Below are 144,179 nucleotides of genomic sequence, written 5' to 3'. Positions count from 1 at the left end.
GCTCGTTTAAGGTTCTACTCAAAATATATAAAAATAATTAAAAACGTATGTAAATTAACTAAGATATTACAAACAAGCCCGAGCTTGAAAAACAACTCACGAGAAGAGCTCAAGCTCTCGTAAGTCAACACGAGCCAAGCTTGAGCTCTTGAAAGTCAACACGAGACGAGCTCGAGCCTAGTCAAGCTCGGACTCGGCACGCTTACGAGTTACGACTTTACGCCACTAGATATCTCTTAAGGCAACGCGATAAGTAAAACTAATTAAATACATAAATAAATAAACTAATAAATTATAAACGAGCCAAGCCCGAGCTTGAAAAACAAGTCACGGGCTGAGCTCAGGCTCTCGTAACTCATAAGTCAACACGAGCCGAGCTCGAGCTCTTGAAAGTCAAAGAGAGCTGTCAGCTGAGCACGAGCCCAGTCTCAGCTCGTTTACACCCCTAGATATAAATAAATTAAATTAAATGAAGATATAAACGGAGATATAAAAGCTAAAATTATATAAAAATACGAATAGTTTGGTTCAGTCTGTACACAAAACAACCAATAACTGATTTTCGGTTCATTCCGTTTTCGGTTAATTTCAGTTCAGTTTCGTCGGTTTTCGATAAATTAACTATTTCGAAAATGCACAAGTTCACCTTAACAACAACACGGTGATTAACGGAAACAAGGCCTAAGCGAATACTGGACTGAACCCTAGCTCTACTCACACCACTAATCCTATTCGAAATCCACGTGTCAAGCCTAACTTTATTATTATTATTATTAACTTCCTCAACACTCTCTTCAATCCGTACACCGGCGTAATTAGTCCGTTGCCGGCCGCCGGAGCCAGCATCATCATCTTGTTCCGGTGGTTCTGTATTCGAATCGGAAGCTGTGGTGATTGAAGTGAATGAAACCCTAGGGTGAATTAGCCTGCGAATCGTGAGGTGTATGGAGTTGGTTAGGGTTCGTGGAGTGTGAGTGGTATGGTGGGTGAGTAAGAGAGTGGATGAATGACATGTTTGGTTATGTGTTTGGATGTTACGTTGTTTAATGTTTAAGAAAAACCAAAATTCCTAAATCTTGCGTTATATTGGGAATCGATTTGATGAGATCTCATCGGCTTCATCCAAATTTTTTTGAATCTCGTCGAATTAATTCCCAATGTGGTGTCCAAAACGAGATTTGAAAGACTATTTTTGGATTTATAAAAAATATTAGGCTATTTTGGGCCTCACTCTAAAAAATGATCATTTAAAGAGATTTTTCCCTTAAAAAAAACATGTGCGTAAGTTCAAGTGTATGTGTTGATATGTTTTTTATGAGACTTAAAAGGTTATCCATTGAAAAGCAAAACATTGCGAGACCCATATCTAAGCTAGACCATATGAGAAAAGCTATTCCGAGTATGTATCGTGGAGACTATAAAAGGGTTTTACGTGAAATGTGGTATTTGCTAGATATGATTGGTTTGAAATTTTAAAAATGGAGGTGGTGGTGGTGGTGGTGGTGGTAGTGTTAGTAGTGATATTGCGATAGTAGTGGTGGTAGTGTGGTTGTAGCGGGAGCAACAATAGTAGTAGTAATAGGTAGCAACAGTAGAAGGAGCAGTAGTAGCAGTAATGGACGTTATGTGTCTTATGTGGCATTTGGGCATTGTGGGGTTAAGGGACACGACACAAAGCCTATAGAAAGGTTAATTATAAAACATACAGAGGATAAGGAACAAGCAAAACACGATACATGTGCTTAATCTAGAAATTTTTTTGACATTGTCTATGATTGAAAAACGAAAAGGTCAGAAGAAAATTTACCTGTCTTCAACTCCTTATGAACAATATCATCTCCAGCTCGTCATCCTTAGCATTTATAGCATTGAGTTTGTTGTTTAAACGCTTCATACTCAATTGGGCACTAACAAGTTCCTTGCTCAGCGAGATTGCTTTATAGCAATTCCTAGTTATTGATCCTGTAGGACTGTCAGTTGGTGGAGCATGTCTGCTTGTCTTCTATAGCATAAACGATTGTATATATAGATGAATATATATAGAAATATAAAGGATTAAAGGAGTTCATGAATCCCTAAATGCATTACAAAGCAATTTTAGAATTATGATAATTATTACATAGTGTAAAAGTAATAATAGAATGCTTAAATTAGATAAAAGTAGGTGCTCATAAACAATTTTTTCACCACAACCATTTTTGGAAAAGAAACTCACTCAGAACAGTTCGATTCTTTTTTAGAAGTTCCGAGTTCTTATTCTTCGTTCAAGATTAATACCTAACCATATCTACATCAAGCTATCTCTTTCTTATACTTCAAAGTCCAATAATAAACGAGTAGAGAATAACCATGTTACAATGACCAAAATGCCACTAATAGTTCTTTCACTATTACACAACTTCCAACATTTCCTCTTTACGACTAAATATTGTATAATAGGTTCTGACCTTCTATTTCACGCATTTTCTCTTTTTTATAACTTCACAAATTATACACATTTATTTACAGGATTACAATAACAAATATATATAAAAACTTTCGTTACTTATTTTATTTATCCTATATAATAACGTAAAATACTATATCGTATGTTTAGCATGTTACATAATGCATAGCAACAGTTTTTGTATGAGTTAAGGATCACGCATTTAGTAAAAAGTATGGAAAACAGTAGTTGACGACCAAAGATCTATCTTTGCAAAAACTAATGCATTAATAGGGTAAAACCGGTGCACGAGGCTCCCAAATGTGTGGGGTTTGAGATGTCTAGCCGACTTAAACACGATGTAAGTGTTCTTACTTTGCATTTTGCTGATGCCTCTTTTCACAACTCAACCCCAAAGATTTTGCATTTTATAGAGGCTTTCTTCATTTTAATCCATATTTCAGTCCACTATACGTATATAGCATGATGTTGCAATCTGTAATAAAATTCACATTATATTTTGTATTTGGTAACAATTTAACATTCTCACCACTAAACACTTAATCGTCCGAGGGTGATCCAGGAGTATGCTATACGAACACCATTGACGTCTTGTATTATATGTACACGTGTGATGTTATTTTTGGAACCAATTTATGTCGAAAACTACAAGATTTACATAAATTGCTACATTTGTTTTAAGTATAATTTACAAGACAACTACATAACTGACCACCTCATCATCTCATTACACCATCAATGCATCACACACACACAAGTTAATTATAAAAATAGATTTTTACGAGAACAAAAAGAACATACCTTAATCTTATGCTTCATAGTTTAAAGACTTCAGTTTTCACTATATATATAAAAGTGTATATGTTATGCACATACAAAATCAATAAACTAACTTATTCATAGTTTTTTTTCTAATATTACAAGATGTAAATAAACATTACATTGTAACTCTTTTCTTATATTTTCTCATTCTTTTAAAAGTAGAAAATGAATGATTTATTTATTTCCTTTTCAAAAAAGGCATCTTTTACATAAAACTCTCTGCTGTATGGATTATTTTTATAATTTATTGAAATGTCAACTTTTATAAAAATAATAATAATAATAAAATGAAAGGAAATATCAAGCAAGAAGCAAGAATTCCAACAAATACAAGGAAAAATCAAATACTAATTGTCACACCCCGACCAAAGGTGGCGGAACATGCCGGGGGGTAACGTATTGATTGGACAGTAGCTCAAAAGATACTAATTAAAGCGACAATGAATATTTAATTTCATTAACACTAAACACGTACACAAATTCAATAATTATAACAATTACATCATATTCTTGTATGTTGAATAATATCCTAAAATCAAACTATTGTCTTACAACTTGAATAATATCAACTACTTGTACCTGTAACATGTATGAAAATAGAGTTTGTCAACACGAATGTTGGTGAGAATGCATAAGTTTTAGTTTTATATATATATAGATAAATCACAATTCATATGTAAATGATGAGTATTACAATTTCTATGAAAATGTAATTAAACAACTAAATAGATGTGGACCCGTTCTTATTGATACGAAATCAAAGTACTTGGGTAAATGTATGATCATGCTAGATGAGGATAGATGAGGATGAGATACCAACCACCAAACATAAAATAAACAATTAAACACATAGAGCATTATCATAGAGCATGCAATAATCACAAATAAATATATATTGAATTGTGTTATGAATAGATAAGTAAATTAAAATGAGTAATTTAAATAGGGTATACATGTCACCCCCAAAATTTAAAGATGAAAAAGGGGATATGTAAACTCACATTTGAGATTAAAGCCAAACTTGAAATGACAACCGAAAGCACGTTAAAGAAAATGAACGATCGAACCTCACGAACTATAAATAAACAAAATATAATAATTAAAGACTAACTAATGGAATTGGAAAGTTTAAAGAATACTAAATCTAATGTATAAATATTAAGATAAAAACAAGGAAAAGATCAAAAAGGAAGATGAAATACAAAATCAGTTTTTGGACAACAAACTGTTCTGTTTTGATTAAGATATTTAAAATATCAAACAATTTTATTATAAATCAAGACTTTCCAGTCTACTAAATTATAATGTTTTGAACAACTTTCAATTAGAAAGGTTTTGCAATTTCGTATCTTAAATAGGCCAAAACAGCCATGTAAATCAGAGGGTATGAATATGCGCACTATTTTTAAAATATTTATTGCGAATTCATATGGTTGAATTAAATGCGTAAAAATAGTTTTTAGAACCGTATTTCATTGAAATATATCATAGAATTTGGTGTTGCACTTTTTCGGTTTGTTATAAACAAGATATGCCTCTTTCTTTGACGGCTATATCTAATGTCAAAATTGAAATATTGCTAAAAGCAATATTCTAACGATTTCGAAAAGGATTTTGATGAAATAAACTTATAGACTTTTTTGGATATGATTATATAATATTTATTAGCATATATCATCAAAAATCCTTGGGTCCTTTGAACAAAAAAATAATGATTCAAAACAGAATAATAAAGATGTAAGAACGTTTCAAGTGTGACATTCGTGTAACGATCATCTCCTTGTGTTCTTTTGTAACACCCTTGACAAACACAACATCGTTCCACTCTTAGGCTATCCCACATCGGCCATGGACAAGAGAAATCCTTGGTTCATAAGTTACCTTTTCAGAATATAATCAATTAGGCCACTAGCTCGTGTGGCTGCTGCGTTGTGCAATGAGTCAGTGTAGGGTCAGGGACGCGGGTTCGAACCCTCCCTGACCCAGTTTTGATGTTTTTTTTTCATCTCTCTTTTAGGTTTAATACAAATTAATAAAATTGATATTAATAATAACCGAATGTTAGTTATATGTAACGACACCATTAAGTTATACGTTCTCGGCAAATAAACCTTGTTATGGATTTTTGGTGTGTGTATATATATGTATATATACTGAGTTTTGTAATTATATAATAAACTTCTAACTTATTTAAAACTCGACATCATTATTGTTGTTTACTTGTCGTTGAGCGTATTTATAAACTCGCTTATATTTACTATATATATATATATATTAAACTAAACGTTTTAAATAGATTTTTCTTTAAAAGATTTAAACAAAATACTTATTTATATATTACAACATATTATATTTAATTAATTATGCATTTTTATCATTAAAATAATTTATTTATTTATATATTCATAAACATTTATTATTATAGTATATCTCAACTCATATTTAATTATTCAAATTAATTAGTTATAAACTTAATCATATGATTATTATATTTAGTTTAACAGCATCTTAAAAATAATAAAAGTATTGTTCCTTATGATTTAATGATAGATGATCATACTATCATTACACTAATAATAGCAATAGAAATCCATCGATCAATAACGTACTAATCACAAATCATAACTCAAATCACATCGAAAACTTAACTCATTAAATTATGTTATATCATTTATAATTAATTTATATTGTTATATTTAACTAGGAATCCTTGTCGGTGTATCCCGAAGGGTTCATCTTTCTCACATCATCACTTGTTTTTCGTTCATCCGATCAGGTGAGTAATCACTCCCCTGTTTTTTCTTGTTTTCAAATGTTTTGGGGACACTTGCGTACCATTTATCATATTATTTATCTCATTATTTCTCAAACGCAAACTGTGATATTTGTGTTGTGTATCAATTGAATGATTGCCTATTACTTGCTATTTGCTTACTTGCTTACTTGAATCGCATTCGGAGAGGTCCAACATAATCTCATTATAGTATGATCATACGACCGTCGTAGTGGCCGGAGCCCGATCGCATTGGCAATGGTTTCACCGACACCTCATTTTTGGTAACCAATGCCCATTCGCATGGCAACGGTTTAGCCCTTTCTTTGTGGTTGATTGTTTATGTATGTGCTATGGTTTAATTGTTTATACTCACAAATAACAATTTTGCCTATTTTTATTCACTTATATCATTATATATTATTATCATTTTTGTTTGTGTCAAAACTGGTGATCTATTCACTCAACATGTGTTGTTGACAAACATATATTTTGTACGCATTTACAGGTTATAGATTTGGATTGCTTATCGAACTGAAGCTCACATAGAGATGACTTTAGGATAAAACATATACAAGTATAGTTGGTTTTGTATTTGTATTTTTCTTTATTTTTGTTGTATATGAATGCGGTTTGATAATAAATAAATTAATTAGATATTGTCGCTTTATAATTTCATGATAGTAACCTTGTGAGTTGTGGCAATCAGTTCGCTCCGGCAATTCCACCGTAGGTTGGGGTGTGACATCTTTGTCTCATCCACCCTATACACCATGGTGTATGGATTATGTGGATTCCTATACATGATTGTATTATGGTCATATGACCATTTGATTAACTAGTATGAATAAGAATTTAAAATAAATAGAAATAAGATGAAGAATACTTGAATAATTAAAACACTACCTTTGAAATGAAAAAAAAAATAATCTCTTGAACTTGTCAAAGAGTGGTGCAAGAATTAAAGGGGTGTGAGTGAGTTCTTATTTATACTAAAATAAGGAAGTTATTCTTTAGGATGTTTTAATGATAAAATTGATTAGGAAAGTGATTTGGGGGAGGGGGTTTGACCAAAATTTTAATGGTGTAGGAATATATTTTTCATGTTTTAAAAATAAATAACTTTAGCTAAAAATAAATGTGACAAAAATAAATGTGACATAACTAAATTAAAATGATGTACTTTGGTTATACATCAATAATATTATTTATGTAATATTTGAATAAAGGAAAAAAATCAGGAGTGTTATAATTTTTATTTATATACATATTAGTAATGATTAATATTATTAAATAACTTTAGGAAAGTATTAAGTATGAAATACGTAACATATGAGTATATGTATAATTAACTGAATCACATCGAAAATTTTAAACGAGTCGGATTTTCGGGTCCGAAAATTGACGAATGTTACACTAATTATAACCCAACAACAAATATAAATCTTAAAATTAACAAAATTATGGATTATTACTAGTAAATAGTAATAAAGTTGACCTAATCACCTAATCAATCCAAATAACACTCTTTATGGAAACTTGACAAATGACAAGAAGTCCAGTCAAAGTCAAACTCACTCCCACACCCCAGGTTGCTACTTTTTTGCTTCACACCTCACTTGGATTCTCAAACAGTATCTAATAATATTAATAACAATAATAATAATATTGCTTTCAATTATCTCAACCCATCTTTATACCCTCACCCAAACCCAAAACCCTCATTCAATTCCAAACCCTAGAATTCAATTTCACCCCTCTTTTCTTCAAACCCTACAAAATTCAACAACAAAAGCTGTCTAATTTGCTTTCTTTCTGTCACAAAATGCAAATGCTTGGTTCAAGTTACAATCCCCCTTTTTATACTCTGAAACCCTAGAAAACATACCCAGGGTGAATTTGGTCCAATTTCTTGTTTTTAAAAATTTGTTTCTGGGGTTTGTTTAAATTTGTGTTATTTGGTCAAAAATCAAGAAAAGATGCCTGCTTTTTGTGTTTTGTAAACCCAATTGGTAGTTTCTTGTGAAACCCCTAATATCAAGAAAGGGGTTTAATTGGTTAAATTTCTTGTTTTTTTTAGAGATTTGTTTCTGGGTGTTGTTTAAATTTGTGTTATTTGGTCAAAAATCAAGAAAAGATGCATGCTTTCGGAATATTATAAACCCAATTGGTAGTTTCTTTGGAAACCCCTAAAACTCAAGAAAGGGGTTTATTTGGTTAATTTTCTTGTTTTTTCAAAGATTTGTTTCTGGGTGTTGTTTAAATTTGTGTTATTTGGTCAAAATTCAAGAAAAAATGCATGCTTTCTGTTTTTTATAAATCAAACTGGTAGTTTCTTTGGAAACCCCTTAAACTCAAGAAAGGGGGTTTCTTTTGTTGTTTATATTTCATCTTTTACAGGTTTATTTTAAGGCTAAAAATGGAAGATTGTGATCAAAGTAAGGTGTTTGTCGGTGGGATTTCATGGGAGACCACAGAAGATGTGTTGAGAGAGCATTTCAGAAGCTACGGGACCGTTGTGGGTTCGGTTATTGCTAAAGATCGATTGACGGGTAGCCCGCGTGGGTTCGCTTTCGTTTCTTTTTCGGATGCATCAGCTCTTGATAGAGTTCTTGTTGACACTCACAACATTCTTGGCAGAACGGTTCGTTTATCTTCCGATTAATCAATAATTGTTTTAATGCTTTGTATATTGGTTGACTTGTGTTGAGTAATGATTTTGCTTCTTGTTAAAGCATAGTACTTGTTTTTTTTGGGGTTCTTTTTGAGTGTTGTGTTAATTCCTTTTGAAGTAAAATCTAGGTGATTTTTCGACTTTTGGTTTGAAAACGATTATTACTATATAAAGAAACCAATATAGTTTGATGATTTTACTTTTATTTTACTTTTCAGTGTTATGTTAGTTGTTTCTTGAAGTTAAATCTAGGTAGTTATTGAACTTCTGGTTCGAAAATGATTATCACTTGGTAAATCGGTTTTGTTTGGTCCGTTTGGAGCTGCTTTTATTATTAGTTTTTTTTTAAACCAGTATAACACTTAAAAGTATAATAATTGTATAATTATCAACCTATATTGGTTTCTTAATGTAGTAATAATCATTTTCGGCTTAGAGCCGTTTTTTATATGTTTTTTCCCCAAAAAAGAATTTTGACATTTAATTATAAGAGCTATAAACACTTCAGACAGCGATACATTAGTTTTGATGCACGTCTAAACGACTTTTCAAGAATTTTATTTCGGGTCAAGTAAGGTTTTGGTGAAAGAAGTAGCAAAAACCTTCTTGGAGATATAAAACTGGAATTTTTGACTTAATTTTGCATTTAAAGGTACTTCTAGGTTGGATTTGACTTCTTTTTGGAGTCAAAACTCAAAAGAAAACTTAAAATGCAAAAACGGGGCTTTGAACATATTATTGAAATCTATGGTCTTTTGTTGAGCTATTAACAAAAAATGCAAGTCAGCTTTACATTTGAAAGTACTAAAGCAGGTTGAGTTTGACTTGTTTTTCGATCGAATGATTTTGTTGACTTTTACTTCTTGTAATCTAGTTGATTTTTTATGAACCCGTCAAAAGATGTTTTCCTTTATTTTTATTTATTTATTTTTAAATTTGCTTTATTTTTTAGTGTGTGAAATTTGAGTACAAAAAATTATGCATTGTTTTAGTTGTTAATTGGTTTAATAAACTGATTTAGAAGGTTTTATGCTTAAAAAAATCCTCTCTCTCTTTTGACTTGTTTTCTTTTCAACTAATATATTTGACTTTTTTTTGTTTGACCCGTTAGAGATCAAATATAACTCAAATCGACTCATTTATAAGTTAACGGGTCAAAAGTGTCACCTCTTTGTGATAACTTATGAATTTGTGGAATTTATACATTTGTTGTAAGTTAACAAAACTTGTTGACTGGAATAGTTCATGAATTACGATATGAAATAGTCAACGCTTCAACATTTGACCGACTTTTCTACAGGTGGAAGTGAAAAAGGCGGTGCCAAGAAGTGAACAGAACCAAAATCAGCAAGAACTGAACCGAGGGCAAAATAGGAATTGCAGAAATAACGGTACTAAAACCCACGATAACTTAAAGACTAAAAAGATTTTCGTAGGCGGGTTATCAGCTAACTTAACAGAAGACGACTTCAAATTCTACTTTGAAAAATTTGGTAAAATAACCGACGTGGTTGTCATGCACGATAACGTTACCCACCGACCGCGCGGGTTCGGGTTCATAACTTTCGATACCGAGGACTCGGTCGAAGTAGTTATGCAAAAAAACTTCCATGAGTTGTGTGGTAAACTCGTGGAGGTTAAAAGAGCGGTACCTAAAGAGATTACTAGTTGCACTACTGGCGGCATAACTGGCGGCATAACTGGCGGCATCAGGGATTCTAACTTTAGTAGTGGTGGTCAACCGGCAGCACAATATAGACCGAGTTATGAGGTTCTTCCGGGATACGGGCTGTTTCCGGGCTATGGTGGTGGTTATCTGTACGGTGGCGGGATGTTTGGTGGTGGTGGTTATCCAGTTGGTGGTTTCGGGTTGGCGGCTAGGGTTCCGTGGAGTGGTCCCGCTATGGTCGGCGTGAGGGGTGGCCCGTTGCCAATGGCGGTTTTTCCGGGTTACGTGAATGGTGGGCCCGGGTTGATGGGAATGGCGGTTAATGGCGGAAATGGGATTATGGGACCCGTTCCGAGTGGGATACCGAGTCAACTCAGTGGGTATGTAGATAACAATTCTTTCGGGTCAACGGGTGGTAACGTTGACTTTGGTAATGTTGACCAAAGTGGTGTTGAAGGTAACATGAACTGACTTAGTTTGGAAGATGGAAGACTACTGATACTGATCTGGGGTTGAGGGTATTTTGGTAATTTTACCATTATATATATATCCTTTTGTTTAGGGGCCTCTTAACTTTGTTGTTATAAAGATGTTGGTTTCTTTGTATCATTTCTAGTTTTTATTAATAATTTGTGGATTATGGATTTGGGTTTTATGTAACATAGTTGTTTATATTTGTGTTTGTTTGGCTTTATATGTGACTGGTATAATCGTGTTTGGTCTTCGATACTCAATGATTCAGGTCGCTAGGACGATAACTATATAGACAATGTAGTCTTAAGACAATTGTGGTGGCATTGCCCGGTACCAACACCGTTTTGTTTAAAAATATACCGTGACAGTCGGCTGTTGGATACAAAATAACACAAAAAATACACCTTATGTTTAACTTTTGGTTAATGAAGGATAAATCAATCAATCAATTGACTTCAAATATGACCTTTTGTTTTTCAACATTCCATAAATAGAAGTACTTGAGTTTTGGAACTTAACTATTAGTCTATTATATGTTTTTATACTGAAAATGTTTTTTAATATAACTTTTTTTCCAAAAAAAAAGTGTCATGGTTTGTTGAAATCATTAAACTAATACCCACAAACTTTAGTTGTTCAACCTTAAACTCCCACCAAAAACACACTATTATTTTGCCTCATATAAATTCCTTACTCCATTATATTAAACAAAATTTAATATAGTTACCATCCAATATTTTATAGTTTGAAAGAAACATGTAGGCTAAGATAAAAACAAGATCTGCTATTATATTATTATTATTTTTTTACAAATATTTATAATATAGCATTATATATTATGTTATCAATGACTTGGAAGATGTAAATGATATATTTAATTAGTTCAAAGAGATCTAACAATTCATGAAAATAAAAATGAATTTGTAAAATTTGTATTTTATTTAATAGCTATAAAAGTAAAAAAAAAAGTTTATTAATTAGAAATGTTTTGTTTACAATTTTCCTTACAATAATGTGTTTAATATTTAATATTTATACTTTCTTCCCATTTTGTTTATAAAAATTACTCTACTTGATTATCACATTTAGCACATTAATTTCATTTGCACGTTAACCTTCCCCATATATATATATATATATATATATATATATATATATATATATATATATATATATATATTCTTAATCTTGATCATAGTTTTATTATGTGTTTAAAGGGATGTGATGGTTCGGTGTTGTTGAACTCAACTAAAAAACACCAAGCTGAGAAAGATGGACCTCCACATATCACTCCATGCATTTTATGTCATCGACAACGTGAAAAAAGCGTTAGAAGATATGTGTCCCGGTACCGTTTCATGTGCAGACATTGTAGCTTTAGCAGCAAGAGATGCAGTCCATTTGGTAATAAATATTACTTCATGCATGTTTGTGTTTCAAACATAACATTAAATACTTAAATTTTTTTTGTATGTTAAACCCTAAACTCTAAACCTTAATTAAATTTTACAGTCCGGAGGTCCCACTTGGGATGTACCAAAAGGACGAAAAGACGGTAGGGTTTTGATAGCATCCGAAACTAGACAGTTGCCAGCTCCTACCTTCAACATATCTCAACTCCAACAAAGTTTTGCACAAAGAGGTCTTTCTATGGAGGATTTAGTTGCACTTTCAGGTAATTATTTTGTTTGCTTTCTTAAACAACCATAATTTGTATCATTACTAGAAAACTGACTTTCATACACTAGCGGGACAATGACTGTGTGGTCAAATCCTATATGTATATATATGCGCGTAATCTCTTATGGCCAACGATGAAACAAGCAATAAAAGATCGTACATTGTTGGTAATATGTAGATGATGTGGTCATGTGGCCGTTGGTAATCTGTCTATGAGTTTATTGTCAGTGAATTAAGTCACTGACTAGTCGGTGATGTCCACCGTTATTCTGACGGTGGGGCCTGTCAGTGATGTCTTTAAACATAGACTTTACTGGTGGGACCTATATTCATTCTGACGGTTCATTTGTCACTAAAAGTCCTCTGATTTGTAATGGGGCCTATCTTCATTCTGACGGTTACATCCGTCGCTAAAAGTCCTCTGATTTGTAGTGAATAAAAATATGTTTTTGTATTAAATTATGTAGGAGGACATACACTCGGGTTTTCCCATTGCTCTTCATTCCAAAACAGGATCCACAACTTTGCAACGACACAAGACATTGATCCATCGATGCACCAAGCGTTTGCTGCTAGCCTACGTAGTGTGTGCCCGATGCATAACAGGGTGAAAAACGCCGGTGCAAATTTGGATTCAACCCCTACCACCTTTGACAATAGATACTACAAGTTACTTCTTGAAGGAAAGAGTATTTTCTCTTCTGATCAAGCTTTACTGACTCACCCAACGACGAAACCATTAGTCACTAAGTTTGCAAATTCGCAACAAGAGTTCGAAAAAGCATTTGTGGAGTCCATGATCAAAATGAGCAGCATTACCAGTGGCCAAGAGGTTCGGCTTAATTGTAGATTTGTAAATTAATTTCTTGATCATAATTTTTTCATGTTTGTTTCCGTTGCGTGGTTCGGTTTGATTTCTAAAGTGTTTGATTTCATTCTTGTAAGGATTTGACAACAAAAATGAGTGTAAATGTGTTTTATTTTGTGTTCTGTTGGATAGTGTTTTATTAAGCTTTGAACATATCAAAATCCCATCATAAGCAAATTAATTATTGTAAACATAATATATTGTTCACATTATTGTAGTAAACCAAATGGTTTCGAAACTTTACGCGTAATAATCCTCATACACAACAAAGCAAGACAATATCCGAAACATTGAGCTAAAGGCTTGGCTTCTTGTCACCGATGTTGATAACAAAACGATACTTGACATCATTGTTCGCCAACCGTTGCAAGGCTTCGTTAATATTGTCGGGTGTAACCATCTCGATATCACATGTGATGTTGTGCTTCCCACAAAAGTTCAACATGTCTTGTGTCTCTTTCATTTCTCCAATTATGCTACCTTTCACCACCCTTTTCCCTGGTGTATTTAAACATTCTTATACTTTAGCACATATAACATATTTATCAATAAATACACATGGAAATGATATACATATGCACTACCTATACTTGTGCATCCATAATTAATTTTAACAAGTTTGGTTTAAGTCTAAAGTCTAAACAGATTGATTTGGCTCCCAAAAATTTGGAAGAGTTTAAAACTCAACCAAATTTTAGAAAAATGTAAAATATACTACATATCATAAATTATTTTAGTAATTATAACTAATATACAATATTCAAGAAATTAATAAAAAAAATAGAATGACCAATCATGCTTTAACACATTCTAAAATTTATTTGTGATATAATGTATACATGCATGTCATAAACGTATAACACGATCTACAACCCTTCCGTGCAATAAACTTAGAAAAGTTATTTAATATTTATACATCAAAGTTTTTATTTTACATGCCCTTGTCAGTGATCCGTCAGTGAACTATTACCCAAACATGGTTCCCCACATACCTATACCGATATTTCTTACCTTCACCGACGGATATGTAACGGATTTATTTATCATTGGAGCTTGAAGGTCCTCTACTTTATAGAGATTATAATGGTGACACATAAAGTAAATATTAAAGTTTCTAAACTTACCAAAGATCAAAGGGAAACTAGGCAACTCTAGTGGCTTATCAGGTGCACCCACAAGCACCAATGTTCCATTCACTTTAAGTAGCTCAAGGATGGGCCCAAGTGAGTGTGGTGCAGCCACTGTGTCCAATATGAAGTCAAGTGTTCTCCTCTTTGACTAAACAAAAACACAAGTCAACTCAAGTCAACTTCACATTTACCAAATTATGTTACAATCATATTTATTATTTCATAGTGATGTAAAACAAACCTGCATTTGTTTCGGATCGGTGCTAATGATGAAATCGTCGGCACCCAAACGTTCTCGGGCTTCTTTCTCTTTCGAAGGGGAGGTGCTAATGACGGTTACATGGTGCCCGAATGCCTTGCCAAACTTTATAGCCACATGTCCAAGTCCTCCTAGCCCGACAATCCCTATTCGCATTCCAGGTGTCTCGTGCAACTTGCCATCGATCATTGGTGCGTACACTGTGATCCCTGCGCATAGCAATGGTGCCGTTGCGTCCATTGGCAAGTTTTCGGGTACATGGGCAACATACCTTCAAAGAAAATAATGATATTAAACATATTTCTTCTAAATTTGTTTTTTTCAAGAACTAATAAATTAAGTGCATAGACTAAAAGATTTATAAAATAATATGATTTATAAAATTTAATTTACATACCTATAAAGTGCCAAAATAGGTAGTGTTTATTATTCAAATTAAGTTTGAAAAATCCTAGATTTGTACCTAACGGTGTTTGGATTTGGATTATTTTAATCGGGTTAGCATTGAAGCGAATTCCAAATTCAATGTATGCGTGTTTTGTATATTTTTTTTCTCACACTTCAAATCAACCTAAATTCGATCTAATTTAAAGCGGCTTTTCAAAATCGAATATAATTCAAAAAATAATTGAGTAACCGTCAACTGAATCGATGTATGACCGATTTGCAGCACGAAAATGTTACAAATGATAAAAGAAAAAAAAGATTAATCTTTTACAAATATAGTTTTATGGTCATAATATATTAGTTATTAAAGAAAAAAAAGAAGAAAAAAACACTAATTCGTAAGTCCTGTTGATCCAAACGAGTTGACCCATATTACAAGACTGGTCTTGTTGACCTGAGCCCATTTCACACACTACCCAATAACCTGTCCCTAATCCCATCAATTGAACATTATAATAAAAGAAAAATAGGGTTACAAAAATAGTAGAACCTTGAAACATTTTTATAAATGCATTTATAAACAACTAAAATTTTTGGATGTGCAACATACTAAGTACAATAATATTTTATGTTAATTGAAAAATATAAACAGCAGGTAGAGGTGTTGATTATTTGAATCAGATTCAAAAAATTCAAAATTTGATTGGCTTTAAATTAAAATGAGGTTTCAAGTATTTAAATCATGCCCTTGACCAAACCAAATTTATAATTCGGTTTTCAAAATCGTTCAAACTAAGTTCAAAACTTCGACCAGACCTGATTACTCAAATCATATCACTTCTTATAGAAAAAAATACAAATACTTCGTTTATATTTTATTATATGTATTTTTTCCAACTCAAGATAATCGATTAAACCCAACTTTCGATTGGGTTTTAAAGTTTTGAATATTGTTTCACAACTTTTCTTTTGCCAGCATGGGACTAGCACGCTCGGCAGTGTTGTAAAACTTGGCCTAGGCGGCCGAGTACTCAGCACCTAGGTGCTCCTCGGCACTTTACTGCACCGCTTTTCTTCTCCAGGGTTAAAAAACTCGGAATCGGCCCTAGGCAGTCCAACTCGGTCCTAGGCGGATCTACTCGGCCTAGGTGGTCCAACTCGATCTTAACAAAATTTTGACTTTTATTAAAAAAACTCAATTTCTTCAAGAGACCACCGCTGTTTTTTTTTCCTTTTCACGTTAAGACGCAAACTACTTTCAGTTCTAAACTCGCAACCACCACTGTTATCTTCCGATTTGAAGTTCTAAACTCGTAAACCTCTTACTTAAGTTCGATTGAGGAACACATTTCATCAATTAAGACATGTTCTTGGACTAATGTGTACGTTTTATTGATTGTTTTTGTAATTTTCATTTGTATTTTGTAGAACATTTAGTAAACTTTTGTTATTTAATATATATAATCTTTGAAAATGAATTTCTTTATAAAATACGATGTCCGAGTACTCCCCGAGTACACCCCGCCTAGACCGAGTACTCGCAACTCCCTAGTCGACCGTCCTGGGAGCGCCTAACGACTTTTGCAACCTTGACGCCAGTGGCGAATCCAGAAAATTTTGCCAGTGGGTGCAAAAAAACTCAACCTAGAAGTCGTTAATTCAAACTAAAACAAGTCAACCCAAGATGGGTCCGATCAAACCGAAACGGGTCGAGTAAAAAAATTATATTAAACAAACTACGTATAAAAATGTAAACAATAAATTTCATTAAAGATAAACAAAAAACATATTACAATTAACCTCTATGTGATTTGATTTTTTAAAAACGGTCAATTACAGCTTCATTCATAACACTTATAAGTGCTTCTTTTTCAACACTAATTTACAAAATAAATCTAACATGAGATGCCACATAAGCTGTCATCACCCTAATTTGTTCGTCTCCCACTAATTCCAAATTTTCAATTAAAGTGGTTGTGTAATTCACTAATATGGGCTTAATTCTTATTATTCATAACATAATTACATTTGGGCTTAAAATTTAAAAAGTTAAGTTTGGGGCACTAAAAAATCATGAATGGGTCAGTAAATTTTATTTGGATGGGTCACTTGGGTCTTTGAACCTAATATATTACAAATTTATAAAGAAAACTATAGACTTCAGTGGGTGCAAACGCTCCCCTGGCCGAACACTGGATCCGCCCCTGCTTAACGCTCGGTATAGACACATGCCTATTAGAGGGGAGGTCTCGAACCCGAGCTCATTTTGTTACAAAATAAATAAATAAATAAATAAACTTTCATGAGTGGTATGGAAGCTGGTCATATCTGATAGGCTGGACCAACAACGGACCCATTTGTGAGTGGACCGGTCCCATTAATATTGAATAGTCTGGCCTTTTGAAGTTTCGGCTCCAATTTATTGGCCGGTCCAACCACTTTCTATAAAATCACTTACTTCTTGACTACTAGATAATGCCATTAAGACTCAACAACCATCACATCACATATTACAGTTTTAATATTAATAAAGTCGTTCACAATGTTGGTGTCATAATAATTACGGGTACGCACGAATCGGTTCAGTTATTTTCACATTAAATTGTGCCTTTTAATTTTTTATAACTAATAAGTTTCTCGTAAGATCATTATGATAGAAATTTGTTACGCATATATGTATGTACCTATGGTCAGCAACCAACATTTCCGAATAACCCCCATAGGTGACACTACCGTCCCAAAAGATGCCGTTATAGGTAAACTGGACTTTGTCACAGTAATTTTCCTGTGAGCTTCTGCAAAACTCACAGTCCAAACATGTCGCAGCTAGACATCCTACTCCGACTTTGTCCCCGATCTTGAACCCTTTCACGTTGCTCCCGACTTCGGTTATCAATCCCGTTATCTCGTGCCTAAAACATAGATAAAATAGTTATGATAACGGTTGTCAAATCATTGTTCTATACAGTAATAAGTTGTTTTCAAGATGATTAAACAACATAAACTAATCAAATCTGACAAATAATATATATATATATATTTATATATATATATATATATATATATATATATAATTTTTTGTCTTGACTATTTGTATCACTTGGATTTATTTGATGCCAAATCACTTACAAACATACATGCAATTTTATTATGTGTAGGTATGTGACTATGTGTGCATATATTCTTATACATACATTGATTATACATATACACAAATGTATGTGTATGTGTATGAGCTACCCTCTAGTCAACCAAACTTTTAATTAATACTGGTAGGGTTGTAAGCGGATCTAACCGAACCAGACGAGACCTTATCCGTGTTGGTCCGTTAAGTTTTTGTCGGGCAAACGGACGGTTCACGAACACTCTACCGAACGAATATTCGTGTATGTATCCGTCCATTAAGGAATTGAGTTTGTTCGTGTTTGGTTGTGTCGTTTGTTAGTATTGTGAACGGATGCTAATAGATACTAATGGACAAACAAACCTTGACGGACATTAATAACAAACAAACATAAACGACTCTAACGAACGAGCAAACATAAACGATTACATATTAATTCAAAAATAAATATCATAAATCCACACAAGTTCACCCCCAAATTCGGAATCACACCACATGATATCCAAAATTACTTAATACTTAACATAATAACCAAAACATGTCTGGTTTGTTTATTAAACGGGCGATATTGACCGTTCACAGACACTATTGACCGAGCGTGGCCTCTATCCATGTTCGTCCGTTAAGCTTACCAAACAATTTTCTTTTGTTCATGTCTGATTCATCTATTAAACAGACGTACATAAACGAACTTCCCGTCAAACGAACAACCAGACGTCTACTACTCTAGTTCACTTTTAACCATAAATGTGTGCATCTAACAAACTAACACTATCAAGTATATCAACACCCCCACCTAACCCCAGGTATGCTACCTAACCCTCTAGTCAGTCATAACTTTTTATTAATATTATGGTAGGGTTGGGTAGGGTTAATGTAAAAAACAATATTTTTGTGAGAAGAATAAGAATAGATCTAGGCCCTTGAATCTATGATCTAGTGGTTGAGATTGGTAGTTTCTAAATAATTGTATTGTTTCATATTTACATTGTATAGTGTCATATTTATGTGGTTTTTTTTTATTTTAAAGCTCTTCTAACACTTCTCACAAAACACTTGTTTTTTATTTGAACTCTTTTCTATTAGGGTATACATGTTTATTAATATGCAATTATGTTATACACATAAAAATTAATATGTTATTATGTTATACACATAAACATGTACATGGTAAAAGAATAGTATTTACCCGGGAACAACCGGGTACATAGTAATACCCCATTCATCCTTAACATGGTGAATATCAGTGTGACAAATTCCGCAATACAAGATTTTGATCGAGACATCATCCGGCCCGTTCACTCTACAACGAATTAAGTTCAAACACACACGTTAAAAAAAGTTCAAATAAAGTAGAATAATAATAACATATGAGAATTAACTCGGATATGTGTTACCTTCTTTTGAAGGTGTAAGGAGTGATTACACCGGACTTGTCGTGGGCGGCCCAGCCCGAGACGGTGAGCTTGTGATTCGGCGTGGTTTGAGCCATTTCTACACTTATAAGTTAAACTCACCAACAAATGTATGTGTTTTTTAAATATGCATAGAAAGAAAGACTTATGCTTTATATTTATAGTACTCAAACATGGTTCCTTGTGATGTAGATTTTCATGTTTTTATATATTTGTTTTTAAAATTTTCAAAACGATGTCGTTTGGGTGGTTGTTACAAGGAAATTTCTTTCATATTAAAGATTTAGAGTAATAACAAAAGACTTATAAAAGTTTTGTTTTTAATATTTAGAAGCTCACTTGTCATCATAAGTAGGTATCTATGAATCACCTATCATCTATGTAATTTCAGGCGTAGTTCAAAAGTGCATGTTGTAAATTTTAGGTGGCTCGCTATCTTATAAAACTATGTGTAGTGATTTAACTATACAATAAAAAACGTCGCGTATTGCCACTGTCACGTATGCATGAAATCTCTCACTAACTTTTTCTCAAAGAATGTGTAATGGTTTAACAAATCATATAGTAAATATTTAATCTTTATTCTTTATTAAAATATGGTTGGATAAATGTGATTGTTTGGGAAACGTTTATTCACATTTTAATATAAGAAACTAAAGAAAGTATAAAAGGATTTTAATATACCCGGTGATAAGTTTTATTATTGTTCACTTATTGGTGTGAACTTCTTGTATGTTTCATGTATAACTATTATGTTTTTCTCAGGGTATCTTATTATTTAATAAGTATTTTATCTTAGGGATTACTCCATAAAATAGTAACCAACTTTGAAATTTGTTCCAATCAAGTCACTGATACAAACTTTTGTTCCAATCAGGTCACTGAAATTTCATTTTTGTTCCAATCCTAGATATTTTACCCGGATAGCTGGTAATCTAGGTTTTTTTTAATTTTTCAATGTTTTTACTTTGCATAATAACTTTTAAAGGTTGCGAAAATTATTAAAAATGCGAAATATAATTTTAAAATTTCGAAAATTTGCAAAAAAAGTTTCGAAAATTGAGGTTCGGGTTAGAACGGGTCAAGGTCGGAACGGGTCAAAAGCTCGTTCCGACCTTGACCCGTTCCGCGGAAACGGACTGAAGCATCGTTTAAACGAGCTGTTACGTGCTGAAACGAACTGAAAAATTGCTTAAACGAGCTGTTAGGTGCTGAAACGAACTGAAAAATCGCTTAAACGAGCTGTTAGGTGATGAAACGAACTGAAAAATCACTTAAACGAGCTGTTAGGTGCTGAAACGAACTTAAAAATCGCTTAAACGAGCTGTTAGGTGCTGAAATGAACTTAAAAATCGCTTAAACGAGCTGTTAGGTGCTGAAACGAACTGAAACATCGTTTAAAAAAGCTGTTACGTGCTGAAACGAACTGAAAAATCGCTTAAACGAGCTGTTACGAACTTAAAACTCTGTTAAACGAGCTGTTAGGTGCTGAAAAGAACTGAAAAATCACTTGAACGAGCTGTTACGTGCTGAAACGAACTTAAAATGCGCTTTAACGAGCTGCTAAGTGCTGAAACGAACTTAATAATCGCTTAAACGAGCTGTTAGGTGCTGAAACGAACTTAAAAATCGCTTAAACGAGCTGTTAGGTGCTGAAACGAACTGAAAAATCACTTAAACGAGCTGTTAAGTGCTGAAACGAACTTAAAAATCGCTTAAACGAGCTATTAGGTGCTGAAACGAACTTAAAAATCGCTTAAACGAGCTGTTAGGTGCTGAAACGAACTGAAAAATCACTTAAACGAGCTTTTGCTGTTAAAACGAGTTGTAGCGTGTTGAAAACACGCTGATTCGTTGGTTCAAAAAAAAAACTGACCCGAAACCTGTTTTGACCCGTTCCGACCTTGACCCGTTCTAACCCGAACCTCAATTTTCGAAACTTTTTTTGCAAATTTTCGAAATTTTAAAATTATATTTCGCATTTTTAATAATTATCGCAACCTTTAAAAGTTATTATGCAAAGTAAAAACATTGAAAAATTATAAAAAACCTAGATTACCTGCTATCCAGGTAAAATATCTAGGATTGGAACAAATATAAAAGTTCAGTGACCTGATTGGAACAAAAGTTTGTATCAGTGACTTGATTGGAACAACTTTCAAAGTTGGTTACTATTCTATGGAGTAATCCCTTTATCTTATCTAACAATATTATTAAAGCAATAAGCTTTATGTCAAAATCCTCCCTTCCTATTGGTTGATTCTCATACTTTACATTTATATCTAGGCCTTCTCTAATTTTCATCTTAATTAAATTAATCAATAATATATTAAAATTTGATTAATCAATGCTATTAAAGTATTATCTTTCATTTTCGTTTTGAATATTTAAAATTGTCATTTATATAGGAACCTAATTAATTTCATATTTTAAAATCGTAGTTGTAGTTTCCAAAATCAAATATTCAAAATTTCATTTTGAATATTTTATTATTTTTCATTGATTTTATTCACCACCTTTATTATTTTTTTAGATGATATATATAATATATAATCTAGATTATTATTTGATATTTCATCAATAGAAGATATTACAGATTTAATATAGAGATTACGGATAGTATATATATATATATATATATATAATATATAGAGATTACCGATATAAAATATTGATGGAGCCAATATTCATATTCATAAAGTTGTAAATGTTTGTACAATTCATGTTAAATTTAGGAAATGAAGACCCATTTGATTAAGGAAATGGTTTAATTACGGAAATTGTAAATTTGAATTAATGATTGTATAACTTATGGTGTAAATTTGAATGTAAATTTGAATTAATTAACAATGATTAAGTTTTACTATAATTACGGATGTTCACCCATTGACCCATTGACCCATTTACTTAATTACGGTCATTAAGTTTTAACAATTATAACCAAAATCCATTGTCTTATTATTTTTTAACAATAACAATTGAGTTACAAATCCATTGTTGACCCATTGACCCATGACTTATAATTACGATTTACTAATAATTACAATAATATAATTAACAATTTACTTACATATATATAACAAAATTATAAACTTTTATTTTCACACCTTATATGAATTACATTACATAATATATGGTGTTATAATTGATGATTAATTCTATTATTGTAAATAATATAATTAGTAACTTATATTTTTACATTAGAATATAGTCAACATTTAAATTAAATAATATGACATTTATACTAATCTAATTATACGAAAAGATAAATTTAAGACCTTAGTGGAATTGTTGAATTAATAGAAATTTCAAAATTTGAAAATCCATTAATTACGGTTTCTTTTCTATTCGTTCTTACTCTAACTTATTTGAAAAATATTCAAATTTACTAAATTTATGTTTGCAATCAATTACCTTTATACCTTCGTCCTATAATTTAGTCTACCCTAATTCATTTGGTATAAATACGTACATTTGATAGGCTAATTCTTACACCACCATAGCCTCTTTATTAAAAATGATTAGCTTTGTGCGAATGTTTTTACTTTTTGTTGTTTTTATATCTTCCATTTTCTTATTAATTTTATTGTTAAAAGTGTTATTGTTCGTAAATGATTTGTTTGTATTTTAAAATTTTTCACCACTGGCAATATGGAGCCAACAAATATCATCATGTTGAACCAACTTGATGTTCAAAACAGTGAGTGTATCCTAAAAGTGTGTATTTTGAGACTTTGGCGATTGAAGGACAATTCAAAGCCCGGGCAAGATTGGTCCATCGAAATGATTGTTCAAGACGAAATGGTATTGTTAACACATTCATTAATTTACTATATTATTCATACAACTTTTTACTAATCTTAATAATGATTTGCAGGGCAACATAATGCAAGTCTATGTAAGGAAGGCGTGCATTCCTAAACATGATGTTTGGCTTGCGGAGAATAAACCTTTGATTGTTCGGAAGGCCTCACTCGGTGCAAATATGTCTACTTACAAATACATCGACTGCCCACACAAACTAATACGCTTTGATGTTGTAAACTTATGTAGTGAAGTGAATAGAAGTCTAATTTTGTTAAATTTGTTATTTTACAGAGCAAATATTATGTGATAAATATATATATGCATAAAGCATAAATCATGCGAAAAACGTAATTGATTTATAGAAACCATTTATTGTTGACAAAATTTTGAATTGGATTATTTTATAATTGATATTTTACTGTTTTGTGATACCAGAAAATCATGACTCAAGAATGTATTATGATCATTTTATGGCTTAATTTAAGGAGTTTACAAATATAAGATTTGATTTAATGATTAATCAACTTAAGTGTTGATTATTGATTAGAAATCAATTTAAAAAAAATAAACATCGGATCATATCGATAAATTGATAAATTTTCATAATAAAATAAAACACACTAACTTTAAACATTGTTTGACAATAGATCATGTACATAAAACACTTAAAATTGATCAGAAATTCATACCTTCTGTATTATCATGTAGATTGATGTCATCTTGTTTTATAATTTAAACCATCACTGTGAAAAAAACAATGGATGTTAATATTGTAGTCAATAGTATGTTGAATCGCTTATTAAGGCGGTTAAACATTAAAGTTAGTGTGTTTTATTTTATGTTTTATTTTAACAAAAAAGGATATGGAGAAAACTAAACCCAAAATTGATTAAAGTTAAAATCCATAATTTATAACAAACTGGTTAATGGAATTAGTGTAATCATAAAAACTCCAATCAATATAAGGCGGTTAAACATTAACTCAATACACAATATGAAAAATCCAAAATTCCGAGAAACAAAACTAATGGCTTTGAAGTAATACTGAGACCCACCAAACTTGAAAAGATAATTTAATGATTCAAGATTATAGACTATCGAATTACCGTGAACGATACAAAGATGGTCGGTGATTGAAATGGCCGGCATTTGAGAGTGTGGAGAGGAAAATAAATAGCAGCGTGTGTAAGATTAGGGTATGCTAATTTCAAAATCACGGGTCATGATATATTAACTGTGAGTAAACCGGGATACAAAAAACATGTAGGTCTGTGTTCCTTAGCAATTTTAAGCGAATTATATTATATTTTAAAGATTAATTAGGTGTAAATTGTATTATTGGTAACTAATAAATTGACATCCTATGTGGAGGGGGGCTAGATAAATGCCATGTCGAACAATTGTAATGCTTTAATGGTATTTTTAGATTAATGATTCAAATGCATTTATAATTATTAATCTCAATTTCTATTATTTATATTATTTCTATTATTCAGTATACACAAGTCATAGTTTAACCTAAAAACCCAAATCAATTATCTCCTCTTTCACGCCTCCGTCCTCTTCCACGGATCTCTACCTTCAATACAGTTATCCGGAAAATTCATCGTCCATCATCGATGAAGTTGTTCACCAACCGGACGTTTTATCTACTGTATATCGGCCTACCTATGACTGTCTTCACAATCCATCAACGTTACTACCGGTTAATTAAATCATCAGGTTTTATTTTTTGTATTTTAATTCAATTGAAACTATATTCTTTTTTTTATTTCATACTGGTTGACGTTACTACGGATTTAATTTTACTAAAATTGCTTTTAATATAGTTATGAAATTTGACCCACTGACTAATTAAAAATATAACTATAAGAGATAATTTGAGATTTGTAATCAATTTGTGTATATTACGAAAAAATCAACCATTTGATTAAGGATTACTTTAATTACGGAATTAAATTACTAACTTATTTTTGCACAACTTATATCAATTACTTAATTATTCAATTGCTTATTAATTATATTATGTTGACTATTTTTATAGTTTTCAACCATCTGATTAAGGATTTTAATATATCATATAATTTTAGATATACGGTAATTGATAATCAATTTTAGATATGCGGAATTAAAAACATTGATGATTAATTATATTAATGTTTATAATTAAATTAGTAACTTATTTTTCTACATTAATAAGTTAATGTTGTAGATTGAAATATAAAGTAGATTTAAAGATATCAATTTTAATTATTTTGTCTTTTGAATATAATTTAACAAGATTACATTTAAGTATTTCAAAATTCCTAATGCAACATACATATTTTCGTCCATAATTTTAGCTTATTCAAAATTCCTAATTTTATGTTTTTAATTAATTACATTAATACCGTCATTCTTTATGCAAGTCTCCAAAATGTGAATCATTTTACTACTTGTGTATAAATAGTATGACTTTCACACCAGAATTCTTACACTATCATACCCATATTTAGCAAAAGCCAATTTGTTTGTTTGTTTGTAAGGTTTATATTTCTGGTCATGCTTATATAATTCATTTTGTTTAACATAATTCAATCTTATGTGAGGAAGGCTTGCATCCCCAAGCATGATGTGTGGCTTGGTGAGAATAGGTCGTTGATTGTTATATTGATGTTCCATTTACGTATGCGAATATAAGTTTGGCTAGACGGGAACTTGGGTATAAGCCGACGACGTATTTGGCGACCGGGTTGAAGAAGTTTGTTAGGTGGTATCTTTGGTATTATGGTCATGATCAAGGGAAAACTAAATGTGTACATTCATAGTTTTGATTTGTGTTTTAGTTTTAGGATTTTTTTTAAAAAAAATTATGAAAGAAGTAAAAGATCTCATGAGCATGATTCTTTGCTTGAAATGAGGATGACTCAAAAGGGTATTCTCATTTTGTTTTTATAATTTACATTTGTAAGTTGTGAACACAAGTTCCCTTGATTAATATTATACATTTACTTTTATTGTGTTTTTATATATTTTTTATACGGATGATCAACATGATTTAGGTTGTCTTAATATATGTTAAATCTACACATTCATAGTTTGGATTTGTTTTTTTTTTTAATTTTTGGATGAGAAAAGAAGAAAAAGATCTCATAAGCAAAATTATTTGCTTAAAATCAAGATGAAAAATATTCTCATCTTTTCTAATTTACTTTTTTAGATTTATACACATTTAATCTGGTATTATAGAAACCGAATATTACTCATCTATACTCAGTTTACAAAAAAATATTATTATATCTTAGTATTAAAATGTACAGTTTTAAATATATATATATATATATATATATATATATAAACCGAATTTGAAAACTTAAATATCTTAAATTCAAACTAAATCCATTTTAATGAAATATTTGTAACGAAAAACATTACAATGTTTTTTTTTGCATTCATATTATTTACTTTACATATATTGTTCACAACATTATTATTATTATTCAATATTAATATAGATTTTTTTGCATTATTATTCGTTTAAGTTTTTTATTCAATATTAATATAGATTGTTTTCTCAAACTTTAATATGTTGACCAAGTCTCTATAATTTATATAAATATAGATTACAGTTTTCCAAAATACATAATGATATTTTCAAAAAAATTATATAATACACATCACCCACATTTAATACTATTAAATGTTAATCAATAATATTTATCAATATATGAATCCAAACTAATAACACTTTATATTTTAAAATAAAGGTGTATTATTTTTGTAAAACTATCTAACGATATAAATTTTAATATATAATAAACAAGTTAATTATTTATTATATATTAACTTAATACATAATCTATAATTAAACATTTTCTTAAATTTAATTTTATGTAAGAGATTTTTAAATAAATGACTTCTGACATTTTCATAATTCACAAATTAGATTCCTTTATTAATGTTACGTAATATTGTTTCAAAAATAACTCACACGGTTTTTAAACTATATGAAATTATATTAGTTTGGGAATGATATGTTTTGAAAGGAATACTTACTCCTCTTGGTCGACAACGATTTGAAAGAGCAGTGTGTTTTAATATTGATAAGTTTGCTAATGATATATTGTTTCTGGAGTGTTTGGAACAGAGGTTTAACAACGAAGTAGTATTAGTAATATTATAAATGTTATCATATTATACGTTTTATAGATTAAAATACTTGCTTATTTTTTGTTACCTGAATGGTTGAAATGTCCGAATTAAACCAGATTAGCAATGGTGATATCCAATCCTAAGACACCGTCAATGCAATATTGATAGTGTTGGTCGAAGATATTAATGAGGTTGTCCAAGATATTAATCATAAATTTTTGTCTTTGTTTTTCGGAGAATAAGTTAAATATCTCAGTTCTGATAGTATAGACAAGTCTGATAGGGTTGGTCCTTACACTCACCGGATTTTCTAAATGGTTTAAAGATGTCTGGTATGCCTAATCATAGATTGGTTCTAAAAGTTGGTGTGTCAATAATGTTACTAAGGTATATTGATCAGAAGAACGGTTTATGCAACGGAAACAGATTACAAGTAATTAACTTGGGGAGGCGTTTTATCGAAGTAAAGGTTATTTCAGGTACTAACATTGAGTTTCGCACTTATATAACTCGTAGTGGTCTAACTCATTCAGATAAGAAACTGCCATTCATATTGAAACGAAGACAGTTTCTTGTTGCGAATTGTTTTGTAATGACCATTAATAAAGTCAAGGCTAATCACTAGCAAGAGTTGGCATAATTGCGAGAACCAGTGTCTATGTTGGCCCAGGCGGATCAAACAATCGAATCAAACTAACTTATCAAACAAACGAACACGAGATATTGAGGTAACGACCCTCGACTCTTTTCATATAATCAAACGAACATACCAAACGAACTTCACGAACTTATCAAACGTACATGGAGATGAGACTCCTTGACTCTATCTTGACTCTCTCTCAACTCTCTCTCGACTCTCTCACATAAATCTAATAATCTAGACTATATATATTGACCTACTTAACTTGCTCTTCAAGACATACATTTCCTAAACCTACTACAATTCAAATAACTAAATTATAACTTAACAAAAATAAACCTTTAACTTTATTAATATTCAAGATTAATCCTTCATTCACCCCCTTAATCTTGATTTGTTCATATCTTTTGTACCACCAAGGTCTTTAATTCCCAGTAGCACTCTCAACTCTTCAATCTTAATCATTGGTTCATCTTTACCCTTTCTTCTTAGTTGTTTGTAACAAACTTGTTTAACAAGTTCTTCACATTCATCATTCATACCATCCACATTGATCTCACATACCACTTCGTTCTCCACATTCTTCATTTTTCACTTTTCTTTTCATTCTTTGCTCATCAAAACTTGCAGATGGGTTATTATTTCTTTCTTTATCAGACCCTACTATGTCTTCCATTCTGAAAATTCTTCTCAACCTTTCATTCGGTTCTGACTTTTCATCAATAACTGCTCGATTGTTAACTTTCACATACGCTTAAAAATCTGCAGACTTGTTAGTTGCACCAATCCTTTCATTCAATTCTGTGACACCCGGTAAATTCCCAATCCCTTAAACCAAGTAATCAACCTAAATATTAGGTAATTATGTTATATGCGCCTTGCGCGAGCGCGCCATATTAGAATCAGCGCGTGCATTTGTTATGTGCGCCCTGCGCGAGCGCGCCATGTTAATCAGCGCGTGCATTTGTTATGTGCGCCCTGCGCGAGCGCGCCATGTTAGTCAGCGCGGGCATATTATGTGCGCCCTGCGCGAGCGCGCCATGTTAAGAACCAGCGTGGGCATATGTTATATGCGCCATGCGCGAATGTTTTGGCTTTATGTTTTCATGTACCTTAACGTTATGTTGTCTAATGGGTTGACCATCCCGCATGATGCTAAGGCGGGTGCATCCTAAATCGTTTATGCGCGTGCGGAAGGGAACTAACCTCCCCGCATGGCGGGAACATTGAGAGCTAGTTTGTCTGAAGCTCCAAGATGGAATTGACTTCAACATAACTGATCACTATGTTGAAATACCAAGACCACCTGGAGAATCTACAAATGAAACTCAATGTCCCTAACTGCGAGAAGGTTACGCACCTACCCGCAGCAAATAAATGTCCTTCACGCAGAAAGCTATGCGCACAAAGTGATACGCACAGAACACTTAGTCTATTCTCCAGACGTAAGGAGATTACTCCCGCCCAAAAGGAAACAGTAGCGTGTTTCAGAGATTTTCCACTTTTTACTGTACACTGACAAAAGTACCTGAAAAAGCACACTGTAACATGAAAAGTCAACTGTCAGCCACCCTATTCTCACCAACACCAGACCTGCATGTCCTGACCAAATCAAATCAAAATCTTTTATCCACTACTCCACTTTTAAATAAATAATAATAATTTCCATACCTTATCATCATTACACCTAGATATGAAAAGATTACAATCCCCTAAAGCAAGGGATTGTGTTCCCTTGAGTTTGCCTATAAATATGTAACCTAAATTATCACCCAAAACACACTTCAAACTTCTCTCTTAAGAACTGCAACTTGCACTAATCATCTCCCAAGCATCCGTTGTTTTCGTTTCCGATCCTGTTACCAGGTAAGCCAAGAATATAACCTTGAGATCTGCTTTCCAACCCTTATATTCTCCTAATTCTTGATCTTAATATATATACTTCTTGTTATTTAATCGCATTCTAGACCTTCAATTCCGAGGCCAACACCAAGAAAACCCGAATCTCGATTAATCCCTTAACAAGAACCACAGGTGAGTCTCACAGCCCCTATTCTCGCTGTTTTCACTGTTTTTAAACTGTTTTCGGGGCGAGGGACACGTACTTAAATAATGTTTTATCATGGTATACTTACAAGCTATGCAAGCGATTATGTGTTTAAATTATATTTCATGATGAGCAATGCGAACGGTCATCTAAGGTTTTCGATGTATGTGCGCTAGAACTCGAGTAAGTGATCACTTTACCATTGGAACTCTAAGGGTAGGGACTGCTGGTTTGATCCACCCACTCGTAGGGGTCGCACCTCTTTGCATGGACGAGTGCCTAGTATGGTCATGGGGCAGTACTATGGGTTTGAGCCCGCTCGTAGGGGTCGCGCCTCTTTGCATGGACGAGCGCCTTGTTTTCCGGCACAACGTCCGCGCGTAACCCGCGGGACGGAATTATTGATTAGCTCGTAGGGGCAGCGCCTCTTTGCATAGACGAGCACGGTTTTTCAGAAATGTCCACGCGTAAACCGCGGGACGGCATTATATTATTTAGCTCGTAGTGGCAGCGCCACTTTGCATGGACGAGCACACTTCCGGTAATGATCGCGCGTAGCCCGCGGAACGACTTTTATCAGAAATATGTGTCAGATCTATGTTTTCATACGGATTATCAAGTATATGTTTAGACATGAAATCAGAAATGTGTTTCAATATGATTTTATCAAGACTATGATGCAATGCGATTTATATAGTTACTAAAACTGGTGAACTCACTCAGTTTATACTGATTCAAATGTTTTTACGTGTCTTTCAGGAGATAACTAGGTAGCGCATGGAGTCACACTTAGAGCACCTCACGCTGAACATCTAAAATTAGCTTTTTGGAAGATTTTAGTTCTATCCCTTCGATGCGCGTAGTTGTTCCCGCCGCGCAAGGGGATAGGGCGTGGAAATCTTCAACAGTTTTATACTTGGATGTTTTTATGTAATTTTTAAACAATGTAATGTATTTGTATTAAACATTTCATGCGCAATGAAAATCTTACTATAAATGTTTGCAATGGCCCGTGCTTAATTATCAATCCCCACTCGCGCGCGCCCGGCTGTTTCCGCCGCTCAGGGCCGGGTGTGACAAATTCCATAACCTTTCTCTCATCATCATCACTAGAAAATTTCTTGCTTCCTTTCTCACTTATCTTATCAATTTTCTCATCTTCAAGATTGTTTAAGTCATAAAAACATACCTTAAGATTCTCCATCTTCTCTTCCTCTGAAGAAGAAACTCTTTCTTTTTCTTCATTCAACCTTTCTTTACCTTCACTTCTCAAAACAGCTTGCAAAACTTCTTCATTCTCAGTAGCTTCCTGAGCTTCATTATTACGTGCTTGTTCTTCTTGAACAATCGCATCCAATCTTTCATTCTCAACGATCTTACCCAATCTTTCTTTCTCAGCGGCTTCTTGAGCTGCTTTTTCATCTTCCTCCTTTCGTACATAATCAATTCCTAGAAATCGAATCTTCAAAGCAAGCCATGCTTCCTTAGCACTCATGAGCATGCCAACTTGTACCAAGATATCTTCCGGTAGTGTTTGACATATGAACCCCAATGCTGTGTACATCTTCCTTTCATCTACAGCTACGCCGACTGTAGGTTCAACAACTTCCCAAAGACCATACTCTTTCAGAAATCCCTCCATCTTGATCGACCATACTTTATAGTTCGATTTCGTCAATACTGGAAGTCCTCCACTCACCATCGTTTCTTTCCTATCTTTACTTTCTAATTTTGTTCGTTCTTTCAGTTGGAATTGATTCCCGATCTCGAAACCAATCTCCAATAAATAACCAAACCTCACAAACTTTTCTTTTCTTAATAATCAAAACCACACATTCCCTTTGATTCTTCACAAATTCAAACTCAACCACGGCTTTCACAACCTTTTCTGTGAAAGAGAAATAATAAAAATTCTCATTAATTGTGTGCACATCAAGTCACTAATTAAATTCAATCAACCAAGCTATTTGCTTTCTTTAAAAATTCAACCTGAATCACACAGGTTTCCGATCGATCCTCCCACGAAACTAAAAAAATATCACTACCTTTTTTGTTTTTGTTGCATGCAATCCACAGCCACATAAAATCTTTTGTGGTACCAAAGAATTTGATGGCTCCAAGGTATATCCAAAGTCAAAACATCAAGGTTAATAATTTGCCTTTTCTTTTGTTGCAAGTAACGACAAAACAAAATAAATAAATTGCAATTCCTTGACCAACAAATTAATAGCCAAGGATAATCTTTATTGCATTCCGCACGACAAACCTTTTCTTGCTTACGTGACCTCTTAACCGAACAAAACCTTCAACGAGAAATAAAGCGCTACTTTAATGCGAGCCGTAGCTCTGATATCAATTGTTGGCCCAGACGGATCAAACAATTGAATCAAACTAACTTATCAAACAAACGAACACGAGATATTGAGGTAACGACCCTCGACTCTTTCATATAATCAAACGAACATACCAAACGAACTTCACGAATTTATCAAACGTACATAGAGATGAGGCTCCTTGACTCTCTCCTGACTCTCTCTCTCAACTCTCTCTCTCAACTCTCTCTCGACTCTCTCACATAAATCTAATAATCTAGACTATATATATAGACCTACTTAACTTGCTCTTCAAGACATACATTTCCTAAACCTACTACAATTCAAATAACTAAATTATAACTTAACAAAAATAAACCTTTAACTTTATTAATATTCAAGATTATTAATATTCAAGATTAATCCTTCAGTCTGCACATGGTCAACTATATGTGGCTTTATCACCAGTGAAGAGCAGAGACGGTGTTAAAATGCTTATATTAGATAAAGAAAGTAAAGTTACAAATAAAACTACAAATGTGGTTTATAAGGAACTATTTACTAATTTATAATTGTAAAATCGATGTTATTTTAGTTGAATGTTATGTTTTTACATGATTTATATATATATATATCAGTTGATGCTAGAAACGTGTGGATGTTACATAATTTATATTTTTCCACCCGTGGCGCCCACGGGTCAATAACCTAGTTAATAATATTAAACTAATAAGTACAACGTAGAGGTATCTTGATATTTAATAGTTCACCTAATAGGCTAATACTAAAGACATTTGTAACAGAACAAAAGTGTCATGTCCTTAACGTAGACAAATAATCATATTTATATAATTGTATACATTGTAAAAGAATCTAACAAAAATCTAACCAATTCACTTGTATCAGTGTATAAAAAGATCTTCTTAGTAAAAAATAATTTAAACTTTTTATAGCGAGCCTTTGAACAGTACATTTCCTCTGGAATGACCGTAAACCGGGTGAATACTATTGTCCAACTAGCGACTAACAATTTTTACAACATTGTTTATGTTTATTCCATGTGTATAGTATACTTTGACCAACAATATAAGTCAACTCATAAACAAAAGACATCCGATTTCCATGAATATCTCTTGCAAGTCTATGGCAATTATCTCTTTGTTGGTGACTTGATGTACAAAGTACAATCATTCTATGGACCACATTTTCAATTTGATTATTTGATATTCAAGGTGCAACCACCTTTACAACTTTGATTGCAAACGCAAAGTAATGATTTGGAAACTTCGGAATAAGACGGTATTCACAAATAATAGGCCTAAGTCAGAACTTCTTTTTTATGATGTTTTTTTTTGTTTTTCATTTTTGTGATACTCGAGTACGAGTAAAAGGTGTAAAATTTATCGGATATACTTATAATACTAATCGGTGCATTACTAAAAGCAAAATAAAAGAATAACATGTGCATTCATAACATATGATTAAAAGAAATGCATCATCAATCTATATATTTTTTTAATAAAATGATCTTTGGCACTTTTACGGTTTTCGATCATGTAGTTTGTTCAAATTTTCTTTTTCAGTCTAAAAGTTTAATATTTGTTATTGTTGTACATAAAGTTTCATTTTTGTTGCAGTTTTCGTCCACATAGGTTGTTAGATTATGTTATTTCAGCCCAAAATATGTAAACGAGATGGACGAAAATTGCAATAAAAAGCAAGCTCCAAGGACAAAAAAAAAGCTAATTTTAAACTTTTGAACTGAACTAGTAAACTTGAACAATACAAGAATGAAAGTCGCAATTCACTCGTTGCATATTTAACTAAATTTTCTATAAGTCTTGCATGTTAACCCGGTAAGATATAATAAAACTAGTTTGAGGCCCGTGTATTACACGGATAAATGATTAAAATTTTAAACTTTAGCCATTAATTGAAATACAGTCAACAAAATGATCATATATTGTTAATATAATTACAATTCACATTAAAATTACATAAATTACATAACTAAAATTACACAATTATGGTATAAATAAGTAAAATCTTTCTTGTACACTACATTTGTGATTGTATTGGTCTGTATTTATTGTTTATCAAAAATCAAAATCTTTAGTTCATGTTTGCTTGTAACTCTAGATAAGGTAACATACAGGTCTGCTTATAACTCTTTCATGTAAAAAATAAGGTTCTTCATGTATATACCAACCCTAGATAAACGATAATGTATCCATGAAACTATAAAAAAAATATATTAAAAAGTCAAAACTTTTGTTTAAAAGAAGCCAAAACTTGATATAGAATCTTGGTGCAAAACAGAAAATAACCAACAAACGCGAATGTCGTGTTTAGTTCATGTGTACGATATAATTTGGTTTCGGGTCGTGTTAGGGTTAGATGGACCTACCAACCCAAGAACACAAGTACACGAACCGTGAAACAATTTAAAAAAAACATTCAAAACAATATTTTGTCGGTAATTCAATCTGAAATTATAATAAGGTTTCAGGTGGTCTTTGGGTTAGCTGGACCTACCAACCTAAGTACACGAACCATGCTGCAATATTTATAAAGGAAAAAAAGTAAAGAAAACAAAAGAAATCCAAGTGATACCTTGGTGCCGGTTATGTTTTAATTTTGAAAGGTTGATATAGTAAAGTTGCATCAATTACCATCATCTGGAGTTATTGGTCATCTTTTCGGAATCGTAATACATCTTACGCGGTTATTGAATCTGAAAATATATTAAAGAGTCAAAACTTTTGTTCAAAAGAAGTCAAAACTTGTTATAGAATCTTGGTGCAAAATAGAAAATAACCAACAAATACGAATGTCGTGTTTAGTTCATGTGTACGATATAATTTGGTTTTGGGTCGTGTTCGGGTTAGTTGGACATGCCAATCCAAGAACACAAGTACACGAATCGTGAAACAATTTTTAGAAAAAAACATTCAAAATAATATTTTGTCGACTATTGAATCTGAAAATATAATAAGCTTTCGGGTCGTCTTTGGTTTAGCTGGACCTACCAACCCAGGAACACATGTACACGAACCGTGCTGCAATATTTTTCAAAATTAAAAAAAAAATCCAAGTGATACCATGATGCAGCAAGAGACTATGGTTATTGCATCGTGAGCGATGTGGAGGACATCAACAATGGCAACAGTAACTCCATCTACACCAACCAAATGTATTTACATATACAACTTATATGTATAATGTTTATATGAAATGTATAAAATGAAACATACAACAATGTCTTTACCTCCATAGACAACAGAAAGATGTAAAAACTTTCTATCGTGCATGTGATGCAGGGCATCAACAATAGGTGTATCGATTGTAATACTTTCTGAATTTGGAGTCATTACCTGCATAATAAATCATGAAAAAAAAAATAAAAATTAGTTGAAAAAATAGTGAATAACCACTTACCAATATAACATCTTACTATTACATTAAAATTGCAATTACAATATAATATGTGTTGTTTATCACTTGATAATATATTAATTAAAAAGTGACAACTAAACTATATACATGTTCAATAACAATCAACATCAGCCAAACATATAGATAACACCACCAAATCAATTTCAAGGGTCTCTTTCTTTTGTTTTAATCCCACCCATGATTGGTAGGCACCAACAGTTCTAAAGCATGGAATTGTAAAATTACCTAAAAGTAAGTGACAATGGAACAGTCTGAAGCAACGGTGGAGATGAACGGTCTCGTAGGTTTAATCAGATAAGGGAGAAAACAGCGAAGTAATGGCAGATTGGCAGCGAAGGGAAGAGGCGCCTGATTGAGTGTATGCAGCGTAGGGTTTTTTTATTTGGAATGGGGAAACAAATTGATTAAATAATATACATATTCAGATAACATTAGTTGGACGGGTTGATCCAAAATAATACTATTTTAGTGAATATGGGTTAAAAAGGTGAGAAGTGATGAGAGATTGATAAGTGGCAATATATAGTAGTCTTTTATTAGAGTAGTAAGATTCTAACAAACATATAAATAACTAAAAAAACAAGTAACATCAATCTATGTTTTTTTAATAAAATGATCTAACATGTGTAAGCATTTAATATACTTTAATTCCTCTTTGACGCTTTCAACTTTTATCATATGGAGTACAATTCTAACAAGCTCGTAAATATAAATAATCTAAGTATAACTCAAACCAACTCAATTAATAAATTAATTAAGTATAATTTTAACCAACTCATTAACAAAATAACTAAGTCAAATGCTCATATCTGCAAAGTCATAAAAATAAAAATAGAATAAACATGTTTTGGAACTAAATTCAAACGGTAACATCTTGAGTGTTGAAATGTCTCCACCTAAGGTGAAATACTATCCGCGACATCCTTTCACATCAAACTATTAAAATCGTGTGTTGTCGTGAAAAAATGTATATTAAAAGAACTAGACATATTTTTTTATCATCTTCAATTAATCGAAGTGAGAGCTATATTCCGCTGATAAAAAAAAATATGCATTATCTAGAATACAACTTCGAGATTGGTATCATACAAGAATAGCATAATTATGTTCGGCATTTGAAAAAATGCAAGTGATGCATTGCGCTTGATGATATAAAACGACTGCGGGTGACTTCATGTCATCGAGTTTGGTTTTCAGTTTTTTTGGTTTAACAAAAAAATGGTTGGGTGTGACAAGGTTTATTTGATTTAACTGTTTCTCATTATTAATCTAAGTAAATTATATAAATAATCCCTTAGGTTTTATTTGTTTTACTAATCCGAGTAAATTAAATAATGAGTGAGTCCTTATGTGTAAAATACCAAATACACTTTTATTTTGTAGAAAACTAGAAGCAGCTATGTAGACCCGCTATGCGTTAGTCAGACGATATTGTAAGGACTAGTGATTAACATGATTGAAATTTATATGTAGCAGTACAGAAAATTTATATATAAAATTTTCAATTTTGACTTAATTAACCAAAATAACAATTAATCAATGACTAGTTAGTGGGGCATCCGACGTAACTAATAAGTAATTACTCGACGCATAGGCCATTTTTACAACAATGACTAGAAGATATTAATTTTATGGACATACAAAAAAATAAAACCTCACTCAACCATTATATAAAAAACAAGTGTAGTTATAAAGCCTCCATAACTTGAAGGAGGGTGGTGTTTCCAGAGTTATACACTTGTTTTTTGGTGCCATTCCAGCGTTGTATATAAAACGCTTGCAAATTTGACTTCAACATAACGCAGGGGGGGCGGTGTACCCCCCGTGTTATGGCTCAAAACGTAGGTGGCAAAGCCACCACTACACATGGTCTTAAAAAATGGTCTGAAACCTAGATTTTGATAAACTACACAGAAAATAAGAAAAACATAATTTACACTTCATTTTATAACAGAAATAAAATAAAAAAGGACCATAAGATTTTATATAAAGGTAATAATATATCATCCCCAAACCTACCCTATATTTTAAATGCACTAATAATATATATATTCTCACTATTTCTGTATTTCATGATATAAATTGTAACTCTTATTGTATGTCTATGAACCACATGCATGCCAAAATGAATATTCGTTTGTTTAATTTGCATGATTGATCAATCTTGTCAGCAAATATAAAATTTTGAACTCTTTAGTTGCAAATATAACTTATAAATTTTATTTTATGTGTTTGGATTTGAATAAACTTTTACAGACCACGCATAACGCACGGATCCTCACAATCAGTCACAAGTATATACGGGCACGTGACCATATCACAAAAACATACCGAACACATCAAACTAAATTTATGAACTTTCCTTGGTATGCTTCGTTTGCGAATATCATATCAGTAATTCAAAATTTATAATAAAAAATACACCATTTGAAAAACCAACCAAACAATTTCAAATCCATTAATGCTTATAAAGCTTTATTGTCAATACTTGTGTGACATCCTCACATGAAACACTCTACAAGTGTTACTTAGCTACAAGCACATCACATGAAATCATCAATGAGCTACAGTTGTCGGTTATTCATAAATCCAACCATTTTAGTTAACATTGACCGTTTAAGAAGGAAACCAAATAACTCGTAAAATCCCCTGATTTGCCTACCAGGAGAGATGTCAGCAACAACAAAATTTAAACCCGGGATTCCCCATTGAAAGTTTGGGAGAAACCCGGGGTTCCGCTTGACCAAATGTCTTTGGCTAACTAGTAAAAATTAATATATATGTTGTTAATTTATATAATTTGTTATAATCCACATGTATCATACAATGATTTTTGTATTCATATGTTATAGTGGCATCTATTATCAATTACAATATAAGAAACGAGTTAGGTTGCTCGAAGCTACGGGAGATCGCCTTGTAAAAAGCTCAAAATAACTGAGCTTAAGCGAGCCCGAGCCTATATTAAGCCCCTTTAATAAGTGAGTCCAAGCTCAAGCTTCACTTATCAAGTTTCGACTCGCGAACCTAAGCAAGCTTGTTTTTATATATCTTTACATAGTTACATTATAATAATTACGTATAAAATAATGCTAAAAGTAATTAAATAATATATATTATTTACATATAAATATTATAATTATATTAAAATAAAATAAGTAAATAATAGATACTAAATGAGCTAAGGACGAGCTTGTAAACTACTTACGAATCAAACTCATATATTAGAAACGGAGATCAAAAGGAGCCGAGCTTTGACTCGGCTCGACTCTTTTACAATCGTAGTGATGGTGGAACAATTGTGAACCCGAAATCAGGATTCCTAAGGGCCAATGGGCTTCAGCCCAATACATTTCGGCCCATGGGATAATCCATAACAAACTCGTGCATCAGCTCTTCAGATTTGGACTTTGGACCCCTTCCATCATGTTCCTGGGCTTCTTAATAACATTCCTATCCTGGGCTTACTGGACTTCATGGCCATAATCTGAATACTTTGGTACTTTTTCTACATCAGAACTATACTTATTCTTACATCGGAGGTGGTTACGGGAAGAACCCCCTCTTGTCCTTCCCGTAGCGAACTCATGGTGTCTGTTTTGCAGGTTCCGGTCATTGGACTTTGAAAAGTTGTGCCCATATCGTATTAGTTGTCATCGTATCCTACCCGGTTGATTCATTAGATCCAGGACCCGTTGAGAGGTTTGGATCAGTGTTTCTTCACTGGGCTTCTTAATAACATTCCTATCCTGGGCTTCCTGGACTTCATGGCCATAATCTGACCCAAAGTTTATAAATTACAATTTACAAGTTTCAACTTACAACTATAAATCAAACTAATATATTATTAGTTATAGTTATAACTAGAGGTGTACAAAACCGGTTTTAAACCCAAACCGAACCGGTTTGATCAATGGTTGGTCAAAACCGGTTTGACTCAAACCGGTTCGGTTTATAAACCGGTTTAATATCGGCCTGGTCACGTCGGTTCGGTCCGGTTTATAAACCGGTTACCGGTTTTAAACCGTTTTTCCACAAAATGGTTCGGTTTTAAAACCGGTTCGGTAGATATTAAGGGGAACCGGTTTGGCTTAAACCAATTTTAAACTCAAACGGTTTGGTTCGGTTTGCCTGAAACCGGTCCCAAACCGGTTTTTTTATAGACCTCTAGTTAGAACTCTCAGAAAAAAAATATATTTAAAATTTGTTATTGAGTAATTCATAACTACTCTTATATTATAGATTTCTTTGATTGTTGCATTTTTGTATAATAAGTTAAATATAGTGTCAGTTGTTTTTTTAACCGGTTTGTTGGTCCGAATTGTAAAACAACAAAGTTATTGTTTGATGTAGGTTCAGATCGTTTATGATCAATGAGAAACACGAGTGGCCTAATAACATAATATGAGGTTGTACCCATATATAGTCAACTAGTTTGAGGCCAATATACTACACGAGTAGTTCTTAAAAATACAATATTTAATAAATAATCATTATACAAGAAACAATAACCCGTTAGATATTATTAATACAGTTGTTGCACAATAGTCTTTAAAACAATCTTAAAGTAAAAGATATTTATAAATATCAAATATTTGGAAAAAAAAAGAAATAAATATTAAATTAACAAATTTTGAAGCATAAATTTTAAAAATGGTAAGTATTATTTTACTATTATAAATTTGTTAAAAAAGATGAGGTTTAACGTAGGAGTGACAAGTGGCAAAACTTATAACATTTTATTAAAGAGTATGGATAGGCTTGAAAATCTTACCATGTGAATATGTAACAACTTAAGTGAGTCACCAATAAGAAAAGGGTCTTTGACTTATTAATGGCACCAATAGTGTAAAATAGCGTTCCTTTTCAAAAAATTTAGCTTTCAAATTTCTTAATGGACAATGACATAAATATAGAATTACATTTAGAGGGTGTTTGTTAGCCTTTAAACTGATTAGGGGGGAGGGGTGGTGGATGTGGTGGCATCACTCATCACACATCTCACCCAATTAAATGGTGTCACATTACCAACCTCAAATCCATCACATGTGATGGTTTTTTATTAGGGGTGGTGGTGTGTAGGTGGGGTGTGGTTGTGTGTGATGGAATTTTTTTGTTTTGTTTTTGTTCGATGTCTCGTGTTTATCGTGTTTACCTTTAGCCTTCAACACTCACACACACATATACATATATACACCCACATATATATATACATATACATACACTCACCATCATCACCTTCTACCAATTCCCCCAAATTCTCACAAACCCTAATCTCACCACCACCACCACCAATGGCCGCTAATTCATCCTCCGGCGAAGAAGCCGAACACTCATCCGATGGATCCGAATTCGACCCACCACCACCACCACCACCACCTTCCGATCAACCCGACCCGACTCCCACCAAACCCAGATCCAAAACCCCAATTCAATCCACCAACAAACGCCCCACACCCACCTCCGACATCGATTCCTTTGATCCATCACTTCCGGTGACCCACTCCTTCTTCCCTGTTATTTTTCCGGTGACCCATCACTTCCGGCGATCCATCATTTTCGGCGACGGCTCCCCCCAACGGTCATAACCACCCCCTCCCAACGGATAGATTTCTTGGTTTCCACCCCATCTCACGCGATGGCCATCACGCAAACCTCCTCGATTTCGCGTGACAAGGTAGCGGCCGCGGTGTGGAAAAACCCACCACGCGTGATGGGAGCTCCATCACGCCCCCCCCCCTTATGATTACTCCTATTGTAGTGACTTTGTCTACGAGCATATTAGCTTCTCTAAACTTATCTCTATCTCTAAAGTATAAATAATTTTTATATTTTGCATCTACATCATCTTCTTTATCTTCATCTCAATATCTATAATGTAGAGTTTAATGGTTAGTTACTCTAAATATATAGTTGTACCATTCATCAACTTTATAAAAATATTTGGGAGTGCATAAGAGCATTCTTAGGCCATACTCCATCCATAACACTTGCTTTATTTTCATCTTTATAATTTTATTAAAAATAACTACATTTTATCTATCATTTTCAGTTAAAGTAATTCTTTTTAATTTGTATCTTTATCATTACTTTTTTCTCTTTTCTCCGCTCACAAATCACTACCCTTTCTCTATCATTTTCAATTAAATTAACACTCTTTAATTTGTATCTTTATCATTACTTTTTTATCTTTTATTCACTCGTAATCACTTTTAAAAAATATTAAAGAAGTAAAACAATAATATTTTCTCTCGCATTCAATTACAGTCTCTCTATATTATATGAAGAACTCAATCACATACATAAATAATGAGATTAGGAGACGTGCTGTGTATGCTCTAAAAAATAATAAATAAATTATTTAGGAGTGTGATAGAAACAAATATATAGAACCTGATATAATAGGTTAAATCAAATTGATAAGTTTAAAAAAGTTTAGCATTTAGTTAAATTATAAAAATGGAAATAAAAAATCTGATGTGAAATGTTCTAAAATGCACTAATAAACAAATTAATATATTCATATAAGATAACATGGCGTGTAGTCTTTCGTGACGTGATAGAACCAACAAGATTTTATTTATGTTAAATGCACTATTTTCCTTTCACTAATCAAGTGTTCAAGGCTTTTCACATACATAAATTTAAGGGAAAATTCTTAAAATAAGCGTTTATGAAAACGTTTTTCAGGTTTTAAGTGTCAATTGCAAGAAATTCTCAAAATAGGTATTATAATCTAGTCATAACGGGTAGTTTATATAACCAATTAAAACTTGGCATGTGTCTTTAAACTAACCATAACGAACAGATTTACTTACCATTTACTCGTCACGACTAACTAAGTTATATGTCTTGTAATCAACGCCCACGAGTAATTCATAAGTTCTTTAGTCGCGATGAGTATATTGTAAGGTTAAACTAGTCGCGGCGAGTTAACTACTAATAAACTACTCGTGTGGGGAATGTAAACCAGGTAAACTAGTCGTCGCGACTAAAGGACTTATGAATTACTCGTATGCGTTGATTACGAGGCATGAAACTTATTTAGTCGTGACGAGTAAATAATTAGTGAACCTGCATGTTACGGTTGGTTTAACTGGTTTTATAAACTACTCGTCACGACTAGTTTATAATACATATTTGAAAAATTTCTTGCAAATAACACCTAAAACCTGAAAAACGCTTTTATAAACATTTAGTTTGAGAATTTTCCCAAAATTTGATACCTACCATAATAGTCACGTTCTTTTTTAAAAATGTCAATAGCCACGGAATTAAATTTTTGCAAGACTTCATATTTTAGAGAGATCATATGCAAATAAACAAATTGATTTTTTTGCCTAATAAAAACAATTTAAAGTTTAACTTACATCAAAGACGGCAAACGGGTAACAAGACGCGTTACTAGCCTCTTTTGAATTGTAATACCATTAGTTTATATAATAAATTGTTTTATCTTGGAGTCATAACATTACCATAGATAACCCATTGAACATGGCTAATCAACTCCATAACCACATACGCAAGGAACCCAAAAGTATCAAATGCGAAAGGAATATACACGCGTTGGTTGTCAAGCAGACACGCTATATCGTGTTTGATCACTTTGCATGAAGCGCCTTTTAATACAGCCTGGCCTACTGTGAACACCGTACACCCCAAAGCCCACAAGAGGATAAACTCTTGTTAGGTCCACACACACGTATTTCCCTCATATCTATTCAATTACCAACGTGTATGTTGGTATGATTGTCGATGTTTCTTCTAACGGGCTGTTCAAGAAATTCACTAGTGTTTCTTTTTTGACTGGTAGCCCAACACAAATATGTCAAAAGGAACCCCCCAAACCAAGTCGTGCCGGTACTTAAATCTTGGAAATAAAATAATAATTAACTTACTAAACATACAAAACGACAAAACGAAATAAAATAATAATTAACTTACTGCGTTTTAGCTCTTCTCTGTCGGACGCTGCTGCCGCCAAGGCCTCATTCCTTTCCGCTCGCGCAGCATCGAGCTCTTCTTGGCCAGACGCTGCTGCCGCCAGGGCTTCATCCTTTTCTGCCCGCGCAGCTTCAAGCTCTTTCTTCAGGCGCGCAACCTCACTCTCTAATAAAGATTTGTCAGTGATAGCCTGCACAAGAGTTTGATCACGCGCCTCTGCCTCTAGCTCCAAATCACGCGCTCGCCGCGCATACCTGGCTGCATCCGCCTCTGCCGCCTGCAGCTTCTCCCGCGCAGCCTGCAGCTCATGCCCGCGCTTCACAAAGGCAGCGTTGGCACTTGCTCGGTTCTCGCTGAGTTCTGCTTGGAGTTTCTCAGCTCTCTCTCGAGCGTCAGAAAGATTCCAAGCAGAAACCTTAGCCTCTTGCTTGGCCTCCACAAGAGCATCACGCACTTTTATATAATCATTGCGAAGCTCTTGGGAGGCAGCAAAGAACGCAGACCCAGCAAAAAGATGGTCGTTGAGCAAGTCCACGCGGGCGCGGTCCTCCTGAAACCTCCTTTCAGCCGGAGGCACAGAGTGAGCCCAGAAGTCTTCACACACACCCATGGATTGAAATGAGCTATCCTCAGTAATATTCCATCTCGGGCGGTATATGTGATCGGCTTCCTGCAAACACAAAGCAACGCAAAAGCAACGTTTTAGTCATCTAAACACTAATATGGAAGTCCGCACAGCGGAGCAAAAACAAACTTATACCTGCGGAGAGCCAGCAGAAAAGTCAGCGCCAGCCTCACGAGAAGGCTGCGCCACGAAATCTCGTGGCGCTACAGGGCTTGCGCGGCCGCCATCGGAGTCTTCAAAATTGACCTCCTCATCATCCTCTGTAACAGGTCTTTTCTCCTGCGACTTGGAAAAATCAAAAATAGTCTCGCGAGGAGGGCTGCGCGCACGAGGAGGGCTGGGAGGTCTCGACGCCGCTAGATCAGCGCGTAAAATAGTCTCCTGCTCCTTAGTAATCCCAATAAGAGGAGATTCAGTGCTTGTCGGAGCAGGAACAGAGCTAACGGCGCCGGCGCCGGCGCCAGCAGTGCCGCCAGCAGCTTGTGTGCCAGCTATAATTCCTATGAAAAAACCAACAAAGAGAAATGATTCATGACCTGATCTAAAAGAAAAAAGTCAGAAAATCAAAGCGCAATATATACCTTGGCGCACCGCCGTCCGCGAGTTGAGCATCGCCATGAAGTCCATTTTCTCCCTTTTCGAGGGTAAAACAGGGGACTTCAAAGCAACCTTCGGCGCAGCCTCGGTACCTTGCTGCGCCTGAGGTTGATCCACCAAGGTCGCCGGCTCTACAAACATTTGAGTGAGCAAAGATTCATTAATAACTCTATCGGAATCACGCTCATAAAACCACAAAATATAAACAAAGTATACCTGTGGGAGAAGATGAAACAGCAGGCGCAACGCCGCTTCCCTTGTCCGCCGCGCGAAGAGATGAGGTGGCGGCACCATACCTCGTGTGGACAGGAGGACTGCCCACACCTCGAGGCAAAGAAGACGAGGAAAACTTGAAGGTAAACCCCTTGATTTTCTCAAGTCCCTTCGCTTGAGTAGGAGGATCCTGAGCAACAGGGGCATCATTTTTCTTCTGTTTTTTACTGGCCCCTGCGCCAGTTTTGCCTTTAGCTTTGCGCTTGAGTTGTGGCGCCTCAGCTTCTTCCTCCACCTCTTCTTCCGCGAGCTCCAGCTCGTAGTTCTCGAGCGCATCTACAATACGTGCAACAGAAATGTTAACCAAATTTGGTATTCTAAAGGCATAAGCATAAGTACAAAGGCTTACCAGGCGCATCGCTGTCAAAGCAAAATCCCAAATCAACAGGGATGAACATATCATCGAAGCGATCGGGGAAAGCAACTTCCCCAGCGCCCAGCGCGACAGAGCCACCCTCCATATGCTCATCATAGGCGGCGTGGACGTATTCCTTGCTTACTGCATAATACAAGACAAATGATATCAGTAAAACGAATTATATTCGCGCAGAAATAATGCAATGAGCTAATAACTCACATAAGCCATCAACTTGAATGACAGGCTCAGTCGCGCTGTCGGTCCACCTCTTTCTCATACCAACCCCTACCAGCGCCTCCTCGCAAATATTCTTGGCGGGGGATGGTTCAGCAGTCAACTTATTAACCCATGCGCCAGTTGGGTTTTTAAGAACATTTTCATCCGCGGGCGCAGAAGTGATCGCGCGCATGGTCATGCGGATGGGAATCACACCAGCCTTAATATAAAAAAATTCTCAGACCAGTCATGAAGGCTTTTGAAGGAAACAGTGCAGCACTTAACCTTCTGACTGCGAGGTATGAATGAAAACCAAGAATCTTGGATTTTTGGCTTGTAAAAATATTGAAAGCGCCGAGGGGTGGGCTCCTCGCGCTGAGCTTTGCACATGAACTCAAAATGAGTCATGCGCACTAGTCCACAAGGATGGACTTGGGATATGTGAATCCCATGAAACTGAAGCAACGCACCCATAAACCTTGTCGTCGGGAGACGAAGGTTACAGTGAGTGAAAAAATGACAGTATAAGGAGATATAGCCGGTGGGCGGATCTGCCGCCGTTTGCCCGGCCGCCGGGAGCATACAGCCGTACTCAGGGAGAAAACCCTGAGAGGCGATGAGACTGTCGAAATCAGACTGTTTCAGTTTGCAGGGAATCTCATCCCATCTATTCACTGTTTTGCCTTTCCCCACCTCCTCCGACGAGGCTTCGGCAGCCCGTTTTCCCTTGCCGGTCTTCTTCAAAGTGGACATAACTAATGATTTTACACGGCGTTTGCTGGGGGAGATTGTGGTGTCTGGGTTATCAGACATACAACTGTGAATCAAACAGCGGTTACTTCAAGAACGGAAATCTGGAAGCAAAAGACAGGCTCTTAATCGGAATGAAAATGGAAGGAAAGAAAAAGCTCTGAAATAACAATGAAGATGAAGAATAACAACTCAAAAGGCTTGCTTTTATAGGCCCAGGAGAGAGAAAGAAACAGGTACTGAACAGAGTTCACGCGCCCCCACTCGCAGGTGCAGGCCAACACGAGCGCGACACGTGTTCCTGACACTGTGTGAGGAGACATGAAAGGCAACTGTAGCACCTCGAGCACACGAAAAGTCTGACACATGTCTCCATCTCTGACGCATGTCAGCACCAACCAACCACGTACATGGACGATTCATTTCAACCAAAAGGATAGAATTTCGCGCAACGATGAGAAATAAAAAAGGAAAAGACAAACCCTATTAAAAGAGCAAACTATTAAGTCTAATATCTATCTTACCTCGCTCGCGCGAGACAAGACACACATTAGACTGGGGGGGCTTGAAGAGGTATGTACCCGCCTTAACATCGATCGGGGCGGGTCAACCCACAAGATATAGACAAGAGGCTTGAAATCAAGATGTCATGAAGGCACAAAGCCAAAACCTATGCGCATGGCGCATATCACATATGCTCACGCATATCACATATGCTCACGCATCACATATGCTCACGCGTATCACATGCTCACGCACCATATATGCTCACGCATATCACATCTGCGCGTGGCGCATATCACATATGCTAACGCATCATATATGCTCACGCATATCACATCTGCGCGTGGCGCATATCACATATGCTCACGCATATTACATATGCTTGCGCATATCACATCTCCGCGTGAGAATAAAGAGAAGACCTCGCGCATCCTCAGGATAGGCGCATATCACACATGCACATAATCAACCTCGTCCTTATCCAAATCAGGATAAGGACAACCCTGATTGTGCTCATCAGACAACCTTCCAGAAGGTATCCTTTAAGGAATAAAGAATATGCTGATGTTGACAGCTGCCAATGAAAGGTGGACAACTCAGCAAAACCCATGTGCTACCACGTGATTGCACATGGGTCAGGTGAAATACCTTGGTCAGAGAATAATCAATGAAAGAGCACCAGGTGTCCTAAGGACACGTGGCGCGAAGCAATAGGAGGAGGCCAAAAAGGCCCTAATGGGATCTGAGCCCAATCATTGGAAACCCTAACACTATAAATACCACACCACCTCCACAAGGGGAGGTAAGCAAGAAAATACACTCTAAATCCTTACTCACTCTCAGATTATTATTATCTTCTCCTACAATCTCTTATTCTCACACCGGAGGGTTACCCCAAAGAGGACCCCTCTGACCCTTTCTGAGGGGTAAGTTCACGGTGCTGCTCGTTTTGTAGGTGGAAGAACTCATACTCCGGATAACCATCGGTGATATAGTATATTCATACCCGAGGAAAGTTGATCGTCTACCAGTGAGCCGATCCACGTTTCTTCAACCACTTATCACATTATTAATATGCATGATTTAATTTCATTCATAGCATATATTGCTAAAAGTAGTTGTATAACGTACAAGGTCATGACATCAATACGAGGGGCGCCAAGGGAATTAAACATCACTATGCGAGGAATGCCAAGGCAAGCTCGTGAGTATAAGTGAAAATGTGTTAAACCAATCTAATAGTGTCACTTTGAGTTAAAGCATAGTGAAACGCTAACCCACTAAACATAGTCTAAGTACACACTATTGAGTTTAGTAAAGTCATTGGGCTCTCAATTAGGCTTTGATTATTTGGATGTTTAGAATACCTTTTTTTTCTGTTGCCTAAAACTCTAGATTAGTCACTATAAATATCACGTCTATGTAATTGTAAATTGCACAATGAAATAATATAAGATCCCTAGCTGCAGAGAGTGGACGTAGGTCTCATACCACTACAAATCCTCGTGTTCATTGCGAATTCGTTATTCCACTACGCTACGTTATTCCTAACACATTGCAATGGTGCTAATTTTAAAAGGTTGGTATCAATAACATAACCATGTCATAACCCTAAGGGCAAAAAATGAAACACTCTATTTTATGAAAATAATAATAATAATAATAATAATATAAGTAGCCAAGCCCTCAAACCACTCCTACAGTCCTACCCTTGTCTTGTCCTCTTAGAATGCAACCAATGGATGACATCTGGAACAACATCACTACCCTCTCATCTCCGGCCACCAATAACCAACACCAACACCACCACCGACACTATGTTAACCTTACTCATACCTACTACTACTAACTCAGTACTTGAACCTCCTGATAAGAGACCAAAACATAACCCACCACCACCACCACCACCACCAACTACTACACCTCGACACTCGGATAAGTTCCGCCGGTTGATGAAGAATCGAGAATCAGCCGCTCGGTCACGAGCCCGAAAACAGGTTTTTTTTTAACTTAGATGTTCGTGTTTGAATATTATTGTGGTAATGTTTCAAACACGAACTTTTTAATATTATATTGAAAACTGTGACAACTGTATAATACATTTGTATTTAATATTTTACTAATTAATAAAGAGAATATGAGGGGTTGGTGTTTAGGGTGTCATATGTTACATTTTTTTTTCTTTTGAATGATCAGAAAACAAAGAGTTGTCTAGGTATACCGTAATGGGTGACCCTATAACGCAAGATTACCGTCAGCTGGCTTAACCTAGCCGTACGGAACTTTAAACGTCTTCAAGGAGTTATCTTTAGTTTCAAGGAAAACTCACCTGCTCGAAACCCAATCTAAACAAGATTCTGGTCTTCCTTCATTGACCACTCATATCCTTCTCAAAATGTTGTATGTGAAGATCGAACATGGAGCTCCGTATAGTTAAATACGTAATTTATATTTGATTATGTTATGCAGGTTATGGTCATAAAAATTTTAATTTTTGTATATTATTAATTTCTTTTTAAAAATCTACTTTGTTATAGTTTAAAAATTGTCTAGGCAAGAAGTCCAAGAGTTTGTTCAGAAGAAATAAAAAAGGATTGATGCATAAGCTTCTTTTGTTTTTGTACGGAATTTCATATAAAATTATTAAGCAAATATTTAAATAACAAATGGGTTTTTTTCTACATCGTTTACTTTTGTTGATTTAAAATTTTATTCCAGGATTGTTTTACTATTTTGGTTTATCAATATATAATTTACAGACTCGTGCAGATCAGCTGGAGCATGAAGTAGTTCGATTAGCAAATGAAAATGCTAAGCTCAAAAGGTTGCAAAAACAAGTAAGGATGATTTATTTATTTATTTATTTTTTATTTCGTCATCGATCAATATTATATTATATTTGTTTAAAACACATGAACAAATTTATTATATTATAACCATTTTTTCTATTTATTTAAAAATACATAGTCTCGTACAAGGTATATTAAAAATTTAAATCAACTTTACTTTTTTTGCCCTTTGAATAAACTTTTTCTATTTTTGGTATTTAATGTATAGAAATATATTGGATTCTCGAAGCACTAGAAGATAAACTTTATGTTGAGTATATACATTTTAAATGTTTTGGGTAACATGGTGGATGGTGGTCCTCTTAGAAAAATATTCTTTTTTACTTTTGTTACTTATAAATATTTAAAGAAATATAAAATACTCATATGTAAATTATAGCACTTCTTGCTTTATGATTAGAGTATGTAAATCATTTTTGATTGGTTACAAATTGTTAATTATGTTTGTTATTTGTCATTTATAATATGTATGTAAAATTACTTTTATTAAAATATTTGCTTGATAAAGTTGTAATATTTGTTGGTAACATTAAGTACAAATGGCCCACACGCATATGGAGAGGGAGAGGGAGAGAGAGAGAGATTACTTTGCTTATTTTGGGTGCTAACACAAGTTGCTTATTTTGGATACTTTCACAAGTTGCTTATATATATGAATATTAGGTTAGCTACCCGTGTAGCACACGTGTTAGAATAAATAAATTAATTTAAACAATAACATAATAATATGACATACAGAAAAAATATGTTCAACAAATATAAAGATATATTATATGGTATAATAAATTATACACTATACAATATGGAAATAGAAAATTTATAAATCTCTAAATATTTCTTGATACACAATATGTGTAGTTTTATTTGTAGCTTTACTTGTTTGTTCGAAACTTAATAGTTTCACATTGTTTATGATTTTAACTCTAGTTAATGCAGCAAATAACTGGTCATGAGTTAAAACAAATTGTCTAAAAAACAAACTAACAATCTACAATGATTGACCTTCTTTTTTGTTAATCTTCATTCCAAACAAAAATTAAGTGAAAATGTCATTCTTTAAAATTAATACCTTTATCTAAAGGCGTAGGATTTAAAAAATAATAATAAACTGTGAGTTACAATATTATTTGTTCAACAGATATAAAGATATATTATATGTTATAATAAATTATACACTATACAATATGGAAATAGAAAATTTATAAATCTCTAAATATTTCTTGATATACAATATGTGTAGTTTTATTTGTAACTTTACTTGTTTGTTCAAAACTTAATGGTTTCACATTGTTTATGATTTTAACTCTAGTTAATGCAACAAATGGTCATGAGTTAAAACAAATTGTGTAACCAAACCAATAATCTACAATGATTGACCTATTTTGTTAATCTTCATTCCAAACAAATATTAAGTGAAAACTTCATTCTTTAAATCAATACTTTTATATAAAGGTGTAGGATTAAAAAATAATAATAAAATTGTGAGTTCCAATATTATTTCTGGATATGATTTCGGCTTCTATAGCACAGTTATCTTATTGTATTTTCACATGTTGCTTAATTTCATTGCATAGACCAAATTTCTAGTTAATATTTTAATCAGCATCAGTTAAACATCAGCTTTAAGAACTAACATATGACTTAACAACCTTATTTTTTGAGGTCATTTAAAAAGTCAATAAACTAATACTTTTTTTGTAACATATCATTTTATGTCTGATAGATACCATATGAAGAATATAAGGATATACAAAGTCAATTTATCGTCTGATTAACAATGTGCTAACGTTTAACATTTTTATTCCAAAGGTAAGAAGTTGTCTTTATCGCATGAAGAACCAAAACATGTAGTATAGTGTTAATATTTGTGTGGATTTTTAAGATGATGAATTTAACATAAACGATGGGTTGATTAAATAGCAAATTTAAAAAATGTTGTAAATGGCTACTTTTTTAAACCAACCCGTGGATCGAAACCCATTCTTATAATAAAATGTTTTGACTTGAACCATGTTTGATACTTTAACCGGTTAAAGAACCCGTCGTTTAAATTAATATAAACACTGAGAATACTTCAATAGTTAATTTGTCTTTTAAGAGTTTGAATGATTAAAAAGAAAAAAAAAATTATATTTAAGATGAGAGAGAGGAAGGAAAATCTAAAATACAAAATTTTAATAATAAAGATAAATGTATTTAAGATGAGAGAGAGGAGGGAAAATTTTGTAAGGATTAATATGGTGATGACATATAGTAATAAGAAAGTTTTGTTTATTATATATAGTATAGATGAAATTTATGTAATTATTTTTTATTAATTTATTATATTATTATATTCAACTTGAGTATGTATCTACGTTACACATACGTAATATAGTTTCATCAAAGGGGCAGATCTAGCATAGATTAAGTGAACAAAATTTTAATGTATTATGTATCTGTTATCACTGAACAAAATTTTAAAACCTGCATTACCCGTTATTGTTTTGTTAAACTTATAGTTTATTATTACTTGCAGGCAGATGCTTCACATGTTGCAAAAGAACCTAGACTTCGAAGAAGCAAAAGTGCCCCATTTTGAGAAGTCTGCCTTCTACAAATTTGGCTAGATGTTAGGGGTAGTGTTAGGAAGTGACTGTTTTGTGTCTTTTAGTTGATGAATATGGGGTAATGGACTATTTATGTGTGTGTGTGTAATTATTACCCATTTTGCTCAAACACCCTTCAACTATGAGGGTGTCGGCTAGTGAACCCAACCAATAATATTATATATTGTGTTTTGTTTTTATCAATTTGCTATTGTAACTAGAATCATGTGTAATTTATAGATATTGGAGCATCATGTCTGGATCATTATCTCAACCTTTTATAACTAGTTTGAAAGACACATTTTTTTCTTCAGTTATGTTTATTTTTTTAAGAACCCTTCCCATCCGATTTTCCGCCTCTATCTCTGTTTTAATTATAATTGTTTTTGTTGTTTTATCTCGATTTCGTACACTCACAAAATTTTATAGATTGATAAATATTAATCTTCTAGAGGGTCGCTAATGTTTATAAAAAAATTTATTTATTATATAGATTTCAATATACAAGTGTTTTAGTTCTTTTATCTATTTTCATATTTACATTTATAGAGAAAAGTGACTTTTAAAGACTTCAATATAAATGCTCTTGTATATACTATTAATTGTGGTGACCAACATGAATAGTACCATTTAATTGCGTTACTATTTGGTATGCTCTTATTATTATTATTTTTCTTTTGGAGGATAACTTTGACAGTTAAGTTATTTTACGGCGTGAACGCGTCGCACCCCATCACCTTACTCAGGCCAACTATGTTGACATAATCGGGATCCACGCTGGCATCTAAGTTTGGCTTGACGTTCCCGGTAAAACCCAGTTGGCTCACCTCGCCCGAAGGCACGACAGGTTTTAATGCTCTGGTAAAATCCGGTCAGAATCAAGATTCGAACCCGAGACATCAGGGTTATCCATCATGTTCTTGGTCATTGGGGCAAGCCCCGCTGGTTAAATTATTCTTTTTTTTTCTGATAGTAGTTTGTATAATATATCTAAAATTATTTTATTATTTAACTATTCTTTAATCATTTTAAATGTTAAAATTATTTTATTATTTAAGTTAATATTTTGAATTTCATATTTAGTTTTAGATTTCATGTTTATGTTATTTTCTATAATTATTAAAGTAATTAGTTTTGTAAATATTGAATTTAATGTTTTAGTTGGTTATATAACTTACGAAAACACATTGAATATAATTCATATTGAAACGTAGATAAAATGTTATTGGAATACCCCTTTTATCATAATTAAAACTGTGAGGGATTTAACAAATTGTTAAACTTGAGAGATTGAATTAAATTGTGACTAGAGTAATGAAATATCTAGGCAGTAAGGGCATCTTTAATGGTGTGTTGTTAGGAGGTTTGAATCCTAGGTGGCTCCTAGGTGAAAGAGAGAGAGTGAAAAGGGTTTGGAGTTTTAATATGGTTTATAAGGTATGTGTAAGAGAATGAAGGAGTGAGAATGAAATGAGATAAAATTTAATTGGATGATTAAGATGTTTGAATTTCAAACCATCACCAAGCATTGGAGATGCTCTAAGGCAACCATGCCAGTTCCAGACCAAGTCCACTCTTTAATGGACATAAGGGATAAGATTTAAGTAATCAACCTCTACCTTTGTTAGGCCTCCAACTTAATATTTTTTAAAATTTTAAACCGGTTTCGATTCAACAACACTGATATAAAAAAACGTTTAATATGTTAAACTGGTTTTTTTTTAATATTAGTAAAATACAATATGTGTTTACTATTTTATAACAATGTGAAATACTTATCTAACTATATATATAATTGTATACCATAAAATCTTAGGTGTCACTCAAAGGTTATCCCCCCCCCCCCCCCCAATCTAGAACCACCGGATAACCCTTAAACGGGTTATAACATCTCATTTATTTGAGAAATAACCTCTTAATTATCAAAGAATAATTTTCACGGGTTATGTGTCTTACCAAACTCTAATAGCACTCAAATAGGTTATAAGATCTCAGTTATTGATAAACACTTACATTATCAAACCCTAATTTAATTTATCTGCTTTACATGTTCTTCGTTGCTGGTATATCATCTCCATCTTCGGTAAATTTCCGATACTACCCACCATCGCCAACTACATCAACGCCTCTCTTTTAGTTAGACAAATATTTGTGTTCATGTTTGCACATTTAAAAAAATCAACATGCTCGTGTTCGTTTATGCTTGTTCGTTAAAAATCTAGAAAACCTAAATATCTCAACTAATAAAACCTAAACGTTAAAAAATATAATAACAAACTATATATGTATTAAATTAAAACAAAACTATGTTAAAAAATAAAATAATCATCATAAAATACAAAACGATTAAAAACGAAATTTTAAATAAACTCTTTTAATACGGGAGGATCAAACTAGTTTCAAATATATAAAAGAGAAGTGATTTTGATTTACAAGATTAAAAACTACAAATGAGATTAGGCTTAGCACGTTATATATATTATATTATATTCTCATTTTATAATAAAATAAAATAAAATATTTAATCAATACATGGTGGGAGATGGACGTACATAGGAGTCTTATTATTGTCATCAAACGAAGAGGGTCCATGCCTAGTTGTAGCATCATCATTAGTCATTACCTCCCCAATACAAACCGTACCAATTAAGCAAACGCCTTTGGCTACATTAAATAATGACAATGAGATTTAGTTTAACTGGTATTAGAAGAAAATGTAGATTTATGTTGAAGACTCTAAGGGGGTGTTTGGTACAGAGAATGGAATTGTAGAGAAATGGAATTGCAGAGAAAGAGAATTGGTCTGGAGAATGAGAATTGACTGTTCTGTTTGGTAGTACAGAGATTTCAGTAGAGAAATATAGCTGAGAATCATTTCTCTTGTTTGGTACATAGAAAATAAACAGAGAATTATATCAACTTTATCATTAGCACAAGTATTTTATTCATAACAAATATTTATTAAAAAACAAAAAACATATAAAAAGATGCATAAATTCCAACCAAAATATGCATTGATCAAACCAATTCACATACAAAACATAGTTTTTAAGCAAAAAAACATCAACCATAGTTAAAACCAATTCACATACAAAACATACTTCAACCATACACAACTATCCCATTGAACCATCGGTATACAACTCGACCATCTCAATTTTCTCTTCTATTGTCAACGCAAGAAAAGAACGTCCTAGATCCACATATTTACCAATCAAATGAGCTGCTTTGAACCGTTTTTTCGTAGTGATACTTGGTAAAGCTTACAACTCATTACTAACCTTTTCATAGATTTCACGAGCCTCCATACCTTCTTTGCTAAGTTGTTCACCCACCATCTCCCCAAATCGAAGCAAAACTTCCTTGATATCTTTGCAAGACTCTCGATATATCTCATCTGCATCCGTGCTTCTACCTCTTTTGCGCTTGCTTGTTACACTTCCTGTTTGTCCTTCAGATCTATCAACATTTGGAACAACTTCATCAACAAAATCAAAGTCTTCAATATCAACAGGTGAGATTTTTTGCGTCTCTTGAACAACATCTTCTTCTCCAAGGTCAACTGCTTTACTACCAGTAGCTCTATCCTTACCGAATATGGTACACAATTTGTCATAGAAAGGAAATGACTTGTCACGAAAATTCACAGCACCTTTGTGAGACTATAAGATAATTACAAATAAATTAGACTAAAATTTTAAAATCTAAAAAATATATTTTTTAGAATATACCTTCACGTATTCATTCCAAACACTATCATCGGCAATAATACAACATTTTTGTTCATCCCAACCAAACCCACTTGTATGCACCATATCATATACAATGCTAAAGTGTGTCTTCCATGTCTTCATCCTAGACTTTATATGTGGTTCTGCTTTGAGGCCAGAGTTAGGAAGACTTACATCTAGCAATTGTTGAACACCATTTAAATAACCTGGTTTGAATCCATTGTCAGCACCAGCATACTTTCCGGATGCATGTATCTCCATTAATGCATCAATTAGCTTTGCATCTTCATCATTTGTCCAGGTATGCTTGCTCCGAGTAACTCCTCTCACTATATTTGAATCTGCCATGTCTACGTACAAATGCATAATTATACAATTAAAAATCATAATTCATGTAACTACAAATACAAATATAACAATAAACATTAATAAGAAACAAATAAAGTGCATAAATAAACATTAATAAGAAACATCCTTGGTTCTACAAATAAAAAATACATAATTGTCAAACATAATTAAGAAACATTGTTGGCACGCTGAACGCATCGCAGTCCAACTATTAAACATTTCATTAGCAAGAAGGTCTCTACGATCGGTCCATTCTTGTGAGGGCTCGATCATAGAAATAACATTGTCATGGTCATTTGCAGGTTGTGTGTGATTTACTGGGATTTCGTTATCAAGAGGGTCTTCACTCATTGTTGTTCGTATGAAATTGTGCAATAAACAACAAGCAATGATGATACGTGGCATGGACTCTATGGGATGATATGAGTTATCACGCAAAATAGCCCATCTATCTTTAATCATTCCGAAACATCTTTCTATAACATTCTTGGCCGATGAATGTCTCATATTAAAGAACTCCTTAGCATTCGTAGGAGGACGAGACCAATCGTTAAGATGATAACGTTGACCTCGATATGGAGTTAAAAATCCTTCACCATTTGTATAACCGGCATCACAAAGGTAGTATGTTCCTACAATTAACCATAAACTCTATGTTAATTATCATACTTAAATCTATGTATATTCTTTGAAAATTGTCTATCACATACCCGGAGTTATTTTAAGACCATTGGGTCTACTGATTGCATCACGCAAAACTCTACTATCAGCTGCAGAACCCTCCCATCCCTCTAAGACATACGTAAATAAAAGGTCTCTCGTACATACTCCGAGTACGTTAGTACAAATCTGCCATTTTCTTGTCCTATAAGGTTTTCTATCAATAGCAGGGACTTTAACTTTAATGTATGTTCCATCTAATGCTCCTAAGCAACCCTGAGTTAAAAGAAAACATTACTTACTAATTTATGTTAGCAAAAAATATATTTAATAAAAAATGTGTTTGACTAACCTTAAACCATTTCCATCTTTCATCAGTTTCATTATCTGGCACTGGCACGGGTGACTTGTAGAGTTCTTTGTGTAATCGACATATAGCATTTAAGACTAACTTGAAATACCGACTTACAGTTTCCCCGGACCGATGAAATCTGTTGACTAGTATCCTATTCTTTGCATTATGAGCAAGGGTATGTAAAAACATAGCAACTTGCTCATCGACTAGCATGTTTTTACTATTCTTTAGTCCCCCTCTAGTTTCTAGCATATCACAAAGTGTTGTAAATGCATGTATATTCATTCTTATGTTAACAACACTCGTAACATCACTTTCATAAACCATCCTCACCATGTTTTCACGCCTATTATGGTAACTCATTAAATATTCTGTACGTAAAGTCATTGACTCAATCGACCGACGCAAATGATAAGTACACAACATCCACCAACGAATCGTAACATAAATGACATAAAATGCACCTATGGCAACTATTCTTTGTCTGGAAGGTGATCTTGCCATCTACACATAAAAATATAAGAAAATTCAAGAAAAACAAATAACTCCAAAATATAATCCAAATATTAGCAACAAAGTGATCATGAAAGCAAGAAAAATGATTACAGGCTACTTTATTCACTGACTTGCTGAATGTTTTTTGTTTTCAAAAGGTCACCCCTTTTAATAGAGGAGTATTAAATACTTGCATATTTTGTAGGGACAATATATGTGAATGCTCATGTGACATTATTATGTTAGATTTCATGCTATAATAATAATAATAATAATAATAATAATAATAATAATAATAATAATAATAATAATAATGCACAAGTCACTAAACTTATTTTTTCAGGAATGGACTACAACACAGAAGAAACTCATGGCAAGATGGTACTTATGGTACAACTTGTCCAATCCCACCTGGCAAGAATTTCACATACATGCTTCAAGCCAAGGATCAAATTGGTAGCTTCTTTTACTTCCCTTCACTTGGCATGCAGAAGGCGGCTGGAGGCTACGGTGGCATTAAAATCTACAGCCGCCCACGCATTCCAGTCCCGTTTCCTTTCCCTGCTGGAGATCACACGGTTCTTGCCGGGGATTGGTACAAAAAAGGCCACCAGGTTGGTTAGCTAGTTTAATTAGCTTTGCATAATATTTGAAATTGAATTAGTTTGACTGATTAATTAATGTGTTTGGTGTTTGTAGAGATTAAGACACATATTGGACATGGGCAAGAGCATTTCTAATCCTGATGGACTTATCATCAACGGGCGTGGCTGGAACGGTTACACCTTTGATGTCGAACAAGGGAAAACATACCGGTTCAGAATATCAAACGTCGGGTTGCAGACATCTATCAACTTTAGGATTCAAGGGCATAAAATGAAACTTGTGGAAGTGGAAGGATCACACACGGTCCAGAACACCTACGATTCGCTTGATCTCCACGTTGGACAGTCGGCTTCCGTGTTGGTCACTGCCAACCAGCAAGTCAAAGATTACTACGTTGTCGTGTCTTCACGCTTCACCCGTCATGTGCTCACAACCACCGCTGTTCTCCACTACAAGAACTCTAGAATTGGGGTCTCAGGCCCTCCCCCTGGTGGCCCCACCACACAGATTGCCTGGTCCCTGATGCAGGCTCGAACATTGAGATGGAACCTTACTGCAAGCGGGCCTAGACCGAACCCGCAAGGCTCGTATCATTACAGTCTGATCAAGCCTAGCCGGACCATCATGCTATCTATATCGCGCTGGACAACGTGGGGATGTGGAACATACGGTCAGATAATTGAATTGTTGGAATCAGTTTGCTTTGTGTCTGTTAAATCTAAACTTCATTTAGCTAAGAATATTGAAGCAGTTGCTAATTTAATCAACAACATAAACCTAATTCATGTTCTACCACTTAATAATTATTGATTTGTACAAAGCTAATAGAATAAGATGTACAATGAAAACAAAGTGTTGGATTAAAGGAGAACTCACAGGTTAGGTTTGGTGATGATTAAATGATTGATAGAAGCTGATTCCAGGTACGGCGGCGATGCTGATGGATGTCAGGTGACTGCCGCTGTGTTCCTGAGTTCTATACACGGAGAGAAAAGAAAGAGTTTGAAAGGAAAATGAGGAAAATGGGAGAAATGAAACCCTAGAAATCCAATTCTCCGTTTTTTTTAGAGAAACAAAATCAGAGAAATGGAAATGGTTATTTCCATTTCTCACCTCTTTCTTTCATAAACAAACAAGAAAATTCTTTCCAATTCCATTTCTCACCCCTCAATTCCCTCTACCAAACACCCCCTAAGAATATTTAACCTATTCTTTATCGTATATCCATATATCTTAAATCTCAAATATATATAAATGAAACATTTGAAAGCTCTATTATTGATCACTACATTCTCTTAAATCATCAGATTGTTTTATTTATGAATTGAGACTTCTTATTCATTTGATTCGAATTCACGGGTATAAGTCTCATCAAATCTAGATCACCCTTAAACGGGTTATAACATCTCATTAAACAAAAAATTAATATAACTAAATATTTTATATGAAAATCTTATTAAATAAGGATATACTAAAATTTACTATCCGATTTTTTCTTTAAAAAAAAGATATTAACATAATTAAGAAACAAATTTATAGTAAACAAAAACAATCGGGTCACGAGTATCACCAAACCCAGATAACTTTTAGACTGGATTATAACATCTCATATGTTTGTGAAACAATTTCATCATCAAACCCTAAATACATTATTAATTTTCTTACAATAAATAAAATTAAATTCAAAAAATATATAAATATAAACGAATAATGTAAAACAACATCCATAATACGAGGGATAAAATCTTGTATCATATAATGACACTAAAAATCACTGTATTTATATCTTATGTTCAATTAAATGATACCTTTTATATTTTTTTTCAGTATACTTTATCTCTCCATAACTCACAACCAATTTCAGAAAATATAAGAAAATTATAACGTATAAACAGTGAAACCGCAAATAAAACTTTCCCATATAACATTTTCTTTCTCATCTACTCAAAATCACCCATAATTATACCATATAATATGCAAGTATCCCTTACATATTTTTAAGAAACGAGTTGGGAATGCTCTAGGGTCTCAAATTTGAACCTGATCCCAACCGAGTTTACCACAATGGGCATTAGGTAGGCGGGTTTTTTTTTCTTGAAACAGGGATGATGGACCTGGGCTACTCAGCATTGTCTGCGATCGCAAGCGTATAAGATCCTTTTTTGCCATTGGATTTTCACGGATAAACAAATTTTATTTGTTGGTCGTTAAGAAAAATCATGCAAAATAATGTCAAATTAATGATTTTTAATTTTATTTACAATAAACAGTAATAACACACGGAAAAACAAGAGAAGTAAAGAATAAATAATTTGCTTATTTTGGCCCTCACCAAAGTTTGTTTTTATGTGCATAATTGGTCAAACATTATACTACAAATTAATGACACCATCTCCCTACCATGTGTGTGCATATATAGTAAGAAAAAAAAATCTATAATTGATAGATAAAGAATAAATTTAGTTAGTGATATCGGAAGGGAGCTGCTATTTAGATATTTTTTTATTTTTGGAGAGGATGTATATAAAAGATAAAATGTTTATTAAAAGGGTGCGTGAATAGCAAAAATGTGCTTGAATAGACAAAAATGATCTTGAGTCTAAGAGCATTCTCATGCAACACATCATATTATGTGAGAGTGTTTTTATAATGTAGAGAATGATTTAGGGTGTTTTGAGTGAAGAGTTTTTTTATATTTTAGAAAATGTAGTGATTTTTCTGTATATTTGAAAAGCTACTGTTCACTCTTTATAATTTTTTAATATATTTTGAAAGTGGTTGTGAATGAAGTAAAGAGAAATGGTAATAATAAAGGTATAAATAAGTATTATTTAATTGATAAGGAGAGAGAAAATTTAGTGTGTTTTAGTGTAGTTTTGGATTTATGGATACGGGGGTTGGATGAGAATACTCTAATAGCTTTTCTAAAATGGTATGAGTTTAAATCACGTGTGTGTGTATAGAGAGAGAGAACAATGTTATTATAATAAGTATATTTTTTCTAAGAAGTATAGGAAGTGTGTATTTACCATTAGATCTAATAAAACACACCACACAATAAACACACTTTCAACATCTACCGTAAAATCAACATATCTAACGCAACAGATTACTTCTTACACTTCTTAGACACACTCCACTTCTTATTATAACCCCCACCTTATATATATATATATGTGTGTGTGTGTGTGCGCATGTGCGCGCGCGCGTGTGTGCGTGCGTGTTGAGATTTATAATATGTTAACATTTTAACTCGCTAGTGCTATGTTACTCGTCAACTCTTGCAAACTCAACTTAAACGCCATGGACGCTAATGTATATGGTATACCCATGAACAATACTGTAAAAATCGCTAGTCGGGCAATCAGGTGTGGACTAACGGTTAATCAAGAATAATCTGATCAAACTTTAATGTATAATTTTTAGATTTGTATGTATAGACAAACATTTTTATATGTAATTTTTAGTTTCATATATACACATTGAAAATTGGCCGAAATCTCATAAGAAACCGCTGATTTTGGCGGGAACCTCATCAGAAAACGTTGACTAAGTTCGATTAATTCCGATTTTGGTCGGATTGGCCATTGACTGATTAATTGGCCGACTAGCCCAAAATTAATCAGTGGGCTGGAGACTAGCGATTAGTCAGGGATTAATCGATACTTAATCAAGATTTTTACAACACTGCCCACGAGCTTAATGTTAATAATTGACGAGATTAGCGAAATAATTCAAGTTACAAGATTTATAAAATCTCAAAAGTTCATATGCAAAAAAGATCATTTTGGATTAAAGTATGAAACCTTTAAATGTGACAAAGCCATTATAAACGATTTTAGCATTTTACTCATTACAATATAATAATCTAAGTTTATATATATATAAGAAGAAAAGGTTAACAATAGCATCGCATAGCGGAAAAAGCACGTGTACATTGTACTAGTGTAGGTGGTTACGAGGTGGAAAGTTGGATATGACCGGCATGTTTGTCTATATTTACCCTTTAACTTCTTCATTAATTAGTCATTAAGTATATAAAATTCGAAAAAAAGATTCTTATTTTTTTTATTTTATTATTTCAAAATATATATTCGTTACACTTTTTTATATTTTTAATAAATTGCACTTTTCTTGTATTTAAGTCAACGCACTCTTCAGATTTGAAGAGCCCTATTGCCCAACTTTGACTAGACTATGTTGCCTTAACCGGGCTTATGCTGGCTTCAGAGTTTGGCTTGAGCGTTCTTTCGGGAAACAATAGCGGACACTGCTAATAATTGTCGTTGTGTTGGCACAAGAGCAGAATCTTTGACGTAACACACGGTGGGATGAAAATCTGGGTGGGCTCGGGATTTGAACAATTGAACTGACAAGCTTGCACAATGTCTAGCTAAAACCCTCCAATATTATAATTCAATAAAAGTAATATAAGTAAGGATCAAACTTTAGTTTTCACTTAAGAACCGCATGCCTTATACAATTGGACCACAAGTGATGGATAATTGCACTTAGAAGAGTGTTTAATTTATTATGATAATAATATTTTTGAATATTAATAATTTGATTTTAATTCAATAGTATAATATTATCATTATTATTTTTAAAAAAATAATATAAATTGCAAAACGTCTCCATCAACCATCGAAATTGATGTTGCTACACCTTGTAATTAAATGTGCTGAGATGGAGAAGGGCAACAAAGTTTCATCAAGTTAATGTCCATCAACAAAAAATAATAATAATAATAATAAAAAATCCGAACCAGTTTAAAACCGATGCAGTTGATGAAGAAAATATTCAGTTTGTTCTTGTAGTCCAACAACTAAACTCCAACAGCCCTTCGAAATCAACATAACTGCAAGTAGTGGTGCTCTTTGGGTCTCTTTTTTTCTTTTTCGAATAAGGTTGTTCAGATTTTTTGATGGAAAAAAGTGACCCGAGAACCGACCTCATTTAAAGTTCTGGCTGGTTGGGTTTGTGTTAATTTGGGCCGGTTTGTTCAGTTTTCGGGTTTAAATGTAAAATTTTTCACCAAATATCATCAAAATTCAAAAATTATTTGACAATATGATATGATAATATTCAAGCTTCCCATAACTTACTATTCCAAATACCAAGATTCTAAACGAAAACACATCTATGAAAAAAAAAGACAGTTATGGTTTGTTTTTTCGGGTTCCGGGTTGTTTAGGTTTTTTGCTGTGAAAAAGTGACCCGATAACTGACACATTTAAAGTTCAGCTTGGTCGAGTTTGGGTGCCTTCAGGTCATGTTTCGGGTAAAAGTTATAGGCTCACAACCCTAGTTGCAAGCAATCGAATGAACCCACTACTCAAACCCAAGCCCAAGCCAAAGCCAAAGCCCAGCTGCTTGTTTTAGGGTTGCCAATGTTAAATTAAATTAGTGGGCCAATGCAATAATTCAATCCATTTTGTATAACAAATGGTGCATGATATCAAATAAAAGATCAAAACAATCTTTATAATTGAAACTTACAAAGAAGTGGATGAAAAAAAAAAGAAAAATAGTACTTGTCAATTCACGTTATCAAATTCATATTTTTGCTGAGGAAATCGCGAACAATGATTCTGTATGCATTCTCTGTAAAATGAAAGCTATCCCAGAATACATATTCGGACACATTTGTACACGTGTACTTGCATAAGAACGCTACCTCTATAGTCCCCGTGCCACAACAACCTATGTTTGAAACATCAAACCCTGCAACAAAATATCATAAACCGATTGATTTTTTTGTCAAGTTTATTATTTTTTATACAAACTAATATTTTGAAAAAAAACAAATAAGTTCAAACCGACTGAACCAGACTATGAACACCCCAGTAAGTATGAATTAGTAAATCTTTTATTCAATTATCGGTAGAAAATAAACGTGAACAAAGAATTATGTTTTTGTAACGAAAAACAACATACCATATTTTGTAGGGTTTTGAATGATGTCAAGTGGAAGATAATAACCATCAATGTAAGCCAATTTTGCAAAAGGAAGATTATTGTTCAAATAATTGATCTTCATTGATAACTTGGTGTTGAATAATGCTGCTAACTCATTATACCTCTCTGCACATTGTCTTTGTGTTCCTCCTTTTAAAGTTCTTTGTGATGGTAGACATCCTATGGGTGGGATCCCAAACACGCCGATTCGTCGAACACCTAAATTGCATAACTTCTGTTGATTTTAATCATAATATTAGTGTTAAATAGGAAGTCACATGTCAAAAACCTTGATAACTTGCCAAGCGAAGGATATAAGATTATAAGTTGCGTAAAGCATAAATGACCATTTTACCCCTTGGACGTGATTTCAACAAGATACTTATGCAAAAAAAAACAAGAAGTTCATTTTATAAAAAAACAAACATACTTCTTATTTTGCAAGGAAAAATTACCTATCCTAATTTTAGTATACTAAAAATCCTTAAACGTGTAACAAATGCACGGAAAAGACTCTCAACATGAGACTACAAGATCCCAAGGCCTAGCCATCAACCCCATGTGACATTTAGGGGTACAAACGAGCCAAGCTGCTCATGAGCTACTCGAGATCGGCTCGTGAAAAAACTCGATTGAGCCGAGCTTAAACGAGTATGAGCCCAAGCCTAAAAGTAACCTCGTTTAATAAGCGAGTCCGAGCTTTACTTATCGAACTCGAGCCAACTCGTGAGCTTAAACGAGTCTATAATTAATATAAATTTTGCAACATATATTAATATATCTTTAATAGTTATTAATTAATCTATACTATGTTATGAAAAATAACTAAATAATATATATTGTGTTATATGTAAAATTATTGAAAGAAACTATATAAAAGTAATTATAAATATATAAAAGTTAATTAACAAATAGTAAATGACCGAGCTCGAGCTCGAGCTTTAGAAATAGAGATCGAAATGAGCTAAGTTACCTGTAAAAAGGAGGAAGCAGAATCTACCAAAAGTTGAGTGTAGGAATCAAAGTCATAGTGGTAAAGCCTTATAGGGTTGTTAAAATATGTGTTGGTGACATCATTACTTCCAGTTGCAACTACAAACAACCCTTTACTTAATATTGTGTTAACCACTTCCTCACCAGCCATTGATTTCACCTTCTCCATGTACTCTTTAAATAACTCTATTTGTTCCTCAAGTGATATCACTGACTATTATCAAATAAAAAAATTTACAAGTTATAATAATTACTTAATTTGTATGTACTGGTGCAAACGAGCCGAGCAGCCCAAGCGTCAAATAAAGCTCATTTAGTTCAGAACAATAAGAAAGCTCGAAGATTGTTTAGGCTCGTCAAGACTTAACGAACTTTGTGTATATTTTACGTTGTGACTCTTTTGGACTTTTTTGTATATTATTAGTTTCACACTCCAAAGTCGATCTCAAGCCGAGTATTTGCCCGTTTAATGTAGTGCACACGAGCTTGAGCCAAGCTTAGGCTCGTTAAAGTGGTTCCTCAAAATCAAAAAAAAAATATTAAAAATGTATGTAAATCAATAAAAAATATATTTAGATCGAATCAATAAAAGCTCGAAACAAGCCGATCCCGAGATGCAGATAAAGCTCATTTAGTTATCGAGCCCGAGCTCAAGCCTTATATGAGAAGATCTTATAGGCTCGTTGAGCCTTTACGAGCTTTGTGTATTTTTAAGTTAAAACTCTTTTGGACTTCTATGTATATTAGTTTCATACTCCACAGTCGAGCTCAAGCCAAACTTTTGCTCGTTTAATGTAGTTCACATGAGCTTAAGCCTAGCTTAGGCTCGTTTAAGAGTTTTCTCAAAAAATAGAGAAATAGTAAAAATGTATATGAATCAATAAATAATAAATGATTAGAGCCTGAGCTTGAACAAATGGCACACGGGCCAAGCTCGAGCATGAGCTCTTGTAAGTTAAAACGAGTTGGGCTCGGGCTCGCTTAGCTTACACCCCTATTCGTATGTTACAAAACCCACCGACGGCCTGACCAACCCGACCCATGTAGGTTATACATACCGCAAGCTCAGATGTAAGGGGATCATATCCACCACCTCCAGATGCAAAGTTAACTCCTGTCACTAGATCTTCAATTTTAAGGGATGGATCAAGATATGGTGGCAGTGTGTCTTTAATACCTAAGTCTTCCACTGCAAATTATTATAGATACATTAATTAACAAATTGTTAAAAAATAAATATGATTTTCAAAGTCTTAATACAAAAAAGGACCAACAATTTTCATTACTTACAAACACGGACATGTTCATTTTCTTAACAAATGAACATGAACAAGAAAACCGTGTTCATTTAACTGTCTGTGCAATCATTTGTTCGGTTAAGTTAAATACACGAAAACGAATATGCATTATTCGTATTTGTTCGGTTCATTTACAAGCCTATATAAAAGAGGATTGATATAAATCATATAATAGTCTACACATTGAAGATAATATGAATTTTCTCTTAGACTTATTCTCATTTATTCTTGCTTCCACTCTGCATCAAGCATAATAATAATCATGCATAATGTTTTCCCAATCAAATTATTATCTTTTAAAGATTAAAATGTCAACTATTTAATCAAGCAAAAACACAATGAGAGTTATGATAACTGCATAATGCACCTGTACCTTTTGCTTTAAGTGTGATACATATGACAGTTACATAACCACCCACCCACTATCTCAATAAATCATCAATTCACTATATAAAATGTTTTATGCCGTTCTCGCAGTTCTCAACATAATATCGGTTCTGAAAAACACGCATCCCTACATGGCTACATATGCATGTGTGCATGTATGTATACAGTATATATGTATGTATATTACCAAGGAAATCAGAAGGAACTTTGCCATTAGAAAACCTGCCAGTGGGTTGACCTCCAGAAAAATCTTGACCATAAGGAGGATAATTCACCTTAAAAATAGTCTGCAAGTAGTTATTATTTCCTGTATCAACTACTGAGTCACCAAACACTATAACTGCTGGTACTTTTGAACCACTGTTTGCATCACACTGTAAATGCAACAGCAACAAGAACACAAGAAAATAAGATGGTTTGTGGAGGATAATATGCATTGTTATTTTGATGATGTGTGAAAGATATGTTACATATTCAAAGTCATATATATAAGAGCATTAAAGACACACATATCTATCCAACTGTTGTTGTCATGCTTCTGTGCAGTGTATACAGGAACAACCTAGAAAAGGATCTTTTATATTAATGCACTAAATATAAGTTACTATATAAAGTAAAAAAATAATTTGTATGCTCTCTTTTTTGGTAATTTTGATAACCTGCGTTACTGGAAAACTCGCACGCTCGCAGAGACTATGCTAACCAATGGGATCGGTTAATATGTAGTTTGTAAACCACCCGAACCGCCCGAATTGAAGAAAGTGGCCGGTTTGAAATATATATGGTTTGCTTCACTGTTTGACGGTTTATGGTTTGGTTTATTGTTTGGAACTAGGAATTAGACGTTTAATATTTGTTATCATTATTATTTTTTTCGTTTTAGGAATATGAAGTTCATTATAGGGTTTGGATCAAATACAAATGAAATTAACGTGCTAAACGTGAGAATCAAGTAGAGTCATTATATATACAAGTAGAGTATTTATGTAATTACATCATAGAGTAATGTAATTACATAAATACTCTACTTGTATATATAATTACTCTACTTGATTCTCACGTTTAGCACGCTAATTTCATTTGTACGTTAACCTTCCCCATATTTTCTATTTATTAACAATTCTTATCATTTCTTCAAAAACCATAGTTCGCGGTTTGGCCGAAAAAATTCTTCAATACCAGCTGAATAGGCCTGTGAATAGTAAACATATAATTATGAGTTTTAAGGCTAAATAGTATGTGTTTTTTTATTTATCCATGTCTTCTTTGACTATCTTGTTATGTTGATTTCTAATATTGTTATATCATGCAATATATATGTGATAGCAGGTTATTCATTGTCAAATTACGAGGCTTCTAAACATGTCAAATTATTTGAATTTAATGTTAATATTCTTTGTATATGTTATGTGTTACCAGTTAAATTTAACTGTATCACTAAAAAATAAACATAGTAGTCATATACACAAGTTGTAAACATGTCTTCCAGTCTATTTGCAACACACCCAAACAAAATTCGTTTACTAAACATTTTACGTTTATGACCCGAGCCGGTTTACTAGTTTAAACCCGATTCAAAATAGGTAAGACTGGTTATTTTCATGTTGTGTCGGGAATTGTCGCGCCTAAATTATGTTGAGGGTTAATATTGTTACATCATGCAATATAGATGTGAGTGCAGGTTATTCATTGTGAATTTATGAGGCTTTTCCACCTTCCAACACTTCTAGATATATTTTATACTTTATAGTGGTGTATATATCAAAATTATATTATCATATAAAGATATTACATGAATATCATTTTATAACACATTAAAGTGAGACTTCAATGCATTTTATGTTACCTAACTTCAAAAGAAATAAAGATATTCCATGATCTTAAGGAAGACATATCATGTGCAGGAATAAAGAGAAAAAAAATAAAAAAAATACTTGTGTGGCACAATTTTTATTAAAAATATTTACATGCCAATTTAAAAAAGATATATATGTATTTATGTTCCAACTACCAAGTTATTATTAAGCACTAAAGGCACCACGTATCGAACCTAGGAAACACGGAACATTATAGGTAGTGTTAACCATCAAAAGGTGCATGACTTTCAACCAAAATGTTGCAGCTTCTAGTCTCGCAACATGGAGTAAATAAAAGATCATAGCAATTCATAAAGAAAGTTATTGTTATTTTGTTAAGCAAAGCCCAATCATATGTATAGTTGAACTTAGAGGTGTACAAAACCATCTTTTTCCCAAATTGAACCGGTTTCTAAACCTAACCTGTTTGGGTTTTGCATGGCCAAAATTGTTTTGACCCAATCCGGTTCGTTTTTAAAAACCGGTTTCAGCGTAGAACAAGTCGAACTGATCCAAACCGATTCGGTTCGGTTTAGAACCGGTTTTAGGCAAAAAAAAAAAACGGCTTTAAAACCGGCTTGATTGTGAAAAGGCCGGACCGCTATACGAACAGGCAGTTTGGTTCAGTTTAGAACTGATTTGACTGAAACCCGTTTTAGATGTGAACCTTTCGGGTTCAATTTCCAGTTAACCAGTTTCGGACAGGTTTTTTTACACCTCTAGTTGAACAAGAAGTAGTTAAAGCCCAATCATATTTTGATGGTCATGGTCCTTGTGGAATCAGTACAATGGCCCAATATCAATTATCTACAGTAAAGTGTTACGTTATCTTCAATGTTCAATCTAGAGGTGCACAAAAAACCCGAACCCAGAATTGGACCCGAAATAAATACCCGGAACCGGTTTTTCTAATACCCGGGTTTTTAATACCCGTACCCGAACCTACCCGTAGGGTACGGATAGGGTACGCATTTTGGCACTAAAACCCGAACCCGAACCGAACCCGATTTGTACCCGGTAATACCCGAAAACCCGATTTGTACCCGGTAATACCCGAACCCGAAATCGAGGTTTTCCAATACCCAAAACCGGGTATTTCAAATACCCGATGTATACCCGGAAAATACCTTAAAAATACCCGAATAATACCCCAAAAAAGTGTAAACTTTTAAAAAATCCAATCTATACCAAAAAAATACCGGAAAAAACCCGTAAATAGGGTTTTTTCAATACCCAATAATAGGGTATTCAAATACCCGGCTTTAGAATACCCGGTTCTATACCCGACCCGAACCCGATGCATAGGGTATGGTTTTTAGAGACAATACCCTACCCAAGCCCGACCCGATTACTACCAATACCCGGTCATACCCGTACCCGGTCATACCCGAACCTGGTTCTATACCCGAACCCAGATATTTAAAAAACCTGATTTATGCACCTCTAGTTCAATTATCTATGATTTAAATATATGACTGGTTTCATTTATTAGTTTGAAGGAAAAAAACAATCCAACCTTGATAGGTTTAAAAAATGTAAACCAAACACTACTAGTTTAATTCATTTATCTAAACATATCAGACAGTAAATGAGTTTTAAAATATAAAATTTTAAACAATTTGGTGAGTTGTTTACCCCAAACATATCATTTATTAAACGAGTTATATATGACAACTCAAAGTTTGACTATTTTTGTGTGATGTTTTCTATTAAAAATTGTTATCCTTGCTTTTACATTTGACTACTTGAGATCTGACATTTCACATATTATAATGAATTTGGAGTCTGATAATTTAACCATTTCAAATTTATGCACCCAACAATGTTGTTGTCATAGGGCCGCTATTAGAACATCTTTAGTGTTAACACTAAAACTTGATCGTGTTTTAGTCGAATCAATATTATAAGAGTATCCCAATATATAATTCGTAGCTTGTCCGTGATTGCCAGTGGCATATACCACAAACGTCCTCCTTACATGTAGCTTGTTAGTGGCTAGTCAGTGGTGAAGTGTTCGCTGTGTAGAACCAGGATGGGTATAATATGTTGAAAATTTTGTAAATATTATATACACAATGAAAGCAAATAACGTTTTGTGATAAAAAAAATGGCCCCTCGTGAAGTTACAGTGTGACCCATTCAACTTTAGGTTACCTTACAATCAAAACTCTATAGTTTTTCACTTTTATTTTACTTTGACCCAACCAAAAGTAATAAAGTTGCATCTGAGTCGAAGGTTACATATGAAGAATATGCTTGGATTTCGCCTCTCAGTCTCTTAGCAAAGGATATTTGGTCCAATGATATCAGGTAGTGTAATAAGTGCTCTCTCGATTTAGAGGTCGATGTTTCAAATCCAGCAGTAGATGCATTATGTAGATTTAGAGGTAAAACATTAGCTGTTAAACTCGTCGGTCAATCACTCTTACATTGGAAAAAGAAAGTACATATTGTGTGTGGGGGTGAGTGTAGTAATATCACCAAGTAAAGACCACCACCACCAACCAAAACATGGAATCATTGAATGCAACAAATGAGGAGCCTTTGAAAGTACTCACTCATTTTAGAAGCCAACATTATTATTGAGTATATTGGGTGAAAGTTGCTTTGAACTCATCTTTCTATCCACAAATGAAACCACTCCATATCTCTATGGACATCATTTATTGTGGAACCTCTATAGGGCCCTGGTAACGTGTCATGATTATATTAATAACTAAAGTTTAATAATATAAGGACAAAATGAGAACTTATTTTATTAACCTTCTAACTTTATATTTGTAGAAAAAACAAGGAACCTGCCTTTATAATAATGATACTTTAGTTTTAGTTATTATCTATTGTATGTAATTTAACTTAGTTATTAATTTCCTTATTAAGCTAGTCATATATTCTCACTAAGCTGTTTATATTATTTATGAAAAGAAAAGTTGAAAGACTAAAATACCCTTGAAGATTTTTAAATAACATATATACCCTTTAAATTTTTTGATTTGATATACTTGAATAAGTTATAATAAAAGATTTAAAATATATAAGTGTCGACTTGTAAGTTATCAGAGATTGTCTCGCTAAAATTCAAACTTGAGTCTAAACTAAAGCTCATTTAGTAAACGTTCTCAAGTTGAGCTAACTTGACTACGCCTGTTGTTTCTAACTAAATAATATGTTATATATATGTATGCTTATAAATATTTAAAAATACTCGTGTTATATAAATAAACCATATAATTGACGCATAATAAACAAGCCAAACACAAGCTTCAAAAGATAATCACGAACCAAGCTCGAGTAGAAATAGAATTTAATCAACATCAAGCTCTGTTAAGATAAAACAATTCAAAATGGAGCTTGACTGAATTCGTTTATGTCATACTTCCAATCCTATATTATAACACCAATTCTTTTCATAGTTTTCTTAAATTTAATAATAAACCAAAACATGAGTAAGATTCTATTTATTATCTTGCTAATTTACAGAAAAACTAAGAACTCTTAACAATAATCGTTTCTTGATTTAGTGTTATCTTCAAGGCGTTGGATACTATTGACTTAGTGGGATCAAATTGAAATCCGAGGCGAGCCTGGTCGAGCTCATTAAAATATTTACATAATTTTTTATTATTATTTTGAGAGAAACCTTAAACTGGCGTAAACTCGGCTCAAGCTCAATCGTGAAGTATTAACTTTATACTTAGAAGTTAAAAAAAGTAAAACATAAAAACACATAAGGGTCGAGCACAAGCTCGATAACTAAACGGGTATTCTTTAAGGCTCAGATCGGCTCGAGCTCAAAAAAGCTCCTCTCATTTTAAGCTTTTTCAATCCAAGCTCAAATGACCCACGAGCAGCTCAATTCGTTTGCACACTATCGAAATCTCATAGATGACAAAAACAAAACTGTTAAAAAATAGTTATTATATATAATAATAAACTTTATAAAAGTATACAAAAAGACAAGTGTAAAAAAAAGGTTAACAAATAGTGTTAGATATTGGTAGGAACCAAAGGAGTCATAAAGAAGATATTTATGAAGAAGACCAATCCGCTCCATTCTCTCACATTCACATTCACATTCACATTCACATTCACATTCATACAAAATGGGAGCACATTACACAAATAAATAAACCGTTGCCGACACCTATCCATCAAATCCGTTAGGTAACTAATCCTTCCATCCACTGTCACGTTTCAACTCAAGCTCTATATTATTATAATAACAACAATAATATAACGTATTTACTTCTGTTCAATTGCAGTGCTCATTATTATTATTATTAGGTTATGAAAGTGCTGTGAATGAGAATCGGATTTGGACGGATATTCGGACGGAGATCGGGAATAAGGATGGGGATAGTGAGTACGATTGCCGGTACGTTTGGATTTGGAATTGGAGTCTCGATTGGAATGGTGATGGGATATTACTTCTTCATCTACTTCCAGCCTACTCGTGTTGAGGTAATCGTAATCGCTATTATTATTATTATTATTCGAGTTTAGTGTGATTTGGTTGGTTATTTGATGTGTTTGATTGATTGTGTTTGTGGAAAATTGTTGACTCTGGACGGAGTCAACAAATACGTTTCAGACGAGATGCTGAAATAGTGCTAATGTGATATTTTTGTTAGAATATTTTATTTTTGTTAAAAGTTAAAAAAGTTATTACCTTATAATAAGATTACACGTGGTGTTTTGTCTAGCTAAGTAATTATATGACGTGACGTAAGTAACACTAACGTATAATTTTATATGTTAAATAACTCGGTCACGAGCTACCTGAGATAGGATTAATAAAAAGTTTGACACGAGCGTGAGCATAATGTTTGTTTAGTTATTGAGCTCGAGCCTTGTATGAGGAGCTCGTTTAGGCTCGTCAAGCTAGAGCCAGGCTTAATTTGGCTCGTGTAAGGACTATGATTTTGAATACGAGCCAAGCTTTAGCTCATTTAGGCTCATCGGCTAGAGCCGAGCTTTATTTAGTTATCGAGCTCGAGCCTTGTATGAGAAGCTTGTTAGGCTCTTCGAGCTCAAGCCGAGCTTTAACTCATTTAGGCTTGTCGAGCTAGAGCCGAGCTTTAATTAGTTATCGAGCACAAGTGCCTTGTATGAGAAGCTCATTTAGGCTCTTCGATCTTGAACTAAGCCTTGGCTCGTTTAAGGACTATCGAGCTCAAGCCTTGTATTAGAAGCTCATTTAAGTTTTACCTATTTTGGATTCCTATGTATTAATTTAACACTGCACAGCCAAGCTCGAGCTGAGCTTTCGCTCGCTTAAGGTACTACACAAGCTTAAGCCGAGCTTAGGCTTGTTTAGGTTAATCTTAAAATGTATAAAAATAGTTAAAAAGCATACAGAAAATAGTTAATATGTGATAAATGACCTGAGCTCGGGTTTTAGAGAAAGAGCTTGAAACGAGTTGAGCTCTTAAGCGAATATGACATGATGTTGTTTATGATCAATGATGAAGAAAATATGACATGATTATTTTTAGTATAATGCTATTTAGAAGATTCACCTTTTTAAACTAAAAAAAGTAAAGATGCTTGTAGTTGCACTAACACCATTTTGGTATGTTTATTAATGATAAGGAGAATGTGTCTAAAAGTTTATTCGGGCCATAAGTTAAACTTGTTGTGTCCCTAAATCATTCAAATCTTTTAATTTATTTTATAGAGTTTAAGCTTGAATATTCTCTTTCACTGTCGGTCAAATAATTTATAGACTATTAATATTTTATTTCACACAATATACAATAGATGTATAGTAGTGTGCATGTGGAGTAGCGTTGAGTACAAGTGCCACTAAACTAGCTTTTTCTTTTTTATCTTATTTTCTTTTACCTTTTTGCTTTATTTTATATTTCATTTTTTTAAAGATTACAATACATAATCTTTATCATTATTTTTACACGTTTTTTTCCCTACAAATTTAGCTAATCGGCTAATCAGTTAATCGAACACATTATATTTTTTGGGGTTTTATCTTTCGTTTAGCACCTGTTATGGACTTGCAGCATGCAACTTTGGTTGCGTAAGTTTGGACGTTACATTATAAAAAAAATGTAACGAACACGTTTCAATACCCTTTTGGTTAAATTACAACTATAATTTTTGTTTTCTCTTTCGTTTATAGTGAGTGCATCATAATCGATAAATTCTAAAAGTTTATTTTGCTAATGCTGTTTAGAATTGTTAATGCAAGTTTTCTGTATGTTGTAATGGTTGGATCATGAACTATAAATAACGTATATTATAAGGTGCTTCCTGTCGTTGAACATGGGGTAACCGGTCCCTAGTTAATTTAAATTTACTAAGAATAATTAGTTTGAAATAAGCAAATCTCAAAATACCTACAAAAACAACTTACTTCACCGTAGACTAACCTGATTATCATTTTTTTCTAATGATGTTTATGATTTGTTTTTGTTATATGAAGCAAAATAATTATTTTGTGTTTTTGTTACTTTATAATATTATTAAAGGATCCCAAAGTACGACCTTTGGTTGAACGAGATACAAAGTCTCTACAGGACATGCTTCCAGAGATACCAATGTGGGTCAAAAATCCGGATCATGATCGGGTATGTAGTAAATAATTTTATAATTTTTTTTTGCAGCTTTAAATATTTCATTTGCATTAAATTTTAAATTTAAGCTTATCGCGTGCAGGTCGATTGGCTTAACAAGTTTATCGAGTTAATGTGGCCATATCTAGACAAGGTATTGAGTTACAGTGTTAATTTTGACTCATTTACTCATATTGGGTCGGTCTGATGTTATATGTTGTGCTGGTAAACTTGACAAACAAAAAAAACAAATGAAAATTGTCTTAAAAGAAAATAAGTCAATCTCTTACAATGTTTTGTTAGATTTTTGAATTATATAATTATATTTATTGGTGTAATTGTGTAAATATAATTACATATCAAATATCAAAGTTATGTTTTTGTGACAGCAGTGTATATGGGGCTTAATGATATATAAGGTGTGTTTCATTATAAAACACTAAGTTATTACGAAAACGAAAAGAAAAACCTTAACCGTTTACTTTCTTTTATCAATGGTTCATATTTTGAAAAACTTATGTACATAAATAACCATTAAACTAGTTTGTTCATATGCTTTTTAAATTTTAAGCGTTTACCTACACGTATGTAGGGAATGTGATCTCATGATTTGAACATGTGTACATTCTATAATTAATGAATGTATATATAATTTCTGGAAAGAAATAAAAAATGCGTTTCAACCAATTCTTCTACTTTACAAATTTTTAAGATTTGAGAAAATGAATGACTTATTTTGTTATTCCAGATCTTGCAAGCTAATAGCCTAACATGCACTAATTATATAAACTTTAATAATTCATGACAAAAAGTGTTTTGTGTTTAACCTGGCTCGGATAAAAATGTACCCGTTTTACATTGAGACCCGTTATGTGCAATACCAGTATTCCCCTCTCTATATATGATCCTCGAGTAGTGATATTTTAAATGTTTTTTAGGTGATTTGCAAGACTGTGAAGACAATTGCAGAGCCTATCATAAAAGAACAGATCCCAAAGTACAAAATTGATGCAGTCGAATTCGATTCACTTTCATTAGGCACCTTACCACCTACATTTCAAGGTTTTTAAATGGCTGCTTATTAAATTTCTAAATTTGATAAAGTGAAGATTAATAAGTTATAACTATGTATGTTTTATGGTTATTCAGGAATGAAAGTTTATGCAACAGACGATAAGGAGTTGATAATGGAACCATCTTTCAAATGGGCCGGCAATCCTAACATACATGTAGCAGTTAAAGCATTCGGGATGAGGCCCACCGTTCAGGTATGTGTGTGCGGGCCCATCAGCCCAAATTAGTGTTGACTGTTAATGGGCTGGCCCAGCCTGACTCGGCCCAACCTGCCCGACCCAACCTGCCCGACCCATTAATTGATTATGCACTTATGACACGTTATTAATTTTTTATTTATTTTTTTAATTTTCAGGTGATTGACTTGCAAGTATTTGCCTCGCCTCGTGTCACCTTAAAGCCGTTAGTTCCCAGCTTCCCGTGTTTCTGTCAAATCCATGTGTCTCTCATGGATAAGGTAATAATATTTATTATAAATATCATTTAGAATCCAATTTGATGAAGATTTTGTAGGTAAATATGACTGTTATTTGTTGCAGCCGAAAAACAGTAATTATGTTCAGTTGTGGAGGTAGAAAATGAAAATGATTCATGATCCTCTAAATATCCAATATGATTCATTTTCTATATTTCCAAGCTGTTTAATATTTTCGATAATTTAAATGTCACAATTTATTAAAAGAATTACAAGTTTACCTTTACCATGGTAAGGGTAAACTTGTAATTTCACGACGACAAAATTTACAGATTGAAACAAGATAGCTCATTTTGCTTATTGAAAAAAACTTATTTCACCTACAAAATAGGAAATAACTTAAAAAGTAATTATGTGACTTTTATAAATAAGCCATCTTAGTAATTTGTGTCTAAATTTGCTCAATATTCTCAGCCTCATGTTGATTTTGGGCTAAAACTTCTCGGGGCCGACCTCATGTCCATCCCTGGTTTGTACAGATTTGTCCAGGTATGCAACATATTAAATAACTAGACGGGAAACTAAACTTGTATTAGCTTAATGTTTATACACATTTTCGTTCAGGAAACTATTAAAGATCAGGTTGCAAACATGTATTTATGGCCTAAAACACTCGTGGTACCCGTACTAGACCCTGCAAAGTAAGTATTAGTCATTCATCAACATTTTCCTACCAATCAAATGAAATTCCTTTTGGTAAAATTCAAAAGTTTTAACAAGTCAATGTTTCAAATTGTCAGGGCAATGAAGAGGCCCGTTGGAATGCTACACGTGAAGGTTATACAGGCCATGAAACTTAAAAAGAAGGATCTTTTGGGTGCTTCTGACCCGTATGTAAAGTTGAAACTTACTGAAGACAAACTTCCATCTAAGAAAACCGCTATAAAATACAAAAACTTGAATCCTGAATGGAATCAGGAGTTTAGTATGGTTGTTAAGGACCCGGAATCACAAGCTCTCGAGATCATAGTTTATGACTGGGAACAGGTACGTTTCATGCGCCCCGTTCTCCTAAAAACGGGTTGACCCGAGTTGTATTTCATTTTTCAACGGGTCAATATAAAAAATGGTCAAACTGGTCAAAGTTTGTGATACACAAACAAATAAACAAACAAGGTTTTCCTGTTTGTATTCATTTGTTAAGAAAGTGAACTGTTTCTGTTCGTTTATATTCATTTATTAACAGTATTAACGAACAAACATAACTGAACATAGATGAACCAATATAACCAAGTTAAAACCTATAGAATAACTGTGAAGAACAATGCATTGCGCCTAAAATGTTATTAGAACTAGATTAAGTTGTAATTGGCCTATAAATTAAATTGATCTATATAGAACGTAAACGAGAGAATTTAAACATATATAAACTAAATGAACCTATACTTGTGAACATAAAGAAGCTTAATGAATGAACACTCACATGTGCTCATGTTCATTCGTTTATTAAATTAACGAACTTCTCGTTGAAGGAGCTAAAGGAAAAAGGGTTAAAACTTTAAATTTTTATCTATAACAAAATCTATTAAAAAAAGTCAAACTGGCCAAACTTTGCATTTTGACTTTTTGTGGTCAACTGGTGTGGCATGCAGGTAGGGAAGCATGATAAGATGGGAATGAATGTTGTACCACTAAAAGAGGTTACACCAGAGGAACCAAAAGTTATGACACTTGAACTTCTAAAGAACATGGACCCAAACGACCCGCAAAACGAGAAATCTCGGGGCCAAATCATGATCGAGTTAAATTACAAGCCGTTTAAAGATGATCAACTTCCAGCTGATGGAGAAGAAAATGCCATTGAAAAGGCACCCGAAGGTACGCCTGAAGGCGGCGGTTTGCTGGTTGTTATAATCCATCAAGCTGAAGATCTTGAAGGAAAGCATCATACAAATCCATCTGTTCGTGTGCTTTTTAGAGGAGAAGAGAAAAAAACCAAGGTAATTTGCAAAAAAATGTTAATGAGTGTTTTTCATTAAAAAAACATGGAAGCAGTTATTACATGGTTTTTACAATAAAAAAAGACATTTAATCTGTCTTTAGTGGTGGTAAAATTGTAGGGGTGTACATTAGTCTGTTTATAACTAAAATCGAACCAAAATAAAAAAATTTGCTTTTTTTAGTTTAAAAATTGTATGGTTTTGATTTTTTCGGTTTTGCTTTTCTGCGTTGAAATTTGTGAGCCCGAAGAAAAAAAAAATAATTGGCCCAACATAAATAAGTTTGGGATAAATCTATTTGTTAATAAATAACACATTTGGGCTAAAATATATGAGTTCACTATTTATTATATTCTTATATATTAATTAAAAATTAAAAATAAAGTCCATAAGTTTGGTTCCATCTAGGTTTTAAATACTTTCAAAACCGAAACCAAGCCGATAGTTCGATTTTTACAAAAACATAAAACTAAACAGTTAATTTTTGTTTGGGTTTGGTTATTTCAGTTTCATGTCGATTTTTTTTGTTTCACGCACGTTGACAAGAAATTTATTCACCCAAAAGCATTCATTTTTATGAATAATTAATTTTTTTAATAAGCGTAAAAGGTTATCTTTTCTAGTGTGTTCAACATGATGTAAAAAGTTGTCTTATTTCAAAAATACTTCTTTTAGTAAAAACATTAGCAGGTTTTATACTTTTATGCAATAAAAAGTTTATCTTGGTCTCCTTTGACTCTTCTTTTAAGCTGATTATTATTTTGATTTTACTCATGGTCCATTAAAGATAACAAAACTTATATGTACTAATTTACTAATAATTTGTAGAAATTGTCACTATGTATGACATAAAAACTGTTTAACCTCTTATTAACCATTTTTTAGATGATTACTAACAATATGTATCAACAATTTGTATAAATTTTTATGACTCTCGTATTTTATGCAGATTGTGAAGAAAACCCGCGATCCAAGATGGGATGAAGAGTTTTCGTATACTTTAGAAGAGCCACCAACAAACGACAGGATGCATTTTGAAGTCGTTAGCACGTCTTCAAGACTGGGTCTACTTCATCCCAAGGTACAAATTAAGAATTATTCGTTATTTGACCCGTTTAATATATATACAAATGATGGCAAAATGCACGGGTCCGTTCTAAAAGTTTTAATGCCATCCATTTTGTTTCTTTGATTAGATTGTACGAGACTCGTACTCTTTTTAGCTTAATTTTTTAATCTGTTTGTTAAATGTACGATAATATACTTTTTTTTGTAACGTAACGTTTTTTTGATAGGAAACATTGGGTTACGTGGACATACAACTTGCGGATGTTGTGAGCAACAAGAGAATTAATGAAAAGTACAATCTAATAGACTCGAGGAATGGTAAGCTTCAAGTGGAGTTGCAATGGCGAACATCATCGTAGATGGCGAGTAAATGAAGGAATATGAACACACGATGCTTAAGATTTTACTATCTTAAAGATAGAATTAAACACGTTTCAATTTGAGTATTTGATATCACACGACATTTTATCTTTTGAATTCATGTTTTTTGCGTGTAAATTATGTTGAATAAATGATAGCTTTTGCTGTCACGGATATGTCTTTTGGTTAGACATATGCAATGCTAGCATTGGACCATTTGTTAGCCCATGATGGCGAGAGATGGAAGATGGCAACTCTGTGGCAAGGAGTGAGATATATTTGTGACCACATAGTCATCCGTATAATTTATGTGGCATATGTGTGATATTGCTTGTTGACATGTCCTATTGATTTAACCACAATTAACAATATTAAGCCATATAGTAAAAAAAAAGTTACTCAAATAAGCATGACTCGTTTTATTATCATGTCAACAATTGGTTATTAATCGTGATACATGCGTATCAAAATTATCGACTCATTAACTAGAGCATGATGTATCAATTCATCTCAACTCATAAAATTCAATTGAGTTCGTGTTAGGTAGTAAATAGTACAAGGACTAAACTGTAAATGTTCAATAGTTTAGGGTAATAATTGTAATAGGTTAGTATACATGTTCAGGAGTCGTGATTCGTGATTGAGGAAGGTATCGATGATTTGAGAGTTAACTCCTCCTTCTATGTTCTTCTTCTTCTCTTAATTCGATCATACACTTGATTACCAAATTAATACGTAACAGTTCGGGTATGTCCTATTTTCGAGTTGAATGCTTTTGGGTTTAGTTAGTTCGGGTCTCGGTCACCTCGGGCCAGGCTCGGTCTTCAGGTAGGGTTAAAAAAATTCATCCCTAGCCTAGTGTAGTTAACAAACCCACCATAATGTACATAATTATGCACTGTAGTTTTCATTAAAAAAGGGAAATTGGATTTTAATACTCCTAACTTTCGCTTATTGGTCGCTGGCACTCCCAACTTACAAATTGGTTGCTGACACTCCTAACTTTTCACATATTTTCCTATAACACTCCCGTCGTTAAAAAATACTAACGTCGTTAGTGTTTCAGCAAAAAGTGTAAAATGACTAAGTAAAAAGTAGTGTTTGGGCAAAAAGTGTAAAATGACTAAGTTAAAAGTAAAATAATTTTTTTAAAAAAATATATATATATTCTACCATCATCACCTCCCTCCATCGCCACCTATTGCCACCACCTAACACCACCACTACTTACACCGCCACCACAGCCACTCACCACCACCACCCCCCACCGTCACCGCTTACCACCACCACCATTGCAACCACCATAACACCTGCCCCGCCCGCCATCACTTGCAACCACCCCCACTACCACCGCCGCCGCCTACCACCACCAAATACACGAACCAGGTGATGGTTGTGGTGGGTGGTTGCAATGGTGATGGTGGTAGTGGAGGCTGTTGAGGGTAGGGGTAGTGGTTGTGGGTGGTGGGTGGTTGTAGTGGCAGTGATAGGCGTTGGCAGGAGGTGGGTGGTGGTGGCACTGGTGGTGGGTGGTAGTAGGTAGTGGCTGGAGGTGGCGGTTGGTAGTGGGTGGTAGTAGTAGTGCAGTGGAGGAAGGTGATGGTGGTGGGATATATTTAAAATAAGTTTTGATTTTACCTTTAACTTAGCCATTTTACACTTTTTGCCCAAACACTAACGACGTTAGTGTTTTTTAACGACGGGAGTGGTACAAAAAAATATGTGAAAAGTTGGGAGTGCTAGCGGCCAATTTGTAAGTTGGGAGTGTCAGCGGCCAATAGTCGAAAGTTGGGAGTATTAAAATCGAATTTCCCTTAAAAAAATTATGAATAAATATATATTATCTTAACGAGTGTTGTGCCCGGTGCGCTGCACCGGGGTAGTTGGTAAAATCCAAGCGTTGCCGGTCTTGGACATTGAGGCGGTAACTGGACACGAATTCGGTCGGTTTCGGGTACGCTCGTTACGGTACCGGAGCTACAAATAGCGGAAAATTTAAAAATGGAGTGGACCAATGGGGTGACGTCGGTTGGTAAACACGTGCATTGGTAAAACCCGAGTGTTGTCGGTCCCGGATGTTTAGACGGTAAGTCTATGCGAATTATATCAGTTTCTGTTACGTTCATTACAATATCGGAAGTAAACAAAAAAAACAGAATTATTCTTGACGTCAAAGGGAAAAAGAGCCTAGACACCCACTTAAATAAATGATAAAAAAAGTTGCTAAGGTTTCAATGTGTAGTCTTGAACCTGCTTTCCACCAAATGGTAACAGCACAACCAACAACCATGATGAAAAGCAAAACAATAACAATATATGCATCGGCAAAACTAATAAAAACCTCTTTGAAACTTGTGGCTCCACATTTCATTATTTATCTATGTATATAATAGTTATAAAACGTGGCGGGTTGTTCACGAGTCGAGCCAGGTGGGTTCGAGCTCGAAGTTAAACTAGGCAACTCATCTAGGGTCGAGCTTGATTTCGATGTTAAACTAGGCAGCTCAGCCAAGCGGAGCCGAGCTGAGCTTGGGACGAGTTTCGCTCCGTTACAAAAATGAGCTAACTCCGCACAGGTTGTTTCAAATCAATTTTTTAGTTAATTTTATTCATGTTTTTATCAAATGGACCAAGAACCATAGCTTCATGCCACAAGCTTTTTGAACAACCTTAAATAGTGATTGAAACCGCAGGTTGAGAACTAGTTTGCAGTTTTCTCCATTGAAACCGGTTAACCGAACCGAAATTAGCTAAAACTGGCAAAAACGGTCAAAACCTGAACCGAAACCGATCATAAACCAGTTTTTGACTTTCGTTGACCAAACCGAACCGATTTTAAGTTTTAAACTGGTTTATGCACCTCTAGTTGGTTGTGCACTTGTTGTAATATTTAGCGTGCTTTGGAAGTCAGAACTAGTCAAAACTAGGAGTCATTGTCTTTAATTTTCTAACATTTTATGCACGTTATTGTCTTTATATTTGTAACCACATGTTTCATCCATTTTGATTAGAGGTGGCAATGGGAGTGGGTTGGGTTGGATTTGGGTGATAGGTCAAGATGGGTATGGGTCAGGATGGATATGGGGTAAGGATGGATTTTTAAAATAGAGGGTTAGGATGGATATGGGTCAAGATGGGTATAACAAACCCATCTTAACCCAAGTGAAGGTTGACATACAAATAGAGGTGCACAAAAAACCCAAACCCGGAACCAGACCCGAAATAAATACCCGGAACCGGTTTTTCTAATGCCCGGGTTTTTAATACCCGAACCCGTACCCGACCCTACCCGTAGGGTACGGATAGGGTATGCATTTTGGCACTAAAACCCGAACCCAAACCGAACCCGATTTGTACCCGGTAATACCCGAAAACCCGATTTGTACCCGGTAATACCCGAACCTGAAACCGAGGTTTTCCAATGCCCAAAACCGGGTATTTCAAATACCCGATGTATACCCGAAAAATACCTTAAAAATACCCGAATAATACCCCTAAAAAGTGTAAACTTTTAAAAAAATCCAATCTATACCAAAAAATACCGGAAAAAAAACCCGTAAATAGGGTTTTTTCAATACCCGATAATAGGGTATTCAAATACCCGGTTTTAGAATACCCGGTTCTATACCCGACCCGAACCCAATGCATAGAGTATTGTTTTTAGAGACAATACCCTACCCGAACCCGACCCGATTACTACCAATACCTGGTCATACCCGAACCCGGTTCTATACCCGAACCCGGGTATTTGAAAAACCCGTTTTGTGCACCTCTACATACAAATGGTTTTAAAAATCCCTCAAAAAAATATTCAAAAAAACTGTTAAAAAAATAATAACTCAAAATATAAATAAAAAAACGCAAAATGTAAAATAACTAAAATGTTTCCCCCATCATCCTCATTCATAAAAAAAAACACTTTTTATATCGGTTCAGGTTCGAGTTTTTCGGGGGTTTTTTCGGTTCGGTTTTGTTTTTTTTTTCATTTCGGTCGGTTTCTGTATCTGCTCGGGTCAATGATTTCGGTTTCGATTTATCGGTTTTTTCGGTTTCAGTGTTGTTTTGTTTTAGTCAGTTTTTTCGGTTTCATTTCGTTTTTTTTGTTTCATTTCGTAACATTTGTATTATTTTGGTCGGCTACGTTTCAGTTTTTTTGTTTCGTTTTGGTAAACTTTTTGATTGCATTTCGCTTTTTTTTTTCATTTTGGTCAGTTTTTCGTTTCATATGGGTTTTTTGTATCGTTTTGGTCGTTTTTCTATTTCGGTTTAGTTTTGTTTCAGTTTTTCTGTTTCTTTTGGTCGGTTCGGTGTTTTTGATTCGTTTTGTTCCGGTTTTTAAATTGCATTTAAGTTTTTTATGTTTTCTTTTAGTCAGTTTTTCAGTTTGAATTCGGTTTTTTTGTTTCGTTTTGGTTGTTTTTCTATTTCGGTTCAGTTTCGTTTCGGTTTTTTTGTTTCGCTTTGGTCGGTCCATTGTTTTTGTTTTGGTTTGGTCAGGTTTCAGTTGCATTTCGCTTTTTTTTGTTTCGTTTTGGTCGTTTTTCTATTTCGGTTCAGTTTCGTTTTGATTTTTTTGTTTTGTTTGGGTCGATTCGGTGTCTTTGTTTCGTTTTGGTCGGTTCGGTGTTTTTGTTTTGTTTTGGTCCGCTTTTCAGTTGCATTTCGCTTTTTTTGTTTCGTTTTGGTCAACTTTTCGGTTTCGTTTCGGTTTTTTTGTTTCGCTTTGGTCGTTTTTCTATTTCGATTCAGTTTTGTTTCGGTTTGGTCGATTCGGTGTTTTTGTTTAGTTTTGGTTAGCTTTTCGGTTGCATTTCATTTTCTTGTTTCGTTTTGGTCAGTTTTTCGGTTTCATTCCCGTTTTTTTGTTTCGTTTTGGTCGTTTTTCTATTTCGGTTCAGTTTCAGTTTGGTCGATTCGCTCTTTTTGTTTAGTTTTCGTTAACTTTTCGGTTGCATTTCACTTTTTTTTTTTCGTTTTGGTCAGTTTTTCGGTTTCATTCCCGTTTTTTTTGTTTCGTTTTGGTCGTTTTTTTATTTCGGTCCAGTTTCGTTTTTGTTTCGTTTTAGTCAGTTCGGGGTTTTTGTTTCGTTTTGATCGTTTTTTGGGTTTCGGATGAGTTTTGTTTCGTACATGATAGTTTGGGTATTTTGAAATAGATAAATTTTGGATAACTTGGATATTTTGTTTTGACCCATTTTAACCTATAAAAGAAACTCACTTGTATATTTCCAACTCATCCTGACCCACTTGTAGAATTTTTATGATCCATCCTAACTCATTTTACTTTTAAAGTTTATCCATCTTGACCCAAAACAATCTATTTGGGTTGGGTTTGCCACCCTTAATTTTTATATAATATAAATATACAAAAACTCAAATATCATGCATAACTAGATTTACAATGGAAATAAATAGTATTCCTGGTTTGTGCTTGTTGGTTCTAGTCATACTAGCTTGCTTTAATATAAGCAATGCCATTGAGTCAGACATATATTGTCTAAGATCCATTAAGGAATCATTGGAAGATCCTAGACATGTTTTATCCACATGGGATTTTCACAAATAACGAAGAAAACCTGGTTCTCGCAGTTTCTCTAAGAGACGCGAGACTGAGTGGACCATTTCCAGTTGGTATAACAAATTGTACCTCCTTGCAGGAATTAGATCTTTCTGGAAACAACCTATCGGGATCTATTCCTTCTAACCTGGCATGTGATTTACCATATATTGGGTCTCTTGTTCTCTTTAACAACAATCTATCCGGTCCGATTCCACCTAGCATTGCTTACTTTGTATTCATTAATGTTTTGAGGCTTGATAACCACAAGCTAACTGGCCGAATCCCTTTAGAAGTATCTCAACTTGATCACATCACAGAATTTAGTGTTGTTAACAATAGATTCTCGGGACCCATAACGATGTTTCCAAATAGTAATTTCTCTATAGAAAGCTATGCAAACAACCTAGGGCTTTGTGGACATCCCTTGGGCGATTGCACATATGAAGACGATGAAGAAGTCATGTTCTCGAGTTACCTACTGTATTCGGTTTAGCTAGCTAGCTACATTGTTAGTTACTTAGTATTTTCTAGTATAAATACGTTATGTTTTTTATTTAAAGTTTGTGATTATTTTTTTCGAGTTTATTTAAATAATTCGATTATGAAACTTGCTATTGTTTAATGAACTATTTTTTTCTTCACAACTATATCCTATTTCAAATATTCTTATGTGAATTTCACAATAATGAAACGGCATTAAAATTTATGTAGATTTTATTGTTAAAAATGTGCATGTAATTTAAGTGAAACAAGGTCTTATACCTGGGTGCGGATGTGCCTGTGTGTTTACACGTAGTCGATATACGGAATGTAGCTAATTTTAATAGTATATTGGTACTTATTTGATCAGCCATATACCAAAAAAATGTGTTGCCCAGTTGCACAAAGCACATGTTTTTTTAGTTTTATTCTTAAAAAATCTGAAAAATGAGAGCGGTTTTATAAGTTTTTATGTAGATAAAGAAATCAAATATTTCACAGTTCATACTCCATCTTAGTAATTATATTCTAGTTATTGAGTTCAAACACAAAATAGGAAAAGTTTAATAAAATGTTTGCAAAAATAAAAGTCTTCATCAATAACATAAAAATGGATTCTAACTTAGTATAAAATGCCTAACACAATGGTGAAGAACCTATATTTAAAAATAATAAAATGGTAAAGCAAATACATTGGAAAATGACAAAACATATGTGGTGTGGTTGATAATGAAAGTTTGATAATAATTCGTGTTTTCATTCAAAGTTGATGAATAGTGATATTTATGAGTGATGAAAAAAGTTGGTTCTTAATATATATACATATATAATGCCCGAGAAATAAAGTATTCAATGGTTTTATTTTATCGACAAACTCAAGTTTAAATCTAAGACGTCATCTTTAAAAGACATACTTTTATCAAGTGAGCTAGCCCAATATTAACAAATACTCATCGTTGGAGCATGCGACCCATGTGTCTAATAGGTGTATAAAGCCCATTGATGGGCTGACTTTTAAATTAGGTGATGTGGACCGGTTTATGGTTGAAAAGTGGTCTTTGTGAGCCGGACTCTATTCTCAATTTGATAAATCTTTTTTTATGTTTCAACATACTTATTGAATCGTTAACTAAAACTGAACTCAAATTTAACACAACTAAACCGAAATCAACTAAAAACCAAGTTGGCCAAATATACTCGGTTATCAATTTTTTGTTTTATACACACGGTCAACCGAAATTAACCGAACCAAACTAATGGTGTATGGACAACGTTATTGTACAAGATTGCATGATAAAAAAAAGCTATTGAATAATAAATCAATCTGGATATTTCCAGCATATAGTACAACTATAACTATACATGTATATTCTCGGTCATTACAATGAAGTTAAAAAATATGACACAAAAATTATTATCAAATAACAGAACACTTGTTCACATCATTTCAAGCCTTAACCATCATCCCCGTTTACACCATCATTCCTGGTTTGCGGCACGCCGTTGTGGAAGCCTGAACCGGAACTGTGACGCCGGTGACTTGACCGCAACCCCATGCCAACATATGCCACCTCGACACATCTCATGAGCCACGTCATCACCTATTAAACAACAACACATTCAAACAAAATCAGAGGTAGTATTATGTAAATATAACATTTTATATTGTACAACCGCTAATTAACAAATATCAATACACAAAAATATTTCCACCACCTCGACCGTTGACCCTCGCGCACGTAACAACCTTGCGCGACACGTCCCACGTTAGCGTGACCACCAACAAAACCCCGACTATCGTTGTGGATAGAACCAATACCGCGGCTCCACCATAGCACCGCCCGGTTAGGTACGCGTAACACTTGATAAAAACTATCAGTGTTATGTACAAGATTGTTAAATTACTAACTATTATGTCTGAAACTGGCATCATATAACACAAAAAATTAAGAGAATTTGGAATGTGAATGAATAAAATTAAGGAGAATGTTTGTTTGGTGTGTGTGGGGTTTATGATGAGGATGGATGAAGTGGTTTTTACGGGAAGTGGGTTTGGTCTGGTCATCATTTTCATGATATGATAATATTATTGGGATAGAACTTATCATGTTATCCTTAACCCATCTGTATATCGGTTTTAGACCCATGTACTACACAGGTAATTCATGACAATATAATATATAGTAAATAATTAATATATGCTAAAAAATAAACCTATTAAACATCATTAATAATAGGGATGTACACGGTTCAATTTGGTTCGGTTATTAGCATTAACCCAACCTAACCGATCGGCTATCGGTTCGGTTCGGTTAATTTCGGTTAATAACCAGTATCAAACTTGGGCTAAAATTTTGTTTAAAAATATATGAAATGAATGTTAAAATACAAGAAATGAATGCATAACTACATGAAATGAATGTTTAAACATATGAAATTGAGATATTAATACATGTTTTGGAGATATAAATACATAAAAATGATAGTATTAAACTATTAATGCATATAATACATGAAATAGAAGGAAAAAGGCTTGAACATATTAAAAAATGAAGAGTTCGGTTCGGTTAATTCGGTTATATCGGTTCGGTTTCGTCGGTTTTCGATTCGGTTTCGGTTAACGATTCGATTATCGCTCACCCCTAACTAATAAGCCGTCGTTGTATAATATTAATAATATTATGCCTAGAGGTGCATAAATCGGTTTAAAACTCAAAACCGGTTCGGTTTGGTCAACAAAGGTCAAAACTAGCTTATGATCGGTATTGGATCGGGTTGAAACTGGTTCCTTGACCAGGTTACGATCGGTTTGGTTCAGGTTTTGATCGGTTTCAGTTCGGGTTTTTACCGGTTTTGGCCGGTTTCAGTTCGGTTAACCAGTTTTGGTGGAGAAAATTACAAACCGGTTCCGAACCTACAGTTTCAATCGGTTTCGAACTGGGTGGGTTTCTGTTCGATTATCAGGTCGATTCGGTTAACCGGATTATTTTCAGGTTACGATCGGTTTCGGTTTGCGTTTTGGCATGTTTCTGTTCGGTTAACCGGTTTGAAACCAGTTTTGGTGGAGAAAATTATAAACCGGTTCCGAACCTACAGTTTTAATCGGTTTCTACAAAATTAATTCAAACCGATTAGGATTTTGTTCGATTTTCAGATTGATTTGGTTAGCCGGTTTATCTACCCACCTCTAATTATGCCTATGTGAAATCATATGCGGATACCTTAATTAAGGGTCATATGTTAATTAACCAAATTCACACGTCTTCCTCTCTACAAAAGTACAAAACACTTCAAACTTCTACTTTACTCCTTTATATGATATGAGTCTAAATCACATTTATTATTTTGTTACACCCTTTATTTTATCTTTTTCCTGAATCATGATGTATTAAACAAAAGTTAAATAAATCCCTAACAAAAGTTATTTTATCTTTATTGTTACACCCTATATTATTTTGTTTTGTCTTTAAAGAGAGGGAAGGTGTGTGTCACATCTCCGACGATAGTGGTTGTGCCGAAGGCATGAAGGTGTGACCGATGGTGCTTTGGAGACTGTAGAGAGAGGTGAAAAGAGAAGAACCAAATCGATTAGAGTTTTAAACTTGTTTACGAAGTCAACTGATTGAGATATAAAAGTCCCTAAATTCTATAAACATATTTGGTGATTGGTTACAAATGTGACGGATCGTGAAAATGAAACAATCCGGTGATGAGTTTGATATCACAGGTCCAAAGGCGCTTGGGTAGTTGGCCCGATGGAAGAGGCTTATGCCTCTTGATATAAAGTTTTAAGTTTGATTCATATGCTTTTGCCTTTGGTCTTGACAAACGTATGATTCTAAGTGTGTCTCGTAATTTATGTTTGCCAAAACAGCAAAATTTTAAAAATTCATAAAGTCCATCCTTACAAGTTACAAATATTTCTACATCATGACTAGTAAATCAAGACCGTCTAAACTTGCTATTAATAACCAGGTTAAATATCTTTTCTCATGACACTTTACCTTTCATGTGTCTGCTTTGTATATTTCTAAATAAATATGAAATAATTTTTTCGGAAGAAAAACGGGTAAATATACATTACTTCGGAAAAAAAAAAGTGAGGCCAGGGCCACCCTTGGCCCTCCTATTTATTAATTAATATTTATACATTCACAATTCTGTATATATCAGTGTTGTAAAAATCCATACTAGGCGCCAATGAATCATTAATCAATCCACATTTATTTTCGATTATCCTCAATTACTCATTAGTCCCCATTACACCACCCGACTATCGATTTTTACAACATTGGTATATATAAACAAAAACTATTATATAAATGATAAGCTTGTTGTGGCACACAAGCTGACTTGAGCTCGATAAGTGAAGCTCTGGCTTGGACATGGTTGTTCAAAAAACTATTGGCTCGCTCGCTAAAAGATGGTAAAAAACACTTGATTTAAAACAACCTGAGCTAAGTTGACTCAATTTTGTAACCGAGCCAAAATCGACCCAAGCTCGGCTCGGGTAATGGCTCAGCCTGTTGGCTCGATCTTAGACTCGTTGACCTCAATCGAGCTCAAACCTAGCTAAGCTGCCTCATTTAATTTTGTGTTCGAGCTCGAAATCACCCTGACTCGACTCGTGAACAGCCCCGGGCTCATTTATTAAGCGAGCGTATTTTAAACTCAGCCTCATTCAAACTCGACTCAATCGAGCTTTTTTACGAATTAGTAGCTCGCGAACAGCTCGACTCGTTTACCCCGTAAGATTCATTATGTATTTAATATTTATATAACATTTTTCTAATATTATAACTGCCCGTATACAAAACGATACACAGTTACAGTTTCAGTTACATCATTCACGTTCACGTACCATAAGCCTTCTGCAAATTCAGTTCTCCGGTGACCGGAAAACACACACACACATGACCGGTGCGGCGTACGGTCAGCTTAATCTCGAACACTCACCGCAATGTGGCTCTCGAACCGTAGACTGCTTCGATAAATCTGAACAAATCGGTGAAGGAACCTACGGGTTAAATTTCGAGCCCTAATATCAACATTATTAATATTATTACACATTTGTTTCTTATTATTTGAATTAATTGCGAATTTAGGGCTTCTGGTTAATGATTATGCGTGATTGCGTGTTATTGCTCTGATCGAAGCGTTTAGGTTTTACAATTTGTTGATGATGAGTTTGTTAGTGTTTATAGTTGATTGTTGTATAGGTTACAGTTTTATTGATAATTGATTATTTGATGTGAAGTAGGTCACAATTCACAAGCACATTAATAGAATAGTTTTCGGAAGATTATTTGATTATTTGTGTTCGCGTGTTTTCTATTGGCAGTATAGAGATTATTAAGTTAAACGTCCATCATAAGGACTTTGTACACGCATTGTACGTTAAGCGTCCTTTGTATGGGATCCTTTACCTATATGTATATATGTATGTGTGTGTGTGTGTGTGTCTACTGGCAGTTTAAGAGATTATGAAGTTTGACATCCATCACATGTATATGTGTGTGTGTATGTTGGCAGTTTAGAGAATATTAAGTTTCAGATCCATAAAAACCTGCTTCCTCTTTGGGTCTTTCGCAGAAACTGATAATTAGTTATTTAATATGAAAACGGCATTTGCATATTCTTAAGTTACGCCACACCATAACTCTTTTCAAATTAGAGCTATTATCACAGTAATATAATAATATAATATACCAGTATGTGTTCTGTACTTTACAGAGTTAGTATGTCTGTATTTGTTTTTTGTGTTGGTAAAAGGTAATGAAGTAGATCACAAGCACATAAATAGAATAGTTTTCGGAAGATTAGAGGTGAAATCTAATCAAAATCAATGAATATATATGTGTGTGTTTGCATTGGCAGTTTACTAGTTTAGAGATTATTAAGTTTAACATCCATCACATGTATGTGTGTGTGTATTGGCGGTTTAGATATAATTAAGTTTAACATCCATCACTTGTGTATATATATACGTACTGTGTGTTGGCAGTTTAGAGATTATTAAGTTTAACATCCATCACATGGATGTGTGTTGGCAGTTAGATATAATTAAGTTTAACATCCATCACATGTGTATATATATATATATGTGTGTGTGTGCCGCATGTGTCTATTGGCAGTTCAGACATAATTAAGTTTAACATCCATCACATGTGTGTATATACGTACCGTGCTTGTCTATTGGCAGTTTAGAGATTATTAAGTTTAGCATTCATCACATGTATATATGTGTGTGTGTTGGCAGTTTAGATATTATTAAGCTCACATCTATAAAATCTTCCTTCCTCTTCTCCCGAATACCAGAAACTGATGATTAGTCATTAATATCGATACGACATTGGCATATTCTTATGTTACACCGCCATAACTCTTTTCAAAGTAGAGCTATTATTGCAGTAATATACCAGTATGTGTTCTTCACTTTAGAGCATTAGTATGTCTGTATTTGTTTTTTGGGTTACTAGTTGGGACTGTATTTCAGAATTAGTTACTTCCCGTAGTTCTGTTCTTTTGGCAATAAGTAACTATGTCTGTGACTCTGTGTTGGCATGGCAGTAACATTCTCATTTATGTATTTATGATTTTATGCACTTTGAAGTTTGAAACGTTTTGTCCTGCTTCTTTTGTTGTTGTTAACAAAGTAATCACAGAGTTACAACAACATGAGAAAAAACTGACTTGAAGAAAGTGTGACACTAGCGTTATATCGTTTATTTTGATCAAGCAAAGATAGAAGTTTAGTTGTATAGTTTAGTCCTAACACTAATAGTTGACAAAGGGTCTGTGGGCATTAAATTGTCATTTGTTATCTATTTATAGCAAATTTATTGATCTAATCAGTGGCTTATTATTTTGCATTTATTATTGTTTTTTCAGTCAAGTATACAAGGCTAGAGAACTAAAAACAGGGGAAATTGTTGCTTTGAAGAAGATACGAATGGACAATGAAAAAGAAGGGGTACTTTTTTTTTTCTCTTAGTCAAATATCATGTTATTAATGTTTCCTATAAAGGTCTCTTGTATAAAAGTTCTGTTGAAGTTGCTTCTTTTAACTGTAGTTTCCGATAACTGCCATCCGTGAAATTAAAATTTTAAAGAAGCTGCAGCATACAAATGTTATCAAGCTAAAAGAGATTGTGACCTCACCAGGTAACAAAGGTTTTGCTTATGTAGTAAATTATGTTACCATTTTTGACTGCAAAATTGGCATAAAGTATTTATTAATAAATTTACGTTTTACAATGTTTCATTTCTGTTTAAAGGTCCAGAGATGGATGAGCATGGGAAATCAGGTGATTATGTCTACATGACTATTTTTTGCAGTTTCTGAATTTCATTTCTATTTTAGGGTTATAACTTATATAGAGGTGGCAATTTAAGCCAATTTATCAATGAATGGGTTGATTTGGGTTATGCTTTATTCTTAACGGTTCGAACAAGTTTAGCTTGAAAGGAATGAGTCAATTTGTCAAAGTCGAAAGCGTTGAAATTCAACCAAAGAGTATTTTAATGGGACTTGATTTGTACACCACCAAAACTACTTCACTCCCATTTTTAATGTATTTATATTATAAATCAGTAAATCATTATAATATAAGAATTAGATTATTGTTGAAATGAAGCAATTTTTGTAATTATATCAACACATCAATTGCTTATAAATAAAATCATATCTTTTGGGCAACTGTTTCGTGCAACACAACTTGCCCCATTTTAACTAGTTCAGAAAATGACATGTTGTACACGTGGCTTCTATTCAGTTTTTGGATCTTGTTGTTTGTTTCTTAGTTCTATATTGCACCAACAGTATCTCACATGGATTATATTTTTTTCCAAGTCTACAGGTGGTCACAAGTACAAGGGCAGTATTTACATGGTTTTTTAATACATGGACCATGACTTAACTGGTCTTTCCGATCATCTCGGACTGAGATTTACAGTTCCCCAGATCAAGGTAATAAAGCTAAAATTGATGAAATTAATGTTTATGGGCCGGTTGACTAACGGGTTTATTTACAGTGTTATATGAAACAACTCCTGACAGGGCTTCACTACTGTCATATCAATCAAGTACTTCATAGAGATATAAAAGGTCATTTTCATACTCGTTTTTCAATTTCTGATTATATAGTACTGTAAGTCTCTAATTTGTTGCTTAAATGCAATTATGCATTGAAATTCTTCTGTTGTAGGTTCTAATCTTCTTATTGATAATGAGGGGAATTTAAAGCTTGCTGATTTTGGGTTAGCACGGACATACGCCTATGACCATAAGGGAAATCTCACAAATCGTGTTATTACCTTGTGGTATAGGTAAGTGCTTAACTGCATACACACTACGAATATTAGGGGTAGGAACTCTTTTTGGATTTTGGTTCGTATAACACAACTCGCTTATCATATTACTAGGACACGTGTAGCCCATGTGACTTGAGCACAGTACGTGTAACCTATGTGTGACTTATATGGCCGTTTATTAAACTGGTTTAATGCCAACTTGTTTACGACCCTAACCGTGGAGCCTCAACCTTAACCTGTTTATCCGTATCTTATGAGTCTTGTTTAAGCAGGCCTCCAGAGTTATTGCTTGGGGCTACAATATATGGTCCGTCTGTTGACATGTGGTCAGTTGGCTGTATCTTTGCTGAACTTCTGCATGGGAAAGCGATCTTAAATGGTAAAAATGAGGTTAGTCATATGATTAATTGTTTTTTATTTTCGTGTTTTCTCTAAGAGTGTAGTTGCACACTTGCACTGCTGTCTCCTTATTTTTTGATGTGAAAAACTCAGTAAAAGTAAATTTCACGTCTCAAGTTACAGTAATAGGTCTATACTTGTTCAAACTTTAAAATATAGTGAAGTATATGTTTAATGTTTTAATTTTGAACATGTATTAAGAGTTTTGTACGCACCTGATACAGCACGTATGTCATAGAAGAGGGATAAAATGGTAAATTATAGGATAGTTGAGTTTTATGGGCTTTTTCTTAAGAGTTCAACTAAAACGTGAGGTGGCATGATACTAAAGCAACCAATCATCTATTATAATGCACTGATCCTTGAATAGTGTCCAGTGGTTGATAAAATGTGACTTTTATATATTGAATTATGGATTTGTGTGTTCCTTAAGAATGTGAAACGTAATATATATTGACTGACTATAGGAGTATAGGATATTTGCTCTGCCCGTCCATTTGCATTAATACAAATGTGTGTGTGTATATGTGTGTGTGTGTAAATATATAACGTGCTATGCATGCAAAGGGTAAAGGGTATCTTAATATCGTGCATACCTCTATGTAAATAATGAATACTGTTCACAAGTAATTCAAATCATGAACAAGATTTCAACATCTAAACCTTTGGTTTTCCAAACCAAAATCACAACAAAACTTTTGGATTTTGATGCAATGGGTAAGGGTGGTAAGCAGAACTGTAAAACTTTATATTGAATTATTAATTGTATATCTACTCAATGAACCAATATTTAGATCTATTTTTAGTTCTTAATGTAAATTATTAATTATTGTTATAAGGACAAAGTATTTAAAATAGAAGGATCACAGCAGTAGCAGTCCTTAAAACTCTTTGAATTCATGATTTTCATTAAAACCTTAACAAAATATCTATGATGCTATGATTATCTCGAATCTTTCATTTAAAGTATATGTATAAAGCAATGCTCATTTGCAACAATGCAACTAAAAACTCACACACAAAAGTCTGGCACACTTGCTTTATAATTAAGTATAGTGATGTATGTGTTGAAACAATGTAAATGCATATTTAATAACGTGATGCAAATATAATTAGGAATCATGTTTTATTATTTAATTTAGGTTCATCATTAATCTCCCTCAAAAGTATTCTTGGCTTTAAAAACTTGTTCAAATTAGATTGGGAAAAATGTAAAATTTGTTTTATTTCGTGCAGTTTGCTACTTTGTCATTTAAAAATTTCATCATTATGGGCCTAATTCCTTCATCCATGTTATTACATTTATCATAAACTGTTGTATATCTTTATTTATTGGAACTTTCTCTTTTCTTTCATTTATCTTTAATATATTGCAGCCTGAACAATTGAACAAGATATTTGAACTTTGTGGATCACCCGATGAGATTAACTGGCCTGGAGTTTCTAAAATCCCTTGGTACAACAAGTTCAAACCAAGTAGGCCGATGAAGAGGCGGGTCAGAGAGGTTTTCAGACAGTTAAGCACATTCCATGCTCTTTTAAATTTCAATATAATTGTTTAGTTGTAATTGAAGTTCTTTATTTTGGCTAATTCCTTTATGCAGCTTTGACCGTAATGCCCTTGAGTTGTTGGAGAAAATGTTGGCTCTTGATCCCTCACAGGTATGTGTTGTTTTGGGTTGTGTTTTATATCGAAAAGGGTAATGGGTCAAATGGGCTGAACATATTCAAAGTGCAAAGTCTTTTTAATGCATAAGATCTACATTTTATTTATTTGAAAATTTTGATTATTAATCTAGTGATATTGTTTTGATAATCATATATAACGTGTTATTCGTGAAAATGGATAAAGGGTTTGGTTTAATTGTATTGATTATTAATGTATCTTGGTTGTTTGATGCTTAATTAGTGATCCAACTTTCTTTCTTTTTAATTATCTTTATTTTATATCTTTTTTAAAGAGGATATCTGCTAAAGATGCACTGGATGCTGAGTATTTCTGGGCTGACCCGTTACCTTGTGACCCAAAAAGGTACGCAATTTTCATCAAGTTCCTCAATATTTCTCAATGCAAACTTTTATTCCAACAATTACAGCTGCTTAAAATGTGATATTTATTTAGAAGACACCCAAATTGTACTTTTTAATGCATAAAATCTCTTTAAACAATTAATTATGATAGTATTATCCTTGAATTATATAACTTTCTAATTAGAATTGACACCATTTATTTTATTAGAAAATAAATATGTGGACAGTGTTAAGATGTCAACCCAGTTCTTGAAAAAATAATATGTAATCACGTTAACACGTTAATTATTCACTAAAATGTTAAAATATTTGGAAAAAAAGTGTACCGGTCAACCAAACTGACCAAAACGTATCAGGAAACTCCTTGTTTTGACACGTTATCTGGCATGCCCGTTTTTGCCATCTCTACACCTTTTTATTTCCTCGAGAAGTAGGGGTGTAAATGAGCCGAGCTGAGCCTGGGCTCACTCTTTTAACTAATGAGAGCATGAGCTCGGTTTGTGAGTAGTTCTTCAAGCTCGAGCTTTTAGCGAGCCGATCCTAGTAGCTCACGAACGGCTTAGCTCGTTTCCAGACCTACACAAAAGGACACTAATCTAATATCTTTTTATCTCATCAGTTTGCCCAAGTATAAGTCATCACATGAATTCCAAACAAAAAGGGAAAGACAAGAACGTCAAAACGAAGAAATGGCTAAACGACAAAAAGTCCAACAGCCGCACACACGCTTGCCAGGTGTCCAACAATCGGGTCAAACTCAAGTCAACTTGCAGCACTGGACCGGTGGTCATAACCACCCAATGGGAAATTCAGGTCAAGGCTTAGCCACAGGTGCACCCAGCCATAATCAGTATGGTAATAATAATAATAATCCTCGTGGGCCCAACCGTTACCCTCCAGGTGGCAACGGCAACCCAAATCCTAGTGTGGGCGGGCACTATCCTGACTGGTCAAGCGGTCAAGGTGGTGGTGGCGGGCATAGCAGTGGACAGTATCCTACACAAACTCGGGGGCCGTCTGCTAGTGGGCCCAGAGGATCTTCTGGTGGGTATGGTGTGGGCCCGCCAAATTATTCACAAAATGTTCAGTATGGTGGTGGTTCTGGAGCAAGGGGTAGAGGCCCGAATGTGGCGGGTAACCGAAACCAGTACAGCTGGCAGCAGTAATAGTGTTTGGCTGGTGAATAGAAAAGAGTAAAATTTTGAAAATTTGTTGACTGGTGTGTTGACTTAGGTTTGACTTAGGCTATATGCTACTTTGTATGGTAAAACATGTAATATAGATATTTTCTAACTTTGAAAAATGTTGCTGCAAGGTGTAGTTTTTTTTTCGGGTAGAAATGTATATGTATATGATCTAGTGTTATATAGTCTTAGCTGTTAGAAGAAAAGGGGTTATAGTCTTAAGATTTACGTTTACCGTAATCTAAAGATATATCTATTCCGGTTCAAATAAAAAAGAATTTAAGGCGCAACTAGTTCTTTACTAACACAGGCATCGAACTTCAATAGAGAACTATTTACGCAGCACTTAAAAATTGTATTGTACATAATGCATGAAAGATGATCACATGTAGTAGTAGAGGAAAGAATAAGAAGTGACCATTATATAACTCTTTTATAGTTTTATATATCATATTTTAACAATGGTTAATTCTATTCTCATAATCAGGGGTGGACCTACCCTTTAGAGAAGAGGGACGAGTGGACGACCGTTCACCTTAAATTCTTTTGTGTTATTCGTTTGAGAAAAATCCCGATCACCCCCCTTAAAATTACCGTTAAAACCCCATATCGCTTCCAGAAAAGTTCTTTTATCCGTCACTGATCGTAATTCTCTGTTTATTATTATTCATATATCAAACACCCCTTCTACATTTATTTCTAATATATATATTCTTTTTTAAATTCCACCACTACCTACCTCAATCATCAACGACCATATTTGTAAAAGCATACAAGTACTCATATTACAACGGGTGAGAATATTTTTTTTTTTGGAATCTAGTATTTGTGTTTTCCATGAAAGAAACTCACAAGAGTTTAATTTGATTTTTTCTTGTAATAAAATTAAAAAGGAATCAGAGGCAAATAAATGTTTGTCCCCCACCGACAAACAGGAGTTGTATAATGTTAGATATTAGCTACCTGTATTTATATATCAAGGGTCCTTCCATTGTTATTTGGTTAAACAATAAAACAAAACATATGAATCAATTATAGATTGGGTATTCGTGTTCATTTATATACTTAAGTTTTTTTAGCACCTGTATTTGCACCATGTCCAATGGCATAACTATACAGTTTATACCTGATTCAAATCATATTCAAAACACATTTAACTATTAAAGATCTGAGCACATCAGTGCACCTGGTGAAATGAGATGACTGCACAATAATATAATTATCTGACATTACACGTTTTCTAAAGGTAATAAAATGTTATATATGTTTGAAGATAATGAAATGTTCAAGTCATTAGAGCCGACGTTTCTATCGCATCATACAGGCCGCATGATGTCATTAGAGCCATATAATGATTAAGCCATCACACTAGAGTTTGTCATATCATACAAGTTGTAAGATAGAGTGAAAAACGGTTATGCGGATTGTATATTTGTCTGTGGTCATATTAGTCATTTCTTTTTGAATCCCTATCATGATGTCTAAGTAAGTAGATAGTATGTCACAACTCGTGTGACAGGTCAATAGTACTAAATAGTCACGAATTGTATGACAACCAATATGTGAGTAGTTTATATATAGGTTTCTAGTAGTAGTAGTAATAATAATAATAATATATGTTAGAATCCTATATATTGGTGTCACAATCAAGCTTGTTCCACTAGCTTGATTGGAACACGTGACCATTTTTTTTGTAACTTTTTTGCTTTTAAACAAAATATGTTATTTTCTTTAAAATTTTAAAAAATATGTAGTTTTATAAATTTGCGTCAATTCATCTCAAGTGTTTTGTTATTTTTAATTTTTTTTATTAATATGCTAATCCATTATATTTTGATGTTGACGAATTACTTTTTTGTTCAGTTTCAGCTTGTGATGGAATGGTACGAAAGAGATTTAGTGTTCCAAGTGACTCATGTTCGATTTATACCCACGTCATTTAGTTTTAGCGGCACTAGTTGATAATCAAGACGATGCGAGTAGGTTGCATTCACTATTTGTATCCTTGAACTGAGCGGGCCTCACCGCACTGTCGTGTCTTCGAACGAGTTTTCACGAATATTAGCCTTAGATGAAGGTTTTCATCCGAACAAAAGACCTGTAGCCTAATATTTAAAAGATTCGTTTGGTGTAAAAAAGTTAAAAATAAAATAAAAACCGTTGTAGGTTTTGGGGTGCAGCTTGAAATTAACGCCCAATATTAGACACATGCGTTACTGCCACTTCACGGGACCGTTTCTCACTCTTGAAAATACACACATCATAATAATAATAATAATAATCATCTTCTTCTTCGCATTAGAATCTTTCAAGCTGACGTCATCATCACCTCATTCTCCTTCAATGGCGGTTAACTCTACACCACAGGTCTATTCAATTCACCTTCTCATTCTCATTCTCTACATTATTATTATTATTATTATTATTTTGCTAATTAATTGATTGTTAAATTATATTCTAACGCTTCGTATTATTCGTAATCGGATACCTAAATTCTGCATGTTATTGAGAAATGCGGTTCGAGTTTCATCTTCGCAATTTCGTATTCAGTTTTGTTCTAATTTATTTAACGATTTTGAGCTGAAAATTGTGACTCGGTATTGCTTAAAAGTTTAATTGGTTTTAATAGGTTTGAAAACAGCATGTTATTGTTAAATGTGTTTAGATTAACTGATTAAGTCGATCGAATAAGATGTACTGATGATGAGCCGAGTTCGAGCTCGACTCGTTTTGACTTACAAGAGCGACAGTGAGAGTGAGACCTCGTCGGCTCGTTTGACTAATGAGAGGTGGCTCGTTTTGACCTACAAGAGCTTTAGCTCGAGGTCGGCTCTCTTTCACTTACAAGACGAGAGCTTCGTAGGTTTTGGCTTAAAAGAGCTCGAGGTCAGCTCGTTTTGACTTACGAGAGCCCGAGCTAGGCTCATTTTGGCTTACGAGAACTTGAGCTCGAGCCTCGAGGTCGGCTCGTTTTGACTTACCAGAGCTCGAGGTTGGCTCGTTTTGACTTATCAGAGCTTGAGCTCGAGGTCGGCTCGTTTTGACTTACCAGAGCTCGAGGTTGGCTCGTTTTGACTTATCAGAGCTCGAGCTCGAGCTCGAGGTCGGCTCGTTTTGACTAACCAGAGCTCGAGGTAGGATCATTTTGGCTTATGAGAGCTCGAGATCGGCTCGATTTGGCTTACGAGAGCTCGATCTTGAGGTCGGCTCGTTTTGGTTTACGAGAGCTCGAGCTTGAGATTGAGCTCAGCTCAGCTCGATTATTATTTATAAATTAATTTATATGCGTATTTAAATACTTTTATATATTTCGAGGAAAACTTTGAACGAGCCTAAGCTCGGCTCGAGCTCGTGTAGCACCTTAAACGAGTCAAAGCTCAGCTTGAGCTCGGCTATGTGTTGTGAAATTATGCATAAAAGTCCAAAAGAGGTCAAACTTATAGAAAGTTCGAGCTCGGGCTCAACTAAACGAGTTTTATTTGTGGCTCGTTTGCACCCCTGGATGTATCATATGATGCGAGTTTCATCTTCACAATTGCGTGTCATTATAGCTCAAAAGTTTAACAGATTTTCATTGAGTTAACATTCAAACTGATTTAGTATATATATTTTGGCTGATTTTTCTGTAGCATGAGTGGTTTTGGTAGAAAATTGTAATAATTTGGGGTTGGATTCAACGTACATTTAAGAAACTGTGGGGCCCAGTTGCTGACCGTACGAATGTTAATAATTAGGATTGTGATGGAGAGGGTGGTTCCATATTAGGTCAGCTGGAGCCATTCTGTATTTGAATGTGACATTGTGTCTGTTTGTTTGCAAAATCAGAATATAATCACAAATTTGTTCTTTTATTGCATATTCATAGTCATGAAATATGCTAACAAGTATCATGTAAGCACTTTATCAGATTTTTCTTTAAAAGTATAATACCTACCGTTTTTATTCATTCATAGAGATATATATATATATATATGTATGTATGTATGTATGTATGTATGTATGTATAGTTATCATATACCTAAATCAAATTCATAATATCAGACATACATTTTTTAATGATTAATATATGAGATCTACCAATTTCAATTTATTTCATTGAAAACAATTCACAAGGGTGTGATATGCATAATATTTTAAATTTTGCTTGTGGGATATATATGATATTTTAAAAGTTTCTTGGGTGTGTGTGTGATGTGTGTTTGTGTGTATTTATTGAATTTGATTAATATATGATATTCAGGAACTTCTAGGGTATATATAATGTTCTATAAGGCATGAAATTCTCCCTTCTATTTATTATTTGTTTTTTTTTCGAGTACACGTTTTTTGTTATAATATGAAATATTAAAAGTAAAATGTGGGTCGTATTAATTAATTTGAAGACATTATGAAAACTCGTGAATATAACCGAACATGTGAACGTTTTTGTGTATTTTTGTGACTCGGAGGTAAACCGTCATATGAATAGTAATAACAATAAGCTTACATTATATATGCAGGGCTGTGATTCTTTTACTGCTGTTGATTTAAGTGATGCAAACAACAATGCACCTAATTGTGAACCGAATGTAGCACTCTCTAAATCAATGGAGGTTTATGTGCCCCTTGAAAGTCAACTTACGACGGATGGTCAAACGAATAGTCAAACCTATATGGTGGAAAGTGAGAGTGATTGTTCTAAATGCAGTGAAAAAGATGTGGATATTGAGAAGGGGAAGTCAGGAAGTAATGAAGAAAGTGTTGGTAACTTGAAGAATGAAGAAGGGCACATGGTAAGTTAAAAGATTTACAACTCTTTTTCTTTCAATTTTGGTGTATTGACTGTTATTGCAGAAACAGATTAGCTTTGAAATGGGAGGCAAATATATGCAGTTTTTGATGAATCACAGCCTCATCTTACCCAAGTTCTCTACTCGAGGTACTCGACAACATTCTATTATATATGTGTGTGTGCAGAGGTGTTAAATGTGCCGACTAAGCGCACCGAACCTGAACACAGCATGAACATTAAAATAATGTCTGACACATGAACATGACATGAGCGGATTGAACGGACATGTTATTTTAGCATAAAGTATCTAATTGGTTTAAGTTTTGACATCAAACAAATTTGGAAAAAAACACAAGTATTAAATTAAACGGATTAAAAGGCAACCCACAGGTAACCGTAACACGCCCGTTTAGCAAAATGTGTTCACGGGTCAAGTTGAAATTAACGAGGCCCCGTTTAGATTAAACCCAAACCCATAAACTTCTTGTTAGGTTCATGTCATGTTTTTGTATCGTGTAGGCAATTCACACACGTATGTGTGTATGTGAGTGTGTACATAATTGATGAAGCACTTAAGGTTATTGAACATATAAAATATGCAGGTGAGGCTCCAAGAATGAGAAAATACAAGCGTACCGCCTCATTTAATTCAAGAAAAGTTGCTCTTATGTTTTCACTACTGTAAGTTCACAACCTAATTATGTTATCACTCTTTGAGGTGCCTAGATAACGGGTCGGGTAATGGGCCATTACCAAAACGCGTTTGTGTTAAAACAGCCCCGTAGGCCAGGTCAACCCGCAAACTCCTTTTTCTCCATTAATAAAAGTTCATAGTAACAATTATGTTAATTATGCTTACAAATATTGACACCGTTATAAGAATAATCTAATTCTTTGTAAAACGAGTTACGAGGTTTTATGCTCTAGAAATATACTTTGTGCATCTTATAACGTGTTTGAACCATTCGACCCGTTTGAGATCAAACATAACTCATATTGACCAGTTAATGTCATAATGTGTTCATGTTCCTGTTTACTTCTTTCCAGGTCGAGTTTGGGAACGATAATACTCATATATCTGACACTGAGAGTTAGACAGATGAGCGATTCATCTACCAGTTCCGCATAATAATGGTAATAAACACCCTATTTTGTATTCCTTCACTTCGGGTGCTTCATATTTTGGGAGAATATTACTTTTGAGGGTTATTTTTGCATCCCCTAGGATTATAAGTTTGAATGTTTTGAAGCGTACTCGATGTCGGCTGTAAATAACTTCAGATTTGTCTCATTAACTCTACAAGTTGATCTTCACTCATTTTTTAAGTCATCTATTTCATATATTTGTCTACAAGATTATAACGAGCAATGATCCGTTGTAAGTATACAATAGAACCGAAAGATAAAACTATGAAACATTGAAGTGTAAAAAGGTTCTACCAACTATGGTTACTTGTTTTAAACTTTTACTTGTAATCTTTTCTCGAGTTTTAAAGATCCATTATAGTATGTAGAGTCAGACCAAACCACAAGCTACGTATGATTTGGTTCTTGGTTCATTGATAGATCTTAAGACTTACTGGTTCATATGAGATAAGTGCTTATACATAAAAATATAGATTACAAACAATCAAACTTACCCAGTGATATCCTGCTCGCGGGATGAGGACAAAACCTACTCTATCCCATGAGATAGAGCAAACCGCTTCTAATGAATCCCCCGACAAATATAAAGTGCTATAATCTAAAACATCTAACAAACTACAGTACACATGTATCCGAACACCACTCGAAAACTGTAGTCTTCCAATGGTTTATATCTTAAGCTGCTAAAATAAATTACCATAATCTAAAACATCTAACAAAGTACAGTACAAAAATATACAAAATACCACTCTAAAACGTTGAGGTCTTCCAACGGTTTATATCCAAACTACTAAAAAGAGCCGAACCTGAAGCTATTTTGAAAAAGCATTCCTTCTAATTGTGTCCGAACCTACAAAATGCAAATATCAACAAACCATTAGAATGCAATTCCTTTTCTAATAACCAGAGATAGCGATTTGATTTGGATTGTAATATAACTGTTTTTGCAAACATAATTAACGTGTTAAGTATTTATAAAAAGTTAAAACCAAAACTGTTTGCAGATCGACCCAACCCAGCCCATATTACAAAATAACACGTTTCAATCCAAATCTGTTTTGGCCCGTTACAATCCATCTAACTTGTCACCTCTACTTTTAATCAAGTTATTAGAACCTGAACAAGAATTCATACCAAGTTGGCTTTCTTTTGACTTAGAAGCCATGAAAAACCGTCACATAGATATAGTCGTTTTGATATGTTTGGAGATATAAAGACTATATGTAGTCTTCTTCAGTTGGTAGCTGCTTAGCAAGGGAAACTAGAAAACGGTTTAATAACTTTTTGGCTTTTAATAGTTTTTTGTCTGTTTTTCCTTCGTTCTCCGCTGATGTGGCATTACGGTCTTGAAGTGTGCAAAAAGTCCGGACGAGTTTACGTAACTCCTGAAAAAGAATATAGTGTGATATAAGAAAGAACGGTTCAAAGGCCAAAGCGTGTAATATATTATTAAGAATAAGGGATTGTGGATAATGTAAGCGGAGGCCAACCATATTCAACTTTTTTCACTGTGTTAAATAACTAGTGTAGCATCAGTGTCATAATATGTGATTCAGATAAATGGAAAAGAACTTACTTGACGGTCAAAGTCAACCATACTAAGAGAGTAAATCTCATTAGTGATATCTACGTCTTTGTTGACCAAACCATCAAACCATTTGGTTGCTATATCATGGTGATCACCAAACTCCTGTCACAAAATGTAAACCGAGTTTAATAAGATCATAAATAAAATAACAATTTAGTTGCTGTTAAGACCTATTAAAGTATTCTGCATACCTCATCTTCATCCTCATAATCAATTTCTTCTTCTTCACTCGTGTCTCCAAGATCCGGTTTAACTGAAACAGATAGCTTCTGAAACGTCTTCTGATCGCCATCTTTTGTTGCTCTTATCAATCCATCCATTAATTCAGGATCCACATCACGTAATAGTCTTCCTATACAAAAATTTAATAACTAAAATAGAAATTTAATTCACCAATTTAAGAGCCTGCAATGAACTGCATACCTATATAACTGAATTGCCTTCGCTTTCCCTCCCGTACATCACGACCTAGTCTCTGTAATAAGATTAGAACACTTTGATATGATTATCATAAACCATAAACTAAAGTTTTATACAATTCTGTTACTGAGGCTCACCTTCACCAACATGAGAGCATCAAACACCTCTTGTTCAAGCGACGCCACTCTAGACATAAACAAACAAGCTTTATTACTTTCCAACCGGGGTGTAAGCGAGCCAAGCCGAGCCCAAGCTCAACTAGGCTCGAGCTCGACTCGTTTTGAGCACTTTTTTCTAAAGCTCGAGCTCAGCTCAGGCTTAACTATTTTATTATTTATTAATCAATAGATGTACGCTTTTAATTATTTTTATAAATTTTGTGAAAAACCTTAAACGAGTCTAAGCTCGATTCTAGCTTGTGTAGTGCCTTAAACGACCGAAAACTCGGCTGTGGAGTGTGAAATTAATACATAGAAGTCCAAAAGAGGTCACACACAAAAATGCACAGGGCTAGAGCTCTGGCTCGATAACTAAACGAGCTTATTTGAGGCTCGAGCTATTTAGATTTTTTTTTCAATCAGTAGTAGCTCGCGCGAGCCTCGGCTTATTTACTAATATTTCGTTACTTATAAAAATATTTATATATAACATATTAAAAGAAAATTCGATAATTAGTAGGCTCACAAGGCGGCTCGAGCTCCGGCTAGTGTATTAAACAAGCTTATTTTTGGGCTCGGATCAATTCAAAGAGCCGATATGGAGAAGCTCATCAGGTGCTCAACTCATGTCAGCTTTAAGTTGAAGAACAGTTCATGTGACAATAATAACAGTTCTATAATCATACGGTGGTCTCATTTTATACAAAATTCGGTAGCTAATGAAACTATTTTAGTAAAACAGAACTGTCTCATTTCGAGCTTTTTGTCGGTCAAATTGTGAGTTGACTTAATGAAGAAACACTAACCGGACCCCGGACAGATTACTGGTAACCTGGGGGTTGGATAGCTGTTTCCCACGAGGGGTTAGACCCTTGGAAGATGGTTCTTCTGATAACCTGCAAAACAGACATCGTGAGCTCGTCACTGAGAAGGGGGGGGGGGGGGGTTCCTCCTTGTGACCACCCTCCGGCGTGAGAATCAGACTAGATTGCTCTTTAAATATAAAAGTATATTAAGAGATTGCTAGAGCAGATATCAGGTATAATATGATGATAATGTAGTAAGATGATCATACAAGGTAAGATGAGATGGTCATACCATTTGTGGTATTTATAGCCGAAGGTAGGTTTCCAAAGAGGTATGGCCGGCTGCAACAGTGTTCCTGTTCCACCAACAGTAGCCTACGCACGTGCCCTGCTGGTAGTTGGTGGGTAGGTAGCGGCTGATAGTGACCAGGCCTGCTGTATACTATTCCTGTTCCACCAACTGACGGCTACGCACGTGGTATGGCAGTAGTTGGTGAGTAGGCAGCGGCTAATAGTGATACAGTACAGGAGCATGCTGCTCGCCATACTGTATCAGTGAGCTGTCGTATCTCTGATCAGATCTTTCGCCCATACCTCGTCAGGTACAGTAAAAGATCCTTCAGTATACGGACTGGCTTATTTGGGCGGGAGGGGGAGATTGCTCCCGGCTTGGCTCATTCCTTCAGGTGACACTGAATGATCGAGAGCTAAGTGCCTTGTGCGTGTAGCCATGCTGCGCGGGTGGCCTTCCCTAATGGCTTGTATCCGAGGCTGCGGGGACAAGCGGAGTCCTTCACCATTGGGAGGCATTTCCTGCGGGACCAGCTTGCGTACTGCGCGTAAGGACGTCACGTCTCTGAGCATGGTTGGTCCTGCGGATCCAGTTGGTCTCTGCGCAGACGTCCCTGTTTAAGGTGAGTCTTGCGGGTCCAACTGGGCTCTGTTGGGACCTACCTCTTCAAGTCCCCCCAGTCCAATGTTCTTCTCATGAGTGTTTAATAAAGTGAGGTGAACTTTTGGACTTGAGCAAAGGGTTTTGAAAAGGGTTTTGTAAGGTTTTCCATGGGGATTCTTTCCGCAGAAGTCCTTGTCACTTGCAGAAATGCCCGAGTTTCCTGCTTGGTCTTTGGGTATGATGCGGGTAGGTCTGTAACCTCCTCGCAAGTCAGGAGCATTGAGTCCCAGTTGTATGTATTTTCCATGAGGTTTTGGTAGTTTTGAACATAGTGATCAATTATGTTAAGACCACCAATTCCATCCTGGAGCTTCAAACAACGTAGTTCTCGACGTTCCCGCTATGCGGGGATGTTATTTCCGTTTCCGCAAGCATTGCCCAGAAGATCCTTCTTGGTTTCAATTCCCAGCGGAGCGCTAGGTATGTGAAGGGTTTTGCCTTAACACTGTACCTGCGCTCGTCTTACGGTTACTTTACTTCCAAGGTATTCCTGGCGTCAATTCCCTGCGGGTGCTAGGTATGTGAAGGGTTTTGCCTTTACACTGTACCCGCACCCGTCTTATAGTTACTTGGTTGCCGAGGTACTTGGCTTCAATTCCCTGCGGGTGCTAGGTATGTGAAGGGTTTTGCCTTAACACTGTACCCGCATCCGTCTTACGGTTACTTGTTCACCAAGGTTTTCTTGGCTTCAATTCCCTGCGGGTGCTAGGTATGTGTAGGGTTTTGCCTTAACACTGTACCCGCAGCCGTCTTACGGTTACTTGTTTGCCAAGGTTTATTTGGCTTCAATTCCCTGCGGGTGCTAGGTATGTGAAGGGTTTTGCCTTAACACGGTACCCGCATCCGTCTTACGGTTACTTGCTTGCCGAGGGGTAAGGGGTATTTTCCCGCTTACTTTTTAATATTTTCGAATTTTGAATTTTGAAATTCGAAGAGTTGGTGAAAAGATAAGTCCAAACCTCTGAAACGTCGTGCGACGGTTTCTTCTGACTGTGTCAGGACGTGCAGGAAGTTATGGTGACGTGACAGAACATGGTCATTCCAGTCGCTTTTTCAGGCGCGTGGGCGCGATTTTTCGGGCGCGTGGCCGCGAAATTACTGGCACACGTCCTTTCTACAGTTGTTGCCAGCTTGCTTTTTGCCACGTGTCATAGTTTCATTGCACCGTCGATTTCTCTCTCCTCCGCATTAAATTCACCGCATTAATTGCGATTAGTATATAAAGGGGGAGAGGCCTCTTTGTAATCCACACTTTCACCTCTCTTCTTCTTCTTAGTGATTTCCGGCAAATACTCCCCTTTTTCAGGCAAGCATTTTCCCGAAATCACTCTTCTTTCTGCAAAAATGTCTTCTCATGATGCTGAAGCTGTAGCCGACGATAGGAGTACTGCTGGCGAATGCCAGTGTGCTCTACCTGTCGATCAGTACCAGTACATCGTCAGGAAGTTCATGCTCGAGTCTCTCGAGCCTGAGTTTCCTGAATCCCACCAGACTGTGTACGATGCCCCCAGTGGCAAGATCGGGGTATATGCTGCATTCTTTGTTTATGGGAACCTTAGGTTCCCATTGACAAAGTTTGTGTACCGTGTCCTGGAGAGGCACGGGGTGCACCTGACCGAGGTGCATCCGATGGCGATTGCCAAGGTCCGGCACTTCGAGTGGGTGTGTCGGATTCTGGGTATTGAGCCCTACGTGGACCGCCAGATGACCTTCTATACTTGGAGGTGCGTCCAGGGGTGGTACACCCTGACAACCCGTATCAAGGGTTTGAAGATCTGCGTGACCGAGCGCAGTCTCCGATCGTGGAAGCGGGAGTTCTTCTACATCTCTGCCCGCGCCATCCCCATTGCTATGAAGTTCAAGAAGGGTCAAGCGCTTCCGAGCCTTCACGCTTCCAGCTACCAGGAGGCGGAATGGTTCGCGAAGATATCCCGGGTCCAATCTCCGGTTTACCGGTTTGCGGAGTCCGGGATGGTGCTGCTGGGGATGAGCCGGGTATGGAAGGATGCTTCCCGGTTTCCCATCCTTCTTGAATACGGTTTGAACTCTATTCCTTATGGTATGTCTTGTCTTTCTTGCTGATATTAGTTAATTTTCTAACTGTTTCTTTTTCATTCAGAGGGGAATAATTTGGAGTCGCTCCTGTTCCCGCGGGAAGCTGACAGTCCCGTGCGGGTGGGCACTCGTGCTCTGGACGACAATGAGTTGCCCATCCTGGAGCAAACGGCGGATAGGTTTGTGGAGGTCTATCCGCCGGGCCAAGAGATCCTGAGCCACCGGCGGCCAGGTAAGGAGATATTCTATCCTGAACCCCTCAATGCTGTACCCGTTGCTGGAAATCCTTATATCCTATCTTCTTCTGAGGAATCCGCAGATGGTCCTCCCCTTGTACGGAAGAAGAAGGCTGCTGCCGGCGTGAAGGGGAAGGAGAAGGCCTCCACAGCTGATCCAGTTGTTCTATCTGACTCGGAGTCAGATAGTGAAGAGGTGGCGGGGGAGCCTGGTGGTGAGAAGACCACTGCTCCGGAGGCTACGATCGTTACCTCTGGAGAACCAACGAAGACGACGGTGACCGGTACCAAGAGGCCGGCTCCATCGGGTTCCTCCCCGCCCGTCCGTACGTTCAGGGTCAAGAAAACCCGTAAGTACAATCATAGTTTGTCTTTGTAGATTTATTACTTCATAAATTTATCTTAACACTTTCTTCTTTGTGCAGGCGTGGATGTTGACGCATTCCGGGGTGAAGCGCAGAGGAGTACCCTTCCGCCAATGACGGTAGGCTTGGTCAGCCTACCTGAGGCGTCGACCCAGGTGCCTGCGCCTGCTACCGCTGGTTCAGTTGCTCCCTCTGAGCAGACTGTTCCAGCTGAGATGACGTCACCGCCGGCTGTGAGTGCGATTTTTACAGCATCCTTCACAGAGCCGGCGGTAACTGCTGCTGCCTACGAGGCGGCGACCACAACGGCGGCCTCGGCGGCTGCCACCATGCCCGCGCCACCGGCACCGATGGCCGGACCATCAGGTACGCGCAGGGCTTCCCGCCGATCTTTGCCACCTTCCCGTCTGCCTGACCTGTTGGATGGATTTCCTTTAGGTTCAGGTGATGGGTTTGGCGGCTATCGGCCTGTCATTGACCCTACAGGTGCGTAGGGTTCCTTTCTTTTCTCTTGTTTTTTATCATCTTTTCCTTACTGCCTTTGTTTCTTTTGCAGTGTCGGATTCCAATGAAGTGTATGTTCCGCGATGGAACATACGCCGAGGAACAACCCTTCGCACACCTGTGGAGTGCGTGGACTGGGCTCGCCACGCTGCTCCTCCGGGTGCGTTGGGGGAAGCCATGGTTAGCTACCAGGAGGGTAGGCTAACTAATGAGCTTCGGGTTCTCCAGGCCCGGATGCAGCCGCGCGTCGAGCTGCTTTGTCGTGAAAACGACAAGTTGAAAGCAGCTCGCGCGAAGGACATATCTGAGGCGCGTGCTCTTCGGGAGGAGAACCAACAGCTGGCGGCAACTGCCGCCGACAAGGAGAAGGCCTTCAAGGCCCTCGAGGTTGAAGTTCAGGCGCGACTCGAGGCCCGCTCCAAGGCTGCCCAAGCTGTGAATGAACAGCTTCGGCTGGCCAGGGAGACTGCGCGAAACGCAACCGAGAGGGCTGCCAAGGCTGAAGCCGTTGCTGAGCCTTTGCGTGTGGAGAATGAGGAGCTCAAGGCCAAATTAGAGGCTCTCCAACGCGCTCATGATGCCTTGGCAATGGAAGATGCCAAGAAACTCCAGGAAATCCTGGACCAGAGGGGGGTGCTTGACCACACCGAGCGGAAGCTTAAGGGCGTCGAAGAGGCTGCCGCAAAGGAAGTTTTACTTGCCAACCTTAACAAGAGCGAAGCCGAACGCGCCCATAAAGAAGCTCAAGCTGCCCTCCAATGGCTTCTTCGAGAAGCGTTGCCTCAGGTATGTTTAGTTTTATCTTCACGCTTTTCTTTTGTAAGAAAAGGTTCTAATACTTGTGTTTTCTTTGTAGGTTGTGCGTCGGGTCTTTTCAGAGACCTCTTACGATGATGCTATGACCGCAGCCCTCAACGCTTCTCATGAGGATGGGGAAAAGGCCGGCTTCCTGCTTGGTCTAGGGTTTGTTGAGAAAGGCGTCCCGCCTTCCAACTTCCCTTTGTTCGATGTGGATACCGAAGCCATTTATGACCAAGCATTGAACCAATACGCCGCCTTCCCGCATCCAGTGGTGGAGAAGGTGGACGAAGTAGCTGCTGCTGATGATGGGTTAGCTGTCCTCAAAGCGTTCCTCGAACCACCCCGTTCTTCTGACGGAGCGGGTCCAAGTGGAAGCGGCCCTGAAGCTTGATCCTGAAGATCCCTTCCCATTGCTAAGATAGACTTGTATAGTTTTATTCTTTTAGGCGGGTAGTTACCCGGCCATTCTTGTAATATATTCTTGAAATATTAATCTTTTTGCGTATAAGATTGTTATTTCCCTCTTTGGGTTCCTTGCTTTATAAACTTATGACTTGCATACTTAGTTTAAATTAGCAATTTTCCAAGTGTTTAGAATAAGAACCTTTGAACGTGGTTGATAATGGGTTAAAGTTTCGCTTCCTCCTTCGTGATTGTGCGGGTAGAACCGTCACTTGCACTTGGTAGGATGGCTAAACTTTAGCCTTCATCTGACCTGCGTGTAGGTTTTCCTTTTCGAAATTTCTTAAGGCATTAAGATAAGTTAACCTTTGAACGTGGTTGACAATAGGTGTGAAGTTTTGCTTCCTCTTTCGTGATTGTGCGGGTAGAACCGTCACTTGCACTTAGTAGGATGGCAAAACTTTAACCTTCATCTGACCTGCGTGTAGGTTTTCCTCATCTTTTGAGGATAAGTTAACCTTTGAACGTGGTTGATAATAGGTGTGAAGTTTTGCTTCCTCTTTCGTGATTGTGCGGGTAGAACCGTCACTTGCACTTAGTAGGATGGCAAAACTTTACCCTTATCTGACCTGCGTATAGGTTTTCCTCATCTTTTGAGGATAAGTTAACCTTTGAACGTGGTTGATAATAGGTGTGAAGTTTTGCTTCCTCTTTCGTGATTGTGCGGGTAGAACCGTCACTTGCACTTAGTAGGATGGCAAAACTTTACCCTTATCTGACCTGCGTGTAGGTTTTCCTTATCCTTTTAAGAATTTTGTTTTTGATCATTCGACGCGCGGTTGTCGATAGGTTAGTGTTCAGTTTCCTTTCATGATTCATGCGGATAGACCGGCACTTTCATTTAATGGGAGAATTGAACTTTTCCTTCAACTGACCTGCGTGAAGGTTTGCCACGTTATTGGGTTCGTGCGGGTAGGACCGCCTTCCCACGCAACGACTTCACGTAATGTGAATGCCGTCACCAGTGTTGCATAGTTTAACCGTTCGACGCGCGGTTGCGTGAAGGTTTGTCACGTTTTTTGGGTTCGTGCGGGTAGGACCGCCTTCCCATGCAATGTCCTCACGTAATTATGCGGTGAAAACCGGCATATTTGTGTTCAGAAAAGTATAAATGTAAAATCATCAGCTTCGATGTTCTTAAAAGAGAATCATTTCCATTAGAAGTGGCTCTTGGCCTTTTCTTTACAAATTGGAATTGATTTACATGCAAACTGTGTAAATGAGCTCCATTCCATGTTGGGATGGGAGCGCCATCGAGCCGATACGCACCTGGTTCGGGATCTCGTTCTTTACGCAGCATGTAGTCTCAATGTTGAAGCTGGAATTTTTATTCGTTTTCCCCAGCTGGGGTTCTACACGCATCCGCCTGCTCAGCCTTTATTGCGCCACGAGGTGCGCGAGCGTCCCATCTCTGACAAATGCTTCGACCATGTCTTTTACATCTATGCATTCTTCAGTGTTGTGGCCCTTTGTCTTGTGAAAGTCACAGTATTTGCTCCGATCAGCATCGTGACGATGTCGGATTATCGGAGGTTTTGGCCACGGGAGCTCTTCAGTGGCGAATATCTCAGTGACGCTTTTGGTGAGTGGCGTCCATCTGGAGTTTCGGTGCGGCTGTACATTATCCCTTCCGCCCACTCGATGTTGCAAGCCGGATGAGGTGTCAAAGTTTACCCTTGACTGCCAAATGCCTAGCTTTCGCTTTTTATTTAGTCTGGCGGTGAGGACGTTGTCTTCTCTCGTCTTCTGAGTGTAGAGGTTTGTGCTCTGTGGGAGATCTCTACCCAGTTGCTTCTCCGTTTCCGCATAGCGTTTTGCTGCTGTCATGATGCCATCCCATGTGGATGGCATGCCATCTTTACCCGTTAGGGTGCGGATGAGCTCTGGGTCATGTGCGCCCTGGATGAAGGCAGCGCGAACAAGATCTTCGCTGATATTGCCCAAACTTAGCTTCTTTGAGTTGAAGCGAGTGATGAAGTTTGGCAGAGATTCATCTTCCTCTCGTATGCATTTGAGGATTGTCCATTGCTCCTCGGTATACTTCCGTTGCTGGCTGAAGTGTTGGCTAAACTTCTGTTGGAAGTCTGCCCAGTCGTAGATGTGGTTGACCGGTAGACGATCAAACCAAGCTCTAGCAGCCCCCACCAGCGTCATTTGGAACATGTAACACCACGTGGGTTCCGTCCAATTGCTGACGGTTGCCCCCGCTATGAACCTGTTCAAATGATCGTCTGGATCAGATATACCGTCATATGTGCCTATGTTGGGCATTTGTTTGGCACTCTTTGGGGCGATTGCCTCAGCAATGTCCCTTGCAAATTTGGACGTTCCTGCATTTGCAACGTTTGGTCTGAACGTTTTAGAGAAGTCTCGTGGACTTCCACCTGTGCTTTTTGGTTTGAAGGCTTGTCCAAAATGCCTTTTCGGTTGGGATTCCGTTTCCTTACGCTTCCCTTTTGCCCTATGGCGAGGGTTCGCGTCGGAGTCGGATTCCTCCGAGTCATCCTCCCAGTACTCGAATTCGTCGGCCTGTTGCACGGAACGCAAGCGTTCGTCCAACTCAGCCTGGAATTCCTTTTGTCGTGCCTCCGCCCATGCCTTAACTTCATCGAGAGTCTGGCGGGGGAGTCTTCGTTTCTCAAACTGGGTATCGGTGGATCCCAGTAGGCGATCATTTACTGCACTTGCCCCAGCTTTGGTAAGTGGGGTAGTGTTCGTAAAATTTACTTCACTTGCCCCGGCTTCGGTAGCCGGGGTAGTGTTCGTAAAAACTGTGTTGCCGGTATTCCCCCTAGTAGCTGGGGTTGTGGTTACCGGAATTTCTCTAACCATCTTTGTAGAAGTTTGAAAAAACTGGAGAAAAATAAAGTTCTAGCTTTATGCACGGATGGCGCCAATGAAGAAACACTAACCGGACCCCGGACAGATTACTGGTAACCTGGGGGTTGGATAGCTGTTTCCCACGAGGGGTTAGACCCTTGGAAGATGGTTCTTCTGATAACCTGCAAAACAGACACCGTGAGCTCGTCACTGAGAAGGGGGGGGTTCCTCCTTGTGACCACCCTCCGGCGTGAGAATCAGACTAGATTGCTCTTTAAATATAAAACTATATTAAGAGATTGCTAGAGCAGATATCAGGTATAATATGATGATAATGTAGTAAGATGATCATACAAGGTAAGATGAGATGGTCATACCATTTGTGGTATTTATAGCCGAAGGTAGGTTTCCAAAGAGGTATGGCCGGCTGCAACAGTGTTCCTGTTCCACCAACAGTAGCCTACGCACGTGCCCTGCTGGTAGTTGGTGGGTAGGTAGCGGCTGATAGTGACCAGGCCTGCTGTATACTATTCCTGTTCCACCAACTGACGGCTACGCACGTGGTATGGCAGTAGTTGGTGAGTAGGCAGCGGCTAATAGTGATACAGTACAGGAGCATGCTGCTCGCCATACTGTATCAGTGAGCTGTCGTATCTCTGATCAGATCTTTCGCCCATACCTCGTCAGGTACAGTAAAAGATCCTTCAGTATACGGACTGGCTTATTTGGGCGGGAGTATTCCCCATCCCGCCTCTGTGCGGGATTGCTCCCGGCTTGGCTCATTCCTTCAGGTGACACTGAATGATCGAGAGCTAAGTGCCTTGTGCGTGTAGCCATGCTGCGCGGGTGGCCTTCCCTAATGGCTTGTATCCGAGGCTGCGGGGACAGGCGGAGTTCTTCACCATTGGGAGGCATTTCCTGCGGGACCAGCTTGCGTACTGCGCGTAAGGACGTCACGTCTCTGAGCATGGTTGGTCCTGCGGATCCAGTTGGTCTCTGCGCAGACGTCCCTGTTTAAGGTGAGTCTTGCGGGTCCAACTGGGCTCTGTTGGGACCTACCTCTTCACTTAATAATAAGATGTATTACATTACACTCAAATCTTACAAGTTAGAATAACAGTTAATAACCTAATTGAACCTTATAACCTAAATCAAGTCGTCAGAGCAATTGAATTGAAAACAATTTATATATGAAATTGAGTGTTTAATTTAATATCACCTGAGAATACGTTTAATTTGAACATCATTGAACTCAGCAAGCTCCATGCCCCAAAGAACACCACGCCGAGCTTCACGTTTCTTCTCGTTACGGCTCTTCCGTTCTCAATCTGTTAATAATAATTCGTTATCACTCTCACTCACTTCCAACGGTACCGGAGCATCCGCCGGCCGGAGAGCGTGAGTATGATTATTATTATTATTATTCCGGTGGTGGAGATGAGTTGTAGGAGTTGTGGTTGTGAAGAGATGAAAGAGTGTGAAAGTATGAGTTGGTGGTGAGTGGAACACGTAGGTTATGCATCGACGGAGAGGTGATTTGGACGCCGGTGACAGGATTAATGGCCGGAGTAATTGAGCCATTTTTTGCAGCTGCTGCTGGCTGTTGCTAGCAGAGGATTATACGCGTTGTGCTGCATTGGGCTAAGCTTAAAGCCCACAACTAGGCCCAATATATGCCATTTTTTGTTTGATAGACCCAGACCGAACCTACCTGAAAAAACCAGGTCAAATACCCGGAACCAGTTACTACCACAGTTTTGACTTTCGTTATGCATACCCAGAACCGGTTCATACCTAGTTTGTGCACCTCTATCAGACACTTGATACACGGAAACCCTGATACTTGTTTAAAATTTGTATAAAAATAGAAAATCAAAACGTTGATTTTATTCGCATTCGATAATTTCCGTTTGTTTTTTTTTTTCAGTTTCATTCACACCGCTTGTTTAATAAAGGTTGACAAAAAAAACATGTTTGTGCGTCACTATTACCGTCTTTCAAGTTCCAATGGTAACAAAGCTTCGGCCGGACAAAGACCCGAATCAGGTGATGTCAATTAAGATGGACTTGCTATATTATAAAGAGATGAGGGAGTGTGAAACTGCCTTTGGTGTTGAGCCCATAACCAGGCCCAACTTATGCCATTTAACGCGCATACATAGTTCAACGTTTTTACTTTCATTTGTTGTCTGGTTTAACGGTCCCACTGCAACGCACATGTCCTAAATATCAGTATAAATGATTATTCAAAAAGCATTATAGTTTTCTATGCCCATCCCAAAATAAGCCCAAAAAAACACAAACCAACCACCCAAAGTAGAAACCCAACATTTAAAAACAAACCTCCACCATCAACCTCCTATACCAACGGCTAACCTTCAACACTCTCTTCAAATAACACACACACAAACACCCTCTTCATCCTCATCACAACCCCAAAAAAATGAGAGAAATCCTAAACATTCAAGGCGGCCAATGCGGCAACCAAATCGGTGCCAAGTTCTGGGAAGTCATTTGTGACGAGCATGGAATCGATCCAACCGGACAATACAAAGGTACCACGGGAGATTATCAACTCGAACGTATTAATGTTTATTATAACGAGGCTTCGGGTGGACGATATGTCCCTCGAGCTGTTCTTATGGATTTGGAACCCGGGACTATGGACAGTATTAGGTCTGGTCCATATGGGCAGATTTTTCGTCCGGATAATTTTGTGTTTGGGCAGTCCAGTGCGGGGAATAATTGGGCTAAGGGGCATTATACGGAAGGCGCGGAGTTGATTGATTCGGTTCTTGATGTTGTGAGGAAAGAAGCTGAGAATTGTGATGCTTTACAAGGTATGTTATTACTTATATTATTCTATGTGCATGCATGCATGTATGTGGGTGTGACATTATGATAGTATTCGAGTTTAACATGAAAATTTTGGGTTTAGGCTTAGTCTAAACGGTTTTATTAGTTTAGTTTGAACCATGAACACGATTAGCTAAACGGGGCGTGGTTGCCTCTATAAATCACATTCTTGTTTGTGTTGGTCAGTTTATTTTGTAAAAATATTTTATGGCATAAGTTAAATTAATTGGGGATTTTTTTGAAAAATTCAAAAGATTAAACATAAATGAGATAATAATTTTATTGATTAAACGTGATTATTTTTATATATTTTGTATTTTTTTTAGTTATTTTTTTTTATTTTTTTGACTTCCAAAGATACTTCTTTCATTATATAGAAACATAGATTTTGGGTCAAAAAGGTTGTTTTGTGTCAACCCATGAGAAATCATGTCATTTTCGAGTCCATGTATGACACGATTTTTGGGTTTGTGTTGTTTTTTTCAAATTTCATGTCTAACACAATTTTCGGGTTCGTGTCACGTTCAGTTTGTGTCTTGTTTGACCGGTGGAACCACAAACATGCTTTTGTAACACTCTTTATAATATATGTATGAGTATAGGAAAAATGTTACCATTGTAATCTACTTTAGGAAATATGTATCTAAATGTTCATGTATATATGCATATGCATGGACGTGTATCTAAATGTTTGGTCTATAACACCTTTTGAACCAACCCACATGTTGTAATGTGACAGGTTTTCAAGTATGTCACTCGCTTGGAGGTGGCACCGGGTCAGGTATGGGAACACTATTGATTTCAAAGATACGAGAAGAATTCCCTGACAGGATGATGCTCACATTCTCGGTTTTCCCTTCACCTAAGGTCTCTGATACAGTCGTTGAACCATATAACGCGACGCTCTCAGTGCACCAACTGGTTGAGAATGCTGATGAATGTATGGTCCTCGATAATGAGGCACTTTACGACATTTGTTATAGGACTTTGAAGCTCACAACTCCAAGTTGTAAGTATACATTACATTACAATATTACCTCCTTTATTTTGTTAAGTATTGTCTATTGAATTTAAGTGTTTGAAACTTATTAAATTATTCGATTGTTTTACATTACAGTCGGTGATTTGAATCATTTGATCTCGGTAACCATGAGTGGTGTAACATGTAGCTTGAGATTCCCCGGACAGCTGAACTCAGACCTACGAAAGCTAGCAGTTAATCTGATCCCATTCCCACGTCTCCATTTCTTTATGGTGGGATTCGCACCTCTAACCTCTCGTGGGTCCCAACAGTACATCACTCTTAACGTCCCAGAGCTGACTCAACAAATGTGGGACGCTAAGAACATGATGTGTGCTGCTGACCCTAGACATGGTCGATACCTCACAGCATCGGCCATGTTCAGAGGTAAAATGAGCACAAAAGAGGTTGATGAGCAAATGATCAATGTTCAAAACAAGAACTCGTCATACTTTGTTGAGTGGATTCCAAACAACGTTAAATCAAGCGTTTGTGACATCCCTCCAATTGGACTTAAAATGTCTTCAACATTTGTTGGAAACTCGACCTCCATTCAAGAAATGTTTAAACGTGTGAGTGAACAGTTTACAGCCATGTTTAGGCGAAAGGCGTTTTTGCATTGGTACACGGGTGAAGGGATGGATGAGATGGAGTTCACTGAGGCGGAAAGTAATATGAATGATTTGGTGGCGGAGTATCAGCAATACCAAGATGCTACCGCAGACGATGGCCATGATGGAGAAGAGGAGGGTGAAGAAGAGGAAGAAGAGTGATCGGTAATTTTATCCGCGCTACACTATTGATCAAGATCAAGAGTTGGTTTTGATCCATCCTATGTTTGATTTATACAAGTGAAATATTTATGTTTGTTTTTGGACTTAATGTACTTTGATTCATATTATAATGAAACCATTTGAATAAACATCTTCACATGGTAACTAATATCATTTCCAGGGCTTACTGTCCTAAGAAACTCTTCACTATTCGGCTTTTGCGGTTTGACTGTTTAATGGTTCGGTCCAGTTTGGAACTTGGGACCAACCGTTAACTTTTCTTATTTACATACATATTTTCATTTCGGAATATGTGATTATGTATATGTATTATAGTTATAAATCATCTATAGCGTTTTCGAAAACTTTCCTTACATGCAAATGATTTTTATTAAAAATAAATAAACAAAAATATTTTCAAACCGCCAAAACCGAAACTGTTGAACCACCAAACATGAAAAACGGGCTGGTTTCGTTTATTTTTTTTTTTTAAACTGTAGTTGGAAGCTCAACCTATAATTTTCTTGAAAAATGGCGGAAATGGTCCATACAGTTGCAGTAATGGATGAATACAGTAGAGATTAGAAAGCTATAACATATGCAAACAGACAATTATATAAGCTAACATATGATTCCAAACTCAAATTAAGCAACTACTAAAGATGCTCTTTGACTTACTCTTTGACCATAAAAAGTCAAAAGAGTTCGTATACGATAACAAACGCTGTACAAAAAATAATTAAGCTTGCCTTTTTTTTCTAACACTAAACAAATCAATACCAACAAAATATTAGTGTGAAATTATGAAACTTTAAGAAGCATTTCATGTTTTCAACCTTGGGGCTTTGAATTTCGATGTAAACAGTCTTGGTTCAGATTCAATTATTTTTCGCTTTGAACTTCTTCCTCCCTGCAAAGTACAACACACGTATCAGTTTCAAATAACTTATATTAAAGGCGGGCCAGGCGGGTTGGTTAACGGGTCATTTTTGTATGGGTCGAAACACAGGTGATTAGGGTACTGATATATTTTTATCCAAAATAATTTAACTTAGCATCAAAATGTGATTATTATTTTGATACTAGTTTGAATAAAATAATTTAGTAGGTTTTATATGCATTAAAATACAATTTGGTCAACTTCCGACCTTTTCGACGTGTTTCTTTTTTATCCGACTTCATTTTTTAGTTCTACTTGTTTGACCCGTTTGACATAAGTGAACGGAAAAGAAACTAATGTGTCAAATTCGAAGACAAAAAAGAATTATAAAATTTGATTAATAATTTACTTTTTTTTTAATAAAATGATTTGGGAGGTTTTATGTCAAGTTAAAATACACTTTAGGTCTCCAACTCATTTGACCCGTTTGTCTTCAGTAACATTTGACTCGAAAAAACTGATCCGTAACAAGAATAACCCAACCCAGGTTTTATGTTGGTTTAAAAACCGAATTTTCGGTTCGGTTTCAGTTTTGCATGCATCGGAAACTGAAAAACTGAACCGAATCAAACCCATACAAACCGACCTTTATTATTGAATTTACGGATTATAAATCAAGCCAATAAACGGGTCATTTTAGTTACCTTCTCAATGATTGCCACGTCACTCGAACGACTGTTTTTTGACGATTTCGCCATACAATGACGTAATGCAGGCGTAATCGAACAATCAGAATCGCTTCTTAACAACTCCAGTTCTTTAGTTAGTCGGGAAATCTCTTCACTTTTTTTTCTTGAATCGAGTTCTAAGCCGACTAAATCATCTTGTAGGGATGCAATCTTTCTGTCTTTCTCCATGTTTAATGATTCTGATACCTCCAAATCAGATATTAGTTGATGTAATTTTTCATTAGCACCTTCAACTTCAAGTTTGGTCCTTTTAATAAGTTCTTGCAACTTGTTATCAGTTTTCTTATATTGGTTCCATGCAAAATTTCTCTCTGTTTTCAATGACTCAGCAGAATTCTTGCCATTACTTCGTGTTACACGCTGCGACTAAAACATTAAACATTACACGTGTCAGGGTGACAGGTTACAGGTTGAATGGTTCGGCCCGAACACGACATATATTTTTATTCGTAAAAAACATCAACTTTAACCCGCCCGCACACCCTTAAAATAATGTAGCCCGAACATGACCCGTTTAACCTATTTATATGAATGTGTCAAACGGGTTGGCGGGTGATAACCAAGTTGGTAGGTTGTAAAAAATGGGTTAAACGGGTCAGTGGGTCAACCTGTTTAAACAAATGGGTTAAATATGTCTAACAGGTTGGCGGGTGATAACCAAGTTGTAAACGACTAAACGTGTTAATCGAGTTGGTGGATTGTAAAAGCAATATGTTAAACGGGTCATAGACGGGTTAGTGGGTCAACTTGTTTAGATAAACAGGTTAAACAAGTCAACCTGAACACGACCCGTTTTCTAAACGGGTTAGTTATGCCAACCGAAAGCCCGATTATTTTCATGTCGGGTGTCTGGGCCATGTAAGAAATTACCACCTCTACTTATAATTGGGTACATTCGGGTTATGTTTTATATGTAACGGGTCATGAGGTCAACAAGGTAATTTTCAACCGATTCAAAAAAATTATATTATCATTGAAATTTATGTAATTTTTGTAATCATATTTGGCACACCAATTATTTAAAGGTGTTTTGACATTTGTGCCAACTTGGCCCAGTCCACATTCTTGACCGGATACTCGACCCTCCCGTTTCCGCTACATGTATCATATAATGACATGGTATTAGAATATACTTACTTTTGGCTCAGCAAAAAAACGAGAGAACTCGTCAAATAGAAGTTTCAGATCAGCTCGTTCATCATCCGCTTCTTCTGCAATATATGTGAAGTTTAACTATATCAGACAATTATATAGTTTTTAAAAACTATATAATATTATAATTCTACAGTCATACTTTATTAATGGAGCTTTAAATGTGTTAATAAACCAAAAACATGTTGGAGTTCAATTTTGGATGACAGCGTATGACGTGACCCGTTAACATGACATAACTTGACACGAAGTTAAACGGCTAGTGTTTGGGTTAAACGGGTTCAGATTATAAACGGGTCAACACGTTAATGACATGGTTAAAAACGTGTTTGAACAGGTTTAACCTGTTTATGAATTATGACACGCATACACGTTTAACTTCTCATGTTAAATAGGCTAATAAATAGTCTTATAAATAATTAAATATAAACAAACAAACATATGTACACAAGTAAAATCCCACCCATAGCAAGCTATTTATGCATAATTATATTATACTATATATTACAATTAAATACGGATCGTAATGTTTGGTAACTTTTTATTTTATATTGTTAGTTATGTTTTATTATTTTTCAATGAAGTTAAGCTTGTTGTGTTCAAGTTCACTAGTCGTGTTAAACATGTCGCGTAGACGTGTCTGGCACGTTTAACAGATCATTTCAGACTGTATATAAAACATATACAGATATAATATATGCATCAGTGGTTAATATACCAAATTTAAGTTTGTTCATAGTAGCCTCTTTTTGCTTCATGGAGATGATTAAATTCGCCTTCGCATTCTCAACAAACCGAACCATGTCTTTAATCTTGGAGTCTCTTGCCATCTATAAAACAAAAATTTATAATTTCATATCAATCAAAAACACAACTTAACATATAACTAATATTCTTTAAACATCATCATACACACAAATATATATATATATATATATATATAGAATGACACCTGTGAAATATGATCTTCCAACAGTTTAACATCAAAAACCCATCTATCGTGCTGCGAACGGAACCTTTTCTCGAGCGATTTTCGTTCATCCACTAGCGATTCGAGCTGGCGCTGTTGATCTTCAATCATATCAACGAGTCCTTTAAATATCTTTTTCATGATACTTCTCTATCTTTCGATGGATTATCAGACCCAGAACCAATATCTTTCTGTTTTCTCATTATTATACAGTGCACTCCAAGTGTTCGATCAAATGCCTCTGAGAAAAAAGGATAAATAAATTGATTTTGTGAACTGGGTAATGAAATTTAGGGTTTGTGGGTTCGTGTGTATGGTGGATTGAAGATTATTACAGAGATTGTTAATTGATGAATTTGAAGAAAAATGGTTCAACGGTCGAATTTGGTTGGTTTTATACGCTCCCAATATTCAAATGTATATAGACGTCGGGATCCGGTTTACTTTAGCTGGTTTGGATCGTTTGGTGGGCCGGTGTGCTATTATTGTTAGACAAGAATACAGAAATAGTTTCTTTATCTTTACACCCAATTTCAGTTATTGGCATTTATCTTTAAAATTGATTTAATTTATACTTTACGTTTCAAAATTCTACACCGTTTGTTCTTTGGTCCTAACCCAGTTAGTTTTTCTCGTTATGTTAGCTCATGTGTCTTACACATGAGGACAAATTGATCTTTTTTACTATTTATTTGAAAAATACATTTTAAAAATTTAAAGCTCAAAGACCAATTTGCTCTGAAGTGCAAGACACATGAGCTAACTTAACAAGAAAACTAACTGAGTTAGAACCAAAAGACAAACATTGTAGCATTTCGAAAAGTAAAGTATAAATCAAATTAATTTTAAAGATAAAGGATAAACACTGAAATTGGATGCAAAGATAAATTATAATTTCTGTAATTTCGTCTTATTGTTACAAATGCGTTTATTGTTTAGGAAAATATATTAATATAAACAATATTTACTCTTCTAAAAGAAAAACATATATTGAATTTTAGCATACAACTTTCTATAGATCAATTCTAAATGAATTGTATTGTATCACGAGAACAAGTCAGTTAAAGAAGCTAAGTCTTAGCCGATACTTTTCGACACGAAAAAACATTAAAGTTAGAAAGTAAGATGGCCCCAACATTTGGATTCACCAAAATGTGACACAAGTAGACTGATTTTAGCCTACATATGTGTTTTTAACCTATAAGATACATGGCTAAGAAGAGACGGCTAAGTAAACGCATTTGTATACTAATTTAGTCTATATGTGCCACGCGACAACTCTTGGTGTCCATATGTGGGGCCCTATGACTTTTTTATCAGTTTTACTGTCAAAAAAGTATTGGCTAATACTTGCCTACTTAGACCACACTTAATGGTAAAAAAACACGTAGGGGTAAAACTGACGTAGTGACTAGTTTTGTAAAACGTGACGTAGTGGTAGAATGTTCCATAACACCATTTCAATCATTACACAATTATTACCTTTTAATATTAATAAATATATAAATATGAAAGAAAAAAAAAACATAACTGGCCAAGTCACCCCGTTGTATATCCAACTAAACCCTTAAAATTGACCGAAATAAAGTAGTTGTATCTTTTCATCAAAGTAAATTAGTCTGTATTAACGTAATAGTGGAACAATTTGCAACATAGTTATTTGACTTGTGACTACTTTTCCATTTGTTCCTTGTACTTTAACGAGTTTTAGGCCACCAAAGTATATTAGTAAAACCTAATAATAATGGTGATGATTAAAAAGTTGTTTTGTCTTAAACCATCAATGGCCACAACTACACAAACACATTAATATTAAAGGGTTAGCTAAATAATGAGATTATTTTTGTCTTTCAGTATAAAAGTAATATCAGTAATTTGCCTACTTGAATAGTTGAAGGTAGAGGTGGCAATGTGAGTGGATTGGGTTGGATTTGAGTGATGGGTCAGGATGAGTATGAGGTTATGATGGATTTTTAAAATAGAGGATTAGGATGGATATGAGTCAAGATGGGTAAAGCTAACCCATCTTGACCCAAGTTAAGGTTGACATACAAAGGGTTTTAAAAAACACTCAAAAAATATTCAAAAAAACTATTAAAAAATAATAACTCAAAATATAAATAAAAATGCAAAATGTAAAATAACTAAAATGTTTCCCCCGTCATCCTCGTTCCCTCAAAAAAATATTCAAAAAAACTATTAAAAAATAATAACTCAAAATATAAATAAAAAATGCAAAATGTAAAATAACTAAAATGTTTCCCCTGTCATCCTCATTCATTAAAAAAAACGTTTTCTACTGGTTCATGTTTGAGTTTTTCGGGGTTTTTTTTCGGTTCGATTTTGTTTTTTTTTCATTCGGTCGGTTTCGGTATTTGCTCGGTTTCAATGATTTTGGTTTCGATTTCTCAGTTTTTTCGCTTTCAGTGCTGTTTTGTTTTGGTCAGTTTTTTCGGTTTCATTTTGTTTTTTTGTTTCTTTCGATTCATTTTGTTTTATTTTAGTCGGTTACGTTTCAGTATTTTTGTTTCGTTTTGGTAAGTTTTTTTATTGCATTTCGTTTTTCTTTGTTTCATTTTGGTCAGTTTTTCGGTGTCATATCGGTTTTTTTGTATCGTTTTGGTCGTTTTTCTATTTCGGTTGAGTTTCGCTTCAGGTTTTTGTTTCGTTTTGGTCGGTTCGGTGTTTTTAATTTGTTTTGATTCGGTTTTTAAATTGTATTTAGTTTTTTTATGTTTCCTTTTGGTCAGTTTTTCAGTTTCAATTCAGTTTTTTTGTTTCGTTTCGGTCGTTATTCTATTTCAGTTCAGTTTCGTTTCGGTCTTTTTTCTATTTCAGTTCAGTTTCGTTTTGTTTTTTTTGATTCGTTTTGGTCGGTTCAGTGTTTTTGTTTTGTTTTGATCAGATTTTCAGTTGCATTTCGCTTTTTTTTGGTTTCGTTTTGGTCGTTTTTCTATTCCGGTTCAGTTTCGTTTTGGTTTTTTTGTTTCGTTTTGGTCGTCTTTCTATTTCAGTTCAGTTTCGTTTCGGTTTTTTTGTTTCGTTTTGGTCGGTTCGGTGTTTTTGTTTTGTTTTGGTCAACTTTTCATTTGCATTTCGCTTTTTTTTGTTTCGTTTTGGTCAACTTATCCGTTTCATATCGGTCTTTTTGTTTCGTTTTGTTCGTTTTTCTATTTCGATTCAGTTTTGTCTCGGTTCGGTCGATTCGGTGTTTTTGTTTAGTTTTGGTTAGCTTTTCGGTTGCATTTCGCTTTTATGTTTCGTTTTGGTCAGTTGTTCGGTTTCATTCCGATTTTTTGTGTTTCGTTTTGGTCGTTTTTCTATTTCGGTTCAGTTTTGTTTTAGTCGGTTTGGGGTTTTTGTTTCGTTTTGATCGTTTTTGGATTTCGGATGAGTTTTGTTTCGCACGTGATAGTTTGAGTATTTTGAATTAGATAAATTTTGGATAACTTGGATATTTTGTTTTGACCCATTTTAACCTATAAATGAAACTCACTTGTATATTTCCAACCTATCCTGACTCATTTGAAGAATTTTTATGATCCATCATAACCCATTTTACTTTTAAAGTTTATCTATCTTAACCCAAAACAATCTATTTGGGTTCATCAGTTAAAGATAAGGGGTAAGTATGTTTAGCTGAACCCTTGATACATACATTTCTAAAATCATTTGCAAAGGATATTTGAGGAAAAATATCAAATATTATCTAAAGATTAAAAACTTATATATTGTTAATGTCCTATAAATTTATTCTATATTTTAATATAACTAACGAGATTAGTTACATAACTTATTTTACGAATTATAATACATAGATGTATGTATGACGTTTGATACATAACCGGTTTTTAAGTAGATAAATGAGAGACGGTTGTATGTGCACGCATGTAAGCGTCCTATGCTCCTATTATTTGTTTCATGCTTTATTTGATAAACTGAACGTATGAGTGATTACATAGTTTTAGTGATTCTCTTTTCTAAAGACTGGTTATGTGATTACAGGTTAAGAGTTTGTTTATTTTACAAAAAATTAGTAGTTTTAATATGTAACTACTTATTGAAAAGAATTATTTATATCTAGTTGTAAAGAGTGTCGGATAGTTGCTGAAATTTCAAATTTGCTTTGGTTAGTGGGTGGCTTCATTTAAGAAAATGGGAGCTGATTGCACTTTTTTTTAATCTTATTTATTTGTTTATGTATTATTATTAGAGAAATCTGCATTTTGTCTCTCTGGTTTATATCGTCGCGCGATGGGTTAACCCCTGAAAAAGATTTTGCGAACTTTAGCCCCCTATGTTTCTCCTGCGGGTTCTTTTGACTCCTACCGTCAGTTGACCGTTAGTTGACCGTAGGTATTTTAGTAATAATACCAACATATTAAGGGTATTTTAGTATTCTTCTAATAAATAATAAATATAATAATAATATAATAAATAGAAATAATAATAATAATAATCTAGAACAGCAGCTTCATCATCTTCATAACATCAAGAACAACATCATCTCATCTTCATCATCAACAATCTCAAATCCTCAAACCCACCACCAAGTAATCCCTCTTAATATTATCATCTTCATCATCAATTTCATAACAAGTAATCAAATCTCTCAAATCCTCAAACCCTAGATTTCATCACTCAAACCCTCAAATCTCTCAAATCCCACCACCAATCGCTTCAATAATTCAATCACCGCACCCATAAATCATTCTGATCAAAACCCCTAACTTCCGGCACACGCCGTCGCCACGGATTTCGGCAATCTCATTTTTCCGGTCACGGCAGCCACCGCCACGGCATCCATGGAAGCCACCACCCCCGTCGCACCTCCACCCCGTCGCAAGCCCACCCCTGTCGCACCCGTTTCTCCAGTCACTGGTGGTAAAAGATTCCGCCGGAGTGATTGCAAATGGTACTTTGATTCCGAGAGAAGAATATTGATTTATATCTTAACTTTTTTGTTTTTCTATTTCAAAAATTTTAATAATTATTATTAATTCTTATGTCATATTTGTTGTTATTGGATTTTTGGATGAATATTGATATTTAGATCTTAATTGTTTTGTAAATATGGAGATGATAATGAACTTGAGATGTTGAAGATATGGTTATGATGATGATGTGTTAATAAAATCTGGAGATGATGGTGATGATAAACCTTTGATGAAGTTATAAAGTGGTAATATATATTTATATTATATAGTTATAACAAACATTAGTTTAGTTCAAATGGTTTATTTTGTTAGTTGTTAACCGAGACGTCGCCGGTTCGAACCCCACCCTTTACACAATTTGGATTATTAGTTTTAGAATTAATTAAAGGCTCAAGGGTAAAATAGTCATTTCAACCTTTTTTGGTCAGTCAACGACGAGTCAACTGACGGCAAGAGTCAGAAGAACCCGCCGGAGTAACACAGGGAGTCAAAGTTCGCAAAATCTTTTTCAGTGGTTAACCCATCCAGCGACGATATAACCCAGGGAGGCAAAATGCAGATTTCTCTTATTATTATTACACCGTAAACCTTTTTACAATATCAATTATTGTTATTAATTATATAGATAATTTTTTTAAAAGGCCAAATACTTAAAAAATAAAAAAACAAAAGCATGGACCTCCACGAACTATTCAAATATAAATTACAAATTACAAACCAAAGTAAAACAAAAATCACATAAATATCTTCCACCATTTGTTTCTGGTGATGAATTTCTAACCAGTGTAGTTTTATTTAAAAATTTCCCTTTCAAAAAAAAACATCACATAAACTACAAAGAAAAATTCATAAAGTTAAATTTACATCAAATCACCTTAATATCTTCCACCAACCTTAAGATCGAGCACTTCTTGTGTTTAAAAATTTTCACGTGTCTTGCTTTTCAACTTCTAAGTACCAAAATAACACCGTCAAAATTGCTTGAGTAGTGTTGCCTGTTTCTTTGGACAACTTATGTTTTTTAGGTAGTTTTCTTTTTACAATAGCCATGGTCATCGTCGTAAATTTATTTTTTTTTAAATAATTTTTTAATGTTTGTTTCTTGTTTTAAATGTGTTTTTCTTTTTGATTTTTTAATATGTTAAATTGAGGAAATGTTTTTTATTTAGTTTCAAAAATGTAACAAACCTAACAGATACCAATCGAATTTGCATTGACCCGTCGTCATTTTTGTTTTAAGTATGTTAATTTGAGAATTTAGTTTTTAGGTTTACTTCCGGTACCATCACGAACCTAACCAGTAATGACTTAATCGTCGTTGACTCGTCGCCATAACGAGCATGCTTTACCAACTAAAGACCCATCATTTTAAATATTTTGTGCGTGTGTGCCATAATCTAGAGTGTCAATACCATTTTAGGTGTTCACCAATTTATTTTTTAGGTTTAGTTTTATTACCAAATACCAATGAAATTTGTTAATTGTCTTTGACTAGCATTTACCGATCCCTATCAACCATGACAAGTTAGGAATTAAGGTTTATAATGATTAACGGATTATCTATTACAACTATACATGACATTATTTTATTTAGTTAGGTGAAAAGTAATATTGGATTTCATAAAGGAACAAAATAAATTGGAGGGGTTGGCTATGATTGTGGAGTGGCGGCCATTGGCTCTTAATATATCCATTCCACAAAGCTACATTATCTTTTGTTAATAATTTTGTAAAAACCAAAAGGCATTTATAACACTTATTGATTTTTAATATATTGTTTATTTTTATGCTATGTAAAGGAGAAAATTATATACTTTCTTGCAAATTACATCTTATATGTCAACAGATTTTAGTATGTCGTGTTAAGAAAATATGTTACCGGAAAACTCATAGGATCTAAATACTATGTACTAAGTAATAAGATAAGTTAAAACACAATTTGCGCCAAACAAGTATATAGTTAAGGAGTTAAAAGGTGGAAAACCAATTAAATTTGTACTCAATAGTTTTGTGCTTCTTATTAATAAATTAACTATATATAATGTTGGATAATCTGCAAACAAGAAATAGTAATAACGAGCACAAAGAACCGGGCTTGTGTTTGACACAATTCCCTTAAACAGATTCCGAGTCTGTTCCCAGGGTACGCCGGTTTCGAACAGCACCAAGACGTACTGCCGGACCTAACACTTGCCTGAAATCAATCGGTAGGCTTCAATGCGAATATGATCTGTGAGTTGTGTGTTTCTGTTTTGAAGCTATCTAAAACAGTAGCATCAAGAGGGTTTTATACTCATCAGTGTTTCAACTGAAGAGTTGTCATTACCATGATCATAAAGCCTGATTTAAAGACCATAACAGATATGCCACTGAAGAGTTGTTCATTAAACATACTCTTAAATCAGCAATCAAGAATTGATTAATGACATCTCTTAATGCAGCAGATACTTGATGAATGAGATAACAAAAAAAAACGGATCAAGTCACAAAACCGGGTGTCACGCAGAGCCGGTTATTTCGAACGACATTCGTGTCCGCAGGTCGCGCGGGCGACGCATTGGTTCAGAAAATTTTCCTGACCCAGAACCCGATTTTCCACCCCCCCCTGCGCGCGGGTAGGTGTCCAAGTAAAATGTAACAACAGATTTAATGGAGTCTACTTGTTTCCCTTTATATCCCACTCCTCATTATATCCCCACACCGATGTGGGACACTCACTCACATTCACACATAAATTCTAACAATCCCCCACATGAATGGGAGATACTATCAGAAACATTACCCTTCCGATTTCAACAGTTGAGTTTTGCATACGATAGGTAGATCTAACTCTTTGAACCTTCGCTTATGAAGTGCACTTGGCCCACTAGCACTGAGTAGAACTCGATGTCTTTGAACTCGTTTGCCGTTTATGTGGACGACAGTACATTTCACACAAGACTCTCCCTGACAACGTCAAGTCCTCATAGTTGTGTCCGTTAAGGTCATGGACACGTGCCTGGTTCTGTGAGAGCTCTTAGGTATTGTGCCCCGCCAATACCCTTTGAAGCGACCCCACTTCTCTCTCACATAGGTGATTCACTAGAAATGTTAACCTTAGTCGAATCATTAAAAGTCATAGACTTAACCTCAAGCTTTGTCACTTTTAGGAATGGACTAGGAAGATTACTAAATCTTTTTAGTGAACTCCCCTTTTAAAGGGTGGGTGTTAAACAATTCTTCCCCACAGTGACCTCGTCTGTTCCTACAAGTAGGTTGTCCTATTGAACTCAGATCTTGGGATCTCCAATCAGCTGAGTTAGGTTTCCTTCGTATGAACTTAATTTTTCAAGGGCTTTAGTCCCATTCCCATGGACGACTTCTGAACTAACTCTCTATTTAAGCCTTTTGTTAGCGGATCCGCAATGTTATCTTTTGACTTCACATAGTCAACAGAGATAACTCCTGTAGAGATTAGTTGTCGTACCGTATTATGTCTACGTCTTATATGTCTGTTTTTACCGTTATACATTGTGCTATGAGCTCTGCCAATTGCCGATTGGCTATCACAATGTATGCATATGGCCGATGCCGGCTTCGGCCACCTTGGTATATCCTCAACAAATTGACGTATCCACTCTGCCTCTTCACCTGCTTTATCCAACGCGATGAATTCTGATTCCATCGTGGATCTAGCAATAACCGTTTGCTTTGACGACTTCCACGATATTGCTGCACCTCCGAGTGTGAACACATATCCACTCGTTGCCCTGGAATCATTCGTATCAGATATCCAATTTGCATCACAGTAACCTTCAATAACTGCTGGATATCTATTATACTGCAGCCCGTAGTCTCGTGTGAATCTCAAGTACCTAAGCACCCTTGTCACACACCTCCAATGAATTTCATTTGGATTGCTTGTGTATCTACTGAGTTTACTTACAGCATATGCTAAATCTGGTCTGGTACAACTCATTAGATACATCAAGCTACCTATAATTCTTGAATACTCTAATTGGTTCACAGGCTCACCTCGATTTTTGGCTAGATGTTGACTCGTGTCAATCGGAGTTCTAGCCACATTAGAGTCATTTGCATTGAATTTCTCAAGAATTTTATCCACATAATGAGACTGACTTAAAACAAGTCCATTCTGGATTCGCGTGATTTTAACGCCCAAAATCACATCCGCTAAACCCATATCCTTCATATCAAATCTTGCTCTCAGGATATTCTTTGTTCCAGTTATCACTTTTTCATTGCTTCCTACAATGAGTATGTCATCCACATACAAACATAATATGACATATCCGTCTGGTGTATCTTTTACATATATACACTTGTCACATTCATTTATCTTAAATCCGGAGTTAAGCATGACATGATCAAACCTTTGATGCCATTGTTTTGGAGCTTGTTTTAAACCATATAAAGATTTGACAAGCTTGCAAACTTTCTTTTCCTGTCCCTTGGCTATAAAGCCTTCGGGTTGCTCCATGTAAATCTCTTCCTCTAGATTTCCATTTAAGAAAGCCGTTTTCACATCCATTTGATGAACTTCCAAATTTCTAATAGCTGCAATGGCAAGCACCATTCTGATGGAAGTTATTCGCGTTACTGGCGAATACGTATCAAAGTAATCCAGTCCTTCTCGTTGTTTAAATCCTTTGATTACCAATCTTGCCTTATACTTCTCAATGGTACCATCTGGCTTCAATTTTTTCTTGAAAATCCATCGGTATCCTAGTGGTTTACATCTAGCAGGAAGATCCACTAGCTCCCAAGTATGATTCTGTAAAATAGAATCTATTTCACTTTTAATTGCCTCCTTCCATTGAGGTCCATCTGAGGAGTTTACCGCTTCTTGATAAGTTCGCGGTTCTTCCTCAACCATATAGGTGAGGAAATCAGGACCAAACGATTTCTCGATTCTTTGTCTTTTACTCCTTCGAATATCACTGTTATCAATTTCAGATTGTCCTTGAGATTCGTTGTTTCCAACCTTTTCTCTGAACATATTTTCCATGTCTGGGACATTCTTTTCGGATGAATTTTGTAAGTCCGTTTTGGGTCCTTTTAAACACGGAAAAATGTGCTCAAACCATGAAGCATCATTTGATTCCAATATGGTGCCTTTGGACACTCCAGGGTTTTTGGAGTCATACACCATAAACCTAAGAGGACCACGCATTTGAGTGTATCCGATAAACACACAGTCTACGGTTTTTGGACCTATCACCAAACGCTTTGGTGGTGTCACTACCACCTTGGCCAGACACCCCCACACTCGTAGATATTTATATGATGGTCTGTCTCCAGTCCATAATTCGTATGGAGTGATATCCTTTTCTTTCCGGGGAATTAAATTTAGAATGAAATTTGCTGATAATAACGCATCCCCCCACATGTCTTCTCTCACCCCAGAGCTTATTAGCATGGCATTCATCATTTCTTTTAAGGTTCGATTTTTCCTTTCCGCCATACCATTCGATTGAGGTGAGTAAGGAGGAGTAAGTTCATGTATAATCCCATTTTTTGCACATAAATCTGCAAAAGGATAAACATACTCACCACCTCGATCACTCCTTACCTTTTTTATCTTTCGGTTTAGTTGATTTTCAACTTCGGCTTTAAACAAAACAAATTTGTCAATAGCCTCGTCCTTACTTTTGAGTAAGTACACATAGCAAAATCGCGTGCTATCATCAATAAACGTTATGAAATATTTATTTCCACTTCCCGTAGGAATTGCTTTCAAGTCACACACATCTGTGTGTATTAATTCAAGTGGACTTGTATTTCGTTCAACCTTTTTGAACGATGTTCGAGTTTGCTTTGCTTCTACACAAGTTTCGCATTTATGGTTTGAGTCAATATCAATCTTTGGTATGCAGTTTAATTTTATCATGTGACGAATGGAATTAAAATTAACATGACCTAGTCTACCATGCCACGTGTTAGAAGACTCAAGCAAATAAGCAGAACTAGAACCAGTCTTATTCATTCCATTGATAACCATTACATTTAGTTTAAACATACCATGCAAAGCATAGCCCTTTCCAACATACATACCATTTTTGGTCAACACAACTTTATCAGACTCAAACACCAATTTAAAACCAAACTTGTTTAACTGCCATCCAGACACGAGATTCTTACGAATCTCTGGAACATACAACACATTGCTCAATGTAAGTTCCTTTCCTGAAGTCATCTTTAGGATCACATTTCCTTCCCCTTTGATATCAGCAGTGGCAGAGTTACCCATGAAAAGTTTATCTTCACTTGTCACTTCTTTAAAAGTATTGAACATACTTTTATCAGCACACACGTGGCGGGTGGCCCCGGTATCAACCCACCACTCCTGGTTATCTGACCCAACCATATTTGCTTCAGTAATCATCATTGTGAGGTCAGAAATCATGGTACCATGTTATCCACCTCATTCATCATGTTGGCCTGTTTAGATACCTCCTTCTTGGGAAGCTTGCATTCACTAGCCTTATGTCCAGGCTTATCACAATTGTAACATTTCCCTTGGAATCTTCTTTTCATAATTCCTCCTTTGGGTCCAAAATTTGACCCTTTGGATTTCTTGAACCCACCTCGCTTGTTATTGTTATTGCCTTTAAATGATCTACCATGCTCTACCACATTGGCCTTAGCAATTTCAGGAATGACATTCTTTTTAATAGCAACCTTATTATCTTCTTCAATACGAAGACGTACAACCAAGTCTTCAATTGTCATTTCCTTTCGCTTATGTTTCAAATAATTCTTGAAATCTATCCAACTCGGTGGCAATTTTTCAATGATAGCAGCTACTTGGAACGTTTCACTCAACACCATTCCTTCTGCATGAACATCATGAAGAATGACTTGCAATTCTTGAACTTGACTCATGACAGTTTTTGAGTCGACCATAGCAAAATCCAAGAACTTGGCCACCACAAATTTCTTAGAACCTGCATCCTCGGTTTTATATTTTCGTTCAAGTGATTCCCACAGCTCTTTAGCTGTTTTTGCTTTACAATACACATTGTAAAGTGAATCAACCAATCCATTAAGGACATAGTTCCTGCATAGGAAATCAGAATGATTCCATGCATGCATCGCGCTGACTGAATGAACATATCATATCTTTTGCAATGGTCAAAAAATTTGCTATTGATTAAATATAAAAAGAGAATAATAAAGATCACTAATTATAAAAGCAAAACAATAAAAAGGAATGAGCATGGGCTCATGATCAATGAGCATATGATCTTATGATTCTAAATTGTATTTAGTATATGGTTTTGTTTATCATCTAGTTAGGTCCATTATCAAACTACCTATAATTCTTAAAATAAAAGTAAATAGAATTAAGCAAAACGGTAAGAGTTTTATTAACAACGTCAAAATATTCAAGCATGAAAAATTACTCAAGCTAACTATCTTCAACTCAAACCAAATGAAGGTTTTATACGATCCAACTAGCTCGAGCCAAATCAACTCAAGCTGAATTACATGTCTGTATATATCAAACCAATTATAAACGGACCCACAAGTTACATCCTACTAATTATATCGTTGTAATGAACGATTGGATTAGAAAACACAGGATACCGATAGTTTCATAGATAATATAATTCTCATAATATAAATTTTATATTAATACTTAGGTTGTAATATGTATATTCCGTTGGTTTCTTAGTTTGCATACACATATATATGATGTCTCCTAGGAGGCTAGGATAAACATTAATTTAATAAAACAGTTCATTAAAATTTCAATTTCATTGACGAATAAAAGACAAGCATGGAATACTTTTAAAAATTGAAATAAAATTCCCAAACTTTATTATTGTATTTCCCTTAGACTTTCTTTCCATGACAATAACAAAACTAAAATCAAGTGTTAATTAAGTAAAAGCCAAGCTTCAGACTTGCCTAAGTGAACACATATAGACATGAACACTCAAAAATTTATCCGGTGATGTTCTCGAGAGGCGCCGATTCTCACGTTCCATACCAACCCACATGACATACCGAAACATCTTGGGTGTCCAGACACCATCTTCGCCTTGGATGCCGCCATGATGAGCTTTCTTGTGGATGAAGAAATCAAAGTTTATATGCAAAATGAAAGTGTGGAATGAAGAAATAATGACTTGGTTGGTTGTATATATTGAGTTGGGTGTGGTGGTGGATTTTTTTTGTTGGTTTTCTTTTGGTATAATAGCGAATGCAACTAAGGAAAGGATCATCATCATCATCGTACTCAGTATATCCCACCAATAGCAAAGCTATGGTAGGGTCTGAGGAGGGTAAGATGTAGACAGCCTTACCTCTACCCCATGAGGATAGAGAGGCTGCTTCCGGTGAGACCCCCGGCTCGATAGTAGTTTTGCATCAAGCCTTGGACATATTACATAAGGCACATAGCACTCAATCATCGGGACGCCGGCTGATTGGTGCATGTACCCTTGTCTTTCGGCTATCAACGCCACCACATGATGCCTGATTAACCTTCCATCACTTTTAACGTTATTTTCACAAAATTAGTAAAATAACGTCAAAATTAGTGCAATTTTACTTTTGCCCATCCGAGGGTTCACACATATATACCATATATGCGCGCACCGCAAGCAGGGCACCAACTAAGGAAAGGATAATAAATATATATAAAATATATATAATAGTACAATAAGACACATATTTGTAGGGCCATTTTGTGAAGAGATATGTATTTGTAGGGTCCATTTTGTAAAGAGATGTATATTTGTAGGGCCCATTTGTAGACATGTTTTAGGTTAATCATTCATGTAAGCTTGATCCAAGTGATATATGAATCAATCCCCACCCCTTTGTTAATCACCTCAATTTAAACTTTCTTCTTTTTTTATTGTGTTTTATTCATTAACTAGGTTATTGACCCGTGGGCGTCACATGTGGAATAATATAAATAATGTAACATACATACTTTTCTAGCATCAAATGAAATATAAATAACTAGCTTTTAGCTCGCGTGTTACGCGGGTTTATTTAGTTTTTCTTTCTAATATTATTTTGAATATATAATTTTCAGGTGTACATTTATTTAGGTTTCAACTTAAACATAAAGTTTGAGGTGTAGATTTTGTATTAAAATCAAATGTTACATGAATTCATAAATTGTGTTCATTATATTTTTTTAACCTTTGAGCTCTTTCAATGAGATGAATAGGTTTATAGTAGTTTGGAGTTAAGTTTATAGTTACGCCTTTTGGATTGAAATGAGTATGTTTATAGTTGGAGTTTAGGTTTAGTTTGTGGGTTTTTAGTATATTTGTATGAGCTTATTTTGCGGGCTTGTTTTGGACTCACATGGGTTTATAGTTGGATTGGTATTATTGTTGTTATCATCTAGGAATTATGTAGTACGTAATGTTTTTAACATGTTTAATGTTTGTTGTATTTTGTTGACATTTTTTCCAGAACTTTAAAACTTTCTAGTTTCATTGTATTAAATGGACTATTTATGTTTTTTCCCTTGAACATTTTGAATTTAATGCAAGACGTTAAACAACAAATCCAAGATTTATTAATAGTGGCAGATCCAAGCAGATGTAACCAAACTATCTTCATCAGTTCATTGTCTGTTCATACTAAGATTTAAGTAACTTTAGTTAAAGGTAAGCAAAAAACCGAATTAACCGAACCGAAGCATTAACCGATGGTTAATTTTTTGTTATTTGAAAAACTAAATTTTTGGTTTCGTTATCCATTTTTAGAAAACTGAAAAAAAAAACAACCCGAACCGAACCGATTGATGGCGATGAAGATTGAGACTAAACTTTAAAGAGGAATAAGATTATCAATGAAGATTTGGACTTAACTTTTAGTGTTTTTTATTAAGAATTTTGTTGAATTTTAAACTATACTACTTTAGCAACTTTGTATTCGTAAGGATCCATGTAACGCGTGCATATTTTTGTTTATTTGAATTTAATATGTATGTAGTACTCTAATGCATTCTTACAAGTTTAAAATCTGAATTTTCATTTATTTTTTTTTGCAACGTCTACACAAAATTGAAAAATGAAAAAGAAAAAACCCTGTCTATAACTGAACCGTTTATATCCAAATAACCGATGACTTCGATTTCGCCTAATAACTGAACGAAACTGTGGCCAGTCTGGACTTTAGTAATGTAATATACAAAACTTATGTTGGGAGAACATAATCATGTTAATTTTTGAGGTATTGATAATTTTTAATTTTTATTGTATTTTAGTTTTTGTTTAATTTTGGTTTCATACTTTCAATAGGTTCTCTTATTTTGGTTGGTAACGTTGCTGATATTTAAGTATGAACCAAAAAAACAAACAAAAGTCAGCAATAAACAACAATGTTTAATATAACATTATATGATTTTTGTTACAATAGATAACCATGTATCTTTGCTTTTATGCCGAAAGCAAGTAATCTACGGTAAACAAACAATTAAATTTTTAACCGAAAAATGTGTGTTTAGATCAACCGGATGTCCGGATCCGATTACACCTATTTTTTTACTCGATACCTAATGTGTAATCCTCGCTCATTTACCACTTCTACTTTTAACTAAATAATTTTAAAGTGAAAAAAGTAAAAACTTGATCACATACGATTTGCAAAGATCCATAAAGTTTATAAAGATGGTTTTCATGAACTTGCAATGGCCTCATGACAGTTCTCCTTCTGTCTCTAGTAAGCTCCAGATTGTTTTCACGAAGAATATGAAAGACTCAGTCCATAAGCTAAACAAATATAAATTCAACAAAAGTTATAAAATGCCATGTCATCAAATTCATACTTGTAATCACGGTCAGTTCCTTCCCATGAAACCTTTTATTGCTGCTGGTCAATTCCTTCTCCATCCTCATCATCTCCAATGGGATCTAAACAACTGAAAAGTATAACCGTTATTCCAAGAAGAGTAAAAAAGAAAAACATTATGGGAAACAATTAGTTAATCAACAAACCACTTAAAATCTAGATCTTCATCAATATTTTAATTTTCATCATCCAAGAGATCGGTCTGAACGACTGAACCTAAAATGAACACAAAAAAACTCACATTCAAGCATTTGTAGAAGTGTAGTAGAGAGTACAATGTGGAGTGTACGTATCACTGTATAAGTTTATAACTAACATGTTTCTTCTTTTTCTTTTTCAAACCGATAAATGTAGGTTCAAGAGTTTAAGAGAATGCATGTCAAATTCGGATTATCAAAAGGTAAAACATATAACATAACTTCAGAAGAATTATGAAAAATTGTAAGATTGATTCATTTACAAGAGAAACTATCGGTTTTCTCAACCAACTGTCCAACATAATCTTCAGGAGGATCTTGAATAACCACCTTGTTTTTCTTCTTTTTCGTTGGGTCAGTGGTGCAAGCTGCATCATGGTAGAAAGTCATTATTAATACACCATATTCAAATAATATAATGTATTTGTCAAGCAACAATTAAACACATGATGCCATCAAATACAAACTAATAAACATATAGAAACAAATCAGAAACTAAAACTTGCATCTGCCTTTTTTTCCTAACCAATCAGGCTTATCCGAATCACTCGCGCCCTAAATTACTGGAACATAATCTACTTATTAATTAATGTACCACTACGGCATAACCAACTCAGAATTACAACTTGCAATGTAATTAAACTACAATGTCTTTCGTAATTAATTCATAAATAAAAATATATATGTAACACTTGAGTTTATAACAAATGTCAGTTTGGTAATTTCACACATTTAATGAGTAAAACCAAAATCAAAAACTCTAAAACCGAATTTTTGTTTGAGCCTGAAACCATCCTATACGGATCCTAATGCTTCATTTTGGGATGGAAAAAAATATTGAGTCACATGCGCCACTTTACACACAATAATTGGAAGCTTATCTTGTCCTTGACACATTGGAATGTCCCTTTAAATTGGAATTACACTAATTGACGCATCTTGAATCTTTCTTAGAACCATTGCAAGTGTTACAAAAATACCAGGTTGAAAGCAATTTACGATTTTAGTCATATGTAAAATTAGTTATTAGTTAATAAACAGGTCCACATAAATATCAACAATAACCTAACCATTGTAACTGAATAGCCGATAACCAAATCCTATAAAGCCAACAGTATGGTTTTATATACTCTTAAAAACCCTTTTTTGTTTGGCTTTGTTTTTGTTGTAACCAAAAACGGAAACAATCGAATAGAAAAATCCAATTTTAAGTAATTTTACAGAAATTAATTAATGGTGTACCATAAAATTTCTAGGTACAAGTGTGTAATTATTAATTAACATAAAAATTTAGACCCAAAGTTTCATATGCAAATTCATTATTTTGGACCAACTTTTTTTTCTTTCGGCTCAATTTTTTCAAGCCCAAAAGTTAAAACTGAACGGAAACCACCGTAAGAACCAGAAAAGCGAAAAATTTCCAAAATCCAAAAATTAAATATTGAGTTTTTGGGTTGGTTTAATCCGAAACCCCGACCCAAACAAATCCCTAATAATATTGGTGGCGATCAAAACGATTCTACCAAAACCGGTAATGTCGTTTTTTCTCACAACTGATAACGGTTCACCTGTAAGCAAATCAAGCATTCAATGAACTGCTCGGCGAGAGCTTCGTTTATGTTCGTCGACAAAACTGCACTTTATTATTAGAAGAAAGTCAACTAACCGAAAATGCAACAGTGACGCCATTTAAAAAAACTGGAGTAGACAAAAGTTGGAGGGACTGCTAGATGTTGCATGATATGCCCATTATGGAAAAAGCACTCTCTTCCAGTTAGCGTCTTTTTGGTTGCCTCGGGAAGTTTCTTCAGAATTTGAAGCGCCTAGCATTAATCTTTAGAAAGAATAAAACGAAATTAGTGGAAGGTGTCTATATAAACTACATATCAGCTATAACATAAAGAACATATGTGCATTTGAAGTGAACATTGCAGCTTGATGTGATAACACTTAATGGTTCCAAAAAAGTTAATATATTTCTGATACTTTTATCACTCAAAAAGATTAAAAAATTGAGATTACTCAAAATTACTGAAACCACCCTTTAGTTTTAACTTGGCCCGGAATGAACACGTGACCTTTTTTTTGTTCTCAAGCAGTTTGACCCTGCATAGTCAGACCGCCCATTGCGTAACTCGAAACAAACTCAAACTAAAATAAAAAATAGAACTGACATGTCAACAATTTAGTTGTTGAACCATAATGTAATTAACCCAGTTTAGTTTTTTTGACCCGTAACCAGTTTTCTAGAGAAATTATTGTATTCTTCTGTCTCTAAACAAACCAAAATGGTCTATAGAATCGGATTTTTCTGTTGACTAATTAATAGCCATAAAACAAGTTCTCTAGAGAAATTGTTGTATTCTTCTTACTCTAAACAAACCGAAATGGTCTATATAATCAAAAGTTTCCCCGTTGACTAATTAATAGCCAAAATATAACCTGTTATGCAACAAAATATTAATCAATATACACCTGTGACAAATTTGATTATCTGAGCATTTTGATGTACCTGCTAATATATATAAACAAAACCTCTAAAATCCTACGTGTCATGCTCTGGTCGCTCCCCACCCCTTGTGAAGCCACCAGATTTCTTAATTTCTAAATGGTGAGTTCTCGTTGATTTAACCCGATTTTGCCCGTTTTATCTTTATACGGTTCATAACATCTCAAATACCAATAACCCATTAATTGTTAACTCTACCCTCACCAGACATGCACCATCGCCGACCTTTGCTGAATAGGTCTCACGTTTCTTATTCGGAGCTGTTAGTCACTTGCAAACGCCTGCCCCTCCTCTGTTACAAACCATTCGTGAGGAGGTGGGAGAGGAAAAGCTTCACTTTCCTGCTCAAAAGTAACAAATCACTCTTAAACCTGAAAAATTATATAACCAACATCCGAATTGAATAAAATAAGAATTTGGTTACTGTTACAAACCCGAACCGAATGACCGAACAAAAAAAATCTACTTCTCTTTTTTCGGGTTTCGGTTTAATCGGCATCGGTTACTGTTACAAACTCAAACCTAATAACCGAATAACCGAATAAGTATTTGTTTTTCTTGGTTTAATATGCTTATATTCGAATAACGAACACTACTCACCATGATCAATCTTTTAATCTTTTAAAAAAAATCATAATGGCGATGTTTATTGGTTTATTCTGTTTATTCAGGTCAACTTATTCGTTTTTGTTTCAAGTTAGAATAATATAAATTTTCTACTGCAAAAATTAAAAAATAAAACTTCAAAAATAAAAGACTTCCACTGAGGTAGATGTAATCTAGTCTTAAAAATTGTAAAAAGCTTTGCCGTGTTCAATAGCTTGTTGAAATCCGGTTTTAAACCGTTTGCTTTCAACCGGTTTCAACGAAGAGTCTCTAAATATGATTATGAAGCTATAATGCGCTTAACCTATAGTTAGATGTTTTTCTCATCTTCAGTTCAATTTCAATTGAATGTTTATTATTCAACGCAATTACATGCCCTAATTGGAACCAAATATGAATAGCCAACAACCCAATGCAATCAAAATCCCTAGATGAATTCAAATAACAATAAAATACACTCAAGTAAAGAATAATATCTCAACTAATGGAAAATACGATTAAAAGAATCTCAAATATTTGACATATTGAACTTGTCGAAGTCATTTATCATATAATAAAAAGAATTGAAGTGTTATTGAAGAATAGAAATACAGAACAACTCACAGCTAGGTATCGATATAATTGTTTCAAAATAAATATTAAATAACAACAATTTCAGTT

The 144,179-nt window shown here is 35.0% G+C and overlaps 9 protein-coding genes and 4 pseudogenes across 15 annotated transcripts in view; 8 read left to right on the top strand and 5 right to left on the bottom strand.

Annotated features, from left to right (window-relative positions):
• LOC143629625 (RNA pseudouridine synthase 2, chloroplastic-like) overlaps positions 1-1,013 on the bottom strand; it is a 5,176-nt pseudogene extending 4,163 nt beyond the window's left edge. The window contains exon 1 of the transcript XR_013152998.1: positions 647-1,013. The product of XR_013152998.1 is annotated as an RNA pseudouridine synthase 2, chloroplastic-like (transcript). The remainder of the gene's footprint in view (positions 1-646) is intronic.
• Positions 1,014-7,702: 6,689 nt separating this feature from the next.
• LOC143630103 (RNA-binding protein 1-like) lies at positions 7,703-11,089 on the top strand. Its single transcript, XM_077099198.1, has 3 exons — positions 7,703-8,248; positions 8,405-8,685; positions 10,016-11,089. The coding sequence occupies exons 2-3, from the start codon at positions 8,461-8,463 to the stop codon at positions 10,853-10,855; spliced, it is 1,065 nt and encodes a 354-aa protein (XP_076955313.1). The 5' UTR covers positions 7,703-8,248; positions 8,405-8,460; the 3' UTR covers positions 10,856-11,089.
• A 995-nt stretch (positions 11,090-12,084) lies between these two features.
• On the top strand, positions 12,085-13,537 carry LOC143630094 (peroxidase 64-like). Its single transcript, XM_077099191.1, has 3 exons — positions 12,085-12,262; positions 12,371-12,533; positions 13,006-13,537. The coding sequence occupies exons 1-3, from the start codon at positions 12,131-12,133 to the stop codon at positions 13,398-13,400; spliced, it is 690 nt and encodes a 229-aa protein (XP_076955306.1). The 5' UTR covers positions 12,085-12,130; the 3' UTR covers positions 13,401-13,537.
• A 37-nt stretch (positions 13,538-13,574) lies between these two features.
• On the bottom strand, positions 13,575-19,922 carry LOC143630084 (putative cinnamyl alcohol dehydrogenase 6). The gene is made up of 6 exons (XM_077099186.1): positions 19,704-19,922; positions 19,496-19,609; positions 17,867-18,094; positions 14,778-15,066; positions 14,531-14,684; positions 13,575-13,904 (listed from the first exon to the last, which is right to left on the bottom strand). The coding sequence occupies exons 1-6, from the start codon at positions 19,796-19,798 to the stop codon at positions 13,702-13,704; spliced, it is 1,083 nt and encodes a 360-aa protein (XP_076955301.1). The 5' UTR covers positions 19,799-19,922; the 3' UTR covers positions 13,575-13,701.
• A 29,188-nt stretch (positions 19,923-49,110) lies between these two features.
• On the top strand, positions 49,111-52,884 carry LOC143629615 (uncharacterized; annotated as a pseudogene). Its single transcript, XR_013152997.1, has 3 exons — positions 49,111-49,378; positions 50,141-50,218; positions 52,749-52,884. The product of XR_013152997.1 is annotated as an uncharacterized LOC143629615 (transcript).
• An 11,647-nt stretch (positions 52,885-64,531) lies between these two features.
• Positions 64,532-68,340, bottom strand: LOC143629604 (GDSL esterase/lipase EXL3-like). The gene is made up of 5 exons (XM_077098839.1): positions 67,837-68,340; positions 67,023-67,153; positions 65,945-66,178; positions 64,951-65,206; positions 64,532-64,737 (listed from the first exon to the last, which is right to left on the bottom strand). The coding sequence occupies exons 1-5, from the start codon at positions 68,084-68,086 to the stop codon at positions 64,556-64,558; spliced, it is 1,053 nt and encodes a 350-aa protein (XP_076954954.1). The 5' UTR covers positions 68,087-68,340; the 3' UTR covers positions 64,532-64,555.
• A 5,311-nt stretch (positions 68,341-73,651) lies between these two features.
• LOC143630074 (synaptotagmin-2-like) lies at positions 73,652-81,143 on the top strand. The gene is made up of 13 exons (XM_077099176.1): positions 73,652-73,669; positions 73,768-73,966; positions 75,991-76,089; positions 76,178-76,228; positions 77,013-77,136; positions 77,224-77,342; positions 77,504-77,605; positions 78,038-78,112; positions 78,188-78,264; positions 78,364-78,610; positions 79,216-79,563; positions 80,513-80,644; positions 80,859-81,143. The coding sequence occupies exons 2-13, from the start codon at positions 73,808-73,810 to the stop codon at positions 80,988-80,990; spliced, it is 1,665 nt and encodes a 554-aa protein (XP_076955291.1). The 5' UTR covers positions 73,652-73,669; positions 73,768-73,807; the 3' UTR covers positions 80,991-81,143.
• Positions 81,144-86,525: 5,382 nt separating this feature from the next.
• On the top strand, positions 86,526-87,044 carry LOC143629239 (inactive LRR receptor-like serine/threonine-protein kinase BIR2 pseudogene; annotated as a pseudogene).
• Positions 87,045-91,862: 4,818 nt separating this feature from the next.
• On the top strand, positions 91,863-99,004 carry LOC143629595 (cyclin-dependent kinase C-1-like; annotated as a pseudogene). The gene is made up of 12 exons (XR_013152983.1): positions 91,863-92,054; positions 93,923-94,004; positions 94,105-94,195; positions 94,309-94,338; positions 94,891-95,000; positions 95,066-95,138; positions 95,239-95,359; positions 95,617-95,734; positions 97,120-97,259; positions 97,348-97,405; positions 97,705-97,775; positions 98,394-99,004. The product of XR_013152983.1 is annotated as a cyclin-dependent kinase C-1-like (transcript).
• A 2,180-nt stretch (positions 99,005-101,184) lies between these two features.
• Positions 101,185-105,186, top strand: LOC143629578 (uncharacterized). Of its 4 annotated transcripts, none has more exons than XM_077098829.1 (5): positions 101,185-101,325; positions 103,458-103,730; positions 103,792-103,876; positions 104,332-104,410; positions 104,777-105,186. In XM_077098829.1, the coding sequence occupies exons 1-5, from the start codon at positions 101,302-101,304 to the stop codon at positions 104,856-104,858; spliced, it is 543 nt and encodes a 180-aa protein (XP_076954944.1). In that variant the 5' UTR covers positions 101,185-101,301; the 3' UTR covers positions 104,859-105,186. The 4 variants fall into 4 exon arrangements, with proteins under 4 accessions (XP_076954944.1, XP_076954946.1, XP_076954942.1 ...); XM_077098831.1 differs by lacking the exon at positions 101,185-101,325 and adding an exon at positions 102,614-102,849; XM_077098827.1 differs by lacking the exon at positions 101,185-101,325 and having other exon boundaries at positions 103,173-103,730; positions 103,798-103,876.
• A 287-nt stretch (positions 105,187-105,473) lies between these two features.
• LOC143629569 (uncharacterized) lies at positions 105,474-117,635 on the bottom strand. The gene is made up of 7 exons (XM_077098809.1): positions 117,265-117,635; positions 107,021-107,069; positions 106,887-106,938; positions 106,655-106,815; positions 106,452-106,565; positions 106,010-106,260; positions 105,474-105,725 (listed from the first exon to the last, which is right to left on the bottom strand). The coding sequence occupies exons 1-6, from the start codon at positions 117,309-117,311 to the stop codon at positions 106,093-106,095; spliced, it is 591 nt and encodes a 196-aa protein (XP_076954924.1). The 5' UTR covers positions 117,312-117,635; the 3' UTR covers positions 105,474-105,725; positions 106,010-106,092.
• Positions 117,636-118,328: 693 nt separating this feature from the next.
• On the top strand, positions 118,329-120,783 carry LOC143629562 (tubulin beta-1 chain-like). Its single transcript, XM_077098804.1, has 3 exons — positions 118,329-118,885; positions 119,641-119,910; positions 120,019-120,783. The coding sequence occupies exons 1-3, from the start codon at positions 118,489-118,491 to the stop codon at positions 120,693-120,695; spliced, it is 1,344 nt and encodes a 447-aa protein (XP_076954919.1). The 5' UTR covers positions 118,329-118,488; the 3' UTR covers positions 120,696-120,783.
• Positions 120,784-121,253: 470 nt separating this feature from the next.
• Positions 121,254-123,660, bottom strand: LOC143629229 (uncharacterized). The gene is made up of 4 exons (XM_077098556.1): positions 123,652-123,660; positions 123,462-123,557; positions 122,280-122,690; positions 121,254-121,605 (listed from the first exon to the last, which is right to left on the bottom strand). The coding sequence occupies exons 1-4, from the start codon at positions 123,658-123,660 to the stop codon at positions 121,519-121,521; spliced, it is 603 nt and encodes a 200-aa protein (XP_076954671.1). The 3' UTR covers positions 121,254-121,518.
• Positions 123,661-144,179: the final 20,519 nt, after the last annotated feature.

The sequence above is a fragment of the Bidens hawaiensis genome, unplaced genomic scaffold, assembly GCF_021521415.1.
Source record: "Bidens hawaiensis isolate Kalapana, Puna unplaced genomic scaffold, B.hawaiensis_p1.1 tig00000459_1, whole genome shotgun sequence".
Lineage (NCBI taxonomy): Eukaryota > Viridiplantae > Streptophyta > Magnoliopsida > Asterales > Asteraceae > Bidens > Bidens hawaiensis.
The sequence above is the reverse complement of the archived record's forward strand: the minus strand, read 5'-3'. Positions and strand labels throughout refer to the sequence as shown.

Bases quoted from the DNA above. Each gene is read 5' to 3' on its own strand.
- LOC143629604 (XM_077098839.1), bottom strand. From the start codon at position 68,086: ATGCATATTATCCTCCACAAACCATCTTATTTTCTTGTGTTCTTGTTG. The intron at 67,154-67,836 runs GTAATATACATA...AATAATTTGCAG, and splicing joins AGTTCCTTCTGATTTCCTTG to TGGAAGACTTAGGTATTAAA. The intron at 64,738-64,950 runs GTATGTTGTTTT...ATTTTGTTGCAG, and splicing joins TCAAAACCCTACAAAATATG to GGTTTGATGTTTCAAACATA.
- LOC143629578 (XM_077098820.1), top strand. From the start codon at position 103,419: ATGAATAGTAATAACAATAAGCTTACATTATATATGCAGGGCTGTGAT. The intron at 103,877-104,331 runs GTACTCGACAAC...TAAAATATGCAG, and splicing joins ACCCAAGTTCTCTACTCGAG to GTGAGGCTCCAAGAATGAGA. The intron at 104,411-104,776 runs GTAAGTTCACAA...ACTTCTTTCCAG, and splicing joins GCTCTTATGTTTTCACTACT to GTCGAGTTTGGGAACGATAA.
- LOC143629562 (XM_077098804.1), top strand. From the start codon at position 118,489: ATGAGAGAAATCCTAAACATTCAAGGCGGCCAATGCGGCAACCAAATC. The intron at 118,886-119,640 runs GTATGTTATTAC...GTAATGTGACAG, and splicing joins GAATTGTGATGCTTTACAAG to GTTTTCAAGTATGTCACTCG. The intron at 119,911-120,018 runs GTAAGTATACAT...TTTACATTACAG, and splicing joins GAAGCTCACAACTCCAAGTT to TCGGTGATTTGAATCATTTG.
- LOC143630103 (XM_077099198.1), top strand. From the start codon at position 8,461: ATGGAAGATTGTGATCAAAGTAAGGTGTTTGTCGGTGGGATTTCATGG. The intron at 8,686-10,015 runs GTTCGTTTATCT...ACTTTTCTACAG, and splicing joins ACAACATTCTTGGCAGAACG to GTGGAAGTGAAAAAGGCGGT.
- LOC143629229 (XM_077098556.1), bottom strand. The intron at 122,691-123,461 runs GTAAGTATATTC...TTAATGTTTTAG, and splicing joins GTTTTTTTGCTGAGCCAAAA to TCGCAGCGTGTAACACGAAG. The intron at 121,606-122,279 runs GTAACTAAAATG...TGTACTTTGCAG, and splicing joins ACGTGGCAATCATTGAGAAG to GGAGGAAGAAGTTCAAAGCG.
- LOC143630084 (XM_077099186.1), bottom strand. From the start codon at position 19,798: ATGGCTCAAACCACGCCGAATCACAAGCTCACCGTCTCGGGCTGGGCC. The intron at 19,610-19,703 runs GTAACACATATC...AATTCGTTGTAG, and splicing joins CCTTACACCTTCAAAAGAAG to AGTGAACGGGCCGGATGATG. The intron at 14,685-14,777 runs GTTTGTTTTACA...GTTTTTGTTTAG, and splicing joins CCGATCCGAAACAAATGCAG to TCAAAGAGGAGAACACTTGA.
- LOC143630074 (XM_077099176.1), top strand. From the start codon at position 73,808: ATGAGAATCGGATTTGGACGGATATTCGGACGGAGATCGGGAATAAGG. The intron at 77,343-77,503 runs GTATGTGTGTGC...TTTAATTTTCAG, and splicing joins GGATGAGGCCCACCGTTCAG to GTGATTGACTTGCAAGTATT. The intron at 78,611-79,215 runs GTACGTTTCATG...TGTGGCATGCAG, and splicing joins TAGTTTATGACTGGGAACAG to GTAGGGAAGCATGATAAGAT.
- LOC143629569 (XM_077098809.1), bottom strand. From the start codon at position 117,311: ATGGAGCTTGCTGAGTTCAATGATGTTCAAATTAAACGTATTCTCAG. The intron at 106,939-107,020 runs GTGAGCCTCAGT...ATCTTATTACAG, and splicing joins ATGCTCTCATGTTGGTGAAG to AGACTAGGTCGTGATGTACG. The intron at 106,566-106,654 runs GTATGCAGAATA...ATTTTGTGACAG, and splicing joins ATTATGAGGATGAAGATGAG to GAGTTTGGTGATCACCATGA.
- LOC143630094 (XM_077099191.1), top strand. From the start codon at position 12,131: ATGGACCTCCACATATCACTCCATGCATTTTATGTCATCGACAACGTG. The intron at 12,263-12,370 runs GTAATAAATATT...TAAATTTTACAG, and splicing joins CAAGAGATGCAGTCCATTTG to TCCGGAGGTCCCACTTGGGA. The intron at 12,534-13,005 runs GTAATTATTTTG...TAAATTATGTAG, and splicing joins GGATTTAGTTGCACTTTCAG to GAGGACATACACTCGGGTTT.